The 123,627-nt window shown below is 58.8% G+C and overlaps 7 protein-coding genes and 2 long non-coding RNA genes across 18 annotated transcripts in view; 6 read left to right on the top strand and 3 right to left on the bottom strand.

Moving 5' to 3' along the window:
• Nucleotides 1–8,211: 8,211 nt before the first annotated feature.
• IQGAP3 (IQ motif containing GTPase activating protein 3) lies at nucleotides 8,212–44,131 on the bottom strand. Its single transcript, XM_078441133.2, has 38 exons — nucleotides 43,967–44,131; nucleotides 41,453–41,540; nucleotides 36,892–37,048; nucleotides 36,294–36,371; nucleotides 34,689–34,765; nucleotides 33,964–34,031; nucleotides 33,763–33,876; nucleotides 33,363–33,541; nucleotides 32,656–32,734; nucleotides 31,941–32,104; nucleotides 31,434–31,521; nucleotides 29,709–29,872; nucleotides 28,159–28,316; nucleotides 26,773–26,891; nucleotides 26,531–26,694; nucleotides 24,986–25,076; nucleotides 24,026–24,193; nucleotides 23,801–23,940; nucleotides 23,532–23,702; nucleotides 20,662–20,745; nucleotides 20,433–20,504; nucleotides 20,269–20,338; nucleotides 18,835–19,043; nucleotides 18,101–18,253; nucleotides 17,681–17,844; nucleotides 17,127–17,351; nucleotides 16,192–16,332; nucleotides 15,158–15,242; nucleotides 14,581–14,813; nucleotides 14,158–14,290; nucleotides 13,950–14,052; nucleotides 13,232–13,358; nucleotides 12,243–12,330; nucleotides 11,371–11,583; nucleotides 10,830–10,996; nucleotides 10,518–10,616; nucleotides 10,077–10,185; nucleotides 8,212–9,217 (listed from the first exon to the last, which is right to left on the bottom strand). Exons 1-38 carry the CDS (start codon nucleotides 44,001–44,003, stop codon nucleotides 9,104–9,106), a joined length of 4,893 nt encoding a protein of 1,630 aa, XP_078297259.2. The 5' UTR covers nucleotides 44,004–44,131; the 3' UTR covers nucleotides 8,212–9,103.
• A 206-nt stretch (nucleotides 44,132–44,337) lies between these two features.
• Nucleotides 44,338–55,459, top strand: TTC24 (tetratricopeptide repeat domain 24). Its single transcript, XM_078441134.2, has 11 exons — nucleotides 44,338–44,640; nucleotides 46,303–46,371; nucleotides 49,086–49,804; nucleotides 49,999–50,202; nucleotides 50,807–50,935; nucleotides 51,032–51,144; nucleotides 51,465–51,563; nucleotides 52,444–52,511; nucleotides 52,656–52,762; nucleotides 53,390–53,486; nucleotides 54,066–55,459. The coding sequence occupies exons 3-11, from the start codon at nucleotides 49,096–49,098 to the stop codon at nucleotides 54,145–54,147; spliced, it is 1,608 nt and encodes a 535-aa protein (XP_078297260.1). The 5' UTR covers nucleotides 44,338–44,640; nucleotides 46,303–46,371; nucleotides 49,086–49,095; the 3' UTR covers nucleotides 54,148–55,459.
• A 3,360-nt stretch (nucleotides 55,460–58,819) lies between these two features.
• Nucleotides 58,820–61,069, top strand: NAXE (NAD(P)HX epimerase). The gene is made up of 6 exons (XM_060644648.3): nucleotides 58,820–59,048; nucleotides 59,165–59,273; nucleotides 59,354–59,464; nucleotides 59,540–59,653; nucleotides 60,255–60,402; nucleotides 60,762–61,069. The coding sequence occupies exons 1-6, from the start codon at nucleotides 58,867–58,869 to the stop codon at nucleotides 60,962–60,964; spliced, it is 867 nt and encodes a 288-aa protein (XP_060500631.1). The 5' UTR covers nucleotides 58,820–58,866; the 3' UTR covers nucleotides 60,965–61,069.
• A 201-nt stretch (nucleotides 61,070–61,270) lies between these two features.
• Nucleotides 61,271–67,381, bottom strand: GPATCH4 (G-patch domain containing 4). 2 transcript variants are annotated; one of them, XM_060644647.3, is made up of 8 exons: nucleotides 67,267–67,381; nucleotides 65,431–65,569; nucleotides 64,899–64,972; nucleotides 64,703–64,795; nucleotides 64,534–64,620; nucleotides 63,093–63,184; nucleotides 62,790–62,840; nucleotides 61,271–62,376 (listed from the first exon to the last, which is right to left on the bottom strand). In XM_060644647.3, the coding sequence occupies exons 2-8, from the start codon at nucleotides 65,507–65,509 to the stop codon at nucleotides 61,647–61,649; spliced, it is 1,206 nt and encodes a 401-aa protein (XP_060500630.3). In that variant the 5' UTR covers nucleotides 65,510–65,569; nucleotides 67,267–67,381; the 3' UTR covers nucleotides 61,271–61,646. The 2 variants fall into 2 exon arrangements, with proteins under 2 accessions (XP_060500630.3, XP_060500629.3); XM_060644646.3 differs by lacking the exon at nucleotides 67,267–67,381 and adding an exon at nucleotides 66,366–67,109.
• Nucleotides 67,382–67,395: 14 nt separating this feature from the next.
• LOC132686746 (uncharacterized) lies at nucleotides 67,396–74,688 on the top strand. 2 transcript variants are annotated; one of them, XR_014136457.1, is made up of 3 exons: nucleotides 67,396–68,127; nucleotides 71,666–72,373; nucleotides 74,174–74,688. It is a non-coding gene; the product is annotated as an uncharacterized LOC132686746 (long non-coding RNA). The 2 variants fall into 2 exon arrangements; XR_009613853.3 differs by having other exon boundaries at nucleotides 67,397–67,809.
• A 4,858-nt stretch (nucleotides 74,689–79,546) lies between these two features.
• Nucleotides 79,547–80,725, top strand: LOC144614819 (uncharacterized). The gene is made up of 3 exons (XR_013553026.2): nucleotides 79,547–80,179; nucleotides 80,314–80,399; nucleotides 80,698–80,725. It is a non-coding gene; the product is annotated as an uncharacterized LOC144614819 (long non-coding RNA).
• Nucleotides 80,726–86,700, top strand: HAPLN2 (hyaluronan and proteoglycan link protein 2). Its single transcript, XM_060644638.3, has 6 exons — nucleotides 80,726–80,777; nucleotides 82,557–82,668; nucleotides 82,883–83,236; nucleotides 83,367–83,483; nucleotides 83,611–83,793; nucleotides 83,991–86,700. The coding sequence occupies exons 2-6, from the start codon at nucleotides 82,581–82,583 to the stop codon at nucleotides 84,269–84,271; spliced, it is 1,023 nt and encodes a 340-aa protein (XP_060500621.1). The 5' UTR covers nucleotides 80,726–80,777; nucleotides 82,557–82,580; the 3' UTR covers nucleotides 84,272–86,700.
• A 6,035-nt stretch (nucleotides 86,701–92,735) lies between these two features.
• BCAN (brevican) lies at nucleotides 92,736–111,626 on the top strand. 8 transcript variants are annotated; one of them, XM_060644635.3, is made up of 15 exons: nucleotides 95,524–95,747; nucleotides 98,922–99,045; nucleotides 99,138–99,247; nucleotides 99,847–100,221; nucleotides 100,550–100,724; nucleotides 100,982–101,109; nucleotides 101,609–101,902; nucleotides 103,811–104,032; nucleotides 104,506–105,129; nucleotides 108,276–108,383; nucleotides 108,870–109,028; nucleotides 109,598–109,680; nucleotides 110,076–110,220; nucleotides 110,698–110,888; nucleotides 111,193–111,626. In XM_060644635.3, the coding sequence occupies exons 3-15, from the start codon at nucleotides 99,157–99,159 to the stop codon at nucleotides 111,295–111,297; spliced, it is 2,700 nt and encodes an 899-aa protein (XP_060500618.1). In that variant the 5' UTR covers nucleotides 95,524–95,747; nucleotides 98,922–99,045; nucleotides 99,138–99,156; the 3' UTR covers nucleotides 111,298–111,626. The 8 variants fall into 8 exon arrangements, with proteins under 8 accessions (XP_060500620.1, XP_060500618.1, XP_060500617.1 ...); XM_060644634.3 differs by lacking the exon at nucleotides 98,922–99,045 and adding an exon at nucleotides 97,644–97,756; XM_060644630.3 differs by lacking the exon at nucleotides 98,922–99,045 and adding an exon at nucleotides 97,640–97,756.
• Nucleotides 111,627–119,048: 7,422 nt separating this feature from the next.
• NES (nestin) overlaps nucleotides 119,049–123,627 on the bottom strand; it is a 9,188-nt gene continuing 4,609 nt past the window's right edge. Inside the window, exon 4 of the mRNA XM_060644629.3 lies at nucleotides 119,049–123,627. This exon is cut by the window's right edge and continues 521 nt beyond it. Within this exon, the coding sequence (XP_060500612.3) occupies nucleotides 119,530–123,627 (4,098 nt within the window). The 3' untranslated portion in view covers nucleotides 119,049–119,529.

Below are 123,627 nucleotides of genomic sequence, written 5' to 3'. Positions count from 1 at the left end.
GTGCCCACGGGTGTGCGTGGGGAGGACATTTAGGACCTGTTCTCAGCAACTATCACATGTCGCTAACGGTAGTCACCACGCTGTGAGTTACACCCTCAGCACTGGCTCCTCTCCTGACCGGAAGGTTGTGCCCTTTGACTAACATCCGCCGTTTCTACCCCTGCCCCCGAGAACAGTGTGATTCAGTCCTTTAACAAACATTTATTGCCTGCTGCGGCCGTACCCGGGACATCTTGTTAGCAGGTCTGAGTTAGCTTTGAGGGACATCTCTCTAGGTCCCTCCATGGCCGGGTCCCGCTCCCCACGTTTACGTGGAAAGAGAAAAGTGGGTCCTGTCGAGGAGATGGCGTCAGGATGTAAAAAGACTTCAACGTATTAGATAAAAATCGGGGCGCCTGGCTGGCGGTGGAGCGAGCGACTCTCCATCTCCAGTTGTGAGTTCGAGCCCCACGCCGGGGGCACAGACTACTTTAAAAAAATCTTTAAACGTGTGTCCGTACATATGAGATAAAAGGAGTGAAGATGTTCCTCTCCACCCTTGCGATCGTGTATTGCTATGTAACGAACCGCCTTAAAACGTAGTGGCTCAGAACAACAATAACAGCGTGATGGGTATGATTATGGTTCTGGGCCTGACCGAGCTCAGCCGGGCGGCTCTCTCCCAGGGCCGCTCCGGTGGCTGGAGGGCCCCCAGAGGCTTCCGCTCACGCTCAGTTGCCAGCTGGGGCGTCCACCGCCAACGTCCCTGGACACTGACGCTTCTGCACGAGACCTCGGCTTCTTCACCGCGTGACCGGAGGCTTCCAAAAGAGGATGTCCCCCAGGACCAGACGGAAGTCACCACATTTCTTACGACGTTGCCGTAGAAGTCAACAACCTCGCTCTCAGGGTGAATATAGATTCGAGGGGAGGGAGCACCGATGTCGCCTCTCAGTGGCAGCCGTGCTGCTGTCACAGCAAGAGCACGGGCACGGGGATTCTGTCCTGTCCACCTTAGAAGATACAGTCCATTGGGGCACCTGGGTGACTGAGTCGGTTGAGGGTCCGCTTTCGGCTCAGGTCACGATCTCGCGGTCCGTGAGTTCGAGCCCCGCGTCGGGCTCTGTGCCGGCAGCTCAGAGCCCAGAGCCTGCTTCGGATTCTGCGTCTCCTTCTCTCTCTGCCCCTCCCCGACTCATGCTCTGTCTCTCTCTGTCTCAGAAATAAATAAACATTAAAAAAAAATTTTTTTTTTTTAAAGACAGAAAATACAGTCTCCTACGTTCAGTAATTATCAAGGAAATTAAAGGTAAACAGCGATGCTTGTGTTTTTCAAACGAACAGTGGACCCAGTTAATGCAGTAAAAGCTGGGCCTTCTGTGTCAGGCCATGTGCTAAGCTGTGCTCCAGTGAGAGGCGCCCGAATCCCAGAGCAAGAGCCTCATTGCCCGGGGGCACCCCGCTGACCCAGGCAGGGGACCGTGCGACTCTTTTTTTTTTTTTTTTTTTTTTAATGTTTTTGTTATATTTTTGAGAGAGAGAGAGACCATGTGATCAGGGGAGGGGCAGAGAGAGAGGGAGACACAGAATCCGAAGCGGGCTCCGGGCTCCGAGCTGTCCACACACAGCCCGACGCCGGGCTTGAACTCACAGACCGTGAGATCGTGACCGGAGCCGAAGTGGGATGCTTAACCTGCTGAGCGCCCCGGGAGTGTGCGACTCTTAATCTCAGGGTCGTGGGTTTGAGCCAGAGATTACTGGGCACAGAGATTACTATCAATTAATTAATTGATTAATTAATACACAAACGAAAAGAAAAAAAAGTCTCGGTGCCAGACAGTGGCCGTCTCTGTAGGGTGCTACCGGGGAAAGGAAGGCTAGAGAATCACAAGCGGGACTTTTATTCCTGAGCCCGAAGGTAACCTGCTGCGTTTCCACTCCCGTTTCCGTGGCCGGGCCGGTGGCACGGCCCCGCCTAACTGCACCAGGCTGGGAGACGAAGCAGAGTAGGCGGGGGGGAGGGGGGGCCTCTGCCCCAACCTGTTTGGCGCCTGGAAGGCCACACGTGGTCTGTGTCACCACCTTTCCTCCAGGCGTCCCCACGGCTTACCTCTCCCTCCTTGTCAGTGCTGAGATGTCTTTTCCGCGGGGAAGCCCCTCCTGATCACGCTATTTAAAATTGCAGCCCCCCCCCCCCCCCATTCCCGTGCGTCACCCGGGATGTCCCTTGTTCTGCTCTTTCCGTTTTCCTAAGCACTTACTGCTTTGGACATACCGGAGTATCTGTCCCCCCCCCCGTGAGGACACTGATTCAGGTTGGCTTTGTTTACTGTGCGTCCCAAGTGCCTGAGATCGCGAGGCCACGGAGCGCGTGGCAGTGTAGCGTGCTACGTGGCCTCGCCGTCTCAGGCACTTACTAAATATTTGTTGAAGGACTGAATTTCTTAAAAATGCTTGCCGCTGGCAAGGCTGCGGGAAGACTAGCACTTCTGTGCCCTTTCGGCGGGACTACAAATCGGTGCAAACTGTCGTTTTAAGTCAACTTTCAATTTGGGCGCAGCGTCACATTTACAGAAAGGTTGCAAAAGCAGGACAGAGAGTTCCCGGACAGCGCTCCCCGGTCTCCCCGAGGTTAGCGCCCGCGTTCCTGCGGTCCGTCTGTCCACACGAAGAAACCAGTATTGACCAACTCAACTCCAGTGCTCAGTGTCACCGGTGTTCCCGTTAACGGCCCTTTTTTCCGTCCCAGGATCCAGTCCAGGGTCCCACAGTGCATCTGGCAAGCCGTCCTTCTTAGACGTGTGTGTCCCCCGCAGAGAAAGGAGTCCTCTTATGCCTCCCTGGCGGAAAGGCAGTGGACGGGTTTCACAAGACCCGGCGAGGGCGGGTTCTGTCGATTCGCGGGAGTCAGGCTGGGCTCCTTTCCGGACTCTGGACAGCTGACCGCGGCGCGCACCCCTTCCTCTCACCTCCTGTGCCCTCTTTCCGTGAGTTGGTGCAGGTTTTCTGGACGCTTGGCCGCAGGTAAGAAGATCCTTTATAAAGCGCACACCCTGCGAAGCAGAAACAGTCCAAGGAGATACGCACGGGCACGCGGATCTAGGTGCCAGGACGAATCGGGAAAGCAGTCTTGGTTAGCAGCAAGAGAGGAACGTCAAGCAAGAGGTGACGACAGGCTTCCAGGCTTGTCTGGAGCGGAGCGACTTGACCCGGGAGAGGGGACGGTCTGACCCCCTCCCCCCCCCCCGCCAGGGACCCCGGTGCCAGAAGCTGGTGGCCGTCTCTGCAGGGTGCTGCCAGCGGGTGACTCAGCCCCATCCGGCTTCGCTTCCTGGGTGCCGCCCTCAGAGTTCAGAATTCAAGTTCCCACGGCCGAGGGGAAGGAAGTCGGAGTGTCTGCTCTGGAGTCCTGAGCCCAACGTCCTGGTGGGAGGCAGTTCCGCTGACTGTTAGCCCCACCGCTGCGTGGAGGGAGGGGGATCAGCTCCCCGAAGGAGGAGACCCAGAGAGACTGACGCCGACAGGCAAAGGGTTTGTAACACAGCGTTCGTCTGCCAGAACAGAAAGCATCTAGATAGTTGTTTCTTTTTAAGTAATCTCTGCACCCAGTGTGGGGCTTGAACGCACGGCCCTGAGATCCAGAGTCACACGGGCCACCTAGTGAACCAGCCGGGCACCCCTGGTTTGTCTCAGTTAATGTGGGAGGCGCGGGGGCACCTGGCTGGCTCCGTGGGTTAAGTGCCCGACTTCGGCTCAGGTCATGATCTCTCGGTTCGTGGGTTCGAGCCCCGCGTCAGGCTCTGTGCAGACAGCTCGGAGCCTGGAGCCTGTTTCGGATTCTGTGCCTCCCTCTCTCTCTGCCCCTCCCCTGCTTGCGCTCTGTCTCTCTCTCTGTCTCAAAAATAAACATTAAAAAAAATATATGGGAGGCTGTTTACAATGTAAATAGAAAAAGCAGGTTATAAAATGAGATGCATGGCGTGGTCCTAACTGCAAATACGATTGGGAGAAAAGACATCAAAATGTTACGAGTGGTTATCATTTTGTGACAGTGTCATGAATTGTTATGGCCCCTTTTTTGCTTTGTAAATATTTCCCAAACTTTCTACAGTGAATATGTAATTGGGGAAAAGCGACAATCATTTTATTTATTTATTTTTAAATGTTTATTTCTTTTCGAGACAGAGAGACACAGAGCATGAGCAGGGGAGGGGCAGAGAGAGAGGGAGACACAGAATCCGAAGCAGGCTCTCCAGGCTCCGAGCTGTCCGCACAGAGCCCGACGCGGGGCTCGACCTCAGGAACCGTGAGATCCTGACCTGAGCCTCTAGATCTGAAGTCGGAGGCCCCACCGACTGAGCCCCTCGGGCGCCCATATATTTTTTTTAACTTTTTGATTTATTTTTATTTTTCTTATTTAAGCAGGCTCCACACCCACGTGGGGCTCAGACTCACAACCTCGAGACCAAGAGCCGCCCCTCCACCGGCTGAGCCAGCCCGGCGCTGCCGGGCCGACATTTTTGTGAAATACCACAAACACTAGTTACTAGAAAAATGCAGCGAAGAAGTCCTGTGAGATACAGCCTTAAAAAGTAACCGCTTGGGGGCGCCTGGGTGCCTCCATTGGTTCAGTGACGTTAGCTCAGGCCGGCTCACGGTTGAGGGGTTCGAGCCCCACATCAGGCTTTGCGCTGTCAGCTCAGAGCCTGCTTTGGATTCTCTGTCTCCTTCTCTCTCTGCCCCTCCCCTACTCCTGCTCTCTCTCTCTCTCTCTCTCTCTCTCTCAAAAATAAGTAAACATTAAAAAAAAAAAGTACAGCGTTATTGAAATATAACTCACATACCATAAAATGTACCCTTTGAAGATATGAAATCAAGTGGTTTCACTATGGTCAGAATTGCAGCCTTTAGGGGCGTCTGGGTGGCTCAGTCAGTTGAGCGTCCGACTTTGGCTCAGGTCACGATCTCACGGTTCGTGAGTTCGAGCCCCGCGTCAGGCTCTGTGCTGACAGCTCAGAGCCTGGATCCTGCTTCGGATTCTGTGTCTCCCTCTCTCTGCCCCTCCCCTGCTCATGCTCTCTCTCTGTCTTTCAAAAATGAATAAATGTAAAAAAAAAAAAAAAAAAGAAAAAGGAATTTCAGCCTTACTACTTAATTACGGAGCATTTTCACCACCCCTAAAAGAAACCCCACACCCACCAGCACTCGCTCTGTTCTCCCTTTTCGCCAGACCCTGGCGCACTGATCGACTTTCTGTTCCTGTGGATTGGCCTGTCCTGGACCCTCATACAAATGGAGTCAGACATACGCAACCTTTCGTGTCTTTCACCTTGCGTGTTCTCAAGTGCCCTCTGTGCGGTAGCGTGTGTCGTGACTTCATCCCCTTCGACGGCCAAACGGTACTCCCTGCGTATATATCACTCTCTCTTCATCCGCTCATCAGCTGGTGAGCATTTGTGCCCAGACTTTCCCGGACACGTCGGCTTCCAGTTCTCTCGGGTACGTGCTCAGGAGGGCGAGTTGCTGGCTCGTATGCTTGACATTTCGAGGAAACGCCAAATTGTTTTCCAAAGTGGCTCCACCGTTTTCCAACCACCCGGGCCCTATAGCAATCAGTTTCTCCCCATCCTCAGCAACCCTTGTTGTTAGCTGTTTTACTTCAGCCATCCTAGTTGGGGATGAAGTGGCATCTCATTAAGATTTCATTTGCGGGGCGCCTGGGTGGCTCAGTCGGTGGAGTGTCCCTCTTGGGCTCAGGTCATGATCTCGTGGTCCGTGGGTTCGAGCCCCGCGTCGGGCTCTGTGCTGACGGCTTGGAGCCTGGAGCCCGCTTCGCGTTCTGTGTGTCTCTCTCTGCTCCTTCCCCGCTCAGCTCACACACTGTCTCTCTCTCTCGAGGATAAATAATAAAAGATTTTAAAAAATCCATTTGCATTATGCTAATACTAACGATGCTGAGCATCTTTTCATGTGCTTATTAACTAATTGTATATCTTTTTTAGAGAAATGGCCACCAAAATTGCCCATGTAATTGGGTTGTCTTTTTAATTTTGAAATAAGTCCTTTACAAGATAACACAATCTGTGGGGTGCCTGGGTGGCTGCCGGTGAAGCGTCTGACTTTGGCTCAGGTCGTGATATCGTGGTTTGTGGGTTGGAGCCCCGTGTCAGGTTCTCTGCTGTCAGCACAGAGCCTGGAGCCTGCTTCGGATTCTGTGTCTCCCCTTCTCTCTGCCCCTCCTCCACCGGTGCTTCTCTCTATCAAAAATATGCATTAAAAAAAAAAGACAAGTGATTTGCAAACATCTCTCCCTTTCTGTGGGTTGTCCTTTCATTTTTTTCAACTTTTTTAAAGTTTATTTTACTATTTTTTAGCGTTTATGTTTTTTTGAGAGACACAGTGTGAGTGGGGGAGGGGCAGAGAGAGAGGGAGACACGGAATCCGAAGCAGGCTCCAGGCTCCGAGCTGTCAGCGTAGGGCCCCAACGCAGGGCTCGAACTCACAAACTGCATGATCATCACCTGAGCCGGAGTCTGATGCTTAACCGAATGAGTCACCCAGGCACCCCTAAGATAATTTATTTTGAGAGCAAGAGAAAGCATAAGCAGGGGAGGGGTAGAGAGAGAATCCCAAGCGGGCTCAGTGCTGTCCGCACAGAGCGCAACGCGGGGTTCCATGCCACGAACCGTGAGATCATGACCTGAACCGATCTCAACCAACTGAGCCACCCAGGTGCCCCTGTCTGCATTTTCCCGAAGGTGTCCTTTACAGCACAAGTTTTTGACTTTGCCGAGGCTCCAGTGTATCTAATTCTTGCCGCTGGTGCTGGTGTCTTCAGAAACCATCGCCCGATCAATGTCATGCAAATTTACGTTTCCTTCTAAGAATGCTATAGTTTTAGCTGTTAGTTTTGGTTTATGATCTGTTTCAATGTTGGTATACGGTATGAGGTAGGGGTCCGGCTTCATTCTTTTGTACGTGGATATTCAGCTGCCCCAACAACATTTGGTAGAAAGACCTCTCTTTCCCCATTTCTGATGTTGTCAAATTGTCCCTGAAGAGAGTGCCCTCCCCCATAGGACCTACGTGCCTCTGTGTCACATTGGCCATTGACAGGAAGACAGTGATGAACCGGGGCGTGTCAGGGGCCACCGGGAGGGTTGAGCAGTGGGCTCGAAAGAGGACGGCACGAGAGGGTGGGCTGAAGGAAGTGGAAATGTTTCCCTCAGATAAGACACGAGGTGGGGGAAGGTGAGCCCGGAGGGGGTGGGCCCGAGTTTAGAGCCCTGCTCTGCCCCTTGCCGGCTGTGACCCAGAGCTCCGAGCCTCGCCTCGGTTCTGTCACCTGCCCTGCAGAGGGCGGGGGTGGGGCGCTCCCCTCTGCGGAGTTGCTGTGAGAAGTGCCTGCAAAGAGCCCAGCCACACAGGCCCTAGTGACAGTAGCCACGGTGACGAGCCAGCGCGTGCTCCACGTGGCTGAGCCCACGCGGCTGCCGGGGAGCATCACGGTGGTACCCGGTGCTGGAGCCGTCGGGCGAGTGTGAGCTTTTCAGTGACGGCTGATGGTGTGTGGGAACCCGAATCCACTGTGTGTGTCACTGTCACTCAGAGTGAGGCAGTACCGTAAGTCTCTGCTGTGACATGTTATGGGAAGGAGACGATGTGACAGCGAGACAGATCCTGAGTGACGGAGCGGAAGACAGACCCGCCAGGCAAACCGGGGGTGCCCAGCGGGGGCTTCTGGGCGGGATGTCAGGGCGGGTGCCTCTGTACCGTTCCCTCGTCCCCAGGCTTTGTCCCTGTTCCCGGACAGCAGGGAGGAAAGGAGGGGGGCTCTTGTCGCGGAAAGGGGGTTTTGCTCAGAGCACAGAGGCCGCAACACACCTAAGCAGCTGTGGCCAGAGCACACGAGGAGAAGCTGCTGGAAGTGTGTGCGGAGCGGGTGGGGCGCAACTGGGCCTGGTCCCTCCTCCTCTTGGCTTTAGCCTCCAGAGCTGCGATAAAAACAGCACCAAAACCTAAGCACTCCTTCCCCGTCCCCGTGCCCGTGCCCCGGGGCAGGCGGGAGAGGAACCAACCCTCGTCTAATTAAGCTTTTACGAGCTCGGCCAGGCGGGCGCTTCGGGGGCTGCAGCAAGGACCCCCCCCCCCCGCCCCCCCCGGCTCTCCTCTCCCGGGCAAGAGCCGTCTCAGAAGCCGGAGACCTGCTCTGCAGGAAATGAAGCTGGGGTGAACTGCACATGTGCGGGGGACGGCTGCTTTTATTCAAGTGACATCAGGGGCAGACGGACAGGAAGTTGGGTGGACGTGGGGGAGAGACAGTGTCAGGGACAAGAATGCAGGGACTGGGACTGCCCGGAAGGGTGAGCGAACAGAGGGAAAGACGCTCTTCGTGCCGTATGAAGGGGACAGGACGAGTCTGAAACACGAACGGGGACCTTCCTGCCCCCCACCCAAGGCGTCCTGCGCACACGGCGGGAGGGGCTGGCGGGACTGTTGGGACATGGGAGATGGCAACGCCTTCTCTGAGCTCAAAGAGACGAAGGGGTACACCCAGGGGGAGGGCCACACGGTGACCCCCAGTGCCGGGGGGGGGGGGGGAGAATAAATATCCTCGGAGCGGGACTTGAGGTAACAGGGGGGGGGGGCGGGGGGGGGGTGGTTTTCACCCGCTGCTGCCGAAGAGGGAGGAGGGAGCGGGAGCCTGGCTTTGGGGCCTGCAGGGAGCAGGGAGGCAGAGGCAGCGGCGGGGGCAGTGCTTGCAAATATCGGGGTGACCGCGGGAGGGCAGCAGCGGGCAAAGAGCAAGGGCCTCGGCGGGCCAGGGTGCAGGGCCCAGGTCCCCGCGCTGCGGTCCGGCAGGGACACCGAGGGGCTCTGGGGCTTATCAGCCACACGGCCAGCCTCTGGGCAAGGCTCACTGTCGCCAGGGAGCCTTCGTGTGGCCCGGTGGGCCAGCTGCTCCAGCCGGGGCGGGGGCGGGGGGGGGGGGGGTGGTGGTGATGCTCCCGGAGCTCGGCCCAGCCCTGAGCCCTGGGCGTCCGCAGGGCTGTGAGCTAGTGTTAGTGTTGAGACCCCGCAACCTGGCAGGGAAGAGGGGCTCGCGGAGCGGCCCCTGCCTCCGTCACTTCCGCAGCAGTTTCTTGTTGAGGAGGAAGATGAGAAGGTTGACGTTGACCTTGGCCTTGTTGAAGAGCTTCATAACAGCTACACCTTCGTACTGGAGCTGCAGGAGGTCCTGGGGAGAGGGCAGGGGTGGGGTGCGCGAGGGCTCCTGGTGGTGGCCCGGCCAGTCTACACAACGCTCATGCCCCCGAGCCTCCCTCGCCCACCCAGGGGCACTGGCCGTCAAAACCCCAGTTCACAGATGAGGACATCAAGGCCAAAAGAGGCACAGGGACTTGACCAAATGTCAATTCGAGCAGAGTCAGGGCTTCAAACCCCTTCTCTCATTCAAAAGGCCAAAGGGCAGAACAAAAAGACGTGGGTTTAAAGTCACTGCTTCCTGGGGCGCCTGGGTGGCTCAGTCGGTTGAGCGTCCGACTTCGGCACAGGTCATGATCTCACAGCTTGTGAGTTCAAGCCCCACGTTGGGCTCTGTGCTGACAGCGCGGAGGCTGCTTGGGATCCACCCCCCCCCCCCCCCGCCCCTCTACAGCTCGTGCTCTCTCTCTCAAAATAAATAAACCTAAACAAACAAAATCACAGCTGTCCTGAACACTGGCCTGTGTCTCAGGCTGCGTCTTGTGTCAGCCTCAGAGCCCGGAGAACAGGGGCCACGCTTCAGGGCTGTGCAGAGGGCCGCAGGGCGGCGTGTGCGAGGTCCCAGACACGTGCTGGGACATCAGGACTCATCCGCTCTGACAGTGCCCGCCAGCTGCACGCTCTGTGCTTGGCGGTGGGGTCTGGGCCAGGGCCTGGGGACAGAGGCGCTCGGGCTGCAAGACCCTCACCCTTCTGTTCAGGAACGGACGGTGCTGACGGGCGGGGTGGGGAGCTGACGTCCCCCGCGGCTGAGAGGAGCGAGGCGGGCCCACTGTCCTCAGGCGGGCACCCGAGCCAGGCCGGCGGCTTGGGGCCCCTGGGGGGCCTCTCACCTGGTAGTGAAGCTGGAACCACTCCACGTCCACACCCAGGAACCGGGCATTGACTTCGAACTTCCCTGCCTCGTCTCCAGGGCTGATGTCAAAGATCACATTTCTGAAGCTTTCAGGGACAGGATTCAAAACGCGGACTCAGTGCCTCCTTCCAGGGCCCCGGCCCTCCTCCTCCGGAGCCCAGACTTCCCGTCAGCGCTCGCGGGGCCCCGGCTGCCTCTGTCTTCGGCGTGCCTGGCCCTTACGGCCGTCCCCTCCTCCAGGACGGGTCCCCGGTGCCCTCCCCCTTGGGTGTGTCCGGGGCTGTGCCGGACCACGTGCGCTGCCCTCGGCTTTCTGTCTGGAGGTGTCCCGTCTCCCCATCACCCCGCAGCCCCTCCAAGGCGGGGCCACGCTGGGGCCCGGTGGGGGTCTGACACTGTGCCCTCCGAAGACACGTACTGAGAGGTGGGAAGGCCCTCGATCTCCAGCAGGACCCCCTTGTCCAGGAGCTGGGCAGCAGTGTAACGGAGCGACGGCTTCTTCCCTTTCCTGGAGCTCCTGGTTTAAAAAAGGGCCCAGGGAGTTCATGGAGCCGGGTCTTCAACACCAAAGACCCCAGTTCTCCCTGTGGCGGCCGACTCGGACCCCGAGGTTCTGTGAGGGGACCGAAGGCCAGAATCGGAAAGGGACCCTGCCGTCCCGGGCGACCTGCCTTTCAGGGGTCACGTGGGCAGAGGTGAGAGGTCACAGGGAGCGGGAGGGGGCACCCACTTGGGGCGGGGGGCCAGCTGGTCCAGGCAGGCCCGGATGTACTGGCTGTAGTAGTCGCCCTGCTCCTCGAAGAAGGTGGCCTTACTGTCCAGGCCGCGGAGCGTGGCCCCCAGCCTCACCAGCTCCGCCTTCCGCCTCTGCCGGCAACGGCGCTGGTTGCGGATGTCCTGGGGTTGGGGGACAAGGGAGGGGGAGTTGCCCCCTGCGACGGGAGCGCCTCGGGGCCGGGCCGGGCCCACAACAACTCCCTGTGAGGGTCTCCGGGAAAAGCAGGAAGAGGGAGGTTTCCCAGCTGCTTTTCCGACGAGGAGGAGGGTCTCGAGGATTCCAGCCCGAACCCTCAGGGCCGGGGCCTCGCCCCCACCGAGGAGTCACGCTTTCAAGGCTCCTGGTCTTTCAGTACAAGAGCGCCCTGAGTAACCTTCAGACCTCGCCTTCAAAACGGACCCTCTGGCCGTGCCTTGGCCTCCCCCGGCTGGTGAGGATCTGGGCGGACACATGCCGGGCGGGGGGCATGTCCCGAGGCGCCCCGGGTCGCTACCTTGGCCAGTTCGTCCACCAGCCCCTGGTAGCCGTCGCTGGCGCTGACCAGCCCCAGGCCCTCCAGCCGGCGCAGGTTGCGCAGGACGCGCCGACGCTTGTCCGCCAGCGGCAGGAGGGAGTGCGCGGTCAGCGAGCGGTGCCGTCGCAGGGGCTCCGGGGTCTGGCTCTCACGGGCCCGGCGCCAGCTCGTCAGCCGCTCGTGGGCCGCTTCCTGAGGGACAAAATAGCTGCAGGGATCCGCCGGGCCCCGCGCCACTCTGCCCCCAGGCCGGGGCGGACCCCGGCTCATCTGGGGCGGGGGTGGGTGCGGTGGGGAGGTCAGAGACGGGCGAGGGCCTCGGGGGTCCCCACGGTGGGGCAGTGGCCCGAGGAGACCGGGGCGGAAGCCGCAGCGGAAGGGAGGTTCTGGACACACACCTCCCAACACCGCGATGTCTCCAGGGTATCTGGGGCGCCCCTCTCCTCCATCCTGTGCTTTGGGACCTGCCCCTACGGGCCATCCTCACCTTCTCTGCAAGGCCCTCGGCTTAGTCTTTGCTGCCCGGGGCCCAACCGGACCTCCACCCAGTACCTTCTCTGCCTCCAGGCCTCAGGCGGCCCCTCTCCCTGCAGGATGCCTGCCCTCCAGCGCCCATTGGGGTAGCTGCGCGATGCCCCTGAGCCGCCCTCCCCACAGCACGGACATCAGGGGCTTTGGGGTCCCTACAGAGCTCACTCTCGCTGCAAGGGGAGCCGGGACGGGGGTGCTGTTCTCATTCCTGGGGGGCACATCTGTCTGCTTGTGGAGCCTGGGTGGGTCTAGGGGAGGAAATGGGCGGTGCCAGGAGGGGGGGATGAACAGACCAGACTCGGAGCTACCCGGCCACTCACCTGCTCTCTAGACGCCGGGAGGGACAGCATCTCCTCGAGGGAGTCCCCAGGCTGGAACTGCATGATGTCCACCAGCATCTGCTTGGTGCTGCAGGAGGAGGGGAGGGACAGGGAAGGGTCTGGGCCCGGGGCTGGCCAGGAGCTGAGGGTGGGTGCACCCTGCCCCACGTCATGGCTGCCAGGGACCTCGGGAGGTCAGGAGAACAAACAAGGAGGGAGACCCCAGGGTGAGATGCAGGGCCTGAGTACAGAACCCCCTGTGTGCACACACACCGGGCCGCCTCACCCCTGCCCTCACCCCCGGCCCCCTGCCAACAATGCCCTCCCACAAACTGTCGTCCTGAGTCCACGAGCTAGAGGATGTGCCTCCTCCTGTGGGAGACCTTCCCCAGCTCAGGTGTCCCTTCTCTGAGCTCTCAGGGTGCCTGACGGCCACCTTCCTCTTGGTGGCTCTGGCTGCGTGCTCACGCCTGGCCCCGCCCTGCTAGAAGTGCGATGGCAAGACAAGGCCAAGGGCCCAGCTCACTGGTTCACTGGGCAAGTGGGTGGGGAGGGGCCGCCCTGCCAGCGCGGGACCGAGGCGGCGACTTGGCTCCTCTTCTGCCCAGATGGCCAGCCAGCCCTGCGGGGCGCCCCCCTCGCTTTCACAGGATCGGGGGCGGAAAGCTCCCGACCTTCTCTCTCAGCAGGACACCCACCCCGGGTCTCTACACTAAAGCAGGGAGACCATCCCCGACCTCACGGTTGTCCCTCGGGTCAAACGGTAACAGCGCAGAAACACACAAACGTCAGGTGTTACCAACACCCCCGCTCTCCCTCGGCCTCAGCTCGGCACAGAACAGAGGCCGAGGTGGACAGCGGAGGCCCGGCGAGGGCAGTGCCGGTGAGCCTCAGGGGGACCCGCCCGAAGGACAGGAGCCCAGGAAGACAGTGGAATGGCCTCGCCCCCCATCCGAGCAGGGGCCGGGGCTGGGGCCACCTTCACCCACCTCAGAAGCAGGCTCCGGGCACTGGCATCGCCGGGGTCCGTCTCCAGCCCTTCAAACTTGTTGGCGAGCGTCAGGGACACCTCCAGCTTGCTCGGGTCCAGGCTCCTGTCCGCGGCCACGCCCTCCCCTGAAGTGGGGGGGAGGGATGAGACGAGCGTGCCCCACGTGCAGACAGCCCGGCACCTCTATGCCAGGAGAGGCGGGTCCACCGGGGGCAGCACCCACAGGACGGCTCTCGTCCATAGAGCTCAGCCTCCCGGTTCCTGCGGATGAACCTCTGACCGACGCCCTCTGCCCAGGCGTTGGGGCTCCCAGCTTTCGACGTGTCACCACCCCCACCCTGAACTTCCACCCCTGCAGGGCCATATCCTGTCACTCCATGGACTCAAGGCCCTGTCAGAGAAACCCTTAGAGACTCCAAACGGACCCGTATTCATCCACACCGCTCTCCCGCGATTCGATTGGCCGTTCGCACGCTGGCACTGGGTCCCTCTACTGTCTGTCCCCTTTCTTCCTATCAGCCCAGGTCCCTGTGTCCATCTCGGACCAGAGGGAAAGGAGAGGTGCTGTGCGGACTGGCTTTCCGGCACGCGTCCCTGACTATGTAACTCCGGAGAGAGCCTGCCGGCCCGCCATTCAGTCTGTCCGTCCCTCCCTCCCTGCAGGCCCTCCCCCCCCCCCCCCGCTGCCGGGCCCCCTCGCCAAGGACGGCGCGCACCGATGAGGTCAGGGATGGTGGGCAGCTCCCCCAGGTCCTCCAGGAGCTCGTGCAGGGGGTCGCAGTGATCGGGGGCGACCGAGTCCTGGTGCTCCAGCAACAGCTGCAGGTGGGAGGAGAGAGCAGCTACAGACCAAGCCAGACCTTCCTCCGAGGGCCGCCCACGCCGCCCCCCCCGCCCCCCCGCGACCCCGGCCGCGCCCCTCACCCTGTGCGTGTTGACCAGCTCCCCCACAGTGATGTGCACCACGGGTTTGGCCACGGCCACCATGTCCGAGTACTCGTCCATCGCAAAGCGCTCTTCCGGCTCCGGCACCTGGCAGGCTCGGCAGACGAACCTCCTGTCTCCAGAGGAAGGGTGTGGGAGAGGGCGGGCGGCACCCCCACCTGGTCCGTGCGCCCCCGCGGGGCCGCCCGGCCCCCCTCCCGGAGTCCCCTCAAGCCCACCGCCCTGGACGGCCCTCCTTTGCCTCCGCCGGGCGATGCTTCCAACAACCCACGCTCCGGCTCCCTGACCGCCGCGCCCCGGCCGTGCCGCGCTTCCCCCATGGCCCAGAGGGGGGAGGGGGGGCACGGCAGAGGACGAGAGCAGGAGAAGGGGACAGGAGGGACAGGGCGCCGGGACGGAGACCTGAACTTGAGGTGCGTCTCCTCCAGGTAGTCGTTCAAGACCCGCAGGTGTCGGCTCTCCCCGCGGAAGGCCTTGCCGGCAGCGGCCTGCTGCAGGACTTGGGCCACGGCCCCGAGCGCGTGGCGCTGGGGGGCGGCCAGGGCACCGCCCGCCGCCACGGCCACGATGTCGAAGGCGTCAGGGGCCACGATGGCCGGGTTCAGGAAGCGGTAGTACAGGAGGTTCCCTACCACCTGAGGGCAGAGGAAACCGTCCCAGAAGCGTCCGGGGGTCCGCCCTGGCAGCCCCTGCCCCGCCCCCCAGCTCCCAGGCTGGCGACCCGCTCGAGGTCACGCGGCGAAAGCTGGGCAGGGGCTGGGACCGGAACCTGGATCCCCTGGGCCCGTGCGGGGCTGTCCGGCCTCTTAGCTCACGACCATGCGCCTTTCCGCCCGCCGGCAGAGGCCCTGCTGGTGAGCCAGCGTGGAGATTTCCCCGCTTGATTTTTACAGCGTCGGGTCTTCTCTCCATTTGTCTCAGTCGGGGGTTCACCATCAGGGCAAAAGGGAGCTCGCGAGTCTGGGGAGGGGACACTCGCCTTGTAGACCTCGTTCTCTGGGGCGTCGGGGAACTTCTCCGCCAGGGTTGTCTTCAGGACCTTAGCAACGTACCGCATCCCGTACCTGCGGACGAAGTGTGCGTGAGCCGCGGTCCGCCCGTCTCTGCCGGAGCTCCAGGCAGTGACCCCTGCTACTCACGGCCCGCTCCCTGCCGCCCCCTCCCCGGCCCTAGTGTCAGTGCCCAGGACCAGGGCCCTGCCGCCCCCTCCCCTGCCTCAGTGTCAGTGCCCAAGGACCAGGGCCCTGCCGCCCCCTCCCCTGCCTCAGTGTCAGTGCCCAAGGACCAGGGCCCTGCCGCCCCCTCCCCTGCCTCAGTGTCAGTGCCCAAGGACCAGGGCCCTGCCGCCCCCTCCCCTGCCCTAGTGTCAGTGCCCAAGGACCAGGGCCCTGCCGCCCCCTCCCCTGCCTTAGTGTCAGTGCCCAGCCGCCCACTAAGTTTGCATGTGGCCTTCAGCCTGGCCCGAGACCCTCTTCTTTGCTCCAGTCTCCCCTGGGGAGCAGCCCAGGTCCCGATATTCACTTTGCCTCCCCCCACAGAAGCACCTTCAGCGTGGACCTGGGGTGTGGGGCACTCCCAGCCAGAACCCTGTCCCAGGACAGCCTGGGAGGCTCTGGGAAGGCCAACCTTGTCTGTCATCACCGAGCACCCGGGAGGGGCTGGATTGGAGGCGGGGCCCGAGGAGAACGACAGATGGGGGCTTACACCACCCCCTCCCCCTCGCCGACTCCTTCCCTGGTCTGGAAGATGGAGATGGCCATTCGTGCCCTCCCTCTAGCTCAGGGATTTTGTGAGGATCAAGTGAAACTATGTCGTGGAAGTAACGTACGATGACAGAACAGTGTTCAAATGTGTTAGATTCTGTTATCGTCACTGTTCCTACCACAGATGTGCCACCTACTGATTTAACCTATTCCCGCCTCCTAGAGTGCTGGACACAGAGGTTTGCAGCTCGCCTGGCCTGGCCCTCTTGAGGTCCCGTGCCCGGGGTTGGGGCGCGGCTGATGCGCTTACGGAATCTGGTCCACAGAGGAGATGATGGCTGCAAGGAACTTGTCCGTCACGGCGAGGAGGCTGCGGAGGGAGATGTCCAGCCGTCTCTGGACCTCGGGGTGGCTCAAGGCCTGCTCCGGAGTGACGTCATAGGGGAGGTGGCTGTGGGCAGAGAGAGACAAGGTATCGGCCAGAGCCCCTCCCACGGCCTCCCCTCCCGAGTTCCACCCTTTGAACCCTCCATCTAAGGGTGGCCCCGCGTGCTGGAGGGGACCAGGCCGGAATAAGAGAAAGGACTCAGAGGAAAGGGAGCGAGGTGGGTGGAAGGCGAAGGAGGAGAAGCTGAGGGCCCACGGGGTGGACGCGGAGGGACGAGCGGACGACCACGGTCTGCGCGGACTCCTCAGCGGGGCTGGAGGCAGGGTCATCCCTCAGCTAGTCTTTGGCGGTTGGGGCGATCGGGAAGATGGCCTCGGCCTTGCAGCCCCAACACGCAGGCCCGTGTGCCACCGGAGAGGCCGCCAGCGCGGGCGGCTCCTCGGCGGCCCCCTTCCCAAGGACCGTGCCCCCGAGTAGCACCCCCAGTCTACAAGGCCGACCCAGCTCTCCTGCCACCTCACTTGTCTATCCGCCTGCAAATCTGGGTGCTCAGCTATCCCCCATCAAGGAGGCGTCCGTATCCCGACTCCCGGCAGGTCGGACGGGCCACTCTCAAGCAAGCACCGACCCGCCAATTAAACACGTTTGCACGTTCACCTGTGTTCCTTCTACACCCAGGTCCGCGTCATTGACACCAGTTCCACGTTAACCACCAGAGGGGGCGCTAAAAGCTACTTTATTTCATCCCGCAGGGCCGGGGTCGTATCCGCATAAATCAGCAGCTCATTTCTATGCCACCTTCGGAGATGGTCAAAGGAGATCTCCCTCTGCTGCTGCTCACCTGCACCGCCCCTCACCTGCGCTGGCCGGTCTGGGCCTCGCTCTGGTTGATCCAGCTCTTGTAGAGGTGAATGGGGTCGATGTGGACACTCAGCGTCTTGTCCTCCAGCACGTCCTGGACGACTCTGCCCAGGATCTCGCGCAGGGCGCTCTGGCCCCGCCCATTGCGGTAGAACCTCACCACGAGCCCCACTACCGCGGGGTTGCCTGTCACCATGTCCTGGGGCTGCTCCACCTTTGACCTGTAGTTCGAGAGGTCACCGGAGCTGGTCTCCTGTCTCTGTGTAGGACAAAGAGCTGCTCCTCTCCGAGACTGCGGCCCTTCACAGCCTGCTCTGCTATGGCCCCTCTCAAGGCCTGTCCCGACAGCCTGTGCGCTAACTTGCCCGCCCACACCCTCCCTCCGTACTGTCCCCGGAGGCTCTTACAGACGCTCCACGTGAGGCTGAGAAGAGGTCTCGTGATTCCATTTGTGCCTTCAAACCTCAACAAACCGCCCCCTTGTGAAGGGGCCGACGGTGGCGTCTCTCAGCCCGTTCCCTTCCCGCTCGTCTGGGCGCGGAAAGCCTACCTGATCTCCTCCCGGAGCGCTGTCTTGAAGAGCTGGAGCAGGAGGTAGGCCTCGCGGCGGTTGGAGGCATAGTTGTACAGGCTGAAAATCACGGACTCCATGAACTTGGTGGTTCTGTTCTGTGGCATGCGAAGGATCAGCTTGGCCAGGTAGAGAGGCTGAGTCTGCAAGCAACGGGGGAAACAGGAAGCGTGTGATGTGCCTCGAGGGCCGGCGGTGCATTAGAGGCTCTCCCGATGGGGCCCGGAGAGGAGGCGGCGCCGGCCCGCTGCCTGGGAGGCGCGAGGAACCTTCCCGACAAGCAGCAGTGGGGGGCAGTCTCCGGGGTCAAGGCATTAGGGTTACAGGCACAGAGAGGCCTCCAGGCCCCAGGCCCCTAGGGGACGGTGGGGTCCTCTCGTCCCAAAGGCTCCTGCTCACCTGGAGCAGGTACAGGAGGTGCTGGTAAGCCTCTAGTTTCTGCCTTTTCTCTTTGCTCAGCGACTTCAGGCCCTTCTGCTGGTCCAGAACCATCATACCCGACAGCTGTTCTTTGTTCTTATTGGTCAGCTTCTTGCAGTGGGAGATCACCTCCTGAAGGTGCCGGGGGGCACGGCGCAGGGTCAGAATCAGGCCTCGAGGAACCGGGCCTTTCTGCGGTTCCAGGCGCCCCCGCACACGGTTCTAGGGTGCGCGCCCCCCCCCCCCCCCCCCGCCCCGCCACTCCGTCTGGCACCTCTGCTTCCACAGGGTGCGTCCCTCCTCCAGGGAGGGCCGGCTAGCAGCCCGGGCGTCGCGTCTGTGGGATTCTGCTCATTTCTCACGGCGCGCGCCCGGGCTGGGGCCACCACTGCCGCTTCTACCCACACGGCGCGGCCTCGTAATTTGCGGTTTGAGGAAATTTCCTGTCTGTCTACACGGGCCTGGTGAGGTGGGCGCCCTGATTATTCCCGCCTCCGAGGAGGAAACAGACTCAGAGATTAAAGAGGCGGCTGGCGGCCCCCTCACTGGGGAGCGGCAGAAGCAGGCATTCTAATTCCACCGTCACCTGCCCCCCGAAGCGCCGCGGGAGCGAGGACCTGAGCCAGCTGACGAAATCCGACACGTAACACATACTCGGGTAGCCACCTCCCTGGAAGCAGCTGGGTCTGGCGGTGGGCGGCCCGGCCCCTCACCTGCAGGGTGATCTGGTTCTTCACCAGCAGGCCGATCTTGATGTCCATGAGGTTGAGGTCCTGCTGCAGCTGCTGGTTGGACCGGATCTTCCTGACCACCTCTTCCTGAAGCTTCAGCAGCTCTGCCTCGGCCAGGAAGTCCTCCTGGCTTTGATTCAAGAGGTGGGCAAATCTGCACACCACGCTGAGAGGGGGATGGGGCACGTGCACTGGCGGGAAGGGAAGAGGCGTCAGGACGAGCCGGGCCCTCGCGGGGGCTTCCTCAGCAGCTCCCTGCCTCTTACCACCTCCTGGTCGCCAGCCTGCTTGAGGCCAGCAGGCCGCCTCCAGGCCCGTCCTGTCCCCGAGCTGCTTGTCTCTAATGGGCGGCTATGACGGAAGAACCGTCCTTCCCTTGCTCTCCTCGCCCCTGGGCCCAGGCCAGGGACCTCTCCCGCCCCCAAGTCAGAGCCCTTGCTGCCTCCACGAACCCCCTACTCCAATTTGTTCTTCTGACCGGCTGAGTGCCCAGAGTCATAGATGGGCAGGCGGTACCCCTGCGGGCAGGACGGGCAGAGTGGGGTAAGAGGGACGTCCCAGGGCAGTGCAGGCCACCTGATGCCCAGGAATGCTGCCTCAGGCCTGGAAGGGAAAGGGGCCCACCTGTTCCAGAACCCAAGGACTGGAGGAAACTTGGAAATGGACCCTGGGTCTACTTCACAAAGAGCAGGGCATCCAAGGCTGGGCTTCTGGACTTTCAGGACAGGAGCCAAGAACGGCCCAGAAGGACCCCTTTGAGGCTTTAGGTGCGTGCCCCGCTGAGGGGACAAGGGGCAGGATGACAGAGCACCCCTAGGTGCTGGCACTCAGTCCTGGCACTGCAGAAGGCTTCATGCACGGCCCAGAGGCCGGAGCTGGGGGAGCCACGGGTCACGCAAGAGTGTGGGGAGAAGCCCTTTCCCTTGATTACTTTGCTGGTAGCGACGGGGAGATAGTGGAGGCCTGGTACAGAAAGAACATGCTCGAGGGAGTCCTCCAGGGGACCGGGCCATGTTACCTGGCGGGCAGGAGCTTCTGCTACAACCCCTATCGGACGTTCTGCACAGACGTCTCCTACTCTCTCCCTGCTGTGTGGCCCCAGGAGGGACATCTGGACCTGTCTGAGCCTGGGGGATTTCCTGTCTCTACCACCAGACTGGGGGATCCCCAAAGGCAGAGCACATGTCTTCACTCCCACACGCACCCCGGGTCCTGAGCCATATGCTCAAGGTCGGGGACATCAGCTGTCGACGAGGGCAGGGGCTCAAGAAGGGCCAACGACGTCTCCAGAGCCTAAGCTGCAAGCTTGGGGGGGGCGTGACCCTCTGCCTTGCTGACTCTCGGGGGCCATGGGCTCGCGCGGACAGGGGAGGGCAGGCCGTGTACTCACGACAGAGAGGAGACCAAGCCGCGTACCTAACATTCTGTAGTCATCCCGGGCTTTCCGGGCTCGGAAAAACGCCTGGATCTTCACAATGGAGTTAACCTGCGGTGAACACAGGTGTGAAAGGGCTGCTGGCCGCCCCTGCCCTGGTCTCATGCGTGAAGGCCGGGCACGGGGACAGCAGGAGGACACTCACATTCTTCTGGAAGTATCCCAGACGCCTCCGGTACCGCCTCCGAGCTGCCCACATCCGGACCCAGGCCTGGATCTGAGGACGCGCACTGCGTCAGAGCTCCAGGCTCGGGGGCCACCCTCCGGCCCGGGCCAGTCCAGCTGTCCCCAGAGGCCACGAGGCAAGAGGACTAAACAATTGTTCTCAGAGGGCCCTTCAAGAGACAGGAACCCACCCAAACCGTGACAGCTACCTTGATTACGGCGTCCGACTTTGCTTTTAAATACTGCAGCCGTCCCAGGTAGGTCTTCCGCTGCCTGTAACCCCGCCAGTGAGCCTGGGCGTCAGGACGGGAAAGGAGGAGAGCCCGGCTGGTCCCCGCTAGCCTGAGAGGCCCTCCAGGGAAGCAGGAGGGAGGCAGGCAAGGGGAGGGGGAGGGGGAGGGGGAGGGGAGGGAAAGCCAGCCCTGGTGTCAGAGAACTTCCATCCGCACGGGGAGACCAAACACCTGCCGCCCTCCCTGGTCCCGGCACACGCGTATGCACACGCACGCACCCAGGCCAACCAACACCTCCTCGCAGGGACTCTACTGTAAGGCAACGAGCTTAAAAGACAGTAGTCGTACAGTCTACACCCCGTCACCAGAGCATGCGCCGTGTCCCCCCAAACACACGCACGTGCTCCGCCATCCCCCACGCCCGGTCTGGGGAGGCGCACAGAGACACAGGCAGAGCCGTGGGGGCCGCGGGCCGCCCACGCTCCCCTAGTCACACTCCTGTTCCAACGACCCCACCCTGCTCGCGCCCAACCCTGTGCCAGCCTCCCCTGCACAGAGCACAGCGATTCAGGGCACCCGGCCCTCTTTGATCTCTAAAACCAAGCCTCACGGCCCCCTTCCCTCTCGGGGCCTCTCCCCTTGCGTGCCAAGCCTGTGTAGATTAGTTTCCTGACGTACTTCTCGGACTGTGTCTCTCTCGGCCCCAAATTTCCAGAAGCTCTCGACCATCCGACACACACACATCCCCCCACCGGCTCCTTCCTCCGTGATTGCACCCACACCAGATGATTCGCTTTCCTCTCAACGTGCCTGCTGACTTTCTGCCCGACGCTTCGTTTACGCCCCCGATCCCGACCCCCAGCCCCACCTGCCCCCAAAACCCTTCGTGTCTTTTAGGGCCTACGTGGAGCACGCCCTGGGCGCTCAGGCCCTGGGCGACACCCCGGCACTGACACTGGGGCTGGTGCGTTTGGAGTATCCCTTCTCGACCAACTGCCCTCCCAGCCCTCCCCAGAGCCAGTCCTCCGGGCCGGGCCCCCTCCTGAGGCTGACCGTGTCACCCTGTTGGGACGGGGTGTAAAAGAGGCAGGGCGGCCCCAGGACGGCAGCCGTCCACCCTGGAGCCTGCGGGCCCAGGAAGCCCCCAGCCCAGGCCTTTTCCGGGTGCTACATCCTCTCCTTCTGCAGGTACAGACTGTCCCTCTGGATACCTGCTGCGGTGAAAAGCAGAGGGGACCCCTCTCCTCTCTTGCTCCACCCACCCACACACAGCTCCTTCCTAAAGAGCCCCCCCCCCCCCCCCCCCCCCCCAGTCTGGATTGGTCAAAAGACAGGACAGGGACTGGCTCTCAGCCAGGCTCAGAGCCTTCGGGAGACAGGGAGGTCTCCGTACGCCCCACCAACACCATTGCTGACCCTTACTACTTCTCTACGGCTGGAGGACAGGTGGCCCGAGAGGCTCTGGGCCACCTCTCCCTTCCCCCGCCTCCCAGGACCTAGGCCGGAACCCGCACAGCTCCAGGGCTGGTGGCAAATGCGCCCTGACCCCATCCCCTCTGCCACTGCTGCCGTGGCTTCTCAGCTCTGTAGTTTTGGGGTCAAATTCCAGTCCGGGCTCAGGCGGGGGGAATCCCTGCGATCAGACCACTCGGTGCTAACTGCTAAGGTTCTGCATTGACTTCTGGGACCAGCACCCTGCCAGGTAACCTGGTATCACGGCCAGCACCCGTGGAGTGCTCACCAGCTCAGCGCTACGTGAAACTGTCCTGCTCAACCCTCACAATCCACACGTGAGGTCAGGACCATCGTCGTGAATGAGGGGACGGTGCCGGAGAGGGCTTAGGGAAGGCGCCCAAGGTCCTCGTACGACCCAGAAATGGCAGGACCAGGAGGCGAACTCCAGCCTCTAACTCTAAAGCCCAAGCCCTCCGTTACCACCCCCCACACGGGCTAGCGCATACTCAGGGACCACTCGCCCCCCCCCCCCCCTGCCCCGGGGGACTCTTCTGGGTTGCTCTGCGTCCCTATCAGCACAGCATCTAATGTCAGCTGTGTTCCTGGCCCCGCCAGGGGAGATGTGGTCGCTCCTCTGTGTGTCTCCCGTCCGTCTCCTGCCCTTGCCCCGGGCCAGCGGGCATCCTTGCAGATACCGGGTGTGCACACGTTCGTTACGTAAAGTATCTTCACGGTGCACACGTGCCCGTGACACCTGCAGGTCACATCTACGTGGGGAGTCTCTGTGTGCTCGACTCCCATCTTTTCTGGCTCGTAAGGTGGTCAGGCCTGAGGCCCACCTTCCGAGTTGCCCCTGCCCCCAGTTACTCGTGGGACCATCTGCAGGTCGGAAGGATACAAGTAGAAAGGGCTGGCTGGAGACAAAAGTTCCCCTTGGGGCTGGTCCACCCTTTCCTGTTTACCCCCGACCCGGGACGCCCCCCTCACGTCCAAACCCCAATGGCTCACTAAACCTCACTCCCTCTTCCCCACGGGGAGGCAACGAAGCAGCTCATGCCCTGGGGACAGTGACGGTGATGACAGTGACTGGCACTGTTCAGATGCCCGTTGGATGTCACCTCGCTTAGCCCTCACGACAGCCCTGCTACGACATTCACGTTTCCATTCTGCAGACGGGGAAGCTGGTCCAGAGTACGTGCCTGGCGGGGTCACGTGGTGACTAAGTGGAGGAGACGGGACCCAAACCCAGGCTCTGGAACACATGTTCCTCTCAAACCCCACCGCTCGGGGGCCAGAAGATCATCCCCCTCCCACTCAGCAGAGAGCAGGCAGGAAGGAAACCCCAAAGCCCAGACCTCAGGCCCTGGACTTCCAAGGCCAGTGCCCGCCACCTGGATCTTGATGACCGCCGGCAGCCAGGTCCTCAGAAAGCGGGAGCGCTCAGCGAACTTCTGCCGAACCAGGAAGCCGCGCATGCGGGCCTGGAGCTGGATGACTAAGCCGACGTTGGCCTTCCAGAGCTGTTGGCGGTCACGGGCAGCCGTGACCTTGGTGATGGCGGACTGTGGAGGCAGGAGAGAGCCTGTGGTACCCTGGCAGGCGGAGCCTCAGCTACAGGGAAGGCCCTCCCCGGCCCCTCCTGCACAGGGGCTCTGCCGACCTGGATCTCCTCCCGAGTCAGGTGGGACGTGTTCAGGCGGCAGCCGGTGGGCGGCTCCCAAGTTCCCCGGAAGGTCTGCAGGTGCAAGTAGTAGGCGGAGCCATCCTTCATGTCGTGTTGGACCCAGAGAGCCGCGTCCCCTGAGCAGAAGCCAGGTAAGGACGCGAGGCTCCGAGGAGGCGGCGGGCGGCTGGGACAGGCGGAGGGAGGGGCTGGGGCCATTACCTGGGCGCCGCTTCTTTGCCATGGCTCCTTCCAGGACTCGCTGGTAGCTGTCGGCGCAGTTGGGAACCACCCCTCGGAGGGCCACGGAGGGGTTCCTTAACACCCGCTCTGTCTGGGCCGCCTTGCCCTCCTTGATGGCCTGGTTGATGGCGGCCACACCGAGAGCCACTGACAGGGGCATCAGGAGGCAGGGGTTGGTCCTTACCCCTCCCCCAAGTCCCTCCCAAGCGCCCTGTCCTGCCTACGGGGGTGGGATTCACAGGACACAAAAGGCCCATCTAAAGGAGGGGACAGGGAACCTCCCAGCATGGATGCAGACATAGATGAAAACAGAGCATGCAGCTGTGCCTGGAGGAAAAGGTAGCAGTCAAGGAAGGCTTCCTGGAGGGAGGCAGCATGGGGCTGGCTGGGGCGGGGTAAGAAGACAGCTCCAATCTCTCTCGTACAGAAGCTCAAGGGCAGGATACGGGCAGAGAAGCTCAGGACAGTTTCTTAGGGAGAGAATAAAGTCCGAGAAGTGCAGCACCTGCCTTCCGTCACGCAGACAGGCAGACAGACAGACAGACAGAGGGACTCCAGACAGTACGGACCGACACCACCAGCACGCGCTCTGCAACGCAAGCGTCTCTGTGTACTGACCCCCGCCGCCCACGCCTGAACACCCCCCAGCCAGAGCGGGCGGTGTGGGACGGACCTTCAGCCACCATCCAATTTCACACGCTCAGGCTTCGGGGTCAAGTACCCACTGGAAGGCGTGGACGGAGGCACGGGTGGGCTGTGGGCTCTCAACCCTGAGACTTGCCAGCCCGGCTGCTGGAAGCCCACCCTCTAGTCCAAGCAACAAGGCCCTGCTGTGGTTCTGGCCCATCTCCCTGGGTGGGGAGCCACACCTCTTTCCCTCCCCCAGCCCCCACCCCACCCCGGCCACCAGACTCCTGCAGGGCCCCCAGGCCCACGTACTCTGCTGTGCGGCGTTCGTGTCCTGGTTGGCTCGAACCACCTCCCGGCGGATCTCTTCCAGCCACAGCACCGCTCCGGGGTCCCCCGTTGCCTGGGATGTCAAGAGATGTGGGAGAGACGAGAGCCGGGCCAGGCAGGCCCCAAGCTCAGCTGTGCGAGGACCCGCGTGCAGGCATGGCCTTGTCACCTGCTCCGGTGGGCTGCTGCCAGGCTCAGAAGGCTCGGTCCGGGCCTGTTCTCAGCTTGGCCGCAGCACCCCCAGAGCCTCCGCCCTCCGGGCAGCTCACCTCCCTGCCCTTGTGCCTCAGCCACGTCCCAGGAGAGCCCGGACCAAAGTCTCCCTGCACCTGCCCTGCTCCTGCGCCCCTGTGCCTCATCGCGCACCTTCTCGGGCCGATCCTGACCCTGGCCTCCCCTCTGTCCTTCCCATCCCTGCTCCGAACCTTCTACGCCACCAGGCGTGGCAGGCTACGTGTGAGCACAGGCTGAGAGAGTCTGTGCAGGCCACAGGGTCAGGCTGGTTCCCCGCTGCCCCACCCCCCTTCACCCAGCCCCAACCCCAGACTCCGTTCCCTGCCGACCCTCCTCACAGACAGGAGGAACTTTCTTTCTTTTTTTTTTTTTTAAATTTTTTAATGTGTTTATTTTTGAGAGAGAGACGGAGCGTGAGCGGGGGAGGGGCGGGGGGGCGTGGACACAGAATCCGAAGCAGGCTCCAGGTTCTGAGCTGTCAGCACAGAGCCCGATGCGGGGCTCGAACCCACGAACTGTGGGATCATGACCTGAGCCGAAGTCGGATGCTTAACCGACTGAGCCACCCAGACGCCCCACGGGACAAACTTTCTAAACAAAACGTGACGGGCCGCTGTGCTCCAGGCAGCGCTCTAAAGCACTTTCTTTGGAACCGGCTTTTGCAAAGCCCACAAACGATGCTCGGCCCAGGAAGAACCCAGGCAGCTTTACCAGCACGCCATGTCACCGAACCCCTGACCGCGAGACACGTCGACTGTCATGTCGTGTGTGCAGGTGAGGAAACAGCAGGACGTGGGCAGGGTCAGCCCACCAGGATGCACATTGAGGCGTCTGGCCCAGCAGGTCTAGCCCTCAACCCCCCCGCGCCACCGTGGGCTCAGGGCGCTACAGGCTTAGGACCCCACCACGCTCTCCGATCGTGTGATTTCCCCCATTCCAGAAGGCACGTAGAACCAGCGCGTGCAGTATGTTACGGACGCATTAGCAGAGCTCAGAGACACGGGATTTGCTGCAGGTCACAACGTCGCCGAGTGTCAGAGCAGGAAGTGCGGCCCCGTTCTCTGGCCCCCAGGCCTGGGCTCTACCCACGCACAAGCCCCCACCACCCTCTGCATGCTGGCATCCGGAGCTCGGTCCAGCGCCCTGGCCGGGGGCCACCTCCCCCCACGGCCCCTCCTGCCCTCCACCCCCAGAGCGGACTCTCATCAGACTGGGCCGGCCCCAGGTGCATCCTGGGACAGCCCTGCCCACGGCGGACGCTCTTTCTGCTCCAGCGACCGACGCAGACCTCACCTGGGCCTTCTGCCTTTTGGCCGCCACAAGGAGGAAATGGTACCGAGGGGCCACAGGCAGGTGGACGTCGTCCAGGCCAGCCGAGGGGAGCAGGAGGGCCGACAGGGTCTTCTCGGGGCTGCCCTGGTCCAGAGCCTCGTTGATGAGGCTGACCGCCAGCACCTCTGGGCAAGACACACGTCGGTGGGCAGAGGGACCGGGTAAGGGATGGGCTGCCTCCGCCCGCCCTGGACTCCACTCACGATCGGTTTCTTCCTGCACCTGAGCGTTGACCTGGTTCACGGTGGCCTGCAGGTCATTCCAGCTCAAGACGCCGTCTGGCGCACGCCCCCGCCGCAGCGCCACCAGCGCATCAAAGTAACTGGCAGCAGAGGGAGAGAGGGCGGGCAGCGGGGGCCCCGCCAGCGGGAAGTCAGGGGGCTCGCCGCGCTCTCCTCCTTCTCTTCTCCCCTTGTCCACTGTTCTTCCGAGGCCCCTGTGCTGGCTCCCCGCCCGGCCCGAGCCCTGCGTGCCCCAGCCTCCCACCGCTCGGTCTCCGGACTCGTTCCCCGACCCCACGGCTCGGGACGCCGAAACCTTAAGGTCTCCCCAACCCGCCACCCGTGCGTGAACGCCAGCGGCCTCCTCGCTCCTTCCACGGATGCCGGATGTGATCCCACGCCTGCCGCTCACGCCTGAGCTCTGCACCTCCATTTGGCCTGTGTGCCCCAGTCCTTCCCACTCCTGTCAACACACACTCCAATCTCTAAGGGAGGAGATCTTGGAGCCACAGGTGACCACGCTCTCCCCCTCACAGCCACATCCACACGCAACCAGGTCCCGTCAGGTCCACTTGGGGAACAGACCCAGGACCAGACCCCCCTCCGCCACCACCCACGCCCGCTGCCCTCGGCCATGACTTCCTCGCGCCTGGCCTGGAGGCTGCCTGCCCGTCCTGATCAACCCTGGAGCCATCCCCAGTGCAGCAGCCACCGAGAGCCTGGCAAAAGGTCACATCGCCCCCTCCTCACCGAAACCCTCCTGTGGCTCCCTTCCCAAGCTATGGCGTGGCCCCCACTGCTTCACAGCCACCACTCTGCCCTCTCTGCCTGGCCACGCCGGCTTCCTGGCACTCCCTGCACACACCAAGCAATGTCCTGCTCTGGGCCTGTGCCCCACGCAGCTCCCCGCAACCACAGATGCCCCGAGGTCCCTCTCAACGCCCCCTTACGGACGGGGCCTTCCCTAACCCCCCGCCTGTCCCCAGCCTTTACCCCCTCGGCCCCTTCTGGTTCTGCCATGGCTCTTCCTCCCTGCCAGTCATCCGGCACGTTGGCTTTGCCTGTCCCCTCTACGAGCACGTGGGTTGGATGAGAGCCGGAACTTGGCTTTGTTCACTGCCATTTCCCACCACCCGGGATAGTATCTGGCACGGGGCGGGACTCAAACCTCTACGAAAGCACAAGGAATGGAGGAAGGGGGGATGCTTGAGCCCCACTCCCAGGACGAGTCACGGGCCAGGGGCTGCGAACAGCCCCAGAGAGGGGCCTGGGCCCAGGAGCAGGGAACCGCGCAGAAGGCTGGGTCCTAAGCAGAGGGTGGAGTCCTGGCTCCGCCCCCTCCCGCTCACACCTGCTAAACCTTCTCACCGCTGAGCGTTCTCTCCTTGCACCTCGGCCAGGCCCGTGGCGGGGTTCACCAGACTGCTCCAGAAGCCGCCGACATCCCTGGCCTCCAGGGCCTGGTCAATCAGGACCACGGCTGACAGCATCTCCACGGCCACAAAGAGCTCCTCGTGGCCGAGCTCCTACAACAGGGGAGCACCGATTCCGTGGGGCGGGTCAAGGGCTTGGGGCCACTGCTATCCTGCCCCCAAGGCCCTCCCACATCCCAGTCTCTATCCCAAGCCCCAACTCATTCGCTAATTCACTGTGCCCAACACTGAGTGTGCTCACCGTGTGCTCAGTGGGTAAATGCCCCCCACACACTCACTCTGTTCTCGTAACAAACCAGCGAGGGAGGTACCATTAATGTCCCCACTTTGCAGATGAGCACACAGCACAAGTTGAAGCTAGCCGCCTGGTTCCAGAGCCCACGCTCAACCAGAGAGCCGCACCGACTCCTTTCTGATTCCTGGCACACGCCAGGGAGGGCGCAAGGCCCCGGGAGACAGAGAGAGGGACACAGGGCCCCTCCACACGGCACCACACGCCCCACTTCCCGGCCCAGCTTTCTCCTCCCTTCCAAACACCTGCGCGTACTGTTCCCTCCTTCTAGAGCACCTCCCTGTCCCGTACAGAAGGAGTACCGCAGATAAGGGTCACAGCAGCGGAGCTCACATACCGGGCCCACTTCTAAGCGCGCGTGGTGACGCTTGTAGCCCTCACAACAATCCTGTAGGGAATTATGTTCTTGTTCCCGTTTCACACATGAACTGAGGGGCAGACAAGGAACTAACGCCCAAGGTCGCACAGTGAGGACACAGCAGAGCCAGAAGCTGACTCCCGCTCTGCCGTCCGTGGCCCGGGTCACCGTGCGTCACCTCCTAGGGCTCGTCTTCTCCGCCTCGTACTGCAGTCACCGGTATGGAGACCGTGCCCTTCCTGAAGGCCATGACTGGGGTCATGCTCTAAACTTCCCTCTGTGGGTATGATTCTCCACGGGTCTCCTCTCTTCCAGGAAGCCTTCCCGGACTTACCCCCAGCTCTGCTCCCTCCATTTCCTCGTCTGAAGTCCTCTGCCACTGACACCATCCGTTTCTCCCTCCCTGTGACTATCTGGACCCTCAGGTGTGTTCCACCTCCTGCAGGGACTGGGACTTCCCTGCAGGGGGGCTCTGTCACCTCCACGTCTCGGGAGCCGTCTGGACAGGGGTGAGGGGGCACACAGAGAGGTGACGGGCACAGACTTCCACGCAGCCGGCTTAGCATGCCCTCTCAGCACTGCCGGCCACGGCCGTCAGGAACCGTATCCACCTCTGCGCCTCAGTTCCCTCACCTCTACATGGAAATCTTCCTCACCCGCCAGGGTTCTAGCAAGGATCAATGACCGCGTAGAGCAGCGTCCGCTCAAGAGTGCTAGCTACTATGAGAGCTCAGGATCCCTCCGAGGGTGCTCTGCACGGACCACCCCGGGCCCCCCCCCCCCCCCCCCGCACTGCTTAGGACGCGGGGGCAGGACCCTCATTTCTGGGGCTCACCCCTCCCTGCTGCTGCTGGAGCACTGCCAGCTCCTGCTGGTACACAGCCGGGGCGCGGGGGCACACTGGAGGCAGCCGGGCTTCTGGGCACATCAGCTCCGCCACCGTGTCAGCCGCCACTCCCCTCCGGATGGCTCCGTTGATCCTGCACACGGCCCGGAGCACTGCAGGGGAGGAGGGAGAGGGCTGTACGGGCCGGGCGTCCAGGGCCCGTCCTAGTCTCCTGGCCAACTGGCTTCTGCTGGGGTATCCGGGGGGGAAACGCCTCTTCAAAACCGTTCTGCCTTCTGCTAGGTCCAGAATGAGCTTCTAAGTGTTTGTGAGGGAGGGGTGCTGAGTCACTTTGCGGGGCACCGAAAGAAGCAGTGCGTCAGGCCCAGAGATGGAGCAGCTTGGCCGCTGGCAGAGCGGCCGCCTTGGCGGAGGGAGGGGCGGTGGACGCAGGACTGGCAGGAGGCTACGGGGCACAGCTAAGAAGAGGTCAGTCCAGGGCTCTAGGGGCCACATCTCGCCGACAGCACAGAGGGGTAAGTGGAGCCGCTTGGGCCACAAGGGGCAGGAGCGAGCTTGGAGGGGCCACGGGGCCCCAGGGGGGTTTCCGATTTCAAACCCCGGGGCTTGGGAAGTGCCGAGCAGATGCGGGCCCTGGTGTCAGGATGCATCCCCTGGGGAGAAGTAAGGGTCCAAAGACGCCGGCCACTCCATGCCAGTGCTGCCTCCCGCCCCCAGAGCTCTGGCAGCCGGGGAAGGAGGGGTCCTGGTGGGAGACGGGGGACGGAAGGGGCAGAGGCGGCGCTGACGGATGCCACCACCCGCTTTCCCCGGGTGAAAGTGCACAAGGAAAGCAGCCCGGATGACCGAAGGGCTGGCAGCGGGAGAGCGAGGGAAGGACAGGCTGTCCGGCCGGGCGGAATGGGCGTGTGACAAGAGGAGGGGGCACCGGAGGCCTCATCTGCCTCACGGAGCATATGGGACCGAAGTCCAGGCCGAGTCAGGGAAGAAGCCAGGAAGCCCCGAAGACACGCGACACAGAGGTGAGCGTCTCACACCCGTACGCGACTTCTAACGGCAGGTCAGGACGGAGTTACACGGCTGAAACGGGGCTGGTGGCCACAGGCTGTGGCACCACCCCCCCCCCCCCAACTCTGCTTCACTTCACTCCTGCCACACGCTGACCTCCCGGGAGGGACACGATCACCAGGCCACACTCCTCTAATAAAAAATTGTGTTTGTATATGATGTTTTGTTTTTCAGTTGGCTTCACGCCCAGCGTGGGGCCCAGTGGGGGGCTTGAACTCACGACCCCAAGATCAAGACCTGAGCTGAGATCAGGAGCTGGACACTTAACCGACTGAGTCACCTAGGTGTCCCTGTAGATAATGTTTTTAAGGGAAAGTTAACTGATCATGAGTTTCTCACTACAGTCGAGAGGCAAGGACTCAAGCAGGTTGAAACCATCCAGATACAGGGCAAGTGCCCTGAAGAAAACTGTCTGCCCCAGGAGCCGGCCTGATGTGACTGTCGTTACCCCTAAGGCCTTAAGGAACCCGTCTGTAGTGTGCACGCAGGCAGCCTGGGCCCGGGCACACCAGGGAGGGGAGAGGTCCCGCTGGAAACGTGGGCAGCAGTTTGCATCGCCCTACACACCCCTACACAGAAGCCAGGCGAGGGTTAGATGCCGCAGTGATGGGCCCGGGGCCAGGCCTCGGCCTGGAAGTGACTTACTGGCTTGCTCCTGATAACCCTTCACGTTGGCTGCAGCCACACCAGCTTGGACCTCCTCCTTTTCCAGAAGATCCACCAGGCCCAACTCCTGGGGAAGGGAAGAGGTGACGTAGGAGAGAGCTCTCACAGGAGCTGCCCTCACGGGCTCCCAGGCCCACCCACCCCACCTCCCTGCCTCTAAGTCTGGCTCTTTCTTACGCAGCAGGCACTGAACTAACAACACAGGCAGCACGAAGAGAGTGTCATGGAGAAAGCCAATGGCAACGAGGATGAGATCTCTTGTCGCTGAGGTCCCCATTCAGCCATGGGGGAGCACGTCACTGCTCGCCGGCTGCCCCCGGGGACCCCTTGGTCAGTCTGGGCCATTAGGCTTTGGGGTGATGTAACCATTTACACACATAGTCAGCGCTTACTGAATACAAGGAGGGGACGGAGGGGATGCCTAAGGAAGAGGCGGTCCCCATCCCACAGCAGACAGACAGAGCAGGGAGCAGGTAATCAGCTGACCTGTGCCTTCTGTTCTCTGTCTGAGCTCAGCTGTTCCAGGTACCAGTCAGCAAAGTCTCTCCTCACTCCTCGCAGGGCCAGGGCAGGGTCATGAAGGGCCTCCAGCAAGGCCCCAGGGCTCTGTCTCTCCAGGGCATCATCAACAACTTCTAGAGCCCCATGGACTGCAAAGACCAAGACCCCCCAATGAACGATGTGCAGAAGCCCAGCCGGTACCACCCCAGACCTGCCCTGTTCTTCCTGCCCAGCATGACCCCCCGCCCTAAACCTTGATCTTGGCAGCCTCCCCTCCTCCCCACCCCAGACCGGGAGGACATCCTGACCCCAACAGGCAGCTGCCCACTCCATCCTGGGTCTCCAAACAGCCCCTCCTGCCCTCGTGTCCGCCCCACCCCATCCATTCCTCGCAGCTCCTTCTCCCAGGACCCCGGGCCAGGTGCCCTTCTAGCAGCAAGAGCTGCAAGGCCTGTCCTTTGCCTCTGCCCTGTCCATGGATCTCCATTCAAACAGAAACCCCCCGGACAGGGTCACTTCTCTGGACAGCGAGAGCCGAAAAGCAGCACACACCCTGCTGTTTGACTTTGGTCTTTCCCTGAGACCAGGGTTGGCCCAAGTGAGGCTACAGGGCCTCTGGCTTGAGAGCTATCCCTGAACCTCCCGATGCGGGGGCTTGCCCTGGGAGCACCCCGAAGCCCTCCTGGCCCAGGTCTCTTACCGTTGACGTGGTTGATGTGCCCCTGGATTTCAGCCTGCGTCAGGTAGCAGTCATATATGTCCCAGCTTTCTCCACCATCCTGCAAAGACCATGCCGAAAGGGAGACCCGGGAAACCAGCTCAGTCCTCTCCTGCTCCCCCCTCCCTGTCTCCAATTCTTCCCTCCCCTGGGCGCCTTCCCAGGCCAAAGGTCAGCCTGGTCAGGAGGAATCTGGGGCTGCCTGGAGGGCTCAGGTCATGATCTCACAGTTCATGAGTTCGAGCCCCGTGTCGGGCTCTGTGCTGACAGCTCAGAGCCTGGAGCCTGCTTCGGATTCGGTGTCTCCCTCTCTCTCTGTCCCTCCCCTGCTTGCACTCTGTCTCTCAAAAATATATAAACATTAAAAAAAAAAAGAAGAAGGAATCTGGAGAACCCCTGGGTTCAAGCCCTCGGCATGGACACGGTTAAGTCAAATCTCCTGTCCAGTCTCGGCCAGTTCTACGTCCCCACCTCAGCCCGGCCAGAAGATCGAGTCCCCAGAACCCATCTCCCGCCTTCTCTCCTGAATCCTCATCCCTGGGTGCCTCCTCTGCTTCTCTACAACAACCAACAAGCGTTTCTCTCAGCAACTCTGGGCCGTGGAGACAGGATGTGCCGGAGTCCTGTCCGCCAGAGGCCTTCTGGGCCACCCCACTCTCCACGCCTACACAGCAAAGGCTCCTCCTTACTCGGGTCTGGGCGCTGGCAGTCTTCTCTGCCTTGGCCTGGGCCAGCAGCTCCTGGTAGATGGCTGCCAGAGGCTCTCGAAGATTCTCCAGCAGAGCGCTGGGATTCCGCAAGGCAGCCAGGGTGTCCTCGACCACCCCTCGCTCCACCGCCTCATTGATGGCGAGGACCGCCGCGTGGACTGGGAGGGGCGTGGAGACAAGGTCAGAGGCCAGAACAAACCCCAGACCGCCGCAGCGCGACCAGCCACAGGCCACCCTGACACCATTCCCTTTTTCCACCCAGAGGGCCAGGCAAACCAGGTCACCTCACAGATGACAGGTCACCAGAATGCATTGGAGGCTTGGAGTCTGCCCTTTCACACGGAGCCCACCCCCCAGCAGGGCAGAGCCACACCCCTACCTGCGGCTTCATCCACCGACAGCTCATTGGCCAGAATGCCCCCGATCTTGCTGAAGGCCGGCAGCTGGAGGCCGTATTTGGCCAGTTCAGAGGCCATGTTGCTAAGTTCCTCGGCTGCAATGACACCACAGGTGCCTTTCCTCAGGGCCAGAGCCCCCAAGACCCTGCCTGCACGAGCGGCTGGGAAGGAGCTGGGCTCACCTGAGAATTTCACTTTCCCGTAGAGATCGTGTATCTGAGGGGCCAGTCCCAGCCGGAAGAGGAAGAGACTGGAAAAGAATGGAAGGCGTTGGGGCCTATTTATTTTGACACGGTCTGCAGGAGATGCCACAGGGACCTGGACAGGGAGCCCACCACACCTGCTCCCAAGTCCCCCCAGTCCACGGGGAGCGATGTTACTGGAAGTCAGGCCGAGGCAAGCGCTACAGAAGGTAAGTACGATGCTCGAGAGGCCAGGGGGCATCGGGACTTCACAGAGAAGGGCACACTGCGGTTACCAGGTGGACACAGAGGGTAAGGCAAGCAGAGACCCGCAGAGCCGGGCGGGCTTGAAAGGACGTGGGAAATGAAGTCCGGACGAGACGACGCGGCAGACGCGGGAACTGGTCGGCCACTTTAAGCTCTAGCCAGCTGGATGCTGATGGCCGGTTCTGAGAAGAACCAAACAGCCTGAACGTTCCCGCTAGGTGAGCCGCATGGGACGCTCTTGAGGGCTCGTTTTGATTGCTTTGGGCCCCAGGCACAAACGGAAGACCCTTCCCTCCTGCCCTTTTCCTTCACCCCTGCAGGTCACACACAAACGTGCGCATAAATCTACGCACAACGGCAAAACTCTGAAGTCTCACGCTCCTGAGAAGTGCCTGCCTTCCTTCCTGCTGCCATGTTTCCTGTATCCACCCGGAGGACGGAAGTCTGGGGCCTCTCACCTGAGGGCATGGATGCAGTAGACCACCCGGGGCATGTTCTTCTTGTCGTAGATGTCTGTGGTCTCCGGGAAGAAGGTCTGGAGGGGAAAGCAGCTGGTTACTGCCGCTGGAAACGTGAAGCAGCACCAGCTATGGAGAGAGGGGCTGAGGAATGGGTCTTCCTCTCTGACCCGGGGAGATACTCCTTTGTTGCCTGGGGCTTCGAAGTCAGCCTCCCCAACCTCTGACAGCCAGCACTGTGGCCACACACACCAAGTGTTAAAGAAAGTGAGCCGAGGCCCAGGCGCAGACGCACATCGCCAGATTCACGGGACACAGGCAAGACTGTTGCGGTTAGAGGATGCAGGCCGTGTCCTCCAGGAGAAAGAGGCCCCCTATGCATCCCGTAGACACAGCGAGCCTGTGCCCCTGTGGACTCTCGCCAGGCAGGCGGCATGCTGGGGGGCCGGCCGTGCTCCTTCGGAAGGCCCAAAGAGGCACACGCTGTCCAGGACCACCGAGGGCACAGGGCGTTCATCCCTGTCTCTGGGCCACAGGCCTCTGATCAGTGGGGTCCCCTCGAAGAACTGAGTCCTCCCTCCAAGACACGGCGTCCCATTCCGCCTGGCGACTCCCATGAGGTCGAAGCTCAAAACCTCTTGGGGGGCGCCTGGGTGGCTCAGTCGGTTAAGCGTCCGACTTCAGCTCAGGTCACGATCTCGCGGTCCGTGAGTTCAAGCCCCGCGTCAGGCTCTGGGCTGATGGCTCAGAGCCTGGAGCCTGCTTCCGATTCTGTGTCTCCCTCTCTCTCTGCCCCTCCCCCGTTCATGCTCTGTCTCTCTCTGTCTCAAAAATAAATAAACATTAAAAAAAAAAAAAAAAAAAAAAATTAAAACCTCTTGGTTACTTCAGATTCACAGGAAGGACCCAATCTAGAGACTTGACAGCGTTCCAGCCTCACTGAGGACAGCTGGCCCCTATTACTCCTGCCTCCCACCAAAGTCCCCTTACTGCTGCTTCCTTGTTGCACAGTTGCCTGTAGGAAGAACCCTGCAGAGTCCTATCATGCCTTAATTGGCACAGTTCCTTAGGATTCATAAAGGCAACTCACGCACATCATCCGGTCCTCCTGACAGCCTCACGGGGTACACAGGGCAGGGATCACCATCCCCATTTTACAGTCAAGTAACACGCTGAGATCCAAAGGGCAAGGGGACGTGCCATGTATGGCCAACAGGGGACCCGGGCCCGGGCCTCCAAGTCCACCACCAAGGGATATGGCCCGTAGCAAGCCCACATCACGCCACGAAATTCTGGTGGAAGGCTGGCTAAATATGCATCTACTGCGTTGCACGGGGGCCTCGCTCACTAATGGGGACAGTGCAGCTTAGGTCAGGGGGCCTTCACCTCCCTCCACTTCCCTCACCCACAGGAAGTAGAGGCAGAGACCAAGTAACCGTGGTTCAAAGACAGACACCTGCAGGCAATTTAAACCCTCAGGTTAAGTTAGCTAAGGAGACACATTTTGACGAGGGCTGAAGGATCCGGGGAGACAAAGCGTGCGTGGTGGGGGTGGGGGGCCGGTGGAGAGTAAAGATGCTCCCCAGTCTCGAGGCCCAGCGTTACCGAAGGCAGGCCGATGTGGGCTATGGCCGACAGCCAGAAGTTGATGTTGTCTGTGTGGCGGAAATGCAAGCCAGTTGCCTGAAAGGGAAGGAAAGAGAAGAGAATCTATTTCTACAGTTCTCAGAGCTCCCCATGGGCACAGCCCAGACCGCGGCTTGGAGATCTGAAGGGCGGGGTGGGGGGTGGGGAGCCAGCGGACCCTGCCCTGCAGATTTCCCATACTCCATCCCCTGACCCTCCAGGAGAGAGTCACAGATGGAAGTCACCAGGAATGGATGACCCAGCAGGACATTTGGGAAGGACGGCAGATGGGAGATCAACAACCTAGTAAGGCTTCCTAGTAAAGGGGAGTCCAGAGGTGAGGCGGGAAGGAGACAGGGCTGTGCCGGCCAGAGCGTGGCGAAGGGGCAGCGCGTCCAGGAAGTAGCTTCACGGCGGCAAAGCCCCCAGGCCTCTGAGCGTAGACTTGGGTAGACCCGTTTGCTCAGAAGCCTCATAGCAGGGGCAGCCCAGGGCCCACGTAGCAAGAGTCCCTTGTTGCTAAGGAGAAGGGCAAGCTAAGAGGAAGCAGGTAGAAGGGAGAGGCCTCCCGCCCCACCTGGTACCGCAGCTGCTCCGCATCATAGATCTTCTTCAAGGGGACCACGGCGGGTGCAAAACAGTGGCCCAGCTTGGCCAGCAGCACCCCATTCCGGAGGCTCTCCTCCAGCTCCACGGGGGGAGGAAGCTCCTCCTTCAGGCAGGCCTCCATCCAGCTGAAAGCACCAGAGCCGGACTGTGCCTGCCACCCACCCTGGCCCAGCTCCCGCCCCTCCCCCAGCTCCTGCCTCCCGTTCCCGCCCCTCCACCAGCTCCCCTCTCTGCCCACTGTCTGGGTGCTCCCACCTCACCCCAAGCCGCCCCGGACACTGGGATGGCCAGTCCTCAGCCCCCTCCACCCCTGAAACTCCTCCCGGTCAGATCCTGAACCCGCGCATCCCCGGTGTGGTTCAAACGGGCCAGAACCTCCCACTCGGTCCGGTCACGCAGGCCTGCTGACCACACCGAACCTGCTCGCATCTGTCATTCTGCATGTTTTCTGGGAACCCAGGTACTGAAGGGTTCTGTCCGCCCCAGTGACCTACACAGCTCATAGCCCAGCTTGGAGGACGATGAGGGTAGTGGGGAACCCCCAGGCTTGGTGGGAGGGGAGCAGCACACAGGGCCAGGAAGGCCACAGCCCTCCGAGTCAGAAGTCCTGCTTTCCACACCATCCCCCACTTCGCCTTCGGAGCCTCACTCGTACAACTTGCAAAATGAAGAGAAAGCGACCTGTACTGTCTCTGCCTCGGCAGCAAGTGAGCTAACGAGAGCGAACGTGCTGGGGACAGAAACGTAAAGCATCATTATCACTGATGGTCGCGCGAGGGGCACAAGGGAGAGCGTAAGCGTTCTTCAGATGGGCTTTCCAGGCTTCTCCCTGTACGACGTCTACAGGAAAGTGTCTGTTTCCAGAGCGAGCCAGTCACACTGCGCTTCACTCCGTGCCTTCCCTGCCACAGACGCCTGCTTTCCTGTCCACTCATGCTATCTGTTTTCCTGGAGAAGATTAAAAATACGCTATTGATCAAAAGGACAGAATGAAGCATTTTCTGCTGCCTTAGAGCCCACATCCATTTACAGGAAACACGGGTACAGAGGAACAAGCTGGCTGAAGCAAGGAAGAAAACAGACAAATCCAGGAGGGGAGATGAGCTACGGGGCACATGAGCCGGTTTCTTCACCAAGTCCGTGACGTAAAGAACTGAAGAGGGGAGGTGGGTCATCCCGGATTAAAGAAGATGTAAGAGACACCAACGTCGGATACAATATGTGAGCGTTTTCAGATCTTTATTTGAATAAGCCAGCTGAAAAATAGGCTATTTTTTTCAGACCATCAGGAAAATTTGAAAATGGCCTGGGTATGGACCTTCCCAGGATCGATGGATGACTTATTTGGCTATTATAATGGCATCGTGGTTAGTATGTAAGCAGATGTCCACACACTTTAGAGATAGGCAAGGACGTGTGTAGGGGGATAAGAGGACGGGGTGTTGTCTTTGTCCGCAGTGTGACCGTCTCCGTGGAAAATCGGAAAGAAGGCGACACAAAGCCTCCGGGACCCAGTAAGGAGCGCAGCAAAGCTGCGGGACGCGGGCTTAATACGCCGAAGTCAACCACTGTCCCATATACTGCAGCGAACAGTGGGATTTGAAAAACACACACGGTTCCCATTCGCACCCCCAAAATGAAATACTTAGGTCTAAGTCTAACAAAATACGTACAAGATCTCTGAGGAAAACTACGAAACCCTGATGAACAAAATCAACGGAAAACCAAACTACGTGGAAGACGCCCCACGCCCTGCGCTGTAAGGACGCCAGCTCTTCCCAGCTGGATCCACACGCTCGGAGCCATCCCGAACGAACTGCCAGCAAGTTACGCTGCGGATAGCAAGACCCTGATCCTAAAGCCTGTATGCGGAGCCTGAAGGACCAGGAGAGCCAACACGACATTGCAGGAGAAGAACAGAGTTGGAAGACTGACGAGACCCAACTTAGCCACAGGAATCAAGGCAGTGTGAAAGAACAGACAGACCAACGGGACAGGATGCAGAGCCCAGAAACAGACCCACGTAAACACAGCCAGCCGATCTTTGACAGAGGAGCAAAGGCGAGCCGATGGAGCAGAGGTCATCTCCTCAACAAATGGCACTGGAACAGCGGGACGTCCACACGCAAAAGAAATCCATCCAGAGGCTGACTTCACACCCTTCACAAAAATCAACTCAAAAGGGATCATCAGCTTAAATGTAAAATGCAGAACTATAAAACCCCTCGAAGATAACACGGGGGAAACCTAGGTGACCTTGGGTGTGGCGATAACTTTTTTTTTTTTAAGTAATCTTCGTACCCGACGTGGGGCTCAAACTCACGACCCCGAGATCAAAGGTCGCATGCTCCACCGACTGAGCCAGCCAGGCACCCCTGGCAATGACTTTTTAAATATAATGCCAAAGGCACAGTCGTCGAAAAAAAAAATTGGCCAGCTGGACTTAATTAAAATGAAAAACTTCTGCTCCAGAAAAGACAATGTCAAGAGAATAAGACGAGACACACTCAGGGAGAAAATATTTGCAAAACACACATCTGATAAAAGACCAGTATCCGAAATACACAAAGAACGGGACGCCTGGCTGGCTCAGTCGGTAGAACATGGGGCTCTTGATCTCAGGGTTGTGAGTTTGAGCCCTGTGTTGGATGTGGAGCTTATTAAGAATGAATGAATGAATGAAAGGAAGGAAGGAAGGAAGGACTCTTAAAACTCAACAATAAAAGAACAGCTGATTAAAATATGGGCCACAGATACCCATTAACGAACACCTCACCAAAGACACACAGATGGGAAAAAAGCACAGGAGAGTTGCCCCACACCGTATGTCATCCGGGAAAAAATGAAATAGAAGCAGTGAGATACCACTGCACCTGTTGGAATGACCACAGTCTGCACACCGTCTATACCCGGTGCCGCAAGGAGGTGCAGCACCAGGAGCCCTCGCTCACTGCTGCTGGGAAAGCAAAATGGTGCAGCCGCCTTGGAACACGGCTTGGTGCTTTCTTACAAAACCAGAATTTTCCTACCATGCAACCCAGCTCCCTCACCCTGGGTAATTGCCCACAGGAGTTGAAACATATGACCACAGAACAACCTGCATGCAGGGGTGCCTAGGTGGCTCAGTTGGTTGAGCATCCAACTCTCAATCTTGGCTCAGGTCATGATCCCAGGGGTCCTGGGGTCAAACCCTGCATTGGGCTCCGTGCTGAGCACGGAGCCTGCTTAAGATTCTCTATCTTCCTCTGCCCCTCCCCTGCTTGTGCTCTCTATAGAGGGATGGATGGATGGATGGATGGATGGATGGATAGATAGATAAAAACCCTGCAGGCAGATGTTTATAGCAGCTTTGATGGTAAATGGCATAGCTTGGAACCAACCAAGAAGTCCTTCAGTAGGTGATCCCTCTCTGCCTTTCCCCTGATCACGCTTTCTCTGTGTCTCTCTTGCTCTCAAAAATAAACTTAAAGGGGCGCCTGGGTGGCTCAGTCGGTTAAGCGTCTGACTTCAGCTCAGGTCATGATCTCATGGTCCGTGAGTTCAAGCCCCACGTCGGGCTCTGTGCTGACAGCTCAGAGCCTGGAGCCTGCTTCGGATTCTGTGTCTCCCTCTTTCTCTGCCCCTCCCCTGCTCGTGCTCTGTCTCTCTCTGTGTCAAAAATAAATAAAAACATTTAAAAAAAAAAAAGGAATGAGCAGTCAAGCCCTGAAAAGACACGGAGGAATCTCAAACGCACATCACTAAGTGAAAGAAGCTAGTCTGCAAAGGCCATGTACCTTATGGTTCCAACTATGGAGAAACGATGGAGACCGTAAAAAAGATAAGTGGTTGCCAGGGGGCGGGATGCGGGGACACAGAGGCAAAGCACAGAGGATGTTTAGGGCAGTGAACTTACTCCAACACACCACACTGACAGATAACGTCATTCTACGTTTGTGACGCACTTCACAGGGTGTGCGATACCAAGAGTGAACTCCAAGGTAAGCTGCGGGCTTTGGGGGATCATGTGTCAAGGTGAGTTCATCACGTGCAACAAACGTACCACTCTTGGAGATGCCGATAGTGGAGGAGGCTGTGTATGTGTGGGAGCAGGGGGCATATGGGAAATCTCTATCCTCCTCTTAACTTTGAGCCTGAAACTGCTCTAGCAAGATAAAGTCTTAAACAAGAAGAAAAAAAAAAAAAAGATGGGGTGCCTGGGGGGCTCGTCCATGAAGCATCTGACTCTTGATCTTGGCTCAGGTCATGATCTCACGGGTTTGTGAATTCAATCCCTGTGTCGGGCTGCGAACTGTCAGTGAGTAGCCTGCTTGAGATCCTCTCTCTCTGTTCCTCCCCCGCTAACCTGCTCTCTCTCTAAATAAAAAAATAAACTTAAAAAAAAAAGAGAGAGAGAGAGAGAGAGAGAGGTGCTATTTCAACTCTCCCTCTCCCACAGAATGGACTGCTTTTGCATTGGCTAGGGGGCAGGTGCCTGGGGCGGGCAGGGAGGGGATGGGGCTCCAGAAGGAGGCAGCCCCTCCGCTTACCGCTTGGCTTCCTCCAGCCGGCACAGGTACTGATAGGCCACGTTCTGCCGCCTCTGCTCGTCCATTTCCTCGGCTGTGAGGCGTTCATCTGAGGAGTCAGGGGGATAAGGTCAAGGCGGGGAGTATAGGACAAAGGGCCATAGCACTGAAGCTGCTTCTTAACAGACTTTCTTAGGCAACTCTGCCCAGTGACCTGGAGCACCTCACACGTCGGTGCCCCTCTTCCTGACAGCCCTGGCTCCCATCTCCAGCCCCCACCCCGTAAAGCCGCTCTGGTCAGCACCTGCAACAGGGGGCTCCCCTGTGTCAGAGGTGTTCCCTCCTGTTCCTCTCCAGCCGGCTCCTGACCCCTCCTTCCCCTCCATTTCAAGCCCTTCCCTCGAGGTCTCCCCACACGGATGTCCAGACCCCTCCGTGGCTGGGAACTTAGCTCCTTATTCTATCCCTAATAGCCTCTGAGTTCTCTAAGACCTGGGCCCGTGTCATCCTCCCCAAGGACCCTCCCAGAGACTTAGGCTAACAGGACCAACGGGGCTCACCATCCCACAGCCACTCATTCACGCCCTACCTTCTGCACGTCAGGCCCTGGGCTAGCAGACCCTCACTCTCAAGAAACAGATTCTCAGGGTGCCTGGGTGGCTCAGTAGGTTAAGAGTCCCACTCTTGATTTCGGCTCAGGTCATGATCTCACTGTTTGTGAGATCGAGGCCCTCCAGGCTGATAGTGAGGAGCCTGCTTGAGATTCTCTCTCTTCCTCTCTCCTACCCCTCCCCTGCTCATATACATGCATGCTCACATGCTCTCTCTCTCTCTCTCTCTCTCAAAATAAATAAATAAACTGAAAAAAAGAACACAAAGAAACAGGGGCACCTGGATGGCTCAGTCGGTTAAGTGTCCAACTTCGACTCAGCTCATGATCTCATGTTTCATGAGTTCAAGCCCCACATCAGGCTCTGTGCTGACAGCTGGGAGCCTAGAGCCTGCTTCGGATTCTGTGTCTCCCTCTCTCTCTGCCCCTCCTCTGCTCTCTCTCTCTCTCTCAAAAAATAAACATTAAAAAAAAATTTTTAAGAACAAACAGGCAGAAAGGGGCAGAGGGGGAGGTAGTTCAACAAAGGGAATCATGTGGAAAAGGGCAATCACTTAGGATTAAGTGGAAAGAGAGAGAGTCTTAAAAGATCACAAAGCTATCTCTACTCTCCTTTTTGCTTTAAGTCACTTGAGGAGGAGAATAATCTCCAAGCTCAATAAAATGTAGACAATACTCTGACCCCAAACTTGAGAACTGGGGTCCCTTAAGTGAGAGAGCACACGTATTGTGCCCTCCCACAGCCCCCCTCCTCCTGTCCCCCACCTCTGGAGTCTCCTTAGGGAAGACAATACAAAACCAGACGCGGTGAGACAAAGTTGCACGCACACACACACAAGAAATAAACACAGAGGGCCTGAAAAGAGACAGAGCTGGATCAGTCTGTCTTTGACTCAACACTTCATGCCAATCCTACTCTTTACCTCATTTCCTTATCGTGCATATCCTGCAACATGATTTGGAGGAGGGACAGGGCTTATTGGAATCGACAGTTGAGCAAGTTAAAACACACACACGCACGCACGCACAAAACCTCCACGTTCAGATCTGAAAGGCCCAGCCAATCATAGGAAATCCATCGGTTCCCTCCAGGGAGTGTACAAGGAACAAGTGTTGGCTGCTAAGCACGGAAAATCAACCAGTAAGCGAATGACATCACCTCAGAGCCCCGAGCTGAGGGCTGTGTGAGATGGGCGGGGTTTTGTACACTCATGGGTCTTAAAAACAGTCTTCCTGCCCTTCCAAGGTCTGAAACTAGCTTCCCTTCAACAGAACGGAGAACGGGGACTTTGTTTTTTAAACGCTAACGGCAAGGAAGGGGAAGAGGCGGAAGAAGGAGATTTCGCCTTTCATTCGGAAGGTCAAACAGAAACCTTTCTGCCACCAAACCTCCTGACGCCGGTCTCTTTCTCAAGCAGTGTATTTGCAAGCGCGGCCCACGGACTACCTGCCTGATTACGTGGGGTGCGGGAAGCAGCGCAGCGGGCTTGCTACAAACGCAGGGAAGGGCTCCAGTCCAGACCTGCTGGAGCTGAAGCTCTGGGAGAGGGCTGCGGAATGCGGATTCGAAACAAGCCTCCTGGGTAATTCTGACCCTAACCTTTGAGAGGCCTGATCTCAAAGCGGCATCAAAAGCCGAGGTCTCTGGGCGTCCCGCCCCCCCCTTCCCCGCGTAGCGCTGGGCGTGCAAGCCTGCCATCCGTAACCGCTGCCTTTCTACGCGGCCACCCAGGCCACCTACACCCGCTCAGCCCCAGGGCCCCGGAACGTGGGGATGCGGCAGAAAGGTCGGTAAGCTTGGAAGCGCGGCGGGGTCCGGCGTTTCGCCGCTCCCGGTGCCACTGCGGCCCGCCGTTGACGCGACTGGGGGCTCCCTCCCCGCGCAGCGCAGGCCCGCCGCCCTCCTCGGTCCCCTCCGCACTCACACGGCGCCGGGCCCGCGCCCGCTCTCCGCCGCTCCATGTTCCTCCTCTTTCCAGGTTTGAATCTCCCGCCGCCCGGCCACCGCCCTCACCGACGCCGCGGCTGGAGCGCACTTCCGGCCAGGCCGCGGGGGGCGCTGGGATTTGTAGTTCCAGGCCGCGCGCGCGCAGGCGCAGGAGCGCCGCCAGGTGCGGAGGCGGAGGCCGCCGCGGGTGGGGCAGGGCGGGGGGAGCTGCCCTCCCTTCTCCGCCCGGCCGTGGGCGCCTTGTTCCTCTAGGGCTCCTCCGCTGCTAAGGTAGCCTCTGCCCTTGCCGCCGTCATTTCTCCCCGGTGTCCCCACGGACCCCGCTCCGCTTCCTGTAGCATTCTTGGTTCCCGCCAACTTGCGGGCCAGCTTGTACTGAACTGGACGGTGCGGATGCAGAGGTAAATCAACGTGATTAATGCCTTAAAAGCCGCTGTTCTGGAATCGGTGACAGACCTAAAGTCAAATAAATTAGAGGTCAGTGATACGCAGAGGGACGAGGTCACTGCTGCCGCGAAGCTAAGGGCAGGGAAGGTCAGGAAGACTTCCTAGTGGAGGCGGCAGCTGATCTGGGTTGGAAAGGGAACAAGAATTCATCAGGCTGAAAGAGGAATTTCAGTCCGTGGAAACAGCATGTGCAAGAGCCCGGAGGTGAGTTCAGGAAATAAGAAGCGGTTCGGTTTTATCGGAGAACGACGCTCGGTCCGGGAGACGCGGGAAGAGAGCCTGGAGGGGCACGGCGGGCGCTGACGTGCCTGGAGGTGCTCTGGGGGGCGGTCACGAGCCGAGGAACACCTCGGACCCAGGGCAGCGCCAGATTCCGAGTGTATAAAGACTCCTTCTGCAGCAGGGCGTGGAGCCGGGGAGGCTCGGGGCAGAGGCCGGTGGAGACTGCAAGGCAGTAGCACAGGTGGGAGATAGTCAAGTCTGAACTCATAAAAATAATTCTGACACCTGTCCTGAATTTTATTTTATTTTTTTACTATATTAACTAGCAGGCTTCCCCATCTGGTTTCTCCTTTTGCCCTCCCCCCCCCCCCCCCCACTCCCATGCCTCATTCAAGCAAGGAGGCAGCCTAGGTTCGTAGCCTCAGGGGAGGGATTTGAAGGGGTACGAAACAGGAAACATCCAAACCTTCAGAGGGACAGAAGAGACTCAGGGCGGAGACAAAACTGGGAGATGTGGGGTTTGAAGACAGGGGGTGCTCCCTGAGATCAGAAGGGATCCCCTTTGCTCTCCACCAGCAGGAAAGCACAGAGAATCTAGGCTCCTGGGGATGGAGGTCGCACTCCCTGCTTTCCGGGCAGCACAGGACCCTGACAAGGAGCAGTTGCATAATGAGGTTGTGCAGAAACTCCCCAGCTGAGCCAGAAAGGAAGTACCCGGGTGGGTTACCCTCACTTCTGCTTTGGGACAAGGGCCCCTGGCCCCGTCAGGACCAGGTCCGTGAGATGAAAGGAGGTGTCGGTGGATAGTAAGTAAATGGCTGAGGACCCAACGGGCCTTCCCTCTCGAGTCTTAGCGTCCCCTACTCCCTGCATCCTGGGAGAAAGGAGGGGACAGAGATCCCGACTCATATTGTCTCCACCATCCCAGTCAACAGGGGCTTGAAACAGGGGCTGAGCAGAGAGGTATTTCTCGCATACCAGGGTTAGGGACCAACACACAAGAATGACACGCATCCGGTGTTCTTGCCTACTGGTACTGTATTTAGCATTATCTTGTTTAATCTTCAAAAGAGGGATGAGGGAACCGAGGCTTAGAAATGTCACACAGCTAAAAACTGGTGGCACCAAGACACGAGTGCAGCCCCAAGCTTGACTTCTCCACCGCTGTGCGCTAAGCCGCCTCCACGGCCGTGGCTATGAAACAGCGGAGGAGGGCGCACTGGGGAGAGGTTTCAGAGGTAGAACCGTATGACCCAGAGCGGAGGAGAGGGGTCACGGATGCCCCCCGCGTTTCCAGCTCACGGACTGGGTTGGTGGTGGAACATGGGGTCAGTAGATGGGAGGAAACAGGAATTTTGCTTGGACGAAGTAAGTCTGGAGATGTGCATGTAGAAATTATTGGCGGGGGGTGGGGGCACGCCTGGGTGGCTCAGTCTGTTAAGCTTAAGCGTCTGAGTCTTGATTTCCCCTCAGGTCATGATCTCATAGTGATGAGATCAAGCCCTGCATGGGGCTTTGCGCTGACATTGCAAAGTCTGCCTGGGATTCTCTCTCTCCTCTCTCTCTGCCCCTCCCCAGCTGATGCTCACTCTCTCTCTCTCTCTCTCTCTCTCTCTCTCAAAATAAATAAATAAACAATAAAAGAAATTATTGGCTTATCAGTGGTGTGAAAATCAGAGGCGTGGATGCAGTGTTCGTGGAAGTGTGCGTAAGGTAAGAAAAGGGCAGAGGGCAGAGCACTGGGGACCCTTAGCATTTAAGGGGTGGACAGAGGGCCCAGCAAAGGAGACAGAGAAGGAACTGTCCGAAGAAGAGAAAGAGCCAGGACACGCGTCCTGGAAGCCCTAGTGAGGAGACGGAGTTGCAAGGGGATGTCGGATAAAGTGGGGGATCAAACAAGAAAATGATTCGGAAATGATCGCTGGGTCATTGAGAGGTCGTTGGAACCTCGGTGAGAGTAGTTTGAGTCCCCGTACCTCCCTAAAACCTCTCCCCTTAAGGGAAGGCTGCTGACCGGGCACAGAGGAGCTGCCTGGCAGGCCCTGGCCGGGCTGTGGGAGCGTCCTGGAGGCCGGCCCACGGGTGGGAGCTGCAGGCAGCTGGGAAAGCCTGCGGGCACGGGCCCCGTCTGTGGCACGAGGCGCTGTGTCTGCACACCGCAGGCGTTCAGCAAACACTGTCCAGCCGTTTCGGGGGAGCCCAACTACTTCCTGGTAACTTGGTTTCTGGCGAAGGCCTCTCTACTTTAAAAGAGGCTTCTGGGGGCGCCTGGGTGGCTCAGTCGGTTAAGCGTCCGACTTCGGCTCAGGTCACGATCTCACGGTCCGTGAGTTCGAGCCCCGCGTCGGGCTCTGTGCTGACAGCTCAGAGCCTGAAGCCTGCTTCGGATTCTGTGTCTCCCTCCCTCTGCCCCTTCCCTGCTCATGCTCTTTCTCTCTCAAAAATAAATAAGCATTAAAAATTAAAAAATATATATAAAATACAAATAAAAAGTCTTCTGCCCCAGGTAAATGAGGACACTTGCCTTCTAATGCCAGCCACCCTCAGCGAGTTAGCACAGTAGGGGCCGCTGTCACCGGCCTGCTGTCCTCTCATTAAGCAGAACATGGATGTTGCAGATCAGAGCGGGGGCAGAGAGACTCTTCTGATCTCCAGGCCTTTCCTGACCATCACCTTTCCCCTCGTTCCCAAATGTGGAATGTACCCACACAGGAGCACAGTGTGTGTGTGTGTGTGTGTGTGTGTGTGTGTGTGTGTGTGTGTGAAAGGGCTCACTTCTAGGACAGCCCAGGCCTCATTAAAGCTTGCAATCCCAGTGCAGTGGAAGGGACCCTGGGCTAATCAGCCCAGAATCAGAAAAGCTGGGCTCTAACCCCAGCTGCATGGTTCTGTGACCTCAGGCACGTCCTACCTGCTTTCTGAGCCTGGTCCCCTCCTCTGCGGAATGAGAGTTTGGCACAGATGATCTCTGAGGTTGTAACCAGGCACAGGCCCGTCATGCTTTGGCTCCTTGCTTAAAGTGAGGGACTTGAGGGGTGTGTGCAGAGGTGGGCAGTGGTGGGGCAGGAAGGGCGATGGGATCCAGGTAACTGCCCAAGTGCCATCAGTGATCCAGCACTGGGATAGGTCGTCTGAACTGTCCATCAAAAAATTCCCTAGGAGTGGAGGGCGGTGCCTGGTTGTCTGGTAACCCCGGGGCTTTGAACTAAGGGCTTGGGGAGGTAACCCAAGCCAGAGGGACCATTCCAGAAAGCCGGCCGCAGAGAGGATCGAGGGAGGTAAGGTATCCTGTGGCTGGGGCCCGGAGACCTGGTGGGGTTAGCGCAGAATGTCCCAGGGATGAGGGCCTTGAAGGCAGGATTCCTAGGTGTTCTTAGTTGCAGGGGGAATTTCTTTGAAAAGAGAGACATCTCTGCCTGCCTCTTCCAAGAAAGAGGGGAAACAAGGAAAGAAATGGGGGGGAGAGGGCGCTGAGCGTGCAGGCCCCAGTCTTTACCACCCTGGGAAGAGAGTTCAGGAAAAGGCTTTGCCTTTCTAGGAGAGAGATCCTAACAGGGAAGCACATGTGATGACTGGAGCAGGGGGCTGGGGGCCCAGAACCAGCCAGTTGTGGAACAAGAGGCCCCGAAGTGGGGCGTGGGCTTGAATGGCCGGCCGGCACCCTCCGTCCTGAAAGCTGACTCCTTGCCGATTCAATAGCCCTCTCAGCTCCACGTCCCCGGCGCCCTGTATGGCTCCCGGGGTGTAGCATCTGTTGAGCTGACCCGACCCACACCTAGGAGCCCCTAGATTGTGAGTGCGAGGGTGTCCGTGGGGAACAGTGATGGTGGAGGAGAACAGATGATGGAGGGGAGGCCCTGCGCGTGCTCCGTTCAGCTGCCCTTTCGTTTGCTCGTTCAGTGAATGTTTTTTGTGTTGTGGTAAGGTACACATACCTTTTTATCCCATCAAGCCGTTTCTAAGCGCACAGCCCAGTGGCAGCGGGTACACACGCATTAACGCATTAACCATCGCCTCCAGCCACCTCCATCTCATTCGATGGACGTTTATTGAGGACCTACTACGTGCCAGACCCTAACGTCATTCCGAATCTGGTAGGAGAGGTAGACAAGAAAGTCAGCAACTTTCACCCGGTGTGATAAACGCTGGAAAAGACACGGGCACAAGGTGCCGTGGGGTCCGGAAGGACCCACATGGCTGAGGGAGGAGGCTTTCTGTTACTTGAACTGGGTCCTGAAGGAGGACAGAGGACGAGTTGGGACGTTGGAGTAAGGGCTGATGTGGCGCCCAGGAGGGGTGCGGAAGCGGAGTGCGGCGGCAGCGAGAAGTCCTTACGGCCCTGGGGGCGGGGTTAGAGCTGAATCACCCGAGAGGGAGCCTGCTTTGGAGGAAGCCCAGGGTGACATATTGACCCCCCTGCTCCCCAGTGTCAGCACGATGTCTTCCTCCGACCCTGAGGATACCCCCCGAGAGCCTGAGTCTGAGCCTGAACCCTCAACCTCCAAGCAGAAACAGAGGGGAAAGCGGCCACAGCAAGAGGCCAGCGTCCACGCCCTCACCAGGGCTGGCCACGGGGCGCTCCTGGCTGGCCGGAACCACGAAGCCCTGACCAGCTTCCAGAGGGCCTTCGTCCTGGCCTCGGAGGCCCCGCAAACTCGCGACACCCCTGTTCTCCGGGCCTGTGCCTTCAACCTGGGGGCTGCCTACGTGGAGACCGGGGACCCAGCCCGGGGCCTCGAGCTGCTCCTGAGAGCCCGACCTGAGGAGAAGGCGCAGGGCAGGCGTCATGGCGACCAGTGTTTCAATGTGGCTTTGGCCTACCACGCCCTGGGCGACCTGCCTCAAGCTTTGGCCTGGTACCACAGGGCCCTGGGTCACTACCAGCCACTAGGCGACCATGGGCAAGTCCAGGCAAAAATGGGAGCCTGCTACCAGGCTCTGGGACAGCCTGAGCTGGCAGCCCACTGTCTGCAGGAGGCAAGCCGGGCCTACGCCCAAGCAGGGCAGCCCCAGGCTGCGGCCTTGGCCTTGGGGGCTGCGGCGGGGTGTATGCTGAAGAGCGGGCGGCATGGGGTGGGCGCGGTGACGCGGGTGCTGGAGGAGAGCCGGAGGCTTGCTGAGAGGAGCCCTGAGCACAGACTGCTGGGTGAGGCCTGCGGGCAGAGGAGAAGTGGGGTCTGGGGAGATCAGACCAGGCGATGCTCTGAGACGTGGGGTGCAAGCGGAGGCTTTTCCGAGGGCTGGGGAAAGGGCCGGAGGACCCCAGGAGAGGGGGACAGGGGCCGCACCAGGACAGCTGCAGCTGACCTGGCTGCCCGTGACCCTGGCCACGCCCTCCAGGGCATCTCTATAACGACCTAGGCCTGAGCTACTGCCAGCTCCAGCTGTTTCCGCTTGCAGCGGAGGCCTTCCTGCGGGCCCTGCCCCTGTGTCGCGGGCCGGGAGAGGAGGCCACGGTGCTGAGGAACCTCGGGACGGCCCACAGTGCCCTCGGCAACTACCGGCAAGCCCGGGAGTGTCACCAGAAGGCTGCTGACCTGCATGGTGGGCACCAGGGGCTGGGGGCTGCGTTGGGACCGAAGGACTAAGGCGGGGGCGGGGGGGGGGGGGGCTCCAGCCGGGGCCCGAGGCTGGAGCGTGGACGGACCTTTGGGACTGGTTATGGGGCCAGGAAGTCCAGAGCCAGGAGGTGAGGGCTGGGGGAGCAGGAGATGGGATGGCCAGACAGGACGGTGAGTTGAGGGCCCGGAGACGAGGCCTGGGGCTGGGGGGACACGGGGGGGGGGGGGCAGAGGGCAGAGCCCCGGGCGGGAGAGGAGCCTGATGTGGAAGCCAGTGCCTCTCTGGTTAAGTGGTTGTGTGCAAGTGAGTCCCTGTCGCTCTCCGAGCTTCGGTTGCTGCACGTGCAGGAAGGGAACTTTGCCGCTTCGCAGGGTCAGGTCACCTTGCCCAGCTCAAGGTGGCCAGCGGGGGTGGGGGGTGGGGTGCGTTCAGGCCGAAAAGCAGGCCTGAGGAGAGGCCTCCGCGGTGCAGCTGGAGGCACGCTGGGGCTGAGCGCCGGGACTCCCGGGGGCCCGGCCTTGGCCGCCAGGGGATACGCCTCAGAGGCCAAGGCCCCCCGCTTACGACGGGGTGGCTCTGTCGTCAGGCTCTGGGGGGCAGCGGCGGGAGCAGGGCCGGAGCTTTGGCAGCCTGGCATTTGTACTGAGCCAGCTGGGGGACCACAGGGCAGCCAGAGACAACTACCTACATGCCCTGCAGGCGGCCCGGGACACTGGTGAGTGACAGGGGGACGGGCGGAGGGTCCCCGGGGCTGGTGGGGAGGGTCCGTCGCGTGGGGAGCCGCCAGAGGACCCCCGGGCTCTCTCCCCAGGGGACACGAAGGGCCAATGGCAGGCCTGCGAGGGGCTGGGGGCTGCCGCAGCCAGACTGGGGCAGCACGACCAGGCCTTGACGTATTATAAGGAGGCGCTGGCTCGGAGTCAGGTGAGACCCCGCGCCCCAGAATCTAACTCTCCCTGCTCCCCTCCTCTGCTGACACTCCTGCCTTCGCCTTGTCTCCCCCACCACTCGTCACCCACCAGACAGACACACAGGGCACAGTGTGCTGGGCCCCGGGACACTGCTGGCACGAGGGGTTCGTCTGTCCACAACTGTGCACAGGCAGTGACAGGATCCTGGCAAAGGCCCGGGGCTGCGGTAGAAGAGAAGGAAGACGAAGCCCCCTTCCCTCCTCCGCCTCCTGTCTCTTTCCTCCCCGATCCCCAGAGGACCCCCACCACCCCCATTATCCACCCTCCCTCCAGAAGGAGCCAGACTCTGTGCGGGACCGGCTGGTGGCCAAGCTGGCGGACGCCATGAGGACCCACCTGGCACGGGCCGGGCTCGTCCCCACGCACGCCCTGGTGAGGTGACACCTGAGACAAGGAGTGGGGGTTGGGACAGGTGGCCCAGAGAAGGGGGTGGTGGCAAAGCAGGGCTGCTGCCCCGGGCTGCTCGTGTGTGTTCACCTGCCCCAGAGCCCGCAGAGTGGACACGTGTCGCTTTTCCGAGGACACCTGCTGGTAGGGAGGTGGGCGGGGGGGGGGGGCGGTGGCCCGTCTCCCAGCGCTGGGCAGTGCCAGGCCTTTGCCCGGGTGGTCACTAGCCCGGAGGCTGAGCCCTACCCAGAGGAGCTGGAAACCAAGTCCCGGGCTGCAGTTCTCCAACAGGCCACACGGTGGGGGCGGTGCTGCGGTTCCCAGTCGGGGCGGCTCTCCCTGCGTCTCCACCAGCCCCTGGCTCTCTGGCTCCCCCGACCCTCTCTCGGCCTCCCTGCCTCTCACCCCTCCAGATAACCTCGGGGAACCTCCCACCCAGGAATTAAAATTATACTCGACTATTTATTATATTTATTTAATGGGATTCATGTCTTCTCTTAAAGACTAGGACACTGTATTTATAATTTGCAAGTGAAACTAAATTAGCCTGGTCCGGGCAGAGGACTGGACTGGGGAAGAGCTGGGGTCCGTCTGAAGGCAGCCACCGACTTCCTGTGACTTTGCCCCTGGAGGCCCCAGGCAGGATGAGGTGGAGGCCAGGCTCTGGCCATGTCTGATCGTCCGTGAGCCCGAGTTCTAACTTGAGCGTTACTAGCACGGACCTCGTCTCGGATTTCCGCTCTCAGAGGCGTGGCCCATCCCAGTTAGCGTCTAGCACCGCTCTGTGTGGGGCCGCTGCGTGTGGAGGGAACATACGCTCGCGGCTATGTCACAGCGGGTTCCCTTTACTCCCCGTCATCCCCAGACTTGGGCTCCAGGGAGGCCCCAGGCTCCAGGAGGGCCGGGAAGGGGCAGAGTGGAAGTGAGGCACAGGTGAGTGGGGTGGGGCCGGGGCTCCGGGGCTCCACGGGGGTGCGGACGCTGGTGGGGTTGGGGCCGCGGCCACGCAGGCACCCCGGGGAGGGGTGGGGGACGTGTCCCTGGTGCTGCTCTGCCTCCTGTTCCCCACCCCTCCAGGTCTTCGGGTGGGTGGGAGGAAGAGGAATTGGAGGAGGGCCAGGAGGAGAGAGAGGACCAGGCCCCACCGGATGTCCCCCCGGCGTCTTGGGCGCAGAGGCTGGAGTGTGAGTGGCAGCAGGCTGTCCCTAGCTGTGCATCTCCTACCTGGACACGGGAGCACTCTCTCCCCCACGTTGGTTTCCTGGATGCCCTGCCTCCCCCTGGGTCTGCCGCTGACGCCTGACCAGCCCCCTCCCCTTCCTGCTCACCTCTCAAGGCCCTGGCCCAGTCTCCCTGACCCCTTTCTCAGTCACCTCTTCCTGGCCGCTTCCGTGGCTTTCCTAACTTCTAGAACTTTGCATCTTAGAACACCAAGTTTTATTGACAGCCTACCACGTGCCAGGTATGGAGACCGAGTGATTTTCTTGCCCTTGCTCACCGTATACCAGTCTCGTCCCCCAAAGACTTCGACCTCTGGGGCCAGAGCTGTTTGCTACTTGCTATTCACACTTGAACTCCCTGTCTTCCGTTCAGTGTGTCGTCCTCCGGGCAGCAGTGGGCGGTGGGCAGCCCAGCTTTGCCAAGCGCCTGCCCCGTACGGAGGGTAGTCTTTCGTGCGCCCCGTGCCAGCGCCCGGTGAACGCACCCCGACACGCACCCTCCTTGTTCTTCTCCCAAAGTTTTCTCTTTGCACCATGTGGTTCTTGGCGCAGAGAGGCCTGTGATGAGTGTGCCCGTCCCTCTCCATCCAGGTCCAGGATCCGGGGCCCATCTCCCGCTTGGAGGCCAAGGCCCCCTCCGAATGGAGCATCCTGGCATTCTGGTCCCCAGTGGCCCCCAAGTCAATAGGTGGGTCCCCGGGGGAGGGGAAGAGGCCTGGGGAATGGATGAAAGGAGTAGGAGAGGATGTGGCTTTGGATGGTTTTAAGGGGGGTGGGGGAGATACGGCCCAGTACTTGGGGGCATAGTGCTTGGACCCTCTCTGTCTGCCCTCGAGCAATCTTTTTTTTGTTTTTTTAAATATAATTTACTGTCGAATTGGCTAACATACAGTCTTGGTTTTGGGGGTAGATTCCCATGGTTCATCACCTACATACAACACCCAGTGCTCATCCCAACAGGTGCCCTCCTCCATGCCCATCACCCGCTTTCCCCTCTCCCCCACCCCACCCCGTCCACCCTCAGTTTGTTCTCTGTAAGCCCTCGAACACTCTTAACAACACTCACCCAACTCTGGAGCCCTGGGGGTCCCCTGTCTCCTGCACAGCCTGACCGTAGGCCTCCCAGAGAGGGAGAGTCCCACTGAATGGGGGGGCGTGCAGCTCCAGCTTGCCCCCTCCTGCCCTGGGGCCCAGTGGCCAAGGTGAAGGCTGCCCTCTGCTCTGTCCCCGGCCGCTGCCCCTGGCAAGCCCTCCCTGACTCCCGCAGGTCGCCCGGATGGCCCAGGGAAACCCCAAGCAGGAACCCTCAGAGGAGACTCACCAAGTCTGGGTTCTGTACGATCATGTGACTCCACTCTGCTGGCCCGGAACGCGGCCTCTGTGCTTCCTCCGCAACACTCAAACGTTCCAGGTTTCTGGGACCAAGCCTCTTCCCGGGGGTTCAGCGCTGCATGGACACGTGATGTGCCACCAACGACAGATGGGCTGTTGTGCGCATTGAACAAGGGCTTGGCGGTCTCGGCACTGAGATGTTCAGTTTGCTCCTCGCTGGAAGTTTGGGGCTCAGGGAGCTAAAGGAAAGAGGAACATGGACAGTGAATTTCCTTCTGGATCCAAACCTCATGATTGCTGAGGCCCTTGCCAGTTCCAAAAGCTGTGACATGTTGGCCAAGAGGCTTTGCAGTCACTGACGTCTCCAGACGTCTATTTTCTCGAATGGGAAACGGGGATATAGCCCGAGAGAGGACACCTCTGAACGCACTGCTGTACCGTTGGGGGTTTGGGAGGCAGCCCCGCAGGCCTGTGGGACAGCCGCGATGAGCGGTCACACGGCGGTCACACAGGGCACAAACCACACGGTGCTTCCTCCTGCAGTCCTCACAGTGGATGACCCCCTTTCCCAGATGCGGAAAAGACAGCACCAGGGTTAATGAGTTTGTCCTCTCAGGCTACACCACTAGGCAGTGGGGAAGCCGGGACTCAAACCCAGGCCGTCAACACCTTCTAGAACGCGGGGCAGTTCCGCGCCTCCACCCCCGCCCCGGTCATGCTGGTGCTTACCAAGAGCTGACCGTGTCGGTACCGAATGTGCTTATGCTGGCGTATGTGTTATTGCAATTTGTCATTTAATTAAATATCATGCAAACTGGTGAACCAAGTGTGAAAACAAGCACCGTTTCTATGAAAACTAAGTCGAATCCTTAGAAGTCTTGATTAAGGTGACTCAATTCAAAAACTACTATTGAATTAGATGGGACCAAGACAATTATCACGTTTGGCTGCAAAATAATAAAAGTCTAGATGAATTTTGCTCTTAGATTGCTTCAACCACGCCACTCGCTGTTCCGCCCCCCGTGAGCAAACTGGAAATCGCAGGTGGTCCATTTATGCGCGAAGGATGAAGAAGTCAGTCGCGGCCTGTTCTCCAAGAAGAGACCCTGGCCACACTTTGACAAATGGCAGATGAATGTATTTTTTTGTTTTAAGTTGAAATAAAAGAACCCATTCCAGGTCGTGTCCGAGAAGAGGGTTTCCACTACACCGGGAACTCCTCACCGTGAGATTTTGAGGATTCATTAAAATCTCTGCCGAGGGCCTACCATATGCCCGGCATGCCACGAGCTGCTGAGGACACTGGGGACACGGCCGCTCACCTTTCTTATTGTCTCGTCAGATGTTGGGGGTGTCTTGATTTGGATGCAGGTTCACCAGCTGTAACAGAGTCCAATGTAATCTACCATTTATTTATTTATTTATTTTCTTTAAAGTTTATTTATTTGGAGAGAGAGGGAGGGGCAGAGAGAGATGGGGGGGAGAGAGAAGAGAGAGAGAGAGAGAGAGAGAGAGAGAGAGAATCCCAAGCAGGCTCTGCAAGGCCAGCCACGGGGCTCGACCCACGAACGGTGAGATCGTGACCTGAGCTGAAATCGAGAGCAGGACGCTTAACCGACCGAGCCACCCAGGAGCCCCGTAACTGTGCCTTTAAACAGAGAGAACTTTACTCCTGTCTCACGTAAGCAGTCCCCATGGAGGCGGTGGCTTCCTGGAGCTCAGGGAGTCAGGCAGGACGCTCTGCCGTCCCCAACACAGCATTCCCATGCCATGTCCTAACCTGGCTGCCCCACCTGCGGCATAGCACCTTCATTCCTGCCGGTAAGAAGGAAAAAGGAAGTGGAGGAAAACCTGCGTTTTTTAGAAGGTGCCATCTGGCAGTTTCAAGTCATTTCTGCTCGGACCTCATTGGTCAGAGTTTAGTCACATGTACATGCCCGGCTGCTGCAAGGGAGACTGGAAAATGTAGTGTGAAGCCGGGCAGCCGTGTGGCCACATAAAACTCCGGGGTTCTGTTGCCGAAGGAAGAAAGGAGAGTGGATTTTGAGGGACAAGCAGCGGCAGCTGCCACACGGGAGTATACCACGGGGTCAGGCCAACCCCGTGTCAACCGTCACTGACTCTACTACTGAATAGCTGTATTATCTTAGGCAAATGACTTCTCTCTGTGCTAGTCAATGTCCTCATCTATAACACGAGGATAAAAATGCATTGTAGGATCGACAGGGTGAAATGTGTAAGCATCCGGAACTCAGGAGTGCTCGATCCATGAGCCTTTAATAAATTGGTTTTGAAGGCATTTCTCAAAGAAAACTCTAGAAGCCTGGAAGCAGAAATAGGATGGAGTAGGTCTTCAGCTCCACTTCCTGGGGACATGTGGTGAGATATGCTTGTGTCACTGTCCTATACTTAACATCTCATCAGAATGAAGACAGCAATGACAACCCTTTCGTTGTCATTCAGGCTGTTTGGACCCTAGCTCCCCCTCCACCAACAGCTACCGCTGTGTCATCGGGCATGTGGTTCAACACCTTGAAGCCTCAGTTTGCTCTTCTGTAAAATGGGAACGATAACAGGGTTGCTGCAAGGGTAAAATGAGCTGATTCATGTTAGCGTGTGGCACATGTAAGTATTCAAATGTTATCTGTCAAAAAAGCACGCTTCATATTGTGTTTTAGAAATAAATCTTCAGGGGGCACCTGGCTGGCTCAGTTGGTGGAGCGTGTGACTCTTGATCTCGGGGTCATGAGCTCGAGCCCCATGTTGGGTGTAGAGATTACTTAAAAACAAAAAAAGAGATCCTAACAAAAAGGGGAAGGACTTATACATACTGGTGATGGTATAAAATGAATGAGGTCTTGGATAAGATTATCCAATTGTAAGGGACATTACAATTTAGATGTACAATTTCCAGCCACAAACACAGTCTAACAAAAACAATTTTCCACCACAAATGCAGTCTGATAAATTCTGTTTCATACAACAAACATGTAAAACAAGCATGGCTGGGGGACAAGGGTACATCTTACAGGAGACGATAAATCTTTTATAATTCAAAAGGAGAATAGCAGGAGAGTAATTAAAAGCAGGGGGAGTTCTTGCCTTTCTCAGTGAACTAGCCAGGATACAATTCATGGCACAGAAAAATAACATAAAAACAGGACCTTCACCTGGTTAATTACTTTATCGTAGTGTCTTAGTGGTAACTGGTGTGTTATTCCCAAGACTCCCCCCCCCCCACACTCCGCCGCTTAAGTATGTGAGAGTGTGTGTTTGCATTCTATTTATTTAGTTATTTTATTTATTATTTTTGAGGGGGGGTGCAGAGAGAGAGGGGAACAGAGGATCTGAAGAGGACAGCGGCAAACTCACCAAATTTGAGATCACAATCTGAGCCGAAGGCATATGCTTAACTGACTCAGCCACCCTGGCACCCCTCTTTTTAGTTTTTATTTTTGTATTTTTGTATTTGCGTTCTTAAAACCTCTTGGGTAAAAATTGCAGTCTTCCCCTCCAGGTGTTTCTTGATATGTTTTTGGAATCTGGAGCCTATGGTTTCAACTACATTTTTAACCATGACACTCTCAACCTATTTAAGGTTTATAACTTTGTATTTCCATAGCTATTATGTTGATGACAGGGAACAAGTATTATGTATGATTAGAGAAATGAAGCATGCTATCCTGGTAAGCAGAGGTAGGGGCAGCTAATGTATTTGGGGGAGGGGTCTTAAATTATACTGTAAACAGCACTGCAACCACTCTTAAGGGTTAACTTACTTCAAGCTTAGGGGCTCCTTGCTTGCTTGACCTAAGTCCCTTGGTCTGTAGCAGAACACCTACTTTCCTAGGGATTAGACCACTGGCCTTGAGGAATGAGGGATCAGGCTCTCCGGGAGGTAAGGCCTGCCCAAGATCATGACCACAAACGACTAAGGGCCCAGGCACCAGCTTCCCTTGCACAAGCCCCCACGTTTCTGGCACCGCGCTCCCGTTTAAAACCCTCTGGCTTGGGGGCGCCTGGGTGGCTCAGTCGGTTAAGCCTCCGACCTCAGCTCAGGTCATGATCTCATGGTTTGTGGGTTCGAGCCCCGTGTTGGGCTCTGTGCTCACAGCTTGGAGCCTGGAGCCTGCTCCGGATTCTGCGTCTCCCTCTCTCTCTGTTCCTCCCCTGCTCTCACTCTGTCTCTCTCTCAAAAATAAAAGATTTAAAAAAAAAAAATTTTTTTTAAACCCTCAGCTTGGCCGGATGGGGAAGATGGCCTTTGGGGTGTTAGTGCATTCTCTCCCTGAATAAAGGAAACTTTCGTTTCCCCCCATCACTTGTCTCTCGAGTACTGCTCTTCCAGCCTGAGCAGTCCATCCCGCGTTGGGAACCGCTTGCTGTGTAAGTGACAACATTAGCCCGATTTACCGAGCGCCGCGTCGCGGGCGCGGTGGCCGGCTCTGCAAGCGCTGGCGCCCGTGGAGCGCGTACTCGCAGGGCACTGACACCAGGGGTGCCACATGCACTCGCAGCTGGTACGTGCCCGGGCCGCCCTCTGGGCAGGACCCGCAAGGCGACCAGCCACCGCCCACGCCGCTGCGAGCGAAGCGCTCCGCCCCCAGGGAACGCGAGGCCAGGCGGCCGCGCCCTCGCGAGGGGGCGGGACGAGCCGAGGCCCCGCCTCCAGGGGGGCGGGACGAGGGCCGCGCCTGCGCCGGACGAGGTGGGGAGGGGCGCGCGCCGCGAGCTCCATGAGGGCCCTGCGGGCGCTGCTGGGGTTTGGTCTGCTGGCCGCCGGTTCGCACCTGCAGCGCGTCCGGGGCCCGGCCGGGGTCTGCCGCGCGAGGCCAGCCTGGTGGGGGACGCGGCGGCCGCAGTCGGGCGGCCGCGGGGACCCGGCGCTCATGGCGAGCCCGGCGGTGAAGTACTTGAGGTAGGCGAGGCTCGGGCGGGCTCGCTCCGGGGCGGGGGCGGGGGCCGGGACCGGGGCGGCAGCGCGCCCGCGCTCCGAGCGCCCTGGGGCGGGACTCAGGCGGTGGGTGTCCGCAGCCAGGAGGAGGCCCAGGCCGTGGACGAGGAGCTGTTCAACGAGTACCAGTTCAGCGTGGACCAGCTGATGGAGCTGGCGGGGCTGAGCTGTGCCACAGCCATAGCCAAGGTCGGTGGCGCCGGTCAAGCCCGGGGGGTGGGGGTGGGGCCTCCCAGGGCCCCTGTGACGCCCCCTGACTCCGCCTCCAGGCCTATCCCCCCAAGTCTATGTCCCGGAGCCCCCCCACGGTCCTGGTCATCTGCGGGCCCGGGAATAACGGAGGAGACGGCCTGGTCTGTGCCCGGCACCTCAAGCTCTTTGTGAGTACCGGGGAAGGGCTGGGCGGCGGGGGGCGCCGAGGTCTGGCCTTGAATGACCCCTCTCCTTCCCCCTAGGGCTACCAGCCAACCATCTATTACCCCAAAAGGCCTAACAAGCCACTCTTCGGTGCACTGGTGACCCAGTGCCAGAAAATGGACATCCCCTTCCTTGGTGAAATGCCCCCGGAGGTAGGTGGCTGAGCTCCCCCGCCCATCTCTCTGGAGGACAGACTCCGGGCAGGTGGGGAAGTGCCCCGCACAGGTGCCTAAGTGTACCGTTTGACCAGGAACAGTGTGAAGAGCCTGCCCCCGCTCCAGCAGTGCCCGAGGCTGCTTCTCACATCCATGGCCACACCTTTCCCTCTGACTTCTGAGGTCAGGGCCTGCTCGGCAGGCAGTAACCCCCTGAGAAGGGGCTGATGTGACTGCCTCATCCTAAGCCCTTTCTGCAGGGACATGGACCTAAGGATGGGAAATAAGAACTTTGCTTTTTAAGTTTCTTAACGCATTTCACAGGTGAAGAGACTGAGGTGTTGCAGAGAAAGCAAGGGGTCTGTCCTGCCTCCAGCTGCAGGTGGCCTCACCCCGTACCCGCCCCAATGGCAGGCAGGCAGACAGGCACTCAGAACAGAAACCACATGTGGACTCCGCTTGGTCTAAATCACTGACCAGTTTGCACTGAAGTCTCTGAGGGAGATAAAATGACCCGTGTGCCCGAGTGGTGTGTGCCGGGGACAGCCCTGTCCGGTCAGGGGCTCCCACACCCTCTCCTCTCCCTGCTCCGCCACAGCCCATGCTGATCGACGAACTGTACGAGCTGGTAGTGGATGCTATCTTTGGCTTCAGCTTCAAAGGGGACGTCCGGGAGCCATTCCGGAGCATCCTGAGCGTCCTGAGTGGGCTCACCGTGCCCATTGCGAGTATCGACATTCCCTCAGGTGCCGGGTCCGAGGAACTTGGGTGGGATGGGGGCCTGGGTCCTGCCCTGTCTTAAGATAGGTACCCAGGAGTCCTCATTCTTCCAAGGCTCAGACCAAGCTCTAAACAAGCTGAGTGTAAAGGGGCAGAACACAGCTTTTGGGATTCCACAAAAGGGCCAGGGGGCAGGCCGGGAGCACCTTTTGTGTGCTGGACCCAAGAGACCAAAGCCTAGGAGGCCACGGCCATGGAGCTCCAAGGATGCGGGTTCCCCAGGCAGAGACACAGGGCCCCCGCTCGTTCAGGACAGAGGCAGAACGAGGTATGGAAGAATGGACACCTGCTCTCTTCTCTCTCCCTGAATACACCCTCTTTTCAGGATGGGATGTGGAGAAGGGAAATTCTGGAGGGATCCAGCCAGACTTGCTCATCTCCCTGACCGCACCCAAAAAGTCTGCGAGCCACTTCACCGGTCGCTATCACTACCTGGGAGGTCGTTTCGTGCCTCCTGCTCTGGAAAAGAAGTACCAGCTGAACTTGCCGCCCTACCCTGACACGGAGTGTGTCTACCGTCTGCAGTGAGGGAAGACGGGCGGGCGTCCTTCCCAATAAAGACTTAGCGCCCCCCTCCTACCGCCATGGGGTCCTGGGAGCTGTTCTGGCAATAAAAGTTACTGGGTGGCAGGAGCTGGACAGCAAACTGAATGAGACATGGCGCCACCTTTCTGGGAGAACAGAGCAGGCAAGGGAGGTGGCCGTGGCATTTGAGGGCAATGAAAATGGACTTTCAGATGCTGAAAAAAAACCCAAGTGAGGTTCTCTGAGCTTTCTCCGTCCACTGACAGGGTAGCAAGACGGAGGTGAACAGAAGAAATCCCTTCAGAGGCATCCCAGGAAACGAATTTGTATTTAGGATGTTAGCAGGCGGGGCATGGAGAGGCCAGTCAGGACTTCCACCCGGCCTGGAGCCCAAGCTAACCACTTTTTCTAGTGCTGACACTGGCAGGCTATGGGCTGGAATCAATTCTGTCTATACCTGCATCTGCCTTCAGCAAGGGTGCCCCTCCAGAGGGCCTCTGCCTTCCTGTCCCCACAGTCCCCAGCGCTGTGCCCACACTGTCCTGTGAGCAGCTGGCGCTCTGGCACTCGACTTCCTCCTTGGGAGGGACTCCTCACGGGGAGGGCGCAGGAGCGCTTGTCCACTGGGGGTCTCAGACTTCAAGTCCTGAAAAGGAATCTGTAGAGCCCCGCCTTGACCTGCCCTTCAGTCTTTCTTCTGTTTCTCCTTCCTTGTTCTCCCATCGGGGCTGACTCCAGCTCTGCCCCCCTCCCCCTCCCCCACATCCTCCTCCTCCTGGGGCCGCTGCCTTTTCTTCTTCCTTCTCCTGCTTTTCCCGTCACCGTGCCTTCTGCTCGCTGCCTCCTGGGCCCCACTGTCTTCGGCAGCTCGGGCCGTGGCTTCTGCGCCCAAGTCTTGCTGCCGCCGCCTCTGCTCGCGTCTGCTGCCCGGCTCCGCGTGTGCCCCGCTCTCCGCCTGCTCCGGCCCAATGCCTCCTGTTCCACCCGACACCCCCACCTTCTCTGCTCGGTGCCGCCGCTTCTTCCTTTTCCCGAAGGGCTCATCCGTTTGCTCCCCGTTCTTCCACTCTCCCAGCTCACTCGTTCCTGTGGCCTCCCCGTCCCCGCCTCCGACAGCTGTGCCCCCTGTCTCATCCGCAACCGCCTTTTCTCGCCGTTGCCTTTTCTTCTTCTGGCTTCTCCTGGTGCTCTGGCCTGGGTCCTCTGGGCACTCCTCTTCTGCATCCCCATCAGTTGCCGTAGCCTCTTCCTCCCCTTCCTGCTTTCTTTTCTTTTTCTTCTTTTTGCGGGGCTTGCTCTCAGACTGTAGTTGAGAGGTCCCGGGGTCCTGGCCTTTGAGATGAGCCAGGAAGGCCTGTTCTTGGGCCTCCAACCGAGCAAGCTTAGCCTTCAACGTGATCCCAAGACGAGCAGCCCTGGAACACATGGAGGCCCGGGTCGGAGTGAGGTATGGGGGAGCAGGCCTAGTCCCGAGATTGTGTGCAGAACTGGCAGGGGAGGAGCTGCCTCTGTCTCTTTCCAACGTTTATTGTTTTGAGAGAAGGCGCACGTGAGCAGGGGAAGGACAGAGAGAGAAGGAGGTTCCACACTGTTGGCACAGAGCCCGACGTGAGACTCGATCTCATGAACCGTGAGATCGTGACCTGAGCCACGATGAAGAGCTGGACACTTAAGTGACTGAGCCCCCCAGGTGCTGCGGAGCTGCCTGCGGGCAGCTGGAACCCTTCCCCCTGGGGTGGGAAGAGTACAGGGTGGCGCAGACCATCCTCTAGGGTGGGCTTGCGACAGGGAGGAAGGCAGGGAGCCCGGGGAGCCGAACGCTACTCACTTGTGTGCTGTTCGCCCCTCACAGGCTTGGAGCAGCATCTCATCGGTCAGACTGTGGGGTGGGGGGATCAAGAATTACACACAGAGCTCGTGGAAAGGCCTGCCCTCTCCTGCCCTCTAAGGCATTCCTTCAACACTGACTTCCTGTTCGGGACCTGGCACTTTCCAGGTGCCGGCGATGCAAAGATCAGTACAACGCGGTTCCACCCGAAGCAGCCCAGTCAGGCACGAGACTTGGTGCCTTCTCTGGAGGTTCAAAGGTCTCTCCTCCCGCACCCCCCCCACCACTGAAATGAGGTCTCACATCTTTGGAGGCTTGGACCCCTGGCTGTCATCATCACTGTGGCTCTCCACGTCTTTGTCTGGCTGTTCACCACCTGACGTCAGCGTGGCCGTCTAGAAGGAGTGATCATGGGGGTGGACAGAGCCCGCTCAACACCACTGCCAATCCCTCTCCCCTCCTGGAACCCCCCAGGAATTGGTAGCCATAGGCACAAACCTGCCAGTCCCTGATACGGCTCCCTGAGACCCCCAGGGAGGTGTGCCGAGCTGCATACTTCCAACTCGGGCAGGGGGTGGGCTGCAGCTGTGGGGGGTGGGGGGCAGTGGGCACAAGGGAGGAGGGAGTGCTCCGGACCAGCAGGTCCTCATGGTGCTGACTGTAAAGAGGGTGCTTCTCACCCCTCCCCCACACCTACACACAGGGCTTTATTTAACCGGACTGAAAACCTACCGCGGGCCAAGGGTTGGGGTACACAGTGGAACAGGATCGAGCGATCCAGCCCACGTGAAATCTACGTGTGGGGCGAAGGGAGAATGGCAGAACACAGGCCATCGTGGTGAAAGCGCTGCCTGTGCCAGAGGAGGGGTACCCAAGCTGACTTCAGGGTTTAGGGAAGCTTCAGGACCTTGGTGAGCTCCGGAAGACAAACAAAAGTTGGCAGGCAGAGGGGGAAAGGCAGCGGGAGGAGCGCGTGCAAAGCCCTGAAGGTGAAAGAAGATGGAACATTCCTGAGAACTGATTCTATCCGGCTAACAGTGCAGAGGTCTCAACAAGGGTGAGTACAGGACCAGGCTGCAGGGGCACATGAGCCAGTGTGACACATCAGGACTGTCTTCCTAGGTCAGGGACGAGCCAGAGCCCCAGTGAACTCTTACAGAGAGCACTCTGGATGCTCTGTGGCACTGAACTAACAGGGTGAGGAGTCTGCGTGTAAGGCTGAGACAAAATCCAGCAGAAAGGACAATGGCCACAGTGATGAGGACCAGGGGAAAGGGCTGCTACATGACACAGAGCCCACAGCACATAACAGATGCTCCCTTCTATCAGTATGCTGGAAAGCAGGAGTCTGCAGACCTGGGTTCTAGTCCTGTCTACAAGCCACTTTCCCCACTCTGGGCCACAACTGCACAATACAGAGGATGGGTCAGATCCTCTCTCAGGTCCCCTCTGGATTTGGAGTCTTTCGCACTGGACATCCCCTCTCACCCTGCTCTGGCGGCATCTCTGTCCCCCCACCCTCTATCGCCGCCCCTCAGCAGATGGTAGGATCCACGGGACCTGCAGACCTCAGTCCTGGCCGAGGGCCAGGCAGTCTAGACAAGCAATGGCAAGGTTGGTCACAGAATGCGACGTTAGGGTGGTCCCCAGAACAGGTAAGGCATGCAAAGCAACTGTTCAGGCCCCGGGGGAGGCCAGGGAGGGGGGAAAAAGGATGGACCCTCTCACACCCAGCCCCTGGTACCTTTACAAACTTCTGATACAACAAGTTGGGCTTGGGACGATTACGACGGGTAGTCTCCTTAGAAAGATGCCTTATCCGGACTCCATCCTGGGGGAAGGTGTCAGTCAATGGGTGGCACAGGCGTGTCCCAGGCCCCCACGGTCCAATGGCCATCTGTCAGCACTCCTACCTGCCCAGTCTCCACAACCAAGCCGGCTGCAGTCTTGTTGAAGAGCTCATTCCACCAGTGGTCCGTGAACTCCTTGGCAGGGTCATGTCCCACCTGCCAGAGGAAGAAGTGTGAACCCTGAGGACCTGTCCCCGCCCTGTCCCCAGAGTCCCCCTCTCCCATCCACACTGCCCTCCCTCAGCCTGCCCAGTCTTACCCCATGAGTGTCCTGCTTCAGCGTCACCCTGAGGGCCTGGGTGATGCCATTCTCCTTCCGGCCCAGACCTTTGCCTGCAGGACGGGGAGCGACCCGTTTATTCTGCCGCCTGCCCTGAGCCCCCACTGGGAGGGCCACTCTGCCCTCCCACACGGAGCGCTGGGTACACTCCGTCCCGGGCGGATGCCCTCCAGTCCCACTGTTCCTGGCATTTCTGCACACAGTGTCCCTGCCTTTGTCTGAGCTCAAGCTGCCTTTTCCTTCATGCTTCCTCCAGGACAGAGGTTGTGCCCCTTCCCCCCTCTCCCAGTCCTCCCAACCACTTCTTTCTCACGGACCCACTGTAAAATTTCTTCCACTCTTCCATTTTCTGGAAAAGCTGGGAATTTTCACCTGTAAATTTCCCTTTAAACTAGCTTTTCCTCCTCCAGCTGCACGGATTACAAATGGGTAGCCCAGGACGCCGCCGCTCCCCTGGGCAGAAAGTGGCCAGAAAGTTGGGAGGATGTGGAAGGGGCGCCACGGGGATGACCTTGGGTCCATCCATGCTTCAGCAGCTGCTCCTCGGCAAACTTCATCCCACGGCTCTTAATCTCTGGCGTGACACTCATGGTGACGGGAGGGTCACTAAGCTCAGGCCCTCAGCAGAGTAGACGACATCATTCTCATCCCTTCAAGAGAAAAGGGGAAAGTGCCCAAATCACCCATCAAATCCATCCCGGCTGCTCTCATAAAAATTCTTTTCCGAACCTGGGGCAGAGACAGAGAAAGGAGGCCCAGTCTTTGGGGAGCTAGCTCCCTGTCTGACCACAGAGAGGTCAGCAAGTCGAAAAGTCAAATCCTAGTGTCAATAATAATACCGAAATGTACCGAGAGCTCGCCACATGATGAGTTCACTCAATCTTCCCAGCCTGGGAAGAGTACTCTGCATTCAGAAAGGTATTACTCTCCCTACTTTAGAAATGAGGAGATTAAGGCCTAAGGAGGTTAGACAACTTGCTCCAGGTTACAGAGCTGATGTGTAGACGGCCACCAGACATCTTGTCTGCAGACTCCCTGCTCTTCACCACTGCCCGACAACATCTCCCGCCGTTTATTACCATGTAAAAACAAAGCTGACAGGCTTTTAACCTGAGCTATAAGAATACTCAACAAAGGGACGCCTGGATGGCTCAGTTGCTTGAGCGTCCGGCTTCAGCTTGGGTCATGATCTCACAGTTCACGGGCTCGAGGCCCGCTCTGTGCCGACAGCTCGGAACCTGGAGCCTGCTTCAGATTCTAGATCTCCCACTCTCTCTGCCCCTCCCCCGCTCGCTCTCTGTCTCTCAAAAAATAAAATAAACATTAAAAAAAAAACAACAACAAAAAAACAATGATGACCAGTCTGGTTAGGTATGAAAACAAACCCAGAATGACTTCCATTTCTGTTCACGTTCTTACCCTGAAGGACGATTAAAGGACGATTACCTGAAAACCTGATACTCCGAGAATCCCAACAAAAAAGCGCTGAATGAAGAAATGGCTCTCTGTTGCTTCTTGAATTTTTAAGAATGGTAAAAAAACACTGGGGCCTTTAAGGCTACCTCAAAACTCTGCCTCCTCCCAGAAGTTATCGCTGATGTATCAGCCCCCAAATTTCAATAATAAAAACATCTAACACTAACACATTTACGCGATGCCAGCATGCTGCTAATTGCTTTACACAGATTATTTTATTTCCTCCTCCCAACAATCCTACTAGCAAGTGTTGCCATCATTTGCAAACGAAGAAATGGCACTGAGGAGTTTAGCTACCCGCCCAAATCAGAGAGCTGGCAAGTCGGGGATCCGGGATCTCAGACATCCCAGAACTGGTGTTAATACCCCCTCGGTCTCTTACGGCTCTCTGTGCTTCCCGACGAAAGGTTTACCGCAGCCTCTCCCTCGTGGCAGAAACCATTCGCCCTGGAAATCGGAGTCGGACTTTGTTCTCCAACCCCAGTGCACTTAACGCAGCGCCCGGAGTGAGAATGCGTCCAGCCGGTATGACACAGGTGGGGGCTGCTTTAGCCCGCTGCCCGTGGATAACCGTGGACAGAAGCAACCAGATCCCAGGCTGCGCGCCGCAGGCTCTGAGAAGTCTGCGAGCGCGCCTTCACGAACTATCTCCTCTCCTGTCAACCTGAGTTTTTTGGGAAAGTGGCCTAGGCCAGTCTCCTGACAGCAGTTCCAAAGGGCCGCTACCCTCTCCCTAGCCTCCTTCCTCGTGAGGTTTAAATCCCAGCCCTCCCGCCGCGGTCCCGCCGGGCAAAGCTACTCTCCTGCTCTAGCCTTTGCTCCCGAGCCCGGGCTCCGAATGCCACCGTCGCGGAGGGCGGTAGCCCCTTACCGTCACCGCGGGGCCCTCTTCGCAGGAACACGTGCCTCCTCCGACCAGGGCGCCGCCATCTTCCCGGAAGTGCCGGGGACTCGGCCCCTCTAGGCTGCCGAAACCATAGAGACCATCACGGGCCGCGGAAGCCCGGGTCCTTGGGGCCTGGTGGGTGTTGCGGAGGCGCCCTGGCGGGTATGGTTGCCATGGAAACTCGCGCGCCCGTTTCCGGAGGTTCGGGGGTGTTCTACTCGCCGCCAGCCTACAGCCCCGGAGCGGCCGAGGGACTTGTCCTAACTGGCCCCGGGAACGCCGAGAACAGCTTTGGCTGCGACGCTGAGCTAGTCCCGCCACAGACGTGGGGAAGGAGTCTCCGGGGAGCGCGCAGGGGTCGGGAGGGGGCCCGTCGGGAGTGGTTTCGGCGGGACCAGTGCACAGCTTGCGGGAACAGGCGTTTGGAGGTTTGAGTAGGCTCATCAAACGCTGTGCCGGGACCTGCCTCTTTGGTACTGGTGATGCCCTGACTCGGGAGCCTCTGGCCTGGCCGGGGTCGTTGACGCCGTGAGTGGGGCTGGAGGAGGTGGGGGTGGGGCCCGGAGCGAGACGCCGGGCCCCGGGGTCCCGGAATGCGCGCCAAGCTGGGGACTTTGCACTTGCAAGGTGGCTCCACTGAGCAAACTGTGCAGTTCGCTGCACTTGGCTAACAAGTTAGCAGGAGACGTTGCACATGCCCCCAGCCACACCCACTGTGCCCGGGCCCCGCCAAGCCCCCCGCAGAACTAAAACCTGAAAAAATCCGCCCATCGGCCTCCCTATATCAGTATTTACGGGAAGTTAAGGGTGCACCTGCTCCAGAAACTGGAAGAGAAAAAACCGGCGGTAAGGTTTGTCAAAATTGCTCACTTTGTCACACTCCTCTTCATCACATTTTCTCCGTAAAATTAACTTTACTTTTAAAATATGCTAAATGTGGTGCGGAGGTGGGGGGGGGGGCGCCTGGGTGGCTCAGTCAGTTAAACGTTGGACTCTTGGTTTCAGCTCAGATCATGATGTCACGGTTAGTGAGTTCGAGCCCCACGTTGGGCTCTGCACTGACAGGGCAGAGCCTGCTTGGGATTCTCTGTCTCCCCCTCTCTCTCTCAAAAATAAATACACATTTTTTTTTTTTTTTTAAACATGCTACATGGAGGGGCGCCTGGGTGGCTCAGTCAGTTACGCCTCTGACTTCGGCTCAGGTCATGATCTCAGGGTTGGTGGGTTGGAGCCCCGCATCCGGCTCTGTGCTGACAGCTCGGAGCCTGGAGCCTGCTTCCGAGTCTGTGTCTCCTTCTCTCTGCCCCTTCCCCGTTAGCGCTCTGTCTCCTCCTCTCTCAAAAATAAACATTTTTAAAAATGCTACATGGGAACACTAGTTTAAACAATGGCGCTCGGTTAGTGGAATTCTAGATGCTTGCCTAGTGAAATTCTTCGTGATTGCTACGAAGATGCTCCTCAGACACTGGATTCAGTTTTGGAATCTTCTGTGAATGGGAGTCACTTCTGAGTCCTTTTCTCTGCCACTAACTGTGGGACCTCGAACAAGTCACTTCTGCTCAAGAGCACCCTTTCCCTGTCTGGAAAATTAGAATGTTGGACTAGTTAAATCACCTTTACAGACTTGGTTCTTTTGTGGTCTCTCGGGGACCACTGAGGGAATCCCCAGACCGGGCTTCAGTTTCCACCACCTCCCTCTCCATTTCTTCTCTCTCCTCTCCCTATCCAATGTCTTACATCATATTGTGGTGATAAAAGAGGTTTGAAAACTCCGGAATGAGGGAACCGCAGGGGCCCTTCCCAGCCCACAATACTCTGTGGGTCACTCTAAAAACCGAGTGGCCCTAATTCCCTGACCCAGGGCCCTTATTCTGGTCTAAGGCCTTGAGCTCTGTGTTCTGCCTGACTCATTTATTCAATAAACATTTATTAAGGGTCTTCTTTTTTTTTTTTAATACTTTTAAACATATTTTTTAGTTTATTTATTTTGAGAGAGAGAAAGCATGGGAGGGGCAGAGAGAGAGAGAGAGAGAGAGAGAGAGAGAATCCCAAGCAGGCTCCATGCTGTCAGCACAGAACACGATGCAGGGCTCAAACTCACTAACTGTGAGATCATGACCTGAGCCAAAAGCAAGTCGGACCCTCAACTGATGAGCTACCCAGGTGCCCCCATTAAGGGCTTTCTAGAGACCAAGGGCTGGAGGTATAAAAGTGTCCAGCCCTGTCTTGTTGGCCCTCACAGTCTTGCTGAGATACAACAAGTTGCCAAGCATTTATATCACAGGAACAAGAGCTCTGGTGAGGTTAGGACACAGTACTGGGGTGGGGGTGGGGAGTAAGATGGCTGTACCTGCCCGTGTTCGGGGGCCCCCGGGCGAAGCTTTCTGAAGGAGCCTCCCTTGAAGGTGCAGGCCTGGCCCTGGGGACGGTGTGGGATTGCAAGGGAAGTGGGCCTCAAGGAGTTCCAAGTGACGTGGAGTCTCACGCCTCCTCACAAGAGTAGAAACAAAGGCTGTTAGAACAAGAATACGCGAGTACTTTGAAGGAGGTAATCTGGCTTGCAGACATAGCACGGTACATAGAAATACTTATTACAGTAATATCTAAAAATGGAAAAATTGTAAAGAACCTAAATAGCCCACAACAGAATGGCTAAATAAGTTAGTGTGACCACACGGTGGGCTAACATGCAGCCTTAAAATATGATGTTGAAGAAGGATTCTTAATAACTTGGGGGAAATGTCTATGATGTAATTGAAGTGAAAAGAGCAGATACAAGATGGCGCCCATAGTAAGGGCTCATCCTTGTTAAACATCCATAGGTAAGGGCTCATTCTTGTTGTTGTTGTTTTTAACATAATCTATTGTCAAATTGGTTTCCATACAACACCCAGTGCTCATCCCAACAGGTGCCCTCTTCAATGCCCATCACCCACTTTCCCCTCTCCCCCACTCCCCGTCAACCCTCAGTTTGGTCTTAGTATCCAAGAGTCTCTTATGGTTTGCCTCCCTCCCTCTCTGTAACTTTTTTCCCCCTTCCCCTCCCCCATGGTCTTCTGTTAGGTTTTCACTCATATGTGGATCTTGAGGAACTTAACAGAAGGGCTCATTCTTGTTAGGCATCCATAGGTAAGGGCTCATCCTTGTTAAACATCCATAAGTAACGGCGTCAGAAGGAATAAGACAGTTAAGCATTAAAGTAATATAGCAAAGGAAGTACAAGACTTGTACCTGAAAACAAAATGTTACTGAAAGAAAATAAGGAAGATCTAAATAAATGGAAAGATGCCCATGTTCATGAATGGGAAGACTTAATGTCACAATCCTCTCCAAATTCAACACAATGAATCTGCAGATTCAACACAGTCTCTATCAAAATCCCAGTCAGCTTTTTGGCATGAATTGACAAGCTGATCCAAACATTCATATGGAAATCCAAGGAGCCCAGAATAGCCAAAACATTCTCGAGAAGGAACAAAGTTGAAGGACTAATGCTTTTCTATTTCAAAATTTACTACAAAGCTACAGCAATCAAGAGTGTTGTTCTGGTATAGGATAGATGTACAGGTCAATGGAATAGAATCCAGAGTCCGGGAATAAACCCATAAATTTATGGACAATTTTTTGGCAACAAGAATGCCAGGATTCAACGGGGAGAGAATAGTCTTTTCAACAATGGTGATGAAACAATGGATAGCCAGATGCAAAAAAAAAAAAAAAGAGAAAAAAAAGAATTTGGACCCTTCCCTCATATCATGCAAAAACTAACTCCAAATGGATCAGAGAACTCAATGTAGGAGCTAAATCTCTAAGGCTCTTTTTTTTTTCATTAAAAATGTTTTATTTATTTATTTATTTTGAGAGAGACAGAGAGGGCACAAGCCTGGGAAAGGCAGAGAAGGGGAGTACAGAGGATCCAAAGCAGGCTCTGTGCTGACAGCACAGAGCCCAACGCCGGGCTTGAACTCACAAACAGTGAGATCGTGACCTAAGCCAAAGTCAGACGCTTAGCCAACTGAGCCACCCAGGCACCCCTCTCTAAATCTCTTAAAATTAAAACTTTTGTGGTCCAAAGGACATTATCGGGAAATTCAAGAGACAATCCACAGAATGGGAGAAAATATTTGCAAATCATGTATCGGTTGAGGTTCTAATGTCCAGAATATATAAAGAACTCCTACAACTCAACAATAAAAAGACAACAGAATTTTACAGTGGACAGAAGATCTGAATGCACATTTCTCCAAAGAAGATCTACGCGTGGCAAATAAGCTCATGAAAAGATGCCCAACTTTATTAGTCATCAGGGAAATGCAAATGAAAATCATAAGGGATACCATTTCACACCTACTCAGATAACTAATTTTTTTTTTTTTTTTTTAAGGATAACAACATGGAGAGGATGTGGAAAAATTGGAGCCCTCGTGTAATTGCTGGTGGGAATGTAAAACGGGGCAGCTGCCTTGGAAAACAGTTTGAAAGTTCCTGAGAAAGTTAAACATAGAATTACCATAGGACACGACCGTCCCACGTCCTGGGTGTGCGCCCAAAGAGAACTGAAAGCCTATGTCTGTATGGAAACTCGTGTGTGAATGTTAATAGAAGCATCATTTATAATATTCAAGAAGTGAAAACAGCCCAAACATCTATCAACTGCTGGATGGATAAATGAAACATGATAGACCCACGCAGTGCAATATTACTTGACCATCAAAAGGAGTGAAGGGCCGGTGCTCCCCACAATGTGGAGAAACCTTGGCAACGTGCCAGGCGAAAGAAACCGGAGACAAAGGCCCCATCCTGTGTGGTTCCGTCTACACACAATGTCCAGAACAGGCAAATCTGTAGACACAAGTCAGTTTGGGAGAGGGCAATGAAGAGTGACTGATCTGGGCACAGGGCTTCTTTTTAGATTGATGAATTGTTCTGGAATTACATAGTGGCGGCAGCTAAACTCGTGAATATCCTAAAAACAACTGAATTGCATTTTACAGCATGTGAATTATACCTTTAAAAAATGCACAGGCACACTAGAACAAAGGAAGAACACGAACATGTTATAAGCAGCCGTTCCTAGGTGAAGGGATTATGGGTAAGAGTTTCCTCCTCTTTGTACCTTTTCCCCGAATTTCAAATTTTCTGGAGTTAGCATATATTATTTTATCAGAACATAACTTAAAAAATTTTGTTTAGGGGCGCCTGGGTGGCGCAGTCGGTTAAGCGTCCGACTTCAGCCAGGTCACGATCTCACGGTCCGTGAGTTCGAGCCCCGCGTCGGGCTCTGGGCTGATGGCTTGGAGCCTGGAGCCTGTTTCCGATTCTGTGTCTCCCTCTCTCTCTGTCCCTCCCCCGTTCATGCTCTGTCTCTCTCTGTCCCAAAAATAAAAAAATAAACGTTGAAAAAAAAAAATTTGTTTAATGTTTATTCATTTTTTGATAGAGACAGAGTGTGAGTGCGGGAGGGGCAGAGAGAGAGGGAGACACAGAATCCAAAGCAGGTTCCAGGCTCTGAACTGACAGCACAGAGCCCAACGCGGGGCTCAAACTCACAGACTATGAGATCATGACCTGAGCTGAAGTCGGACGCCTAACTGACTGAGCCACCCAGGCGCCCCTTGGAAAATAACTTTAAAGCAGCAAATGGGTACAGCCCAGAGTCAGTGCTGAGGGATTTGGCACAGAGAAGAGAAACATAGAGGAAGTGAGCGTGACCCTGGGATTACCGACTCGAATTCCTTTCTGTGTTTCTGGACTCGAGTGAAATCCTCAAGGTATTGGGTTAATTTTCTGTACTGCGTTTAAAGCCCCCCCCCCCCCCAACAAAGCCCGAGGGCTCATGAACGCCTGAGTCACTTCTCTTCCCCAGCTCTTGTCGCCCCCCCCTTTTTTTCCCCTGCAGATAAAACCTGAAACTGGGGTGTCTGGGTGGCTCAGCAGGCTAAGCGACCAACTCTTGGTTTCGGCTCAGGTCATGATCTCAGGGTTCGTGTGCAGAACCTGCTTGGGATTCTCTCCTCCTCCTCTTTCTGCCCCTCCCTGCTTGCGTTCTTGCTCTCTCTCAAAAATGAGTAAGTAAATAAATAAATGAAACAAAACCTGAGAGCGAGCTTAGACAAAACAGCTTGCGGTCGCAAGTACAATGCGGGGCTTTGAAAAGCCTGTATCACAAGAACTGGCATGTTTACAGAACAGCCTCCGTTTACTTTCGTTTCCGGGTGGAAAAGAAGGCGCCCAGGTCTCAGTTTTCCTTAGACCGAGATGACTTCCTAATCCCTCGCCTAGGCAGTCCCTCGTTTTTCTACCTCATTGACCCAGTTCGCGATAATAAACACATTACAACCCTCTTCGTACAGTGCTTTGTTATTGAAAACTAATGGTTTTTATAATGGTGGTTTACAGTTTAAAATGCCATTTTCCCAAACATTATCATATTTGATCCCCACCGTGACCCCGCGTTGGATGTAGTTGTCCCTATTTGCAGGCAAGTCAGCGGAAGACCAGAGGGCACACAAAACGGGGATGAAGAGAGAGGACTGCGGTCTCAGGGGGAGACAGGTGTGTCCCAGAAACACCACTGCCACCTGCGCTTGGTACCATCCTCCTGTCCCTTCGGGGTCAAGGCCTGAACTCCAATCGCTGTCTCCCCAAGTGCTTCTGTGGACCTATTCCTGGCCTCATGTCCCCCCTGAAGGGGCCTGAACCCCGAACGCAGAAATGCTGGCCTTGGGGTGGGGTGAGCCCGGAGGGCGGGAGGGGGCAGGCGCCAAGGGGGCCTCTGTCCTCCGCAGCTCTGGGCCACCTCTAGAGTCACCCTGGAGAAACACAGTGTTCAGGGGAGCAGATGCATCCACATTTGGGTTGCTTGTTTTCTATTTGTTTTATTTATTTTTAGGTGCAAAAGGTGATTTTATTAAAGCACAGGGAGGATCCTGGGCAGGGAGAGCTGCCCTTTTTTCTATTTTTAAAGTGCAGTCCTTCCAGAGACCTCAGTGGAAAAGCAGTGGGACCGGCCCTGCAACGGATGGCGTGGGAGACCCCGCAAGCCCCCACCCCCAACTCCCCACCTCGGAACCAGACTTTGAGAAATCGGGACTCCGCCCCCTGCGCCCCGGGCTCGCGAGACAGCGAGGGTCGTCCCAAGGGCGAGCGGACACCTGCGCGCGCCCCCTGCTGGCCCTCGGGCGCCCTGCACGCTAGCACCGCAGCCCAGACTCCCGACTCAACCCACGTGATCCCGGTCCTGGAAGTTGGGAAGGACAAACAAGAAAATGTTCAATTTACTCTATGTGGTGGGATTGAGGGAGATTTTCATTTTTAATGTTTTGATGTTAAGTTGTATACAATTAAGTGTATCATCGCGTGATCGTGTTTTTAAAAAGCAATAAAAGTTGCCTTCCAGTGGAAAAATTGATTAGTCTGGGATTCATTTTGGCTTCACTGTTACATTTAATTCTCTAAGATTCCTGGAATTGATTTCGTTTATGGAGAGGGTTGTGGCTCATATACATCTATATTTTTTCCCTCACGATGTCTAACTAGTTGTCCCAACCTGTGGCACCGTGAATGTCCACCAGGGGGCGTCAGGGTAAATATGCTGCAGTCACCCACTGGGACACCATTCAGACCCAGAACCAGAGGAAGCTTTATGTCCCATGCTGATGGGACACATGCCATACACTATTAGGCGAAAAGAGCAAGGCAGGGAACAGCTCCTAGGATATGATCTCAAGTAGATTTAAAAAGAACATGCAGGGCACCTGGGTGGCTCAGCAGGTTAAGCATCGGACTTCTGCTCAGGTCATGATCTCACGGTTGGTGGGTTCGAGCTCCCCGTCGGGCTCTGTGCTGAGGGCTCAGAGCCTGGAGACAGCCTGCTTCCGCTTCTGATTCTGTCTCCCTCTCTCTGCCCCTCCCCCACTCACACTCCGTCTCTCTCAAAAAGAAAAAAAGAAAAAGAAAATAAGAACATGCAGGGGCACCGGGTGGCTCAGTCGCTTGAGGGTCCAACTCTTGGTTTTGGCTCAGGTCTTGATCTCACTGTTTGTGAGTTCAAGCCCTGCATTGGGCTCTATGCTGGCAGCATGGAGCCTGCTTGGGATTCTCTCTCTCCCTCTCTGCCCCTTCCCTGCTCTCTCTCTCTCTCTCTCTCTCTCTCAAATAAACTTAAAAATAACTTTAAAAACAAACATTGATTTAACTCATTAATGAGGGAACAAGGCAAAAAAGGAATCTCAAAGTAAGATTACTAATTTACATATGAGACCGGTCGACTTTCTAAGGCAACCAAACTGAAACACTTTTATGGTTAACTTCTGTATTGGGCAACAACAGCCGATTACTTTATCTGCTTCTGCGGGTTAACCACCAATAGGACGGAACTATAAATGTCTGGTTGTGGACTATTTATCAAGTAGACTAACAACAAAGGTACATTCTCCAGGCGAGTCCGGTGGCTGTCAAGCAAGCTTTTGACGATGCTCCAGAGTGATACCAAAAAACCACCCGGAACAAGCACTTGTCCGTTTACCTTTTCCAAGTTTGGAGGAATTATTCTGTCACAGAAGGGAGGAACTCCTCTAGCTTTGGACATAAGCTACCTGGGTTACCTAGTGGCTAGATGACCTTGAACAAGTTACTAACCTTCTCTGGACACTGGTTTTTGTGTCCACGAGACGGGAATGATGCTGTGACAGTATCTCTCCCGTGGGAAAGGATGGGAGCTCTGGGATGGGGCTCACTCTGCAAATTATCCAAATTCTGGCCTGAGAATGGTAGATGGGTACGTCCTTCTGGGTTTCAGTTTGATCCACGGGAGCCTGGGAGTGGGGGTCTGCACACGGTGCGGTGGGACCTAGCCTCGACCAGCTGGGCGGAGAGCACAAGCAGGGGTGTGGGAGAGCCCCAGGCCCCGCCCCATGAGAACGGCTCATGAATTGGGAGTCGGGGTCTCAAGGTACTTGCAGGAGGTAGTTGAACAGAAATACAGTTTCAATGGTCCACTCGTGGGGCGCCTGGGTGGCTCAGTCGGCTGAGCGTTTGACTCTTGATGTCGGCTCGGGTCATGATCTCACGGTTCGTGGGATCGAGCCCTGTGTCGGGCTCTGTGATGACAGCGTGGAGCCTGCTTGGGATTCTCCCTCTCTCTGCCCCTCCCCCTCTCAAAAATAAACAAATAAACATAATAAATAAATAAATGCCCCCCTTGAACACAATGGCGAACAGACTATTAACAAACAGAATGACAGGTGACATGACTATTAAAAAATAAAATATAATTGTAGGGGGCACCTGGGTGGCTCAGCCAGTTAAGCGTCCGACTTCGGCTCAGGTCACGGCCTCATGGTTTGTGAGTTCAAGCTCCGTGTCGGGCTCTGCTGACAGCTCGGAGCCTGGAGCCTGGAGCCTGCTTTGGAGTCTGTGTCTCCCTCCCTCTCTGCTCCTCCCCAACTTGTGCTCTGTCTCTCTATGTCTCTCAAAAAATAAAAACTAAATGTAAAAATTAAAAGTAAAATATAATTGTCAAATCTTTGCCACCATGAAAATAGCTTCTAGATGTTTGTCTCTTACTGTTCTCTGTGCTTCCTGCCATTTGACCTTACCCTCACCTCCACCAAACATCACCCCCAGACTGGGAACTTCCATCCGTTAGCGTTCTCTGCACACCGAGGCCCTTCAGAAAATTGTCATTTTATTTTTAACGTTTGTTTATTCGTTTTGAGAGAAAGACACAGAGAGAGAGAGAGCTGGGGAGGAGCAGAGAGAGAGGAAGGGAGAGAATCCCAAGCAGGTTCCACGCTGTGAGCTTGAAGCCCGACACGGGGCTCGATCCCATAAACCACGAGATCGTGACCTGAGCCGAAATCGAGTCAGACGCTGAACCGACTGAGCCCCCCCGGGCGCCCCCAGAAAATAGTTTAAATGGATCGCAGTCCCGTTGTTCAGGTGAGGACACAGGCCCAGTGAAGAGGCTGCGCCCCGGGGACACACAGCCTGCAGCAGAATCACGACCGGTACCCAAGGCCGGCTCAGAGGCAGGCTCAACCATGCCCCGTGGCTGTAACGTTCGGACCCTGGAGCTCTGTCCTGTACACACAGGGCAGGTGTCCGTCTAGCTGGTGGGTACATCCGTGGCCAGGAGCGGAATCCAGGTGAGGGGCCGAATTGAGCAGAATGCTGAGTTGAGCACTGCTGCCTTTCGTCCCTCAGGGAAAGGCCAGGGACAGCCATGCCTTCTAAGGCTCTGTCCGCTCTCCTCTGACAGCCCTCTGGTGCCGTGAGAAGGTTCCCGCACAGGAGGAGCTCCCCCGCCCCCCAGCAGGCCCTCAGAATAGACAGGGTTGATGGACCGGAACACTGGCCAGGTTGGGTGAGCAGCAGGTGACACCCCCATTCCATTCCCTTGAGACTTTGCCGAGCCAGGCAGGAGCTGGCCACGCGGCCAGCCAAGTCCTCCCCCTGGACACGGTCAGTCCCAGTTTCGAGGTCCCGGTCCTACTGAAGTGGGCACCGGGACGCCCACTTCTCAGGAGCCCCAAGCTTTAAAAGGGCTCAAGAGACTGAGCTCCGTCCAGGACGTCCAGGTGGGGCCGGGCCACCGAGATGAGGAACAGTCTCCTGCCCAGGCTCCGTGGGGCCTCTGAGGCACGGAGGTGACGTCCTCATGCTCCGCAGACAGACGGAAGTATAGAGAGTGGGAGGCAGCGGTCCTGAGTGGAAAAAGCGCCTTTTCCTGAAGACTGACGCGTCCCCAGCCTCCCCCCTACCTCCTCCCACGGGGATGCAGGGATCCAGCCCCCCAGGAGGCTCCGCCTGGGCCAGAGAGAAGCGTGGCCTGGGGCTCGCAGGGTGGAGGAGGGAGGCGGCTGTGTGTGAACCTCGCTGGAAGGAGAGGGGGTCCTGCCAGTCACCCACAGCCTCTCCCTGCAACCGCCTAAAGGCCTGCCTTGCCAACTGTCCTCATCCCTCATGCCACAGTCCAACGGGACCTGCTCGTGCGCAGCAGGGATCAAGAAGCTGGTCGGCCGGCTGCCTGACGCCAGGTCTGGGCGCTCGAGGAAGAGAAGTCAGGGCTTGTGCGGGCTCGTTCCCGTCACCTTGCTGAGTCTGCAGCAGCGGGTGGCAAAGACCTCCACCCAGAAGAGCGAGCCCAGCAGCCAACCCTCCGCTGAGTGTCTGGCAGACTGAGGACCGGGGGTGAGAGGACCTCGGGCAAAGGGAGTGCAGTCTGGCTCACCGCACATTTCTTCCTGGGCCGTCCCTTCCCCAGCTCCGTCCTCAAAGGGCTCTTTCCACCTCCATCAACTGTTTCCAGGCCTTCCTCCCTGCCAAATTCAGCCTCTCGTGGGTCCACACACCTGAGACTTCCAAACCACGGTTCAGAAGCGATCTGGGGAGGCGGGAGGGCAGGCCGGGGGGCCCGGGCGGTGGCAGAGCCGCCGTGTCCCCCTCCGAGCCGCTGCAGGGGGCTGTTTGTCTGAGTTGGGTGTTGGCCAGCCAGATGCGCGGGATGGGATCCGGGTGTCCTCGGCCCGAGACAGGGGCCGTTTGTCCTTTTCCTCTGGGAGGAGGAGGGAAGGGCTCGGGACGGGGATGGTGATGCAGGACGGTGGAGACTGTCCTCCAAAGCCCTGAAGGGAGCAGGTGGCGTGGGCTCCCTGTTAGGAGACGCGGCCCCAGCGGAAAAGCCCGCAGCCCGCGGACTCGGAGAATCCGACTGAGGCTCCGAAGAGGGATTGGCGGGAACAGCAGCAAGTCCCAGGCTCCACAGCTGCCTTCCGTGCGGGCTTGGGCAAGGCCCTCTCTCACCAGGTCCTCTTGGTCGGTGGCTGAAGAAGCTGGGCGTCCTGAGGTCCCCTCCGGTTCCAAAAAGCGCACGATCTCAATAACCCAAAGCTACTGATGTGGGGTTGCCGGACAGACAGAAAGTAAGGCTAAGAGGGACCGGAAGCTGGAACCTTCCTAAATGGCTATTTTCGGAGAGAGTCCTCCCTCTGCCCTGACAGCAAACAAAAAAGAAACAGGCTTATCCTGGGCGTTGAAACGTTCTATGTGCTGATCCGGGGGTTAGTTCCGTGGCGTGTATACTGGTAAGTGCAGTGAGCTGTCCACTGGAGGTCTCTGCGGCTTGTCGGAGGCAGATTGTACCTCGACAGAAAGGTCCGGACTGGGCGCGTGAACTCCAGCCGCTTAGACTCTAGGGGGCGCTGTGGAGAAGCGTATGTCCTCCCAGGGAGGTCGAGGACCTCCCTTCTCCGGAGCACTGGCAATAGGAGGAGGCGGGACAAATAAACCGACCCCTCTTTTGGAGAGCTTTCCGAAGTCCTTCTCGGAAACTCCCGTTGCCCTCCCGGGCGCAGAAAGCCCTCCTGCCTTCGCTCCCCGTGCTATTCCCACCACGCGTTCTGCCCTCCACGGGGCCCCGCCACCCCTGGCCTCACACCACATCTCTCCCGAGGCTTGAAGCCTGGCGTGGAGGGGACCCCCCCCCCTTTCAACCTTCTCACCAACCGCTCTCCCCGCCCCCACTCCCCTCTCCCTGGGGATGTCCAGTCCTGTTCTGAGCCTGCCCCTACCCCGGCCCTTTTTCCGGTGCTGTGTGCCAGCCGGTCCCGCATCCCACATCCCCAGCTGTTGACATTTCGTTGCCCTTGCCCACAGGATAAAGAAAGGGCCCCTGTTATTCAACAATAGGGGGAAAGACAGAGACAATGGGAACTTGTGCTTCCGATGGGGTGGGGACGGAGCGGGAAAGAACAGACAGACGGACAGACAGGGGGCTGGACAGAAGGGGTCAGGTTTCTTGAAGCAGCTGGAGGTCCTGGAAGTCTGGGTCCCACCCCGAGAGCCTCCTCCCACAGGCAATGCGCACCCAGGCTCCGGAGGACAGAGGTGAGGACTGGTTGGGGGAGGGGAGGGTGCTGCTTGGAGGAGGCCCTCGGGGAAAACCCGAGACAGCGGGGGGGGGGGGGGGGGGGGGGCTTGGCCACAGGTCCTCGAGCTCACCTGTAGCTCCTCCGCACACCCAGCGGCCAGCATCATACCCATCAGGCAGTCTGCTCCTTCTCTGGCCCTCGAGCATCAGGAAGAAACGAGGCGCCACCCCCTCCACGTTCTTCCAGGTAACCCTTCCCGGGTGCCTCCTTTACTGCATCCCTTTGGGGGTCCCCACCCCTGGCCCCAAGCGCCGCAGCTTCCCCAGGCCCAGGACAGTGAGCAGTGCGCATACAGTGCCGGGTCACGGGCTGGACACAGGTCACTTAGCCTGGCCTAGTGGAGTGGCGAGGGGGAACAAAGCTCTCGGCACCTTGGCTGCTTCTGCGAGCTCAGGGCAGCAGCCTTTCCTCAAAGGTGCAAGAGGAGGGACCCCGCTGATCAGGCGCCCAAGTCCCAGGGCCCTGAAGTGCTTGGATCTCGCAGGGGCCCAGGCAGCGCCTTCACCGGAACCCGCCGCCAGTCCCTGTCGCTCCCGTCCCTGAGAAGAGAGCGGCTTCTAACAGGTAGGCAACTGGGGCTGTCGGCTCTCTGGTTCTCTGTAAGGGCTACGAAGAGGGTATGTGTGCGCCTGCTTTCAAGGACAGAAGTGCAGACCGGTGGGCTTGAGCCTGACCTCAAATCCGCGTTCAAATCCCAGCAAACCCTCCTCTTACCAGCTGTGCGACCTCCCTCAAGTCTCCTAGAATTTGTGCCCTTTGTCTGAGCATGCGTAAAAGGGGATTCGTACGTACGAGGGGAGGGCCGGGCGCGCTCTCACGCAGGTGCGTCGGCGTGGCTTCCCACCCGCCCTCGGCCCACGCGGCCCTCCCGCCCTGGGCGCGTCCCCGGCCCACGCACTTGCCCTCCAACCACCGCGAGGCCCTGCGTGCCCCGCCCCCCGTTTCTCCCGCGGCCCAGGCCTTCGTTTGCGGGAGGAGGAGGGGCTCGTCTCCACCTCTTCCGACTCCAGCTCTGTCTCCTCCTTCTCCCTCCCGGCCGGCTCTCCTTCCCAGAATCCTTCGTGTGGGCTCATTCACAAACACACACACTTATTTAGCACCCACTGTGTGCCAGAAGCGATGCTGGATGCTGCGGATAATAGCTAACACATACATGGCGCTTACTGCATACCAGACACGATTTTGGGCACCGTGCACGTTACTTCAGTGAGGTCGATGGGAATTACTACCCGCATTTTACTGATGAGGACTTTGAGGCCGAGAGAAGTTAAAGAACTCGTTCAGAGTCACGCAGTTAGCACTTAGAGGAATCAGGTTTAGAAAATGAGTCAAGCTAGGCTAAGGGGTCCTTAGTCCAACTTCTAAAAAATGGTCAAGGTGATAAAGAACAGATAGAATAAGGCAGGGGGAAAACTGGGGCGCCTGGCTGGCTCAGTTGGCCGAGCATTAACGCTTGGTCTCAGGGTCGTGAGTGCTAGCCCCATGTTGGGGGTAGAGCCTACTTACTAAAGTCAAATAAATTTTTTTTAAAAAAGTAGGGGAAAATCAACTATTGAAATAGACAATTGTGTTTGGAATTAGTTTTTATAATTTTGTAATTGCCAGAAACCTCACTGATACGGCCTACACGCGCATATGTATTAAAATTCACACTGTTAATTCAGTGGCTAATCAAAGTCCTTCCAAGAACAAGTGTCCAGGCCAGTGTGGTAGGCCACAGTGCACTGCCGCGGGCCGGGGAAGAGGAAGGTTTTCCCAGAGGCGGTTTGGCCCGCAGTGACGCCTGGGAGAACCAGGTGAGAGTGAATCTGGACGCTTTTGGAGCCAGAAGTGCAACGTGTCTGGAAGACTGTGCAGAGGGCACAGCGGGTGGGAGGCGACATTGAAGGCACGGTGAGAGGCTGGATCCCAGAGGGCCCTGGAAGCCCTGGCTAGGAGACCAAACTCTATCCTTAGGGCAAAGGGAGCGACTGCTTTAAGCAGGAGAGTGACAAGGTTTCGTTGGTCACTCTGGCTCCGCTGGCGGGTAGCGTTGGGAGAGGAGAGAGACGGCGGCCGGCGGCAATCCGGCCAGGCAATCCGGGTTTCGGGACCCAGATGGGATGGCCCCTGGGATGGGAGGGGGAGGGGAGGCGGCGCCAAGTCTGGCCCTGCGGTCTGAGAGGGGCGGCGCAGCAGGCCTGGGGGAAGGGAGTGTGTTACTGCCCCTTCCCCCATCACCTTTTGCCCCCAACAGCCCCCTTCTCTGCCCTCACGCCTTCCAGCTGGACAGTCCCCTCAGGGATCCCTGATAGATGGGAGCTCATCTCCAACCCCACTGCCTCCCCGCTTTGTGCCCCGCAGACGGCGCTGGGCTGACTCTCCATCATGCCAGGCCTGCTTAGTCTCCCAACATTCTGCCACTTCCTTCTCCCCTGGGCCCTCGCCATCTTCCACAAAGCGCTGGGGGACCTAGGTAAGACCTCAGCCCCGCCCAGACTCTGGGGAAGGTGGGGGAGCGGCTCCAGGGGTGGGTAAAGTGGATAGGGCAGCCGTCGGAGGTGTTCAGGGAGTGAGAGCCTTTGCTGAGTGCGCAGTGGAGGGGGGGGGGGGGTCTGGGGAGCAGCGTCTGGACGGGCACCTGCAGTGGGGGTCAGGGGGTTCCTGCCACTGTGGCCCCCTCTGCTCAGCACCCCACCCCGGCCCCCACTACCTCCTCCCCCCCATCCACGAGGTCATTCACTCTCGTCGTGGGGCCACGGCCACGCTGCCTTGCGTCCTGGGCGCCCCGCCTCCCAGCTACAAGGTCCGCTGGAGCAAAGTGGAACCGGGGGAGCTCCGGGAAACGCTGATCCTCATCACCAACGGCCTGCACGCCCGGGGCTACGGGCCCCTGGGGGGGCGCGCCAGGATGCGGAGGGGGCATCGGCTGGACGCCTCCCTCGTCATCGCGGACGTGCGTCTGGAGGACGAGGGCAGGTACCGCTGTGAACTCATCAACGGCATCGAGGACGAGAGCGTGGCGCTGACCCTGCGCCTGGAGGGTGAGGCCCTTGGGTTCCCGCCCCCCTCTTCTCCTGTGGGGCTTTGGCCGCCCCAGCTCGGCTCTCCCGGGGTCCCCCAGCCCTCTCCCCCGTCTGCCGGCCCTCCTCAGGCTGTCGGCGTCCCCCCCAGGTGTGGTGTTCCCGTACCAGCCCAGCCGGGGCCGGTACCAGTTCAATTACTACGAGGCGAAACAGGCGTGCGAGGAGCAGGACGGGCGTCTGGCCACCTACGCCCAGCTGTACCAGGGTGAGCGCCCGACCTGGGCACCGCCCGGGCCTGTCGGGGCTGTCACCCGGCTCCGCGGGGGGCGAGCTCGGGTCAGGTTCCTGCCGGGACCCCTCTGACCCCCGCCCCGTCTCCCCCTGCCCGCCAGCGTGGACCGAGGGCCTGGACTGGTGCAACGCGGGCTGGCTGCTCGAGGGCTCCGTGCGCTACCCCGTGCTCACCGCGCGCGCCCCGTGCGGTGGCCCGGGGCGGCCCGGGATCCGCAGCTACGGGCCCCGCGACCGGAAGCGCGACCGCTACGACGCCTTCTGCTTCACTTCGGTGACTGCAGGTGAGCGCGCGGGCGGCGGGGGGAGGGGGGGGAGTGACGGGGGGCGGGACCTGGACCCGCGTGGTCCCTGCGTCACTGCGCGGGCCAGGCTCCCGCCCCCGCCTCCCGCGCGCCTGCCTCGGCACCCCCACCGCTGCCCGGCCTCGGTCCCGGGGAGGCTTCGGCCGCGGCGGGGGGTGACGCGCCCCGCTCCCCAGGCCACGTGTTCTTCGTGCCCGGGCGGCTGACGCTGTCTGAAGCGCACGCGGCGTGCCGGCGGCGCGGGGCCACGGTGGCCAAGGTCGGGCACCTCTACGCCGCCTGGAAGTTCTCGGGACTGGACCAGTGCGACGGCGGCTGGCTGGCGGACGGCAGCGTGCGCTTCCCCATCACTTCGCCGCGGCCGCGCTGCGGGGGCCTCCCCGACCCCGGCGTGCGCAGCTTCGGCTTCCCGCGGGCGCAGCAGGCGGCCTTCGGGACGTACTGCTACTCGGAGTAGGGCCGCCGCGGCCCCCGTCCCGCAGCCTGCCACGGTCGGGGTCCCGGGGTCCCAGGGTCCCGCCCGGGTGGGGGAGGGGAGGTGGCGGCGCCCTGCGAGAGGGGGGACACCCCCCCCCCCCGGACGCTCGCACCCGGACCGGCGGCCGTTCGCGCGCTCCCGCGGCCGCTGCTGGGGGAGGGCGAGCGCCCGGGGCATTAACCCACTTCTGTACACAGCAGTTAAGTAACTTGAGGACTTTGTGTGTCGAGGCGGGGCGGGGGTGGGGGTGGGCACGGGGTGGCCTTGGGCCCATCCGGCCGACCACGCTCCCGGGGAGACGGTCAGAGGTGGGGCCCCTGCCGCTGGGAGCGAGCCTGCCGGACGGCGGGGGTCGCGAGGAGGGGGCCCCAGAGGTCGAGGGGGACTGCGAGCACCGCGGGCGGCAGAACCCGGGGACGACGCGGGAGAACGCGGGGTGCTGTTGCGCCGGGCGCCACGCGGGGGCGCCACGCACCCACCGGAGACTGTGGTTCAGCTCGGCCCGAGCGCTCCAAACCCTCAGGCCTGCCCGCTGGGCACCACGGAACGAGCAAAGATGAGCCTACGCATATTTCACAATGTGTTTGTATCCTGCCAGTCTCCTACCCTGTGTAGGAAACTCGTAGCGTTGTTCCGCCGACGGGAAGCTGACCCGTGCTCGGGGAGGAGGCGGCCAACACCAGCACCAGCTAAGGCCACCAGCCACCTGCCGGGCTGAGCCTTGAGGGGACTGTGTGTCCGGCAGCCGCGAGGCGAAGCGGGGAGCTGGACCGGGAGCATTCTTAACATCCGGCTGCGGGAAACAGACCGGGAACTCAAGACACAAGCTCAATTCTCATTAATTCGTTTTTCTTTAATATGTATACTATTTTAATTAATTGACTAATTCGTTTGTTTATTCATTTTACTGTTCAAGCAATCTAACTGCACCGCAACAAGCTTGGGCTAGTGACTAACCACTGGAGCAAAGGGTATGAACTTTCTCATGGTGCTTGATATATATGTTGTAAAACTGCTTTCCGTGAGGGTTCTTGGCTGTAATTGTTAAAGGGAAGTCATCTCATGGGGTTTTATATAAAGGACAACGAATGATCAAATGAACGGCATCTTCGATGACTCTCAGACAGCAAGTGGAATGTTTGTGGCAGTTCCTAAGCTTTGCTTTTCTGATCTTGGTCACGGGGCAGGAAGATCTGCCTCCAGGGCCTGCCGGGATCGGTAATTGAGACGATGGGTGGCACGTCCTGGGGGCACATAGAGGTGCTCAGTAAATGGTACCTGTGATGATGGACGGTTGTTATTACAAGAATACTAACAGTAACAGAACAACCGCAGCAATTATTCAGGTTCTTACCAGGTAGCCTGTAGGACTGGTTGCTGTATGGTGCTGTGTTCACCAGGAGGAGCTCGGTTATGCTGCAGTAACAAACGACCTCCGAGTATCAGGGACTTAAGACAAGATCATTTCTCCCTTAGGCTACCTGTGCATGGTGGTCAAACAAGGGGGCTCTTCTCATTTTCTTATTCAGGGACCCAGGCTGCTAGAGCCGCCGCTATCTCAAATGCCGCCAGTCCCCACACCAGGAGGAGAAGATAAAAAGAGCTCTGGAGGGTCTTGTCTCTGCAATTAGCCACCGCCGCCCAGAGAGACACCTGTCCCTTTCTGTTCACAGCTGTTTGTCTAGAACTAGTTACAGACCTCGCTCAACCACAAGGGGGCAGGAGAGAGCAACCCTACTCGGGCCTAGAAGTAACATTGCAACTAATTAATTGTTCAGCACCTGGCAGCAGCCTCACCACAGGCACCCGGGAGGGCAGCCTAGATTCTGGAACATGCTAGCAGTCATCCACTCCTCCAGGGCCCTTCTGGCTTTTCTAAGTTCTGGCCTGTCATGGAGTCAGAAAGCCAAGACGCTGGGCCCAGCACCGCTTTGTTCTTTCCCGCGCGGAAAACGCATGCACATGACCGCTCATTTCTACAACTACTCTCCGTGCTGCTGTTACTTTTTTTTTGAGAACTTCAAACAGACACACAAAATAGAACATTGGAACCCTTCATCATCTGGCTTGACCATCCCCAAATTCTTTCCTGTTCCATGAATTCCCTCACTTGTGTTCATGTCTGCTGGAGTATTTCAAAGCAAATCACCTGTACGTGTTCACTATGTATTTCTAACGTATGATGACTTTGAAAAAGAACCATACTTAGGACACTGGGGTGGCTCGGTTAGTTAAGCGTCCGACTTCGGCTCAGGTCAGGATCTCACAGTTCATAAGTTCGAGCCCGCGTCAGGCTCTGTGCTGACAGCTTGGAGCCTGGAAACTGCTTCGGATTCTGTGTCTCCCTCTCTCTCTGCCCCTCCCCCACTCATGCTCTGTCTCTCTCTCTCTCTCAAAAATAAATAAACATTAAACAAAATAAAAATAACCATAATGCCATTATCACACTCCACCCCCCCAATTGATGTTCTCTAATACAGATTTCATGATTGATTTCCCCTGAACGTCTAAAAAATATCATTTTATTGTTGACTTGCCCAAACCAGGATCCAAGTAAGGTCTATACATTGCATGTGATTACTTTTTCTTGGTTAGTTTTTAAAAAAATATCTTTCAGATGGTGATATTTCTTCCTCCTTCATTTCTTCTATGCCATTTTGTTTATTTGTTTAAAAGAAACTGGGTTGGGACGCCTGGGGGGCTCAGTCAGTTGGGCGTCCGACTTTGGCTCAGGTCATGATCTCGTGGTCTGTGGGTTCGAGCCCCGAGTCCGGCTCTGTGCCGACAGCTCGGAGCCCGGAGCCTGCTTCGGATTCTGTGTCTCCCTCTCTCTCTGCCCCTCCCCCACTCGTGCTCTGTCTCTCTCTCTCTCTCTCTCTCTCTCTCTGTCAAAAAAATAAATAAACATTAAAAATATATATATTAAAAGAAACTGGGTTATTTCCCTGTCAGGTTTCCCAGGTTTCCCATGTTCTAGATTCAGTTGAGTGTGTCCCTGTAGTGACAATTCATGCGGTCCTCTGTCCCCTCTAATTATATTTAGAAGTTTGATTAAACATACATTTATTTTTAGGGGCACCTGGGTGGCTCAGTTAGTTGAGCATATGACTCTTGGTTCCGATTCAGATCATGATCTCACGGTTTCGTGGGTTTGGGCCCCGCGTGGGGCTCCGCACTGACAGTGTAGAGCCTGCTTGGGGTTCTCTCTCTCTCTCAATCTCTCTCTCTCTCTCTCTCTCTCTGCCCCTCCCCCCCTTGTGCTGTCTCTGTCTCTCTCAAATAAACAAAATATTCTTTAAAAATATTTAAACATACATTCTTTTTTTCCCAGGAATATTTCATAAGTAGTACCGCGTATCCCATCAGGAGGCACGCGGTGTCTGATTGTCGATGCCGTGGTTGATCAGGAAGTTCTGGTAATTTCAGCCTGGTCCATTCATTATAAAGCTCCTTGCTGTGTTAGGTGCCTACGGCCTCTGTAACAAATTACCACAAACGTGGTGGCTTAAGACAACAGAAATGTATTCTTTCTTTTTTAATATTTATTTTGAGAGAAAGAGAGAATGTGCAGGGGAGGGGCAGAGAAAGAAGGAGACAGAATCCCAAGCGGGTTCCACAACGCCAGTGCAGAACCCGATGTGGGGCTCGAACCCACACACCGTGAGATCGTGACCTGAGCCGAGATTAAGAGTCAGACGCTTAACGGACTGAGCCACCCAGGCGCCCCAGGAATGTGTTCTAGGGTTGTGGAGGCCAGACGTCCACACCGGGGGTGACATCCTCCTTCTGCAGACTCTGGGAGAATTTTCTTGCTCCTTCCATCTCCTGGTGGCAGGCGACCCTCGTTGGCTTCTCCGGCTGCACGACTCCAGTCTCTGCCCCTGAGGTCACGTTGCCTCATCCTTCTCAAGTGTCTGTCTCCTCTTCATCTGTCTCTCACGAGGACACTTGTCACTGGATTTACCCCACCTGCTAATCCAGGGTGATCTCATCTCAAAACCGTCAACTGAATTTCGGGAATGAATTCATGTAATGAGTTACATCCACACAGACCCGTTTCCAAACAAGTTAACATTCTCGGGGCTTCAGGGGTTAGGATGCGGACATATCTTTTCGTGGCCGCCATGCAGCCCTCTAGGTCCATCGCCTTCTAATCTAATGGCTGCTGATGACCATTGTCTAGACCTATCAATCGATAGGAGCCCCAAACAGACCCTCCAGTTGTGTCATTTCTCCTTCCTTTATTATTAGCTGTGAATAGTCTCTAAAGAAAAGTTTCCCCTGTCGATTATTGTTACCCTGGCTTAGAAGCACTCAGGGAAGGTAGGATTAATGGGACAGGTGCTACGGCGTGAATGTTTGCACCCCCTCCCCGAGTCCTGTGTTAAAGCCCAGTCCCCAGGGTGATGGTTTTGGACACGGCGCCTTTAGGAGGTAGTCCCAGGATGAACCTGGTGCCCTTATCAGAGAGGTCTGGGGCAGCTGGCTTCTCTCCTGGCACCACCCCGCCCCCCCCGCCCCTCCCCCCGCCAAAACAATGAGGAAGTGAGGGACCCTCACCAGACACAGATCTGCAAACCAGCGTGGCCAGCGTGCGGAGCCTCCTCCCCATCAGCTCCCATCAGGGCATCAAAGCGACCCATCCAGGAAGCAGGCCTGGACTTCTTCCCCCTCTGAAGCCTGGTCACAGAGATGCCCCGCGACGCTCTGGGTGAGCTGAGAGAGAGTCACGGGTACGACACAGACCGGGCACGTGGGAGGCGGGCTTGCTTGTGCTCTCTGAATGCACTCACGCCCCAGCACAAACGTTCACCCACGCGTGCTCACGACTTGATGGCTCTGAATTCCCAGATCTTTTTTTTTTTTTTCTTTTCATGTGTATTTACTTTTTGAAAGGCAGCTATGCTTACCACTATACCACCAACGCTGGCTGTATTTACTTTTTGAGAGAGAGAGAGCAAAAGAGACAAAGTGCGAGCGGGCAAGGGACACACAGGCTCCGAAGCAGGTTCCAGGCTCCGAGCTGTCAGCACAGAGCCGGACGCGGAGCTTGAACCAATGAACTGTGAGATCGTGACCTGAGCCGAGGTCGGACGCTTCACCGACTGAGCCACCCGGGCGCCCTGAATTCCCAGATCTAATAGGACAGTGAGACAGGGAAGGGAAGGAATCCCATAAATTGAGTAAATGACCCAAAAAACAGGAGCAGGTGATGACTGTGGACAGCTGGAGCCCAAAGCTGCTGGGAGTGAGGGGGGACGGGGGGACTTGCCTCACGGTGTCCCCACCTGAGGGGGACCAGGGTTCTAGTCTACCAACTCTCTCTCTGTCACTGGCTGAGGCCTGTTTCCAGGGCACCAACTCCCACGCACGCATGACTTGGACCAAACGTACCCGCACGCTCAGAAAAAGTCCTCGGGCAATCAGCAGCCTTTGTCTTGTCAGGGTGGCCAGTAAGGGGACACAGGTGGACACTGACAGGACCCACTAGACCCTATTAATTCTCACAACTGTGAGTTGCTGCCCCATCAATGCCCAGGGGTGACCAGGGATCTTATTTTGTTTATTTCATGTTTAATTTTTTTTATTTTAGAGTGAGAGAGGGTGCACACAAGCAGGGGAGGGGCAGAGAGAGAGAGAATCCCAAGCAGGCTTCATGCTCAGCACAGAGCCCGATGTGGGGCTCAATCCCATGACCCTGGGATCATGACTTGAGCCAAAATCAACAGTCGGATGGACGCTCAACCGACCGAGGCCACCCAGGTGCCCATGGATTTTTTAAAAAATGTTTATTCATTTTTGAGAGAGAGAGAGAGAGACAGAGCATGAGCAGGGGAGGGGCAGAGAGAGAGGGAGACACAGAATCCAAAGCAAGCTCCAGGCTCCGAGCTGTCAGCACAGAGCCCGACGCGGGGCTCGAACTCACGGACCGCGAGATCGTGACCTGAGCCGAAGTCAGACGCTTAACCGACTGAGCCACCCAGGCGCCCCTCGATATTCATTTTAAAGCTGACATTTCATCGTGGCTAACAGGAATCTTCACAAATTGGCTCATGGGTCCCTTTGACATGAGCCTGGCCTGAGTCTCAAAACTTCCTTTATTCTCAAGTACGACAAGCTATCCTGTCCCTGACTGGAATGCGTCCAGGAGGCCTGGTTCCTGTGAGTGGAGAGTACTCTTTAGAGACCACAATCTGGCCACCGGGGCCACGCAGTGTTACTGGGTGGTCACTGTTGCTCAGCCTTTTCAGCAGACGGGAGCTGTCCGTACAAATCGCGAGTTCATGCTGTTATTTCCAATTCACAGAAAACATTGGCAGTTTTGCTTGACTTTCCTCTTCTCGCACTGAAACTCCTAGTTCCGAACACCGTTACCATAATTACTTATTTGCTTTCTTAAAAGAAATAATGCATTTTGAAACAACAATGCCAACATTATGATTTCTTCGTGGTTCTTTTTGTCCCGAGGGATGAATAGTCAAAATGGTGCGTTTTATAATCACTTGAAAGAAAAGTCCCCCATGTGGCTTTGCCTCCAATGTCATCTTTTATGCACAATTATGCACACTTGTTTCACTTTGTTTTCTTTATTTTTTAAGTTTATTTATTTGTTTTGGGGCAGGGAGGGGCAGAAAGAAGGAGAGAGAATCCGAAGCAGGCTCCACGCTGTCAGCACAGGACTGGATCCCATGAACCATGAGATCATAACCTGAGTCAAACCAGCTTGGGTCCGACAAGAGTCGGATGCTTAACCGCCTGAGCCACCCAGGCGCCCCCACTTTGTTTCAGATTTATAGGGATTGCATCCCTGTGTTCCTTTTAATTTAATCCAAAATTAATTTAATTATTTCAAATGTAATTTAATGTTTTTATTTTATTTTTTAAATGGTGATTTTTTTTAAATTTTTTTAACGTTTTATTTATTTTTGAGACAGAGAGAGACAGAGCATGAACAGGGGAGGGGCAGAGAGAGAGGGAGACACAGAATCGGAAGCAGGCTCCAGGCTCTGAGCCATCAGCCCAGAGACCGACGCGGGGCTCGAACTCATGGACCTCGAGATCGTGACCCGAGCTGAAGTCGGACGCTTAATCGACTGAGCCACCCAGGCGCCCCCACTTTGTTTCAGATTTATAGGGATTGCATCCCTGTGTTCCTTTTAATTTAATCCAAAATTAATTTAATTATTTCAAATTTAATTTTATGTGTTTTTAAAGTTTATTTATTTTGACAGACTGTGGGGCAGGTGGGGGGGGCACACAGAGAGAGAGGGAGAGAGAATCCCAAGCAGGTTCCATGCTGTCAGCACAGATCCCAGATCGGGGCTCGATCCCAACACACCGTGAGATCATGACATGAGCCAAAATCACGAGTCAGATGCTTAACTGACTGCGCCACCCAGGTGCCCTGCTTTTATGTTTTGATTGTATAAATTGTTTATGTGGCACCAATGTCAAAACCATAAACAGGATGCTGTTACCATTTTACAGGTGAAGAAACTGAGGCCCACAGACACGAGCGTTGCCCCAGCACCACAGAAAAGTGAACAATCTCTCGCCAGCAGGAGCAGGGAGAGGGGCTACGAGGACTCTGCCTACGGGACCCCTTTCTCTAGAAGGAGCTCTGGATGGTCTCAGGGTCCAACTCTCCAGTCCCTTCCGCTGCTCTTTGGGGAACAGTCTGGTGGTCCCCTCTGAACACAGGACTTTGCTCCCCTCCAGGCGGAGATCTGTCCGCTCCTGCTCAAGGGCTCTCCCAAGATGCTGTTCAGCCTGTAGGTCCCACTGCTGCCCCCTCGCCACCCGGCCTGCCCTGGCACCCCGCCCCCCGGCCCTCAGCTGCAGGAACCATCAGAACACTGCTGGCCGCTCCCCCGTCTGGGCTGGGGTCCCGTGCTTCCTGGCCCCTTTCAGAAGTTATCAAAGCCCCCATTCTCCCAGCACAGCTGTGCCAGCGTCCGGAGTGCGTGTGCACAGCCCCTGTCCCGCGTCCCCACGGCAGAGGGCCCAGGTGCCTCTAAGACTTGCAGGGCCTGGGGAGGAACTGAGCTGCCCGGGCCCCACCTCCAAGTCTGGGAAAGTGGGGCCAGGTGCCCAAGGGGCTGCAGGGGCCACCGTGGCCGGGAGTCCACTGAGGAAGGCTGGGGGCTAATACTGGGGGGAACCAGGCTGCAAGAACCTGGGAGGGGGCTCTGTTTCTTCAACTTGGGTCACGGCTTCAGCATTGGCCGGGGGGGGGGGGGGGGGGGGGAGGAGGGGAGGGGAGGGGATGTCAGGGGAGGGGGAGGGGGAGAGGCAGGAGATGGATTGTTCTCATCCAGAGAGACTGGAAAAGTCCCCAGGGCCCAGGAGGCTGGGAGGCCGGCCAGCTGGGCTGCCCTCGCTCTCCCTCCCTCTCTCTTTCTGTCTCTCTGCCTGCACCATTTCTGTCCCGAGAGACAGCTGGGGCCTGGGCGAGAACCCTGGCCTGGACGTCTGTCAGAAGACTTGCATTTGGCCATGGTCAGCCAATCGCATGCTGTGTGACCCGAGGCAGTCGCTTCACCTCTGGGTGTGTTTCCTTGTCCAGAAGGTACGAGGACTTCTGACACCTTCTCCTTCTGTTACTGGGGCAGGAAGTTCTCCCTGAAATCTCACTTTAATTCCTCCTGCCTCTGTCGACCCTCCTGCTCTCAGCCGGTCCCTGAGGGTCCCTTTTGGAGACCTCGAGGGGGTCTTGGTTCTTGCCTCTTCTCAGAAAGGGACAGAAGTCCGGGGGGGGGGGGGGGGATCGTGTGGCCAGGGACAAGATGCTAGTTAAGATAGTGAAGAAAGCCCCTGATCAGCAGGTGCTGGTTAGACTTCAGCGCAGATCTTCAGCGCTGGAAATGTGGGGAGGCCTTCATCTCCTCCCCTGGGCAATCCTCAGGAAGGACTCCTTTCTCAGATAACGATGAGCCCTCCGTCCCATCCACAGGGGAGTGGCCTGCCGACCTCCTGGCCAGTAGATCGGTGCAGATTACAGGGTGTGTGTGTGTGTGTGTGTGTGTGTGTATGCACGTGTGTGGCTAGCAAAGGAAAGGAACTAGATTTCGCTGAGCTCACCCGTGGCCAGGGGCGGTAGTCTTTACCGAGTGCCATAGATACTATGCGGCCCGTTCAGAACAGGAAACGGTTTGAGGAACGAAGCCCATCCCGAGGTCTGGCCGCCGCAGATGGCCAGCCAGGGGTCTGACCTCAGTGCCCACACCTGCGGAGGCCTGGCCCTCATCAGTCTGCTCGGCAGCGGCTGCCTGTTCTCGCACCGCGTCTGGTTTCCCACCAGGGCTCTGCCTCTTGGAACAGACTGTCTGCTACCAGCCCTGGTCCAGACCCAGAGGCTGCTGGCCTCGGTCAAGGTTGGACTCCCCCAGCAGACACCAAAACGTGTGTCCACACTTCTAGTCATGAGGGGAGATGGCAAGAAAGGTCACTTTCTCTCTTCCTCCATCACAGCCAGGTTTCCCCGCGGCAAAGAGCTGTAGTTACGGGCAAACCACCACTAAGATTGAATTTCAGCCCCTTGGTTGCCTGGCCCCGCCCGGCTGGACTCAAGCCCCATGTGGAGCTGAGCAGGCACTTGTGGGGACAGGCTGGATGCGTGCCCCCGTGCTGAGGCTGCCCTGGGGGAGGCGGGATATCTTTCGGCTCGGGCTTGCAAGGCCTGAGGGGGGCAGAGGGAGCCTAGGGCTGCCTGGCGCTGCCCGGATCTGCCCCAAGGCCAGATCCCCCCTCTCCACTGGAGGACTTGGTCCTAAAATGGTACGTGGTCCATAGTGGACATTCAGTTAATATTTATTTAATGAAATGAATAAACGGAGGTCTCTCCCTCCCCAGACTCTGTCAGGCACCTATTCTGTCCTCTCCAGACCCACATCCCTGCCTGGGTCATTTCTCTTCCTAAAGGACCCTCCCACCCACCACCCCCAGGTGTTCCTGTCCTGTCTCTACAGTAGATGGGCGTCCAGGGAGGGGCCCGGATTCTACCTTTAGATCCTCAAGGATTCAGGGAGCAGTTTTTTGTGAGCTTCTCGAAAGCCCTTTGGAACCAAGTCTATGGCACTGGGCGTAGAATCCAGGCGGTGGTGACTGGGGCAGCTGGGGCATCAGCAGAGGACAGTCCAGATTCCAGCACAGGAAGGAGGGACTTGGGTGCAGTCTAATGGAAGGACAGACACCTGTCCTGAGGCTGATTCGTATTGCAAGCACCCCACGTTACTGGGGATATTTTGGGGGTGCTGCTGGAGATGATGGGGATCAACCCCTCCCCCCCCCCCCAACAAGCTATCCCTGGTGCCACCACCGGTGTCCAGGAGAAGGAATCCAGGCATCTGGCTGTCCTGCCCACGGTCCGTGCCAGGGGCTCTGCTTCTAGTCCCGGGAGGGAGGGGGCAAGAGAGAGGGAGGAGCAGAGAGAGCCTGGGAAAGCAGAGGAAAGAGGAGGCCCTGGAGACGGGGAGGGGGCATCATTGGTATTCCGAGGAGTCCCCCACGGCTGGCTGGGCAGCACTCGAGGCCCACCCCCTGGCACCAGGCTGCACATTCATCAGCCACAGCCCCGCTCAGGGGGCCCTGTGGGCTCCCGGCAACGCCGGGGGTTCGCACATTGGTTGGCATGACCTGTATGTCCACGCACCGTGCTGTCGCTCCCCCACAGCCCGTCTAGAGAGCCCCTGACTTGCCCGGCTTAACCCACGAGTCTGCTGTCTAACCTCCGTCCCTCCAGCTGCAAAGTCAGCCCCTCCTCCGCGCAGGCAGTGGGAGCACCCCGTAGACGGGACCCAATCAGAGCTTCCGACAGGGAGGTGGCCTTGGTCGTGGTCGTTTGCACCCTCTTCCTGCCTCCGAATGAGCGCCCCTCCCCCTTTTACGCTCCCGTCATCCTTTCCCTTACTGTGCAGGTCTGAGTCCCTCCTCCTCGCCCCTTGCCCGCGGGAAGTCCCGCCGGCAGTCTAACGCCCATCCCTCCCGCTGCAACATCCTGCTCCAGCTCCGCGAGCCCTCCCTCCCCACCCCTCTGCCCTCCCCCCCCCCCCCCCCGACTCCAAGTCCCCGGCCTCTCCTCCCCAGAACCATGTCCTACTTCGCACGTCCTTGCTCTCGCTGCCGCCGCCGGGAACGGACGCAGAGGAAGCAGCGGGTCGCGTGACCTGCCCGAGCCCCCCGCGTCCCCGGCCAGGGGGCGGGGGCGGCCCCGGGGAGGGGAGGGGAGGGGAGAGGCGGGACGGGGGCGGGGGGAAGAAAGGGGGTTTTGTGCGGCGCCCGGCGGCCCGGCGCCCTCTCCCGAGCGCCCTGCGGGCCCGGCCTCTCCTCGCGCCCGCGCAGTCCCCGCCGCAGTCGGCTGCAGCCGCAGGACCGAGCGTGGACCCGGAGGAGAGCCCGGAGGAGGCGGCAAACTTGGCGGTGCCGCACCCTAGCCCCGGCCCTCGGCCGCCTGCCGGTAGGTGAGCGCGAGCGCCCCCGGGCCGCCCGGACCCTGGAGGGGAGGCGGCGGGTCCGCGCCCCCAGCCCCGCCGCCCTTGCCTCCCGAGGCTCCGGCGCCCCCGGCCCGCTGACCCCGCCGCCCCCCCCCGCCCCCACCCCCCACCGGGGTCCGCCGCGGGCCAGCCCCCGAGCGCCTGCTGCCAGCCCCAGCCCTGCGGCCCGCGGCCCCCCGACTCTGATGGGAACGCCCCCCCTCCCCGGGTCCCCGCCGCCTCCCTACGGCGCGCCCCGCTGCCAGCGCCCCCGCCCAGATTTCCGACCTTGTCCGGGGCGGGCGGGCGGCGGGAGGAGCCGGGAAGCGGCCCTCCTTCTGGGGGCCCCCCTCCCCAGAGCCGTAGCTGGGGGTCCGGGCGCCCGCCGGAGCTGGAGTCCCAACTCTGCCACTTACTTGCTGTGTGACCTTGGACAAGTTAGTTGACCTCCCTGAACCTGGGGTTCCTCATCGGTGTAACAGCATTTTTCTCAAAGTTAAGGCTGTGCACGGGAAGCCTTTTTAAGAGGCCTGGCTCAGGTGGACGGAATTCTGTTTACCACTCCTGCTTTCCTTTCTAGCACTGCCTTGGGCTGGGGGACCCCACCCCCCGTCCTTTCACGTCCCTCTCTGCTTGGAATAGCTCTGCCCACGTGCTTCCAGTGGGACCCAGAGATTTGCCATCAGTTTTGTTAGTGCTGTTAGTATCTGCGTGATTTCTATTCCAGATAACAGCAGTGAGGTCAAGGGACACTGTTACCCACGGACCCCCCCCCCACACACTGCCCCCCACACCCCCCGGAGCATTACCAGTGCCTGTGTCTTCGTGGCTGACTTAGCACCGTCCACCTTTCAGATTTTGAACTACGAGCAGCTGCGGTGGCTGGGCAGTGATGTTCCTAACAGTGTCTGTCACTCGCTGCTTATGTGACTTCTCTAGCTGGTCCCGCGGGGCCTGCGAACGCCCAGCCGCCATTGTGCACTCGGGTTGCTGCTCACACCGTGGCTAAGGGGACAGTTCGGAGCTTCCCTCCTGCTGACCCCGCTGAGAACTGGAACCTAGTTCCTATGGGGCCGACCTTGGACTGCCAGCAGGGGGGCAGGCGGGCAGCACCCCCTCACCACTCAGCACGGAGGTGGTGGGTGTCGGGCGTGTGTACGCATGAACACACACACACACACACACACACACACACACACACACACACACACAGGCTGGTCTTGGGAAACTCAAGGCAAGGGCCGAAATCCCAGAGCTGGAGCAGGAAAGAATGAGCTGGAGAGGGGAACGGACAGGAAGATGGCTGAGCTCTCGGGGACAGAAACAGAGGACAGCAGAGGGGGTGCAGAGGCCATGCCCGCACCGAGGCTGGCGCCCGAAGAGGGGATAGCTAAGTTTTCTCAGGACTCCTAGCTGCACAGGATGGGGCTGAAGCCCAAGCTTGGGGCGGATTGGCAGTGGGGTGGGGACAGTGCAGAGGTCGCCAATTGTGACAACCACAGAATCCAGGCCTCTCTGGTCAGTGACCCCCGTTCCCGGAGGTGGGGGTGGGCTCACCTCCATGGTCCGGGGTGGCCAGGTCTTTATCGGTCTCAGACCTTCTCCCTCTATCCCCTCACCTTCAAAACAGAGGTGAGAGGGGGGTCCAGGATGCCGGTCCCAGAGTGGCTCCAGATATATGGGTTTCTGGGCCACCTGTCAGAGAGCTGGGACCCGGTCTGTGAGCAGTTCCGGCTCCAGCCCAGAGAGAGGGGAGGGAAGGCGTCAGAAAGGGGCCTGGCCCAGGGCCTGGCCCACTCAGATGGATGGCGAACCGTCTGCCCAGCACCCGGCAGGCACTGGCTGCTCACGCCAAACGGTCCGCCCTCATCCCCAGAAAGCAGTCCTCCCAAGTGCTCCCGCGCCCAGAGCTGGTCTCCGCGTCCTCTGATCTGGCCCCATCGAGAGAGACCCTGGACATCTGGCTCCTGTCACTCCTTCCCCAAGTCTGACTGTGAGGAAATGAAGCCCACCGTAGTGGCAGAAATGGAGGTTACAGTGGTGGTGGGGGGGCTTTGAGATTCCCTGGGGGGATTTGGGGGAGACATTTCCCAGCAGCTCAGGCTCAGGAAGGGGGAGACATGCGTGAGGGCAGAGCCTGAGAGGGCACAGAAGATGAAGGCTGAACAGTGGGCCTGGAGTGGGAATGAGCCTGATCGGTAGGAAGTCTTGCCTGGAGTCTAACCTGCATCCCTCCTGCTGCAGGTCGACCTGCCCCATGGCGGGGTCTTCAAGCTCTCCTAAGTGTAGCCTGGCCCTTAAGGGTGACGTTGGACACTAGCCCTGCAGCCTTCGCTCCTGGAGGCTCATCGGGCTGGTACCTGACTTGGCCTGGCTGGGGACTCTGGGTCAGCCCTGTCCCTCTCTGCCTCTCTGGGTTCCATTTCTCAATGTCACCCCCCCTCCCCATCCCTCCATTATGAGAGTGTAAGTGCTTTGAGATCTTCAGAGGAATATTCGGGGTTCTCACAGTGTCTGATAGCCAAGAGAGCAAGAGGGAGATGGCCCCTCCCGTTTATTCTCACCCTCCCTTAGCCCACCCCCCAGCCTGGGACTGGGCGGGGGGACGGGAGAGGCTGGATGGAAGCCAGACTGGCAGAGACAGGGGCTTTGTCCCAGCTGGTTTCTGAGCCAGGGGATCCGGTGGGAAAGCCCGTGCCAGGCAGAAAGGAAGGCTGGGAAGAAGAAGGGAGAAGGCAGCCAAGGAGGGGGTGGAGGGTGCTAGGAGTAAAGAGAAGAGTTTCCTTATAAGTAACGGTGGGGTAGGGAGAGGCCAAGGAGGGGTTGGGCTACAGAGAAGTTGTGCAATGCCCAGGGTCAGTCTAGGAGGCCCTCCTGGAAGAGGCCAGGGGGGTGTGGTACTCAGGGAGGAAGGGACAGGAGGGGAATGTTGGAGGGGTGCTGGGGCAGGAGGAGGCTCTGGGTTCGAGGAAGGAGTCTGGCACTGGGAAAAGCAGAGGGAATTGTTAAGTATAACAGCACCCACCACTCATGCTGGGGGCATTTATTGAGCTCCTGCTGTATGCCTGCCGCTGTGCATCTGTACAGGGGTCCTAGGGTGGAAAGCACATAGCCTCATCACACCCTGCGAGGTGGTTATGATGCTGGTCTTTTACAAGGAAGAAAACAAAGGCCCTGAGAGCTTAAGGAACTTGCAGCAAGTTGACTAGCGCCCAGGTCTTGGTTCTGAGGAGGAATCCCTGGTGGGGAGACAGGATCGGAAACGAGGGTGTTAACAGTGAGGTGGGGACGCTGGGCTTCTTGGGCCAGGATATGCGTGCTCGGGTGCCGGGGGAAGTCCATCTTGAAGTCTAACCCCATCTCTCCTCCTCAAGTCCCTCCAGCAGCCTGAGCATGGCCCCACTGTTCCTGCCCCTGCTGATAGCCCTGGCCCTGGCCCCAGGCCCCACGGCCTCAGCTGATGCCCTGGAAGGGGACAGCTCAGGTAAGCGACCCCACTCAGGGTCACTGTCTCTGTCTCCTCCATCTCCCCTATGGAAGGGAATGGCCTCGCTTTTCGTCCCACCAAAGTGTTCCAGCCTTGGGGGACCCAGGGAGGAGATAAGATGGGGGGGGGGCACTGTGGGGAAAGGTCTGGCCTGGGACACTTGGAGATAAGGAAGGGATGAGCTGTGGGCTCTGGGGAGGGGAGGGGAGGGGGAACTTGGGGGTAGGGCTGGGGAGGGGCAGGAGTGCCAGGCTGCCCGTCTCTAGGGTGCGGGAGGGATGAATAGAGCTGGGAGGCAGGACAGGGGGAGAAATCCTGCAGGTGACTCTGAGGGAAGCTCTGAGGACTGGAGGACCCAGGGGGTGAGGTTAGAAAGCCTGGGGTGCAGCCTGGGAATCGTGGGGTGGCGCTGGCCACTCTGGGGGCGGAGCCAACCCGGAGACTTTGGGGGCAGATCTGGAGAGGGTGCGGGGTGGCGATGCAGGACTCTGGGGGTGGGGGTGGGGGGGCGCATGGAAACCTGGGCGGGGGGGGGGGGGGGGGGCCCTTCGGACCCAGGCGCTGAGTCCCAGCCGGCCCCGCCCGCCCACCCGCAGAGGACCGGGCCTTCCGCGTGCGCATCTCGGGCGACGCGCCGCTGCAGGGCGTGCTGGGCGGCGCCCTCACCATCCCGTGCCACGTTCACTACCTGCGGCCGCCGCCGGGCCGCCGGGCCGTGCTGGGCTCCCCGCGGGTCAAGTGGACCTTCCTGTCCGGGGGCCGGGAGGCCGAGGTGCTGGTGGCGCGGGGGCTGCGCGTCAAGGTGAGCGAGGCCTACCGGTTCCGCGTGGCGCTGCCCGCCTACCCGGCGTCACTCACCGACGTCTCCCTGGCGCTGAGCGAGCTGCGGCCCAACGACTCTGGCATCTACCGCTGCGAGGTCCAGCACGGCATAGACGACAGCAGCGATGCCGTGGAGGTCAAGGTCAAAGGTGAGGGGCAGGGTGGAGGGGGGGAGGGGAGGGCAGGATAGCACTCCCCGCCCCCCCACCCCCACCCCGGAGCCCACAGTCTGAGGGGGAAGCAAACATACGTGGAAGGCACAGACTGAGCTGGAAAAGGAGTGCGTAGACACAGGCCTCTGTTACCTCCTTTCTGTCTTCAGGTGGAGGAAATCCTGCCCAGTTTAACTTAAGCCCCTCGTGCTGTAGAGTGAGCGGGATGTGGACTTCCCCCCTTGTGTCCAGGGGAGTGGCAAGGAGGGCGAGGGGAGGCCAGTGTGGGGGTGACCACGCCTCACGGCTCCTGTCTGCCCCTCAGGGGTCGTCTTTCTCTACCGGGAGGGCTCTGCCCGCTACGCTTTCTCCTTCGCCCGGGCCCAGGAGGCCTGTGCCCGCATCGGAGCCCGCATCGCCACCCCGGAGCAGCTCTACGCCGCCTACCTCGGGGGCTATGAGCAGTGCGATGCTGGCTGGCTGTCTGACCAGACCGTGAGGTGGGCTGGGGCCGCGGACCGGGGGTTTCTAGTTGTGTCTGGGGTGGCGGGTGGCCCGGCCTCTGCGGGGGGCTGCCCACTGCCTCGGGCCAGCCACACGGCGCTCCCTGCCTCCTGGGAAGGAGGGAGGTGAGGACCCCGCCCTGGGGGGTGTCCCTGCAGAACTGGGAAGACAGCTGGCTACCTTGAGGGCAGTGTGGTTCGGCGGGGGGGTTGGGGAGGGCATCCCTGGTGAAGGCGTCTGTACTCGCTCCCAGGTATCCCATCCAGACCCCGCGGGAGGCCTGTTATGGAGACATGGATGGCTTCCCTGGGGTCCGGAACTATGGCGTGGTGGACCCAGATGACCTCTATGATGTCTACTGCTACGCTGAAGACCTAAATGGTGATTGGGGGTGAGGCGTTCCCAGGCCTGAGCCCGTTCTCCGGTGCTGCCTGTAGGTCCTTCAGGGACCTGTGCTGGACCCGTCGTCCCTCGTGTGTTCACTCGGGCATCCAGGGGGGTTGTTTCCAAGGAAATGACCGGTGTCCCTCCCGCCAAGCACAGTCATGGACGCAAGCCCGTGGCCGGGGCCTCTGCCAGGTGGGATGAGACTGAGTTTGAGTTTGACTCTGCAGCCACCCGCTGTGTATGTCTCTGCCTCTTAGCATCTCTGGGCCTCGCTTACCTTCTTTGCGGAATGAGGACGTCGAGCCGGGCTCCTCTGAGTAATAACATCTCTGCTGAGGCTCTACCCGAACTTTGACCTTGAAATAAGACGTTTGACTCCATGTCACAGATGAGGAGACTGAGGCCCAGAGAAGCCCGCCTAGGGTCTCTGCAGGAGCCCAGGGTCAAAGGGGCTCCCAACTTCCTGGTGACCCGGCCCCCTCTTCCCTACCAGGAGAGCTGTTCCTGGGCGCCCCTCCAGACAAGCTGACGCTGGAGGAGGCACGGGCATACTGCCGCGAGCGGGGTGCAGAGATCGCTACCACGGGCCAGCTGTATGCAGCCTGGGATGGCGGCCTGGACCGCTGCAGCCCCGGCTGGCTGGCCGATGGCAGCGTGCGCTACCCCATCGTCACGCCCAGCCAGCGCTGCGGTGGGGGCCTGCCTGGCGTCAAGACTCTCTTCCTCTTCCCCAACCAGACCGGCTTCCCCAACAAGTACAGCCGCTTCAACGTCTACTGCTTCCGAGGTGAGCCAGCCCCCCTGCAGACGCCGCGCCCCCCCTCTCTCTGTGGGTCAGACAGCCTTGAGCCCTCTGGTCCCACCCAGCTCGTCCGGGTTTGCTCAGGTCTTTGCCGCTCGCCTGGAGGAGCCTGGGCACCGAGGGTCCTCATTCTGGTTGTGCCCTCTGGCTTGGGTTGTGTGGCCCCGGGGAGCGCCTGTCTCTCCAGGGTCAAAGCTGCCTCTTCCCTACCGCGCGGCTGGATAGGTTTCCATTTCTGGTCAGCGCATGAGTGGAGAGAGATGATGGACATTCTCTGAACCCAACGAATGGTCTGTTCCAGTTAACCTGATGCCCTCAAGAGCCCTCGCGGGGCAGGGGGGGCGGCGGATTCCAGAACCTTCAGCTTGAGAGTGTCAGATCTTTAACCACTGAGTATTGATGGACAGACACAATTCCCCCCACAGGGAGCAGGTCCTCAAGGACAGTTGGGGGCAGAGATGGCTTCCTGATCACATCTTATATTGGGGGCTGAAGGGAAGGCAATGCCTGGGACCCCCGGAGGCACCCCCCAGTGACTGACAATCAGGGAGGCAGTGCCATGGCGTGCGTGGGTCCTGGCCTGAAGTGTGAGCCCGCGGGACTGCGACAAGGGCCGGAGGCAAAAATGAAGGGAGAATACACAGCCTCTCCCTTCAGGGAGCTCCTACTCTGAAGGGAGAAGGCCTGCTTCTGCCCTGGGAGCCCCCAGTCTGAGGGAGGACAAGATGCCTTGCTCCCAGCACGAAGAGAGACTAAGAGAAAAGCATCACTTCTATTGGACAGATCTCCAAGTATCTTCCGCCTGGGGCTAGGGAGCGGTGGGGAAGTGGAGTCTAGAGGAAGGCAGGTCCCTGTGGAAAGGCCAACCGAAAGGCGGATGATGATGATTATAGTAATTATGAACATGTCTATACACTGATCACGCGCCAAGCACTGTTCCAGGAAGCCACAGAAAGAGGGGCTGGATGGAGAGGTTGGGAACAGGTGGAGGACAGAGGCAGGCAAGGACACAGGTTTGCTTGTCTGGCATGAGTGAGGCTCACTGGAGCAGGTGACGCGGGGAGGGGAGGGGCAGGACGTGCTGTGCTTGCACGTCTGGCTAAGCACAGACAGCCCTCGGGGCTTTTCTTAGCCCAGTTCCGCGGCCGCTTCATTGGTTTTCTGATCTTGGCTCTCTTCTCCAAAGACGAGGTAATCCATTCGAAAGCTCCTGTTGTTGGAAGGGAGCAGCTTTTGGAAGGATGGGGCGACCACTTCCTTTGTCCTCTTGCCCCGATGCTGAGACCCTCGGGTGGTGACTGTTGAATGTCCTTCCTGCACTCCAGCCATCAGCTCTCCTGGGCAATGCCCCCTGGCCCCTTCCATTTCAAAAGTCTCAGGAGCCCTGGGAGCCCTCACACCTTGCTCCCAAGGTGTCCCAAGGTCCTGAGGCCACCTGTCCATCCTTCTGCCTCCGTGTCCTTTCTCAAGGGAATCTCTCTCCCCTGAGCCTTTCCTGACCACTGTATCTAAAGTAGTACTTCCCACCGTTCTGTTTCCTTATTCTACCCAAGTGTTCTTTATATGGTAACGTTATATGTGTGTTTGTTTATTACGTAGCTAAGTTATAAACTCCCTTAGGGCAGGAGGCTTGGTGCTTTTTTCTCTACTGTATCCTCAGTGCCCAGAAGAATGCTTGGCATGACACAGAGTGGGCACTTGATTAATGCCTGAGGAACAAGTGATAAAGTCCTGCAGTGCTTCCTGGGTCTTCATGGGTCCTCCGCAGGAAAGATGAGTGAGAACTGGGAGAATTTCATGGTCTCTGAGTCTAACCCAGAGCCCTCGACTTCAGGCTGTGACTGAGTGCAAAGCCACCTGTTTAACCTCCCACTGACACTTTCCTCTTCACAGACTCTGGCCAGCCCTCCACCACGCCTGAGGCCTCTGACCCAGCCTCTGATGGGCTGGAGGCCATTGTCACAGTGACAGAGACCCTAGAGGAGCTCCAGCTGCCGCGGGAAGCCGTGGAGAGCGAGTCCCGGGGAGCCATCTACTCCGTCCCCATTGTGGAGGATGGGGGAGGTGCAAGGTCCCCTCCAGAAGACCCGGCGGAGGCCCCTAGGACCCTCCTCGGTAACTGGAGTCCCTTAGTAAGAGAAGCGGGGGTGAAGCCGCCCGTCCTGGGCTTACGGCCCCCTGACGGCCCTGACCCTTCTCAGCATCTCGGTGATGCAGGGCATCTCTCCAGTACGCTCCCACCCCTTGCCTTTCCAGCACATTCTACTCCAAACTCTCTGGGTCTGGGAAGCAGGGTGCTCCCTCCTTTGTTCCCTCCTCCTCCTTGCCTACCCAAAATAGACTAGAGAATTTTAAGACAAGGAGAGGGAGACGCGGTGACGATGTTTTTGTACCGGGCTAATGACAGTTCAGCTCAAGTTGAAGGTCTTCTGGTGGCGAGCAGGGGCAGCCTCCTCCCGGACTCCCCCCACCCGCCGCGGGCCTCCCTTCCCATTCCCCCTCCCCAGCCCCGCCTTTCTTCCCCTCCGTTTCCGTCTTCCGTTCGGCCGGTGCTGTCCCTGGTGCTGAACCACCTATGCTTTGTCTAGAATTCGAAACCCAATCCATCGTCCCTCCCCCGGGGTCCTCAGAAGAGGAAGGCAAGGCTTTGGAGGAAGAAGATGAAGAGGAGGAAGAGGAGGAGGCAGAGGAGGAGGCCCTGTGGGCCTGGCCCAGCGAGCTCAGCAGCCCAGACCCAGAGGCCTCTCTCCCCACTGAGCCAACCCCAGAGGAGTCATTCTTGCATGCCTCCCCACCGCCAGCGAGGCCAGTGCTACAGCCTGGTGCCTCACCACCTCCCGATGGAGAGCCAGAGGCTCCCAGGCCTCCCAGGGTCCTTGGACCACCCACTGAGACTCTGCCCACTCCCACGAATGGGAAACTGGCCTCCCCACCACCTCCCACTCCGGTTGGGGAGAGAGAGGTGGGGGAGGAGGCCGGGGGTCCTGAGCTGTCTGGGGTCCCTCGAGGAGAGAGTGAGGAGACGGGGAGCTCTGAGGATACCCCTGCCCTGTTTCCAGCCACACGGGCCCCTGAGGGTGCCAGGGAACTGGAGGCCCCCTCTGAAGAGAATTCTGGAAGAACTGTCCCAGCAGGGACCTCAGTGCGGGTTCAGCCAGTGCTGCCCACTGACAGCGCCAGCCAAGGTGGAGTGGCCGTGGCCCCCTCATCAGGTAACTTCGCCCAAGGCTCAACCTCCCTCTTCCTCCTCCTCCCCTTTCTCCCCCTGAAGCTCTGGGTCACATGATCCACGATCCTTTAACCGCCATTGCCCCGGCCTCTCCTGTCCTTCGTCTTCATTCTCCTGTACACCTCTGCCTGTGGGTTTCCAACCTTGGACACCAGCTCTCTGATTTCTCACCTCACGACCCCCAGTGCCATGGCCCTACCCCGTGATTCCAGCCCCACCACTGACCACCTGGGACTCCTTCCTGCCTTTGGCTTTCCACTGGTGACTTACTGGCCCCACAGAGCACCCTCCTTCCTCTTGTGATAGGGGTTCCTGGGTCCCTATTCTACTCTTCGGGGCTCAGGCCCCTCCCCTACTGCCCCCTTCCCTCCCCTTCAGACACCCCACTGATGTCAGGAAGGCCTGGGGTCAGCTGCTGGGGTCTAGGAGAGCCCTTACCCCCACAGAGCCTTAAGCGACTACTTCTGTGAAGTATTTTTCGACTGTTTCATGGAAAACAAGCCTTGGAAATAAATCTCTATTAAACCACTTTATAACCAAAACTCTGGCACCCTCTGTCTGCACCCCAGCTGTCTGCCCTTTTCATTCCCTGGATTTGTGTTGGAGGCAGCTCTCTGATGCTTCCCTTTGTGCTGTGTCTCTCCCTCGCTCGCCCGTGTCCCTTGCTCTCCACGCCTCTCTGCCTCCTCCTTTTCATCCTCAGCCAGCGCCCTTTCCTGCCCTCCTGTCTAACATCGCTCCCTGTTCCCTTGTCCTCCCCTTAGCTCTCCTCTGCCTTTCTTCCCGGCTGCTGAGAGTCCAAAGCTGAAGTCGCTGTCCATCGGTCTATGGGACTGCGAGGGGTTGTCCCTCACTCCTGATGGGGAGAAACCCCCACCAGCCTGAATGTGTGTGTGTGTGGGTGTGGGTGTGTGTGCGTGCGTGCGCACACGTGCACGCACGCACACACACACACGTGCTTGTATTCATTTCTGATTCATCTTGATGGCTCCCATCTAGAGCCATACATACAGACTCGTGACAGAGAAAGTCCATCTCAGCACAGAGGCCCAAACTGGCATCCGGGCACCCCAGCCCCCCCATCAGCACAACTCAGCAGGGAGACGGCATCTAACAAGCATCCCCCTGCCCACAGCCTCCCCCTTCTTCACTAACCCCTGCACTAAAGCCCACCATACCCTTAGGAAGAATGGTCTCACCCTCCCTGAACCAAAGGATCTCCAAGTCCCTAATGCTGGCGAAGACACAAATCAGGAGGCGAGGAAGAAGGAATGTAGAGGTGGGGGGAGGAGTGGGGAGTTAGATTCTGGGGTCTGAGAGCCGCCCTACCCATTCAGGGAAGGCTGAGCTTCCCAGTGGGGATCCCTGGAGACGGCTGGGATCCGCCCAGTCCCAGGACCGACAGCCCTTCCTGCATGGTCCAGGGCTGGCTAGGGGCCCCTGCATCACGCCCAGGCTCCCCCATTTCAACTATTGGCTCCCTGCCCAGCTGGCCTTGGAGTTCAGTGCCGTGTGGGTTAGGAGGGGGTCTGGTGGGAAGAGATGCATCAGTGGAAGTCTCTGCAGGACCTTAGTTACCCCACCTGGTGGGTGAGGGATGTCCTCTGGCCCTGCTGTTACAGCAGGAGTGAAGAACTCTGTGGTTGCATGTAGCAGTTGGCCCCAAGAAGGGGGAGGAAGGAAGAGCAGAAAGTTCCTTCAAGAGGAGTTCCCTTGCCCCCACTCTGTCGGTCCTGGTTCAGGGGAGGGACCTCTGGCCTGGGGTGGACAACCAGGGACCGAGTGTGGAAGTCTCTGTTCCCCAGGGCTGGCTGGCTGAACGCAGAGGTGCAGGCAAGCGTGAGGAACAGAAGGGGCTGCAGGACTCCTGCCCTCCGCGGGGCCTGGTGCTAAATAAAACACCTCCCCTCCCCCTTTGCCCAGGGAGCTGGTGCTACCAGCCTGGAAGAAACTGTTGGCAGGAGGAGAGGTGACAGGGTGGTGGTGCTGGAACAGCTGATTCATTTCACCCCAAACAGCGAGGTCATCCCAGCAAAATTCTTGGAATCGACTCCAGCGTCTCCTCCCCCTGCCTCTGCTCTCACCCCCACCAGGCGGAGGGAAGCACAGTGGGCCTCGCCCTTGGCTGCTGGGGGTATGGCGTGGTCTGAAGAGTCCCGCCCAGGGGTGGTTTTACCTCCCAAGCTGAGAGCCCAGCCCTGCACTGTCAGTCTGTGGGGCCATCTTCCTCTTCCTGGACCGGAAGGAGTGGAATCTGCCCCGTCCAGCACCCACGCCTGGTCTAGGGCAGCCGCCTCCCACCCCAGGATCCAGAGGGAGAGAGTCCTGAGGAGAAGGCAGGAGACCCAGCCAGACAACAGATTGCAGGCCTTCAGGGCAGCGTGTCAGTCTAAGAGGACTGCCTGGAGGAGAGAGTGCCAGAAGAAGGGAGAGAGATGGATTGGGGAGGGGGGTAGGCTGACTGGCCTGCAGAGGGGGCCTGGGGAGGGGATTGGTTCTTCACTATCAGCTTCTGGGGTTGTTGACTCTACCCAGAGAGTAAGAGGGAGAGCTAGCCCCCCACCCCCACCCCAGTATGGGGTCCCAGAAGCAGTCAAGGGCAGGCCACCCCTCACTGTTGCTGTGGCGATTCTCCTCTCCTCCCGCTTCATCCAGCCCCCACCGAAACCACACAAAACCGTGCGGGGACCCGGCACAAAGACAAGGCGGTGGGGAACCAAGCTCCAGGCCCAGAGAGCTAGAGTGACCTGTCCAATGTCACTCGGCAGAGCCAGGAGCCAGACAAGAGTCCAGGTCTCACGACTGACAGCCCAGCATCTTTCCCTTCAGTGGGGTGGGGTCCTGAGGGCCTTTCTGGCCACTTTCGCCCAGCCCCTGTTAGACTGGGCCCACGCCAAGGGGCACCGCAATGGCCAGCACGGGGCTGAGTCGACCCCGAAGTGGCAGGTGGTGAGGGGGGTCAGGGTGGGAGAGAAACCGGAACTGAGGGCTGGGCTGACTTCAAGATGCTGTGATAGCTCTCAGGACAAGGGCGTTGGGGCCGTGGACGCGCCGAACCCTCTCCTGGGGGGCAGAGGCTGCAGAGTTGTGCTCCCCTGCTCCTCCCACCTCACTTCTCTCCCCTCTCAGGTGACTGTGTCCCCAGCCCCTGCCACAATGGTGGGACATGCTTGGAGGAGGAGGAGGGGGTCCGCTGCCTGTGTTTGCCTGGCTATGGGGGGGACCTGTGTGATGTTGGTGAGTGTGGTGAGCGGCAGGGGTGGGGGCGGATCTGGAGCCTGGCCCCTGCCACAATGTGCTCGCTCTGGAGCCGGGAGGGAGGGCACGGGCCTTGTCCTGAATCTCCATTTCAGGCAAATCACACAACCTCTCCGAGCCCTACCAATTTCCTCATCTGTCAAGTGGACCAGAAATGCCTTTCCCGAGCGGCCCCTGTGGGAGGGGTGCTCGGTACCCGCCAGTTCTCTCCTGGGAAGAGAGGAGGGCACGGCCCTTCTCTGGGGTGGAGGACTGGGGGGACCCAGGCTGGGGCCGCAGCCCTCACCCTGGCAGTCCCTGTGGCCCAGAGGAGGAAGCCATCAAGGCCCCCTGCACAGGGCCCCTCCTGGCTCCCCCTCTCCCCTCATGCCCTCCTGTCTCCTTGGCACCTTAGTCCCGCCCCTCAAGTCCCCTCCAGGGGACCTGGCCCTTCTGGCCTCAGTTGCTTGCCCTTCTGCGCCCCAGGCCTCCGCTTCTGCAGTCCGGGCTGGGACGCCTTCCAGGGCGCCTGCTACAAGCACTTTTCTACCCGGAGGAGCTGGGAGGAGGCCGAGACCCAGTGCCGGATGTACGGCGCGCACCTGGCCAGCATCAGCACGCCCGAGGAGCAGAACTTCATCAATAGTGGGCTGGGGACGGGGCTGGAGGGGACCCTCGTCACCTGCTCTCTCGCACTCACCCATTAACTCATCATGAATCATGCGTGAGTGTGTTAATTAATTAACTCCCTTACTCATTAACTCAGGTACCCATTACTTGGTTTACTTCATCCATCCATCCATCCATTCATTCCCTTTTCTGTCCTCGCTCCCTCCACACGTGGGTAGGGGGGCTTCAGGCCGAGAGGGCTGGGGTTGGCGCGGGGAGTACACCTGCATCGGCCAGACTGCACCCCCCCCCCCCCCCCCCGCCTCCTTCTGCGGGTCCCGACTCTGACCTCAATGAAAACTTCTGCTCTTCCCCCAGAGTTTCCCCTTCCTGGCCCCGGTGACACTTCTCTTCTCCCCAACCCCTCCGCCCTCCTCTGCCTTCTACCCGTCCGCGGGCAGATGGGCCGATGGGAAAGCAGGGAAGCGCGGGGTGGGTCTGGCGGGAAGGACTCGCGCGCGCGGGCCGCCGGTAACGGGGAGCGGCGCCACCTGCTGGCAGCGGGGCTCACTGCGCACCTTCGTCCGCCCGCGCTTCCTCCGCAGGTCGATACCGCGAGTACCAGTGGATCGGGCTCAACGACCGGACCATCGAAGGCGACTTCCTGTGGTCAGATGGCGTCCCTCTGGTGAGAGGCTCCGGCCGCCCCTCTAGCTGGCTCGGTCGCTTCTTCCAAGCACTTCTGCCCTCCACCTCCAGTGACCCCATCCCTCCCCCTCCTTTTTCTGGCCCTTTCTCCGCTCTTCTCCAAGGGCCCCGCCTCCCTTCCGTGCGCTTCTCTCTCTTCCAGTCTGGCTCTCATTACCCCTCCCCGCCAAAGCCCGCGACCTGTCCTTTCTCCTCCTGGACCCCTACCCCCCATCCCCCTGTCTCCTCTCTCCTAGTGCTCCCCCCTCCCCCCCCCCTTGTCCTGCTCAGGTCCATCCTAGGTCCATCCCTAGGTCCATCTAGGGTCCATCCCTCCCCCCGCCCCCCCGCTGCGGTGCGGGAGCCCTCACCGCCTCCCCCACCCCGTCCCCCCAGCTCTATGAGAACTGGAACCCTGGGCAGCCTGACAGCTACTTCCTGTCCGGGGAGAACTGCGTGGTCATGGTGTGGCACGATCAGGGACAATGGAGTGATGTGCCCTGCAACTACCACCTGTCCTACACCTGCAAGATGGGTCTGGGTGAGGCCGGGCAAGGGGGAGGAGGGGGCCAGGGGGATCCATCACTGCTGGGTGTATAGAAGGAGGGGGCGGGGCGCCTGGGTGGCTCAGTCGCTGGACAGGCCACTGACTCTTAATTTCCGCTCAGGTCAAGATCTCAGGGTTGGTGAGTTCCAGCCCCGCAGGGGGCTCCAAGCTGACAGTGGGGAACCTGCTTGGGATTCTCTCTCTCCCTCTCTTTCTGCCCCTCCCCTGCACTCTCTAAATAAATACATAAATAAACTCAAAATTAAAAGGAGGGCGCAAAGCTACAGAGGAGTCAGAAACGTGTCCCAGGCCATGGGCAAGGGGACGTCTAACAAACGAGGTGGTCCACCAGGAATCTCTGCTCTTTTTTGCATCACCCTGTGGCCCACCCCCTCCTCCTCCTCCTGCCGACTCTGGGAGCTGTCACCCGCAGACCCGGGCTCCCAGATCTTGACTGTGTCCCCCCTGCAGTGTCCTGTGGGCCTCCGCCAGAGCTGCCCCTGGCTCAAGTGTTTGGCCGCCCACGACGGCGCTATGAAGTCGACACCGTGCTTCGTTACCGGTGCCGCGAGGGGCTGACCCAGCGCAACCAGCCACTGATCCGCTGCCAGGAGAATGGTCGCTGGGAGCCCCCCCAGATCTCCTGTGTGCCCCGCAGGCCTGTGAGTGCCAGGGGAATGCAGGTGGGGGGCACTAGCCAACAGTAGCTCTGGGCTCTAGTCCTAGCTCTGCCGGTCGCTGGCTGTGTGACCTTGGAGTAATCACTGCCCGTCTGTGAGGCAAAGAGGAGGAGCTGGGCTGGATGCCCCGGGGTCCCTTTCAGTGCCGATGTCTGAGAACAGTAGCGGAGCCAAGACGAGTGCTTTAACCAGGGCTCAGGGAGCAGTAACACCCGGGGCGCAGGCTCTGAGAAGAGACGAGGAGGAGGGGCCCAGGGGAGAGCGTGAGTGTGTGTGTCTTTCCCAGGCTCGAGCTCTGCACCTGGCGAAGGCCCCAGGACATCAGGGGAGGCTACTGGGACGCTGGAAGGAACTTTTGACCCCTCCTTCCAGTCCCTCTCCAGGCCCCTAGGGAGCAAGGCCTTGCCCGGCACTGCCCTCTCCCCATCACCGGTTGACCACTTGGGAGGGTGCAGCTGCCCTCCAGGCGGCAGTGCCTCAAGGGGTTTGCGGGAAGCACCTGGGCGACTCCAGCCTAGACTAGACCCTCTCCCCCCTGCCTTGGCTCAGGTTCTCCCCTCAGGGCCTCGGGGAAGGCCCCTAAGTGCCTCAGCTGCCCCTCTCCTTGCCATCCCCTGGGGGGGGGGGGTACATTGCCCACCGTTGGGCTTCCCAGGGGACTGGGCTTACAGGATGGGGTACCTGCCAACCAGCAGGAAATAAAGCTGCATTTCAGCATAAGCAAGGTTGATGTTTCTGTGTGAGAGAGAGAAAAAGGAAAGTGGGGTGGGGCTGGGCCTCCCAGGATAAACAGCCCTTCTGTGTTTATTAACTTCCGGAGGTCGGAGCGGTCCCCAAGATGCCAGTGGATAGGACAGTGCCTGGCACAGAATAGCTGGGAGCTCACGGGGATCGGGGGAGTGGGAGCGTGTTCGGAAGGAGCTGGAGTGCTCAGAGTGCGGGTCCAGCAGACCTAGACGAGCTCAGTCTGGGGAGGGAGAGAGACGGAGGGCTATGGAGAAAGCAGAGACCTGGCTGCCTTGGTGTCTCAGTTCTGAGGCTCCCCCGGGGGGTGGGGGGGGGGAGTCACTCGAGGGAGTGCAGGTTTGGGGGTTAGACTGCAGGAGGGCTTGCTTCCAGCAGAGGAAGAAGAGAGGCGGGAAGGGAGAAGCGGAGGAGGGGTCCCCAGCCCTGCGGTGGCCTTGGGCTCAAGGAGTGACCTGGTAGGTCTCCCAGGCTGTGCCCGGCAGAGGGCGCTGTGGACTCAGGCACGTCGGCCTGAGGGTGCCGTGTGCGCGTGCGTGCGCCGGGCCCGGCGCCGGGAGTCGCAAGAGTCCCGGGGGACCGCCAGGGGGCGCCGCGACCTCTGGTTCGGAGCCGTCGGGCGGGGAAGCGGGTAGCGGGCTGCCGGGCGGAGGGTGACTTCCGGCCGTGCCGCGCTGGCCCCGGGGGCTGTGAGTCATCGGAGGTTGAGATGGTGAGGTCACTCAGAACCCGAGAGAATGAGCGGCCGCGGGTGTGCGTGTACAGGATTGTGCCTTACTGGGCCTCGTGGTCGTGTGCCTTCCGGACGGGTAACTCCTGCCGCGGGTCCCGGCCCTCGCCCTGGCGCAGTCGCGCACATGCACACGCTGCCAGGTGTTCACACTTCTGCTTGTGCCGGCTCTTAACCGCCTTCGCCCACGTGGGCGATTCGTCCTTCCCTGCAAGTCGGGAAAACCTGATAAAAGTCAGAGACAGGGGGCAAATCACAGAGGCTGCGTGCGAGCCGCATAGAAAGACCCAGAGATAGTGAGGCCCGCAGGACAGGTGCTTGTTGGGAGGAGCTGGGGGCTTCTCCCCGCCATGCTGCCCACCGTGCACGGAGACCCCCAGACCAGCTGTGTCCGGGCATCCAGCACGACCTCCCAGACCCACCGACCACCAGGACCCCTCTCCTCCCGCAGGGCTCACCTGCCCCTCCCTCTGCCCTCCCCCTGCCCTCCCCACACAACCCGGCCTCCCAAGGCTCGCGAATGGGGCTGTTTCTCCGCGAGCCACAGGGAGGAAAATGGTCCTGAGGCCAGAGCAGACCCCCCTTTTATTCTGTACTTGGATTGCCTGTGACTGCCTAGTCCGTGCGCTGTTCGGATGTCAGGCGTTAGGTGGATTTGTGAGTTGAGGGAGACAAGGTGGGTCTTTGAAGGTAGGGCCTGAAGAGGAGAAAGGAGGCTGAAGGGGGGGCGGCGTCTGTCCTTGGGCTCCTAAGGGAGGCTCTCTGGGAAACATCCTCACGGTGACGGGGTTGAGACGGCCAGCTGCTTTCCCAGAGGGTTCCTGGGGGCGAGCCGGAGGGGGCTTGGGTTTCCCAGCCCTGCGGCTAACACTTCCTCACTGGATCTCCCCCACGCGGCAGGCTGGGGGCCGCCGTCCGACCTGTGCAGAAGGGCAGTTCCACAGGTTGACACAGAGCCGGAACTCGAATCCTTTCCCCCTCCCGACACCTGCTGGCTGCTTCAGCAAGGCGGCCGGAAACGGAAGCCTTCTCCTGCTTTGTTGGGCTTCCTGGAGAAGGGGGAGCCGGTCCAGGGATGACTCAGCACCCTGAATAGAATCCAGTGCTGACCCGTGTGTGTGTGTGTGTGTGTGTGTGTGTGTGTGTGTGTGTGTGTGAGAGAGAGAGAGAGAGAGAGAGAGAGAGCGAGATGGCGGGGGATGGGGTTTTGGCAACTCATCTGGGAAGAGCCCGGAGCAGGGGACACCTTCCAGGGCACAGCACAGACCATGTGCCCACCCTGTCAAACCCCTGGATGTGTGGCTCAACTCGGCCTCTTTCCCGCATGTCTAGTGTGGGGTCCGCCTCAGGGTCTCCTGTTCTCTTGGGATGAGGTCAGCGCGTATGGATACGAGTAGAGAAGGGAGGTCCAGCCTTAGGTGCTTGGCCATCGGTCGCAGAGGGGCCTGGAGGCCGCTGAGATGGCCCTTCCAGAGGCCCTCCAATGACCGTGGTCCCCAGCAACCCCCCAGACTGCTCTGACCCTCACCCCACCTCCCCATTCCTCCCCCGGTCCCCACCTCCCCACCCCCAACTCCTACACAGTGCCCTGACCTCACTGGGGCCTTTGTCCCAGCCCCGAGGCCCTGTCTGTAGGCCTGTCTCCTGCACAGGGAGAGAAAGGGCCCCATTGTCCGGGCCGTGCAAAGACTTCCAAAAATGCTCAGCCCGTCAGACCCCTGGGGGTGGGAGGCGCCCCCTGGGGGCTGCGGTCAGATCCCTGCCTGAAGTGAGGACCCAGGTTCCTTCATTACTCCTTCCTGAGATCTAGTAGCTTCCTGCCCCACCTGCTGCAAAGCAGCCCGCTTCCTCCCAGGAAGGAAGAACCAAAAGATTTGGGGCAGAGCAGGAGGAAGGGGCTGGAAAGGGAGGAAAACCGAGAAAGAGGGAGAAGGAGGAAGAATGTGAGGCAACTCGCCCACCGAAGGACTCTGGACTCTATTTAATGGTCTGAGTGGGTGGATCTTGCGACCTCTGTGTTTATTTCCTGATGTTTTCTTTCCTTAGTCTTTGGATAGCTTGTTAGCCGAGGGAGGGCTGCTGACCCCTTGGGACTGGGACATTTAAGGGGAGCATCCCACAGCCCCTTGACCCGTGTTTATGGCCCCCAAGAGGCATCTAGGGACTCTTAGTAGCATTGGCAGGGGACGTTTCTCCGTGCCTCAGTTTCCCCATCAAGGTGAGCTGACGTTCTCTGTGACATGTGGGGTGACTAGAAAAGGAAGGATCCCAGGAGAAACCAAGGGATTCGGGAGTTGTGGGGGGGCCGGGGAGAAGGGGGAAGGGCAGGTAGAGGATAGGACAGAAGAAGGGAGAGCAGGGGGAAGGGTGGGCTTGTGAGTGGTGAGGGAGGCTGACCGAGGGCCAGAGCTGGTGGGGCACCTCCCCACCCCGAAGCCCCCCGGCCACCTTTCCCGGGACGCTGGGGCACTGGCTTGTCAGCAGCTGAGCCCACAGCTGCTGGGAGGTGGTTCCTCGACGGTGGCCCCCTGGCATCTGCCTCCGTTTATTTCTGGAGCCACAGCTGAGTCATGGGGGTGGGCAGGGTGACTGGGGCTGGAGGAGGGGAGCTTGTGACACTAGGAGAGAAGACTGCAGGGGACAAGAGGGTTCCAGGACCTGGGTCCCTGGGGTCTGGGCTCTATCCCTGTCGTTAGGTTCCCGGAGGGGACCCTGGAATAATGGGGCCTGGGGAAGGCGTGGGGGAGCAGGAGCCAAAATAGGCTGCTCCTGGAATGTGGGAGAAGACACGAGTCTGATCGGGGTGTGGGGTGCTAGGTTGGGGAGGGGAGGGAAAGGGCCCCCGTGCAGACAGAGGAAACAGTTCTGTGTTTCCCCCTGCTTCCCACCGCAGACTCCATGGGCCCTGGCCTCAGGCCCTCACTTCGGTCCCTCTTCCGTCCCTGAGCCAGCGGCATCAGCCCCCTGAGCCTCCCTCTTTGTCTTTCCCGAACACCTGCGGACTCAGGGGTGGCACCTGGGTCCTGTGTGTCAGCACTCGCCACGTTCACAAAGAGCATCTCCTGCCCCAGCTTCGAAAAACACTCAGCCTGCTGTCGGATGCGTCCTGGACCGGAGCCTCCCTTGCAGGGTGGGAGTGGGCCCGGTGGGGACCCAGGAGCCTGTCCCCCAGTCCAGAATCCTCTTGGGTTTCTTGGGCTTGGGTGGGCCCGGTCCCCGTCCCCTCCCCCGCCGGCGGGCAGCCCAGAGGGCACATTCCTGCTGAAATTAAACCACATTCCTCCTTCCCTGGCTGCCAAGGACGGCAGAGCAGACGGCAGCTGAGACACCACAGGGTCAAGTGGCAGCAGCTGGTCCCCAAAGAGGGGCTGAGAGGGGGACTGAGGGGGGGCTTCAGGGCCAGGGCCTTTGGAAGCAGTGAGTGAATCTGAGTGATTGTAAGAGGAAGAGGGGCGGCCTGCAGCGGGAGGAGTACGGGTGAGACTCTGGGAGCCACAGCAACTGCTGCACTGAGGGGAGACCCAGGAGCACCTTCTCAGGGGACCCTGGACGGCCGCCCTCCGCACCCCTGCACTGGGCTCGCACAGCAGGCAGGAAGGCCGCGGGGCCCTTTGAGAGGCCCCGTCTGAGCTCCCTGGGCCGGAGCCCAGAGCCCAGGCCTTTGATTTCCTCTGAGACCCCGGCGGGTGGCGGGCAGTGGGGCCCGTGGCAGCGACAGGGACAGCATCAGCCTGGCTGAATGGAGAGCTCAGCCCCTGACCTCACCCTCTGGCGCCTCAGCCGGCACAGCCTTATAAGGAAGTGCCCCAAACAAACCGAGGAAGCCACCTCCGGCCCCCCACCCCACCCCCACCCAGTTCAGAGGCTATATTTACTCAGTGGAGGCCCCAGAATAACCTCCCACTTGTCCTCGTGTTGGGAGGGGGGGGGTGGCGGGGGGGGGGTGCTGCCTGATCATTCCCTTCTCTGGGGACTCCACCCTCCGAAGTGCTTCTGAGGTCTGACTCCATCACAGCCCTTAGTCTGTTCCTTCCTTCATCCATCTATCTGTCCGTCCATCCGTCCATCCATCCATCCCTCCATCTCAAGGGCCCCCAGAGGCACTGTGTTGGCCAAAGTGGTGCTTTCCTGGAGCTGAGATGACGGGGTCCTCCTACTGCCTGGCCTCTCCTGCAGGCCCTGCACAAGTATGTCCTCTCTGCGGGGAGGTACCTGGGGACTCCGTCCCGGGCTCTCTCCAGGTGACCTCTAGGCCAACCACCCTCTAGCTCTTGTCTCCACCCTGGCCCTCTCTGCTGGAGGTCGCAACTTCCTGCCGGATGCTCCAGCTCAGAAGATGGGACGGCCCTCTCCTGCTGCCCAAGCCAAAACCCTGGGAGCCTCTGCAGCCACATCAGCCCCCATCCCCCACATCAGGTCACCTGCTTCCCTTTGTACACCCTCGTCGTGCCCACCGCCACCAGTGCCCCTCCCAGACCACTGCAGCAGTCTCCCTGGAGCACTCCTGCCCCCTCCTATCCACCCATCAGCAGCATTTGAAAATGCAAACCTGGTCATGCCCAACCTGATGACCCCAAGCCCTTCAGAGTCTCCTCGTTCCCCCAGGAAGAAGCGTGTACTTCCTGGCCACCTGGTGAGGCCTGGGCCCAGTGACTCAGACTCTTTAGTCTCACTGTGAGCCTTCTTCCCCCTCATTCTCCACCTCCAGCCACACACACCTTCCTTCTGCTCCTCATGCCCAGACTCTGTCACCTTGCACCAGGATTTTGCACATGCTATTCCCTCTAAGATCCTTTCCCTCCTCCTCCTCCTCCTCCTCCTCCTCCTCCACGTCCTCCCCCCACTGGCCAGCTTCAGGTTCTTGGGGCAGGCTTCCCCCTCCACCTGTCCCCATACTCCCTCAGCCCAGATCAGGTGAGGTCCCCTGCTCTGTGCTCCCACAGCCTCCTAATCGTCTGTTTTCAAACATGACTTCCACTCAGAAGCCCTCGTTCAATTAGAAGGGAGCGAGGAACCCTGGGTTCCCAGGATCTGCGTGGGGCACAGCACGTAGATGCTCAGCAAATATTTATCGAAAAGTGACACTCACAGCTGTTATCCCCACCAGGAGTGTCCCTCCTACTGTCTAACCCTCGTTTGTCTGCTGCATAGACACACTGCCATTTCCAAAGAGAACACGCTTCCCGCTACGTACCCCCGTACCCCCCTTAGGAAGGTCCTCACTTCTAACTCGCATCCTTCCCCACTCCCACCCCCATTTAGGACCGTGTGGGTAGCTCTGTTGGGGACCAGGGATCCCAGTGTCAACGGGCAGGATGGGCACCGGGGACAGGGAAGGACTGTTTGGCGTGGCCTCTGTCCTTGGCCCCTCGCCCAGGCGGTGGTGCCCGAGGGCCTGGGGAAATCAAGCACAGTGCTCCTCTGTCCCTTTCGGAGGGGCAGGGAGTCGGCCTTACTGTCCTGGATGCCCGGCAGGGTCAGACGAGGCCTTGTCAGCAGTGGGCACAGGAAGGAGAGAGGGGGCTTGGCCAGAAGGGTGGGGACACCCAAGATCCTGAACCCACGGGCAGGGGTGCGTGTGACATGGGGGCCTGGGGCCCCGAGACAGAGACTCCCAAGCGGAGAAGGAGAAAGGCGTGTGCAGAGAAGCAGACAGTACGATTCTATCAGGGCACCTCCTGTCCACCCCTCCTTGGCCAGAGGTCCTGAGTGGGGGCCAGCGGGGCTGGGACTTCCCCTCTCATTGTCCCCCTGCCCTTGGCCTTGGACCCGGGGAGGGGAAGACCCCGCTCCGGGACCTGGGCTTGCCTCCAAATGTGGAACGCTTGTTGGGCAGCCCCACCCCCGCCCCCACCGGGGACACTTAGAGGGACGGCCTGGGTCGGGCCTGCTCTCTATCTGGGCATCCAGGCTCCAGGGCCCCATCTCATCCAGGAACCCCTCGTCTCCCTCTGCCCCCACAGGGACCCAGAGGACTCCTGGGAAGAGAGATGGGGGCAGGGAGAAGCTATGGCTGGGGGTGGGGGGGACCCCAGGCCAAACCCCAGCTGACAGCATAGCCCCCTGGGTCCTTCGCACCTGCTGGCCTACCCCTCCCTCACATCAGCATCGCTCTTCGAGAGGCAAGTCCCGGGGAAGATCTAAACCGCGGCTCCCGCTCCCCCCAGCCTCCTCCTGCCCCCCAGCCCAGCGCCCCTCACCGTGTGGCTGAATCTGAGGCTCAGACAGGTCAAACACTGGCCAGAGGCCACGCAACCAGACTGAGGCAGAGCGGGCCTCCTGTTCCCCCATCCTGCTCTGACCCGGCCACTCGGAGGAGACATCACAGGCCAGGCCAGACAACTGTTTGGGTTTGGACGCAAGGGGCTCATTATACTGGCGGCACCGAGGGGCCGGGGTGGGGGTGGGGGGTGCACAAGGTGGGGCGGCCCTGGGCCTAATCCCCTGTCATCAGCGCTGTGGGTAGAGATGATGATGGGCCTGGCTTCTGCCAGCCCTGGGGTCACCCGGACTGCCGCCCGGCCGGCCCCTGGTCCCACGAGGTCGTCCGGCTCCTCCTGTCCTCAGAGGGTGGCCGGGCCCTGGCACTAGCACACCCTGCTTCCTCCCCCAGTCACTCTGCCCGCCCTGCAGACCCCCAAATTAGGGAAGGAGGCGTCCAGACTTGGTAGGTGGAAGCATGACTTTATTCAGGCAGGGATGAGCCAGACACGAGGGGGCAGGAACACAGGGGGTCAGGACATGGGAACACACCCTCACGGGTGGCCAGACACCCCAAGAAGGTGCGATGAGGGGGCACATCACGGTGAAGGGTGCCACAGCCCCCTCTCCTGGGAGGAGCCCTCCCCCACTGGCAGGAGGGGGAGAAAGGGGGTGTCAGGAAAGGGCCTAGTCCTACAGCGGTTCAGCTGGCTTAAGCCTCGAGGGACAGTGGCGGCGGGGTGGCCCCTTCGCAGGGTCTGGGGGCCTCTGTTCTTGGAGCGTCTCCCTGTGCCACCCCTTGCTTCGCCCTGGCCAGTCAGGCCTCAGGGACAGAAACCACAGGTCAGGAGATCATAACTTAAGGGTGCTGCCTCTGAGCAGGGAGGGGGCTCGGGGCCCCCACCCCCACCCCACCAAGTCCTCAGTGAGGGGAGAGGGGCTCTCGCTCTAGTCCTCGCCCGAGGACCAGGACTCCACGTCTCCTTCCCTCTGACCGAACTTCAGGAACTGGCCTGGGCCCAGGTGAAGAGAAGGTCCTGCCCAAGGAGTCTTCAGGGCACCCCCCTCCTCCTCGTCCTCCAAGGGGCTCCTTTGGTCCCCCTGGGGGCCCCCTGGCTCTCCCTGCCCTCCTCCCTCTGACTGCTCCAGCCCATTTACCACCCCCCCATTCACATGCTCTAACTCTTCCTTCAAGCTGGGGACCCGGCCATTGACCCCAAGGGTGTCCCCTACCCCCAGGCCCGTGTCTCCCACCCCACAGCGGCTCTCCAGAGGGCCAGGGACTGGGTCCTCCCTCTCCAAGGGAGCAGGGTCAGACTCCTCCTCTGAGCCCGAGGGCTCGGGCTCGGTGCTGTTCTGGGACTCCTCACCGGCATCGGCTGCTATGCCTCGCGAGCTGTCGTCCCAGGGAACGCTGACATCCACGGTCTCAGAGCCCGGGACGGTCCCTCTCTGAGGGCCACTCAGAGCGCGGAGGGTGCTGACAGAGGGCCCTGGGCCCCACAGGCCAGCCCCTGGCTCCCTCCCCTCTTCTTCCTCTTTGTCTTCCTCGCCCTCCTCCCCGCTCTCTTCCTCATCTGCAAACCCATCAGACTCCCCATCCCCTTCCCAGGCTGCAGGCTCCAGCAGCATCTGAGGCCTCTGGCCTGGAGGCTCCACAGCCTCCCCGGGGACCCCAGGAAGGAGAGAACCCTCAGCCTCCAGATCCTCAAATTCCTCTGACAAGTCAGAGTCCTGACCGCATTCCTCCTCCCTCCTCCCCTCCTCCTCCCCCTCCTCCTCTTCCCCTGGCTGGGCCCCACACTCTTCAGAGGCCAGCACACAAGGATCCCAGCCTTCCTTTCTGGTCTCCCCTTGAGGGGGGGGCCTCTGCTCCCCAAGCAGGTCCCACTTGGGGGAGGCGGGGGACCTGAGATAGAGGCCCAGGGGAGTGGAGTCAGGAAGAGTCTCCCCAAGCTCATCAGCCTCGCTGTCCTCTCGGTTCTCCTCCCCCTCCTCCTGGAGATCCTCGGGGCTCCCCTCAGAACCCAGCTCCTCTGGCTCCCCCTCCACCCCTCCCAGAGCCTCCGCTTGGCCCTCCAGCCCCCAGCCAGCCTCCTGGCTCCCCGCAGCCAGGGGCTGGGGCCCAGGGGCATCTCCAGGGATTGGGGTGGGCGACCGGGGCTCCGATGGCTTGGGCGGCGACGCTGGCTCTAACACTGCCTCTTCCCCTGCGTCCTCGGGCCCCTGGGGCCCGGGCTGAGGGGTACCACTTCCGCCGAGAGCGCGGCACAGGGTCTCGGCAGGGAACGCCCCCTCTGCCCCCCAGGGGGCCTCGGGCTCCGACTCCTCCCAGCCCGACTCCTCCCAGCCCCTGGGAGGCTCCGGGGGGTCTGTGCTCCTCCCAGCCGGGCTGGAAAGCTCTGGTTTCAGAGCAGCTGCCTCCTCTGGGTCTTTTTGGGGTTCTTCCAAGCCCTGCCTCCTCTCTGCCTCCAAACCTTCCTCACCCACGGGTGGCACCACCACCTCCCGCTCTGGTCCCTGCTGGCTGCCCGAAGTAGCCTCACCCACAGCCGTCGAGGCGACCTCTGAGACCTGGCCATCCCTTGGGGCCTCTTCTCTGCCTTCCAACACCAGGTCTTTCCCCTCCAACACTCCCTGGGGAGCTCGGAGGCCCGGGCCCCCCGCTTGCTCTGGCTGCCCTTCAGGGTCCTGGAAGCCCTCGGGGCCTCCCTCCCCCCTGGCTCCCTCAACCGGGACCCTCTGCTCCTCGGGCTCAGGGCCCCCTGGGCGCCCCTCCCCTGCCCTCCAGACCTCCCTTGCGGCCGCCAGCTGCAGCTCTCCGTGCCCCGCGGACTTCCCGGGGAGGCCACCCCACTCCCTCACGTCCAGCTCTGCCTCGGCCTCCTTGCCCCCTGCGGCCCCACCGGGGGGCATTTCCTGATCTAGTTCCTGGTCCGCCACTCTCTCTTCCCTCCCCTGGTGTCGGGCAGACAGCGGGGACTCCTGCCTTTCCTCTTTCAAAGACCCCGGGGACTCCTGATTCCTCGCCTGCTCCGGGATCTCTTCCTCTATCAGGCACCTTTGACTTTCCTGACCTCTCCCTTCTGGAGGTCTCGAATTGTCTAGGCCCCACTCTCCTGGAGATCTCCGGGACTCCTGGTTCTCCTGTTCTAGGAGCCTCAATGTCTCCTGGTTCTCTTCTACCGACTCCAGTGGTTCTTGACTTCCCCTTTCTAGAGGTTTCATTGTCTCCCGATTCACTTCTCCTGGAGACCACAGGGGCTCTTGAGTTCCTAGAGACTGCAATATTCCCAAGTCTTCTCTTGCTGACTGGAGTGATTCTAAATTCTCTGTTTCCGGAGATCTCATCACCTCTGCACTCTCTTCTTCTAGGAATCTTAACAACTGTTGATTCTCTTTTTCAAGAGGTCGAAATATCTCCTGGTCTTTTCCAAGAGACTTCAGTGGCTCTTGTTTCACCTTTTCTAGAAGTCTCAGTGTTGCCTGGTCTTCTTCTAAAGACTCCACTGGCTCCTGGCTCTCTTTTTCTAGAGGCCTCATTGTCTCCTGGTCATCTTCTTCTTCTAGAGACCTCTGGTTCTCTTTTTCTAGTGGTCTCAATGTCTCCTGGTTCTCATCTTCTAGAGACCCCACTGGCTCCTGGTCCTCTATTTCTAGAGGTCTCAATGTCTCCTGGTTCTTATCTAGAGATCCCACTGGCTTCTGGTTCTCTTTTTCTAGAAGTCTCAATGTTGCCTGGTCTTCTTCTAGAGACCACACTGGCTCTTGGTTCTCTTTTTCTAGAGGCTTCGTTGTCTCCTGGTCCTCTTCTTCTAAAGATCTCAAGGACCTCTGGTTGTCTTTTTCTGGTGGTCTCAATGTCTCCTGGTTCTCATCTTCTAGAGACTTCACTGGCTCTTGGTTTTCTTTTTCTAGAGGCTTCATTGTCTCCTGGTCCTCTTCTTCTAAAGACCTCAAGGACCTCTGGCTCTCTTTTTCTAGTGGTCTCAATGTCTCCTGGTTCTCATCTTCTAGAGGCTTCACTGGCTCTTGGTTCTCTTTTTCTAGAGGCTTCGTTGTCTCCTGGTCCTCTTCTTCTAAAGACCTCAAGGACCTCTGGCTCTCTTTTTCTAGTGGTCTCAATGTCTCCTGGTTCTCATCTTCTAGAGGCTTCACTGGCTCTTGGTTCTCTTTTTCTAGAGGCTTCCTTGTCTCCTGGTCCTCTTCTTCTAAAGATCTCAAGGACCTCTGGTTCTCTTTTTCTGGTGGTCTCAATGTCTCCTGGTTCTCATCTTCTAGAGACTTCACTGGCTCTTGGTTTTCTTTTTCTAGAGCCTTCGTTGTCTCCTGGTCCTCTTCTTCCAGAGACCTCAGTGGTTCCTGGATCTCTTTTTCTAGAGTTCTCAAGGTCTTGTGCTTCTCATCTTCCGGAGAGTTCAGAAACTCCTGGTTCTCTCTTTCTTGTAGTCTCAAGTTCTCTCGATTCCCATCTTCTAGAGTTCTCAGTGGCTCTTGGTTCTCCTTTTCTAGATCTCTCATTGACTCAAAGTTCTCTTCTTGAGACCTCACTAATTCTTGACTTTCCTTCTCTGGATATACAAATGTCTCTAGAGTACCTTCAAGAGACCTCATTAGTTCTTGATTCTCCTCTTCTAGAGATCGCAATGTCTGTGAGTCCTCATTTCCTACAGGCTTAAGTAGTTCTAGAGTCTCTGTTTCTTGAGGTCTCACTACATCTGCATTCTTTTCTTCTAAAGACATCAATAGCTCTTGATTCTCCTTTTCTAGACCTTTAGATGTGTCTAAAGTCTCTTCTTCTGAAGACCGCAGAGATTCTGGATTCTCTTTCTCTAGAGATCTCAGTGTCTCGTGGGTCTGTTCTTCCAGAGACATCAGTGGCTCTTGAATTTCCTCTTCCAGAGACTTCAGAGTTTCTTTTTCCAAAGGACCCTGGGAGTCCTGGGTTTTCTTCATGTTCAGACCCCCATCTCCTTGCCATGTTTCCTGCTGCAGACCGTTCACCATTTTGACCTCTATGGCTGTTTCTTTCTCTGCCAGCCCCCC

This window comes from Panthera onca, chromosome F1 (assembly GCF_046562875.1).
Source record: "Panthera onca isolate mPanOnc1 chromosome F1, mPanOnc1 haplotype 2, whole genome shotgun sequence".
Taxonomy (NCBI): domain Eukaryota; kingdom Metazoa; phylum Chordata; class Mammalia; order Carnivora; family Felidae; genus Panthera; species Panthera onca.
The sequence above is the reverse complement of the archived record's forward strand: the minus strand, read 5'-3'. Positions and strand labels throughout refer to the sequence as shown.

Excerpts from the sequence above, each read along its gene's own strand:
- BCAN (XM_060644637.3), top strand. The coding sequence starts at position 99,157 with ATGGCCCCACTGTTCCTGCCCCTGCTGATAGCCCTGGCCCTGGCCCCA. Across the intron at positions 101,110-101,608 it reads CTACGCTGAAGACCTAAATG|GAGAGCTGTTCCTGGGCGCC; the intron begins GTGATTGGGGGT and ends CTTCCCTACCAG. Across the intron at positions 110,889-111,192 it reads CCTGTGTGCCCCGCAGGCCT|GCTCGAGCTCTGCACCTGGC; the intron begins GTGAGTGCCAGG and ends TGTCTTTCCCAG.
- HAPLN2 (XM_060644638.3), top strand. The coding sequence starts at position 82,581 with ATGCCAGGCCTGCTTAGTCTCCCAACATTCTGCCACTTCCTTCTCCCC. Across the intron at positions 82,669-82,882 it reads CAAAGCGCTGGGGGACCTAG|CACCCCACCCCGGCCCCCAC; the intron begins GTAAGACCTCAG and ends CCCTCTGCTCAG. Across the intron at positions 83,794-83,990 it reads CTTCACTTCGGTGACTGCAG|GCCACGTGTTCTTCGTGCCC; the intron begins GTGAGCGCGCGG and ends CCCGCTCCCCAG.
- NAXE (XM_060644648.3), top strand. The coding sequence starts at position 58,867 with ATGAGGGCCCTGCGGGCGCTGCTGGGGTTTGGTCTGCTGGCCGCCGGT. Across the intron at positions 59,274-59,353 it reads GTGCCACAGCCATAGCCAAG|GCCTATCCCCCCAAGTCTAT; the intron begins GTCGGTGGCGCC and ends CTCCGCCTCCAG. Across the intron at positions 59,654-60,254 it reads TTGGTGAAATGCCCCCGGAG|CCCATGCTGATCGACGAACT; the intron begins GTAGGTGGCTGA and ends GCTCCGCCACAG.
- GPATCH4 (XM_060644647.3), bottom strand. The coding sequence starts at position 65,509 with ATGAGTGTCACGCCAGAGATTAAGAGCCGTGGGATGAAGTTTGCCGAG. Across the intron at positions 64,796-64,898 it reads TGAAGCAGGACACTCATGGG|GTGGGACATGACCCTGCCAA; the intron begins GTAAGACTGGGC and ends TTCCTCTGGCAG. Across the intron at positions 64,621-64,702 it reads TGGTTGTGGAGACTGGGCAG|GATGGAGTCCGGATAAGGCA; the intron begins GTAGGAGTGCTG and ends ACCTTCCCCCAG.
- TTC24 (XM_078441134.2), top strand. The coding sequence starts at position 49,096 with ATGTCTTCCTCCGACCCTGAGGATACCCCCCGAGAGCCTGAGTCTGAG. Across the intron at positions 50,203-50,806 it reads GAAGGCTGCTGACCTGCATG|GCTCTGGGGGGCAGCGGCGG; the intron begins GTGGGCACCAGG and ends CTCTGTCGTCAG. Across the intron at positions 53,487-54,065 it reads AGTGGCCCCCAAGTCAATAG|GTCGCCCGGATGGCCCAGGG; the intron begins GTGGGTCCCCGG and ends TGACTCCCGCAG.
- IQGAP3 (XM_078441133.2), bottom strand. The coding sequence starts at position 44,003 with ATGGAGCGGCGGAGAGCGGGCGCGGGCCCGGCGCCGT. Across the intron at positions 33,542-33,762 it reads GTCGGTGGATGAAGCCGCAG|TCCACGCGGCGGTCCTCGCC; the intron begins GTAGGGGTGTGG and ends CGCCCCTCCCAG. Across the intron at positions 31,522-31,940 it reads ACAGAGAACAGAAGGCACAG|GAGTTGGGCCTGGTGGATCT; the intron begins GTCAGCTGATTA and ends TCCCTTCCCCAG.